The 118,953-nt window shown below is 38.5% G+C and overlaps 6 protein-coding genes across 11 annotated transcripts; 2 read left to right on the forward strand and 4 right to left on the reverse strand.

Annotated features, from left to right (window-relative positions):
- Positions 1 to 7,547: 7,547 nt before the first annotated feature.
- On the reverse strand, positions 7,548 to 23,132 carry LOC117299853 (ELL-associated factor 2-like). The gene is made up of 8 exons (XM_033783407.1): positions 22,977 to 23,132; positions 21,367 to 21,776; positions 19,552 to 19,646; positions 17,995 to 18,131; positions 16,360 to 16,526; positions 15,708 to 15,962; positions 15,009 to 15,086; positions 7,548 to 14,528 (listed from the first exon to the last, which is right to left on the reverse strand). The coding sequence occupies exons 2-8, from the start codon at positions 21,476 to 21,478 to the stop codon at positions 14,485 to 14,487; spliced, it is 888 nt and encodes a 295-aa protein (XP_033639298.1). The 5' UTR covers positions 21,479 to 21,776; positions 22,977 to 23,132; the 3' UTR covers positions 7,548 to 14,484.
- Positions 23,133 to 24,738: 1,606 nt separating this feature from the next.
- On the reverse strand, positions 24,739 to 42,440 carry LOC117300219. Its single transcript, XM_033783946.1, has 15 exons — positions 42,165 to 42,440; positions 41,203 to 41,245; positions 36,568 to 36,894; positions 35,490 to 35,816; positions 34,838 to 35,164; positions 33,899 to 34,225; positions 33,248 to 33,574; positions 32,301 to 32,627; positions 30,876 to 31,202; positions 29,928 to 30,254; positions 29,275 to 29,601; positions 28,330 to 28,656; positions 27,679 to 28,005; positions 26,722 to 27,048; positions 24,739 to 26,403 (listed from the first exon to the last, which is right to left on the reverse strand). The coding sequence occupies exons 1-15, from the start codon at positions 42,438 to 42,440 to the stop codon at positions 26,075 to 26,077; spliced, it is 4,572 nt and encodes a 1,523-aa protein (XP_033639837.1). The 3' UTR covers positions 24,739 to 26,074.
- Positions 42,441 to 50,404: 7,964 nt separating this feature from the next.
- LOC117300143 (tRNA N(3)-methylcytidine methyltransferase METTL6-like) lies at positions 50,405 to 54,767 on the forward strand. 2 transcript variants are annotated; one of them, XM_033783864.1, is made up of 6 exons: positions 50,405 to 50,507; positions 51,740 to 52,028; positions 52,536 to 52,679; positions 53,157 to 53,327; positions 53,708 to 53,849; positions 54,507 to 54,767. In XM_033783864.1, the coding sequence occupies exons 2-6, from the start codon at positions 51,744 to 51,746 to the stop codon at positions 54,656 to 54,658; spliced, it is 894 nt and encodes a 297-aa protein (XP_033639755.1). In that variant the 5' UTR covers positions 50,405 to 50,507; positions 51,740 to 51,743; the 3' UTR covers positions 54,659 to 54,767. The 2 variants fall into 2 exon arrangements, with proteins under 2 accessions (XP_033639755.1, XP_033639754.1); XM_033783863.1 differs by having other exon boundaries at positions 50,405 to 50,503.
- A 3,869-nt stretch (positions 54,768 to 58,636) lies between these two features.
- Positions 58,637 to 69,547, reverse strand: LOC117299778 (ribosome biogenesis protein WDR12-like). Of its 2 annotated transcripts, none has more exons than XM_033783294.1 (13): positions 69,529 to 69,547; positions 69,122 to 69,261; positions 68,010 to 68,098; positions 67,520 to 67,727; positions 66,702 to 66,817; positions 66,190 to 66,344; positions 64,627 to 64,672; positions 63,845 to 63,924; positions 62,944 to 63,084; positions 61,946 to 62,051; positions 60,946 to 61,078; positions 60,183 to 60,255; positions 58,637 to 59,125 (listed from the first exon to the last, which is right to left on the reverse strand). In XM_033783294.1, exons 2-13 carry the CDS (start codon positions 69,214 to 69,216, stop codon positions 59,048 to 59,050), a joined length of 1,320 nt encoding a protein of 439 aa, XP_033639185.1. In that variant the 5' UTR covers positions 69,217 to 69,261; positions 69,529 to 69,547; the 3' UTR covers positions 58,637 to 59,047. The 2 variants fall into 2 exon arrangements, with proteins under 2 accessions (XP_033639185.1, XP_033639184.1); XM_033783293.1 differs by lacking the exon at positions 69,529 to 69,547 and adding an exon at positions 69,391 to 69,500.
- Positions 69,548 to 69,749: 202 nt separating this feature from the next.
- LOC117300420 lies at positions 69,750 to 76,874 on the forward strand. The gene is made up of 8 exons (XM_033784207.1): positions 69,750 to 70,018; positions 71,066 to 71,325; positions 72,079 to 72,291; positions 72,643 to 74,234; positions 74,638 to 74,751; positions 75,243 to 75,351; positions 75,662 to 75,762; positions 76,527 to 76,874. Exons 1-8 carry the CDS (start codon positions 69,876 to 69,878, stop codon positions 76,656 to 76,658), a joined length of 2,664 nt encoding a protein of 887 aa, XP_033640098.1. The 5' UTR covers positions 69,750 to 69,875; the 3' UTR covers positions 76,659 to 76,874.
- Positions 76,875 to 85,437: 8,563 nt separating this feature from the next.
- Positions 85,438 to 117,948, reverse strand: LOC117300086 (rho GTPase-activating protein 15-like). 4 transcript variants are annotated; one of them, XM_033783773.1, is made up of 16 exons: positions 117,929 to 117,948; positions 115,115 to 115,268; positions 112,849 to 113,426; positions 111,758 to 111,994; positions 101,358 to 101,462; positions 99,859 to 99,939; positions 97,120 to 97,263; positions 93,639 to 93,818; positions 92,938 to 93,036; positions 92,493 to 92,585; positions 90,868 to 90,973; positions 90,389 to 90,514; positions 88,366 to 88,545; positions 87,120 to 87,257; positions 86,605 to 86,710; positions 85,438 to 86,035 (listed from the first exon to the last, which is right to left on the reverse strand). In XM_033783773.1, the coding sequence occupies exons 3-16, from the start codon at positions 113,401 to 113,403 to the stop codon at positions 85,864 to 85,866; spliced, it is 2,322 nt and encodes a 773-aa protein (XP_033639664.1). In that variant the 5' UTR covers positions 113,404 to 113,426; positions 115,115 to 115,268; positions 117,929 to 117,948; the 3' UTR covers positions 85,438 to 85,863. The 4 variants fall into 4 exon arrangements, with proteins under 4 accessions (XP_033639664.1, XP_033639663.1, XP_033639665.1 ...); XM_033783772.1 differs by lacking the exon at positions 117,929 to 117,948 and adding an exon at positions 117,006 to 117,128; XM_033783774.1 differs by lacking the exons at positions 97,120 to 97,263; positions 117,929 to 117,948 and adding exons at positions 97,495 to 97,560; positions 117,006 to 117,128.
- Positions 117,949 to 118,953: the final 1,005 nt, after the last annotated feature.

Consider the following 118,953-nt stretch of genomic DNA (forward strand, 5'->3'; position numbering starts at 1 on the left):
CCAAAATTCAACGAAAATGCTGGACCTTACCCCTTATGATTTTTTCAATTTTAGGCTCAAAATGGATAAAAATGCTGGACTTATCCCTTGTGATTTTTCCAATTTAAGGCCTAAAATGGATAAAATTGCTGGACTTACCCGTTGTAATTTTTTCATTTTTTTGCCAATATTGGACAAAATTGCTGGACTTGCCTTACTTACCCTTTGTGATTTTTTCAATTTTAGGCCCAAAATTAATAAAAATGCTGGCCTTATCCCTTGTGATTTTTTCAATTTTTGGCCGAAATTGGACAAAAATGCTGGACTTACCCCTTTTGATTTTTTCACTTTTAGGCCCAAAATTAATAAAAATGCTGGACTTACTTACCCCATGTGATTTTTTCAATTATAGGTCAAAAATAGAAAAAAATGCTAGACTTACCCCTTGTGATTTTTTAAATTTGAGGCCCAAAATGGATAAAAATGCTGGACTTACCCCTTGTGATTTTTTCAATTTTTTGTCAAAATTTGACAAAAATGCTAGACTTACTACCCCTTGTTTTTTCCAATTTTAGGCAAAATTTGACAAAATTGCTGCCCCTTGTGATTTTTTTCGATTTTAGGCCAAAAATTAATAAAAATGCTGGACTTACCCCTTGTGATTTTTTCAATTTAAGTCAAATTGGAAAAAATTGCTGGACTTGCCCCTTGTGATTTTTTTTTCAGTTTTAGGCTCAAAAAGGATAAAAATCCTGGACTTACCCCCTTGTGATTTTGTCCAAGTTAAGGCTCAAAATTTGAGAAAAATGCCCAAAGTGGATAAAAATGCTGGACTTACCCCTTGTGATTTTTTCAATTCTTTGTCAAAATTTGACAAAAATTCTGGACTTACCCCTTGTGATTTTTTCAATTTTAGGCCCAAAATGGATAAAATGCTGGACTTGCCCCTTGTGATTTTTTCAATCTTAGGCCCAAAATGAATAAAAATGCTGGACTTACCCCTTGCTATTTTTTCAGTTTAAGGCCCAAAATGGATAAAAATGCTGGACTTACCCCTTGTGATTTTTTCAATTTTTTGTCAAAATTTGACAAAAATGCTAGACTTACTACCCCTTGTTTTTTCCAATTTTAGGCCAAATTTGACAAAATTGCTGCCCCTTGTGATTTTTTTCGATTTTAGGCCAAAAATTAATAAAAATGCTGGACTTGCCCCTTGTGATTTTTTCAATTTAAGTCAAATTGGAAAAAATTGCTGGACTTGCCCCTTGTGATTTTTTTTTCAGTTTTAGGCTCAAAAAGGATAAAAATCCTGGACTTACCCCCTTGTGATTTTGTCCAAGTTTAGGCTCAAAATTTGAGAAAAATGCCCAAAATGGATAAAAATGCTGGACTTACCCCTTGTGATTTTTTCAATTCTTTGTCAAAATTTGACAAAAATGCTGGACTTACCCCTTGTGATTTTTTCAATTTTAGGCCCAAAATGGATAAATTAATTTTTATACACTTGTTGGCCCAAAATGGACAAAAAGGCTGGACTTTATCCATTTTGGGCATCAAATTGAAAAAATCACAAGGGGTAAGTCCAGCATTTTTATCCATTTTCAGCCTAAACTTGGAAAAATCACAAGGGATAAGTCCAGCATTTTTATCCATTTTGAGCCTAAAATTGAAAAAATCATAAGGGGTAAGGTCCAGCATTTTCGTTGAATTTTGGCCTAAAATTTAAATAAAATAACAAGCATTTTTGGAAAATTTTGGCCCAAAATTGAAAAAATCACAAGGGGTAAGTAAGCATTTTTATAATTTTAGTCCCCAAATTTGATTTAAAATGCTGGTATTTTTTTAATAAAATTCTAGCAAGAGGGAGAGGGAGGCTAGTTTAGATTGTTTTTTAAAGATGGCTTGGTTTCAAGCAGAAAAATCAAAAGCAATAACAAAAAAATCAAAATATTTGTAAACTGACATTTCAACTGTATGTACAGAGACCAACTGCTGAACTGCCCGATAACACTCTAACACTAACTGCTTGTTCAAGGTTCTTGCAATCACAAGAAACAAGTTACGCTAAGCAAAATTCCAAGACTTTAGTGAAACATTTCATATTTTTTGGTTGAGCTATCGGAATGTATACATATTATGGCTTATAGGTAGTTAATGACTAGAAAATCGTAGTAAAGTTGATTAATCAGAGAAGCTTGATGCGCATCTGCATTTTAATGTAAGCCTTAAGTCAGTGTACCTTTGTGCTTTCACTTCAGATAAACGTACTACATGTGACCGACATTTTAACATCAACATCCTCGTCTTAATTAATTCAGCATTTTGCAATGATATAACGATGAAATTTTAAATCAATAAGTGATTTTTAACTTTGGTTATTTATTTGTACATATGGACTCGGCATGTTTCCGTTTGGGTATTTAGTAGAGACTAACGTACTTTGAATTGATTCTTATTAAAAACCTGTTGTACATGTAGCAATCACGTTATGATTATTCCACACTGTATATTATGTATATATATGATATTGGGTTTTCTTGCAATTGAATAGCTTTATTAACAAAATGTAGAATTTGAAGCAAAATATTGATCCGGTATAATAAAACTTTTACACATAATGTACCTGATATTGTGTGATCTGTGTACTTTGTACATTCCGTTTGATGATTAGTGCAGAACAAGTTCCTGGTATAGAAAGGACCTTCAATAGACCGATCCATTAGGCTCTGGCCACGACGCACGTGTGAGCGAGAATTCATGAGCCTCTCCAATGCCTTTCTGCAAAACTGCGCGCGCGCACCAAGCATACGCGCACGCATGTCAGACTTTATTTGTCGGATCTTCGTTGCGTTGTGATTGGTCAATACGCAATGGGGTGGAGCTTGATTGATCGGGCTATTGCTGGAAAAATTGTTGGGATGGTGTCATGTTTTAGAAAAGAACTTTTCTTTTCATGTCAAAATGTGTAGTGTAGTTTGCTACACAGCGGGACTACTTTGCAAACTGACCCCATCTTTAGTCGTTTTGCTGCATCCAGCAGCAATACACCTGGTCGACATTGCCGGAAAAATGCAAGAAAGAAACTTTTTTTGAAACGTAAAACTCACGACTAGGACTTTAATGTTCTTGCACGAATGTGTGTTCAGTGTTCAAAAAGTAGGCGGAGTAACCCCCCACACAACTTTATTGATTTTTTTTAAACATATAAATTATTAACAACAATTGCTCAAAAAATTATTTTATTGTTCAGAAACATATACTTTTTCCAGGCGACTTGAATTTATATAGGATTTTAACAATTCAACGGTTGTAAAAACCAAAGGTCTACTTTGCCTTTTACCACACAACCAATTTGCATAACCAATGACTAGCCAGTTCCTAGTATTGAAAATGTCAATCAATCAATCAATCAGAGGGAATGTATATAGCGCCCAATCAACCAACGTTATTCAAAGGTGCTCAAGACAGTTGGATGAAAGTCATTTTGATACACTTAATAATAATAATAATGAAAGCATTTATATAGCGCCCCACAAAGAACGGAGCGCTTTACAATATACAAAGAAACAAACAATGCTGGAAGAGAAAACATTTGAGGAGATTCTTGAAAATGTGAATAGTGTTAGCATCCTTGATGTGGTTAGGGAGAGTGTTCCATTCCTTTGGTCCAAAACAGGAGAGTGAGCGATCTGCAAATGATACAGCATGGGTTCTGGGCACGATAAACTGATAGGAAGATGTTGATGATCTAACCTCTTAATAAAATCTTTCCAGGTGAATGGATAATAACCCAAAACCTGAAGTATACCTCTGGATTTTCATTTAGAAAGCACCCAGTATACATGATAAAGTGCTTTATCTGCGTAAGAGTACAATCCAAAAATAACTTTAAAGCATAAGTTAACAATCTTACAAAAAAACACAAACACAACAAAATCCTTCATACCAAATGTCATATTTTACAATATCATTTATTGTAACAATCACATACAATTTACATTTACTCATACTATAAGAAATGGCAAGCCCCAGATTATCCACAGAGTTTAAAACTTGACATAAGTATTTCAAAGTATGAACCTGAACAAAACAATATCAAGGCCTGATACTTCACAGAGGCAGTAATACCTTTATTATCAATGTTACCAAACCGAGGCTGGAAAAACAAAATAGTCTGGTTCCTAATAACAAATTGATTATTAGCATGCATTATTGTTATTTGATACAAGGAACATGACCAAGATGGAGGCAGCATCATATAGGTCTATTGCCTCCATGCCCCAGGGGTGGATTTCACAAAGGTAGTCCTAACTTAGGACTAGTCCTAAGCAATGCTAAGAGATAGGACTGGTCCTAAGTTAGGACCAGTAACTCATCCTAACTTAGGACTGGTCCTATCTCTTAGCATTGCCTAGGACTAGTCCTAAGTTAAGACTACCTTTGGTCACTCCCCTGCTGGTTCCCTTGAAATGATCCAGTACAAATCTACAGGTCTGCTGAAGAGTACACTTCTCTGTCGTTACAAGAATGAAGTATCAGACCTGTAGCTCTCTTAATAGTGGCTTCTTATATAGCGCTCAGGTCCTTCACGCAGTGACGCTCATGGCGCTTCAACATTATTACCCCTGGTCACTGGGCCTTAAATCGTTCCTTAAACCATCTCAGCTCCCTGGGGAGTATACAACCTGTGCCGCCAAATATGTAGCGCATCAAAGCTAATCCATCACAAGAACCAACTCTGCCCTCACAGGTACCCATTTACCCCTGGGTGGAGAGGAGCAGTTATAGTGAAGTGTCTTGCTCAGGGACACAAGTGTCACGACCGGGATTCGAACCCACACTCTGCTGAACAGAATCACCAGAGCTTGAATTCGGTGCTTCTACCCGCTCGGCCACAACACCCAATACCATGCTCTTACACACAAGTTTAACACAAACCTGAGCCAAATTTCAAGGTGCTGTTTAAGCACAGAAGGTAGCCAATCACAACAACAATTTGCTCACCAGATTAAGGTTACCTGCCAAAATCCCATGTCTCATTTAACATTTATGACTGGTAGCCTGCTCATTTGTGCTTAGCAAAACATTGTTCAGCGATACTTTCTGCTTAAACAGCTCTATGAAACTGGGAACCGTTTAGAGATTTCTTGAACTTTTGAAATTGGCACAGTGGTGTGATAAACGAAGTGAGGACACCGGTCAAAAGTATACCCTACCCGTACATGTAAGTATCAATTAAAATGTCTCAATAAATATGCTTCATTATAGTTCACATTTAAATACATTTAGACACCAACCTGTGAAAGTTTCAGTTCGTGTATACACTATACCAAAACGCTATGCTGCTAATCAAAGTTCATTTGAGTACATGATTTGATTGGTTGCAAGTTATGGTTCATCATTAAACCTGTAACAATAAAGTATATTTGGATGCAAAGCATGATGAGATTGGATCTCGATTCAGCAAAGAGTTACCAAAAGCAACAAGCTATGATGTGACAAATGGGTTTCTTTGTTAAACAAATTTAGTACGCCTATCTTTATTTATTAACTATTTGAATCCAGTGGCGAAGCCGTTATATTAATGACTGATATTAATATCCCGATAAAGTAGTCGGAACAGCTATTCCCTTTTATTACTCTTTTTCTGAGTCAAAATTTGATGGGAATATTTGCATAAATGCATAATAATGAGGGTCACATGAATAGAGATTTGCTCAAATGGTCCCCCGATGAGTGAGGAGGTCATGATTTGAAAAAAGTCAATTAAGAGAGAAGTATATGATTTGAAATTGTAGAAAGACAGGTCTAGAAATCCTGATGAGACAGAATATGCATAAGATGCTGTGAACAAGTCTAGAAGTTTCATGAGATAGATTATGGGTTTAGATCAAGTGAGCATTTGCTATCAGCAACAGACGAGCAGGATTGGTAAAATCATCCATAGACCGACTTAGGACAGCTCCATTTGTGACTCTGACCAGGAAAGCATGTTTTAAATAGAATGCCAAACAATGCGGGAAATCTGGTAAACCACCTAAATTTTCTTGACAAAGACACAATAGCTGTTTGCCTCTGAAAGGGTACAATCCTTCGAATAAACATTTAAAACCCGAGAGCGATTGGCGTTGGTAGAGTCAGCATTGGAGACCAGCCAGGGACAAGAATTGGCCAAAGTCAGCCAGGGTCAAGAATCAGCCAGGTCAGCCAGGGCAAAGGATCTGTCACGTCAGCCAGGGTCAAGGATCGGCCACGTCATGCAGGGACAAGAATTGGCCACGTTAGCCAGGGACAAGAATTGGCCCTGTCAGCCAGGGTCAAGAATTGGTCAAAGTCAGCCATGGATTGCCCGATGACAACTCCCTTTTTGACTCTGACCAGGAGAGCATGCTGTACGATACGACCACCAGTTACGACATGGACTGGGGATGGGAGAACGAAGGACTAAACTCAAAGTAATACCAACTACTAAGAATTAAAGAACAACTTGACAAACAATGTCAAGCCTTTAATTATGATTACAATGTCAAATTTACAAATATGAAAAGAAAACAGATCTTCTAGAAAATATTTGTCACTGTATCAACATCTTGTTCTATATGCAATGCTACAGCCATTCCATGGTAACACAGATCAAACCGCACTGGTAAACAACACATTTAATCAGCCAATCCGAGCACACTTCATTCGTGTCAAACAAATCAAAAATGTTGTCCAAAACACAAACCAATGCCATTCAACGATAAGGAGAAGAATTTGGAAGGCATCATCGTCAGGCTAATCCGAGCAATCAAGAATTGTAAGTACAAACTTCCTGCATGGACTGATGCAGCACGGAGGAGGACTACTCTAAGTATTACCAACTAGTAAGAAGTCAAGAAAAACTTGGCAAATACTTTCAAGCCTCTACTTCTGATTATAGGAATGTGTACAATGTTTGTTGACAAAGAGCGTAGATCTTCCCAGAAATATTTCATTTTATAGCTTCATCGATAAAATCCATCACTTTTTCATTAACAAATATGCACGAAACACCTGAAAAGTGCATGCAATATGGGTATTTTTCCCAAAATGGGGGTATTTTACATCTTTAAATTTTCCAAATATATAAGATAAAATATTGTATGTGCACAGATGCTGCATGCATTATTTTGCCAGACTTATTCAGGGCAACAAAAACTAAATAAACCATTTGTTTACTGAGCATCAATTGGCTCGTGTTTTTCCACGATGGCGCAGTAGATGACAGAGAGACAGAAATGATGGCAGCAAGATGGCGGGGCTCTTCACCTTCTTCTACCAGATTGCCAAACAAGAATTAAAAAACTCTGCCATCATGTGTACAATGTTTTGATAGAGCAACAGAAACTTAATAAACCATTTATTTACCTATGGGAGGAGTCTCTGTTTTATTAAAACAGAGACAAATGCAGGTTAGGTCACTTCAATTGCAACAAAAGATTAACCAAGAGCACCGAGGAAGCAAAACTTGGGTGCCATTATAGAACTTCAACCATTTCAACTAATCTTGCTTTCGCTTCGGACCCCCCCCCCCCCCCCCCCCAAACACTACTCGTCAGTACAAGGAACTTGACCCCCACCCCCTTCTTACACTTATAACTACAGAAAAATTAGTTCAGTTCACGTGTCTGCTCTTTTATATTAAGAAATCAGTAAAGAAATCAGTAAAGATATAGCAATCTTAAGGAAAATATAAAACGAAACGAGTTGATGATTGTATTAGCCTATCAATCGCTGTGACAAACTCTGACTTTTTTATCAAATGTTTTCATGACTAGGCCAGCTTACTTTATTGCAATGTCGTCAGTGAGTGCTTCAAGGAGTACAGAAATTTCAAATTCAGGTGTCATAACCGACTTAGGACAGCTCCATTTTTGACTCTGACCAGGAAAGCATGTTTTAAATAGAATGCCAAACAATGCGGGAAATCTGGTTAACCGCCTAAATTTGCTTGACAAAGACACAATAGCCGTTTTGCCTCTGAAAGGGTACAATCCTTCGAATATACAATTAAAACCCGAGAGCGAGTGGCGTTTTAATAGTCAGCATTGGAGACCAGCCAGGGACAAGGATTGGCCACGTCAGCCAGGGTCAAGAATTGGCCAAAGTCAGCCAGGGTCAAGAATCAGCCAGGTCAGCCAATGACAAGGATCTGTCACGTCAGCCAGGGTCAAGGATTGGCCAAATCTGCCAGGGTAAAGAATTGGCCACGTCATGCAGGGACAAGGATTGGCCACGTTAGCCAGGGACAAGAATTTGCCATGTCAGCCAGGGTCAAGAATTGGCCATGTCAGCCAGGGTCAAGAATTGGTCAAAGTCAGCCATGGATTGCCCGATGACAACTCCCTTTTGGACTCTGACCAGGAGAGCATGCTGTACGATACGACCACCTGTTATGACATGGACTGGGGATGGGAGAACGAAGGACTAATCTCAAAGTAATACCAACTACTAAGAATTAAAGAACTTGACAAACAATGTCAAGCCTTTAATTATGATTACAATGTCAAATTTACAAATATGAAAAGAAAACAGATCTTCTAGAAAATATTTGTCACTGTATCAACTTCTTGTTCTATATGCAATGCTACAGCCATTCCATGGTAACACAGATCAAACCGCACTGGTAACCAACAAATTTAATCAGCCAATCTGAGCACGCTTCATTCGTGTCAAACAAATAAAAAATGTTGTCCAAAACACAAACCAATGCCATTCAACGATAAGGAGAAGAATTTGGAAGGCATCATCGTCAGGCTAATCCGAGCAATCAAGAATTGTAAGTACAAACTTCCTGCATGGACTGATGCAGCACGGAGGAGGACTACTCTAAGTATTACCAACTAGTAAGAAGTCAAGAAAAACTTGACAAATACTTTCAAGCCTCTACTTCTGATTATAGGAATGTGTACAATATTTGTTGACAAAGAGCGTAGATCTTCCCAGAAATATTTCATTTTATAGCTTCATCGATAAAATCCATCACTTTTTCATTAACAAATATGCACGAAACACCTGAAAAGTGCATGCAATGTGGGTATTTTTCCCGAAATGGAGGTATTTTACATCTTTTAAATTTCCAAATATATAAGATAAAATATTCTACGTGCACAGAGGCTGCATGCATTATTTTGCCAGACTTATTCAGGGCAACAAAAACTAAATAAACCATTTGTTTACTGAGCATCAATTGGCTCGTGTTTTTCCACGATGGCGCAGTAGATGACAGAGAGACAGAAATGATGGCAGCAAGATGGCGGGGCTCTTCACCTTCTTCTACCAGATTGCCAAACAAGAATTAAAAAACTGTGCCATCATGTTTACAATGTTTTGATAGAGCAACAGAAACTTAATAAACCATTTATTTACCTATTGGAGGACTCTATGTTTTATTAAAACAGAGACAAATGCAGGTTAGGTCACTTCAATTGCAACAAAAGATTAACCAAGAGCACAGAGGAAGCAAAACTTGGGTGCCATTATAGAACTTCAACCATTTCAACTAATCTTGCTTTCGCTTCGGACCCCCCCCCCAAACACTACTCGTCAGTACAAGGAACTTGACCCCCACCCCCTTCTTACACTTATAACTACAGAAAAATTAGTTCAGTTCACATGTTTGCTCTTTTATATTAAGAAATCAGTAAAGAAATCAGTAAAGATATAGCAATCTTAAGGAAAATATAAAACGAAACGAGTTGATGATTGTATTAGCCTATCAATCCCTGTGACAAACTCTGACTTTTTTATCAAATGTTTTCATGACTAGGCCAGCTTACTTTATTGCAATGTCGTCGGTGAGTGCTTCAAGGAGTACAGAAATTTCAAATTCAGGTGTCATAACCGACTTAGGACAGCTCCATTTTTGACTCTGACCAGGAAAGCATGTTTAAAATAGAATGCCAAACAATGCGGGAAATCTGGTAAACCGCCTAAATTTTCTTGACAAAGACACAATAGCCGTTTTGCCTCTGAAAGGGTACAATCCTTCGAATATACAATTAAAACCTGAGAGCGAGTGGCGTTTTAATAGTCAGCATTGGAGACCAGCCAGGGACAAGGATTGGCCACGTCAGCCAGGGTCAAGAATTGGCCAAAGTCAGCCAGGGTCAAGAATCAGCCAGGTCAGCCAATGACAAGGATCTGTCACGTCAGCCAGGGTCAAGGATCGGCCACATCTGCCAGGGTAAAGAATTGGCCACGTCATGCAGGGACAAGGATTGGCCACGTTAGCCAGGGACAAAAATTGGCCGAAGTCAGCCAGGGTCAAGAATCAGCCAGGTCAGCCAGGGACAAGGATCTGTCACGTCAGCCAGGGTCAAGGATCGGCCACATCTGCCAGGGTAAAGAATTGGCCACGTCATGCAGGGACAAGGATTGGCCACGTTAGCCAGGGACAAGAGTTTGCCATGTCAGCCAGGGTCAAGAATTGGCCATGTCAGCCAGGGACAAGAATTGGTCAAAGTCAGCCATGGATTGCCCGATGACAACTCCCTTTTGGACTCTGACCAGGAGAGCATGCTGTACGATACGACCACCTGTTACGACATGGACTGGGGATGGGAGAACGAAGGACTAATCTCAAAGTAATACCAACTACTAAGAATTAAAGAACTTGACAAACAATGTCAAGCCTTTAATTATGATTACAATGTCAAATTTACAAATATGAAAAGAAAACAGATCTTCTAGAAAATATTTGTCACTGTATCAACTTCTTGTTCTATATGCAATGCTACAGCCATTCCATGGTAACACAGATCAAACCGCACTGGTAACCAACAAATTTAATCAGCCAATCTGAGCACGCTTCATTCGTGTCAAACAAATAAAAAATGTTGTCCAAAACACAAACCAATGCCATTCAAAGATAAGGAGAAGAATTTGGAAGGCATCATCGTCAGGCTAATCCGAGCAACCAAGAATTGTAAGTACAAACTTCCTGCATGGACTGATGCAGCACGGAGGAGGACTACTCTAAGTATTACCAACTAGTAAGAAGTCAAGAAAAACTTGGCAAATACTTTCAAGCCTCTACTTCTGATTATAGGAATGTGTACAATATTTGTTGACAAAAAGCGTAGATCTTCCCAGAAATATTTCATTTTATAGCTTCATCGATAAAATCCATCACTTTTTCATTAACAAATATGCACGAAACACCTGAAAAGTGCATGCAATGTGGGTATTTTTCCCAAAGTGGAGGTATTTTACATCTTTTAAATTTCCAAATATATAAGATAAAATATTCTACGTGCACAGAGGCTGCATGCATTATTTTGCCAGACTTATTCAGGGCAACAAAAACTAAATAAACCAGTTGTTTACTGAGCATCAATCGGCTCGTGTTTTTCCACGATGGCGCAGTAGATGACAGAGAGACAGAAATGATGGCAGCAAGATGGCGGGGCTCTTCACCTTCTTCTACCAGATTGCCAAACAAGAATTAAAAAACTGTGCCATCATGTGTACAATGTTTTGCCAGGGCAACAGAAACTTAATAAACCATTTATTTACTTATGTTTTATTAAAACAGAGACAAATGCAGGTAGGACAATGTGAAGAATTGGACGGACCTGTCCGTGTTGAGCCGATTGAGGGCGGATAAAAGAAGAGATAATCTGAGGCGCCATTATTAAAGACGGACCACTCAGAGAAGGTATACGAGGTCACGGAGATTAAAGCGAAACCCCTGGTGAGGGAGGAGCCCGGACAAGACATCGCCAAGCCCCGCGAGGCACGGAGATTTGTCAAGAGCAACGAAGATCCACCTGCTGATGAAGTGAATCAGGAGGCCGAGCTGGTTAAGAAGCCTTTCCTCCAACAGCTGCGCTAGAAAATGCCACTGGCTGTGTCGCCACTCCACCCATCTCCTTAGATGAGGAGGAATGGGATGACGATGCCCTCAGCATCGTTTCATCGCTGCCTTGCCTAGATAGAGGAGTTAAGGGAGACGAAGAGCAGATGGAGGTCCAAGTAGAAGCCACGAAAGAGGAGCCACAACCTCCTTCTTCTTCGTCCGTCAAGGCCCCGGAAGCGTCTTGGCCACGCTCTGCGTCCCCCAAGGCATCGGTGACTTCGCAGCCCCGCTTTTCTCCAGTGAGAGCCCCGGTAACGGCAGTGCGCCCCATCGCCCCAAAGACCACCCCGCCATCCGGCCCATCAGGGAATAGTGGCCCCGACCAACAGTACATCCGCATCCGGCGTCTTCGCCCCCAGTGCCCAGAGGTGGCCACCATCGTGGAACATAGTAAGACCCTAACGTATGTAAGAGGAGTGATGATTCATGAAGAGACCAGGCAGCGTACGTACTATCAGGACGTGCTGGTAGACTGCATGACAGCTCTGGAAACCATGAAAGTGCAACAGCAGAACAACGTGGGACCACGCAAGCCGCAGTCGCCACCTAGGAACCTTTGAAGGATGTTCTCCACCGTCTTTGCGTTCGCGTAACTAATCAGTTTATTAATCAGTGTGTGAATATTTAATTGCCAAAGAAATTCTTCCTGAAATTTATAGTTTTGATAACAGTTCTTTAAAGTATAGTTTTGATAAGGGTTCTTTAAAGTAAAGTTTTGATAAAAGAGGAGGCTGTTTTACTTTTCTTTAAGCATTTAAAGAGTAAGTATTATTTTCGTACCTGTATTAAAGAAAAAAGGTTGGATTATTTTTGTGTACTCTGTTGCTTTTAATAAAATATATATCGGCTTATCTGGATGGGGTCATTCCAGGCCTGTCAGAACGCTTTGTGGCGCAACAGAGGTAGAACGCCCCTGTGCGAGGAATGGAACGATCCCAAAAGCAGTGACTCCGCATAGTGCAACAGAGGTAGAACGCCCCTGTGCGAGGAATGGAACAATCCCAAAAGCAGTGACTCCGCATAGCGCGTGCTATTGGTTAGCGCAATCACGTGTGCACGTGGCCAAATGCTATAAAAGCGGCGACGGGCAGAGTGATGAGGGGCTGGACTGATAATCAAGTAATACTGATTGTTCTTGCCACACTCTGACTGCACTGTGTGATATTATACGCGTCCCGTCTACTAGGTAAGTGGACTGAGGGGCTGCTGCGTGTTTGGGAATCGGTTGACTATAGTCGGCTGCAACTCCAACAAATCACACAGGTTTCAACAATTGCACAAATCTTGCAACTAAATGCTACTACCAGAACACTGCTTTCAGAAATTCACATGTTAGTACGCTTATATTTCACAGTTTTCATGTCCAATGCTACGTCTGAACAAAGTTTCTCTGCGCTACATCCTCTAAAAACATACCTACACTGTAAGATCCACAATATTACAGAAAATACTCAACTATGTTGCTTTCAACTGGCAGCAACCATAGATTTAAACACGGCTTGCAAGGCATTTTTACAAGTCAATGACAAGAGGAGGGCATTTGTTGATCCATGGAAGACTCAGCACGATTGAACAGACTAGTAGTTCCCAAGGCATTGACAGAGGTGAAAGTTGACAATTTGCCAATTATGAAGTATTTTGTTAAAGATGCACTACCCTTGTTTGGGCCAATTTTACCAAATAAATTAATTTTAAGAGTAAAGTTGTGGGGTTGTTATTAGGTTAAAATTTATTTTAATATCAATAAACATTTGTATTTAAAGAAAATTATCAACTACTTTTTTTCTCGCCAGGCAGACATAAACAAGGTTGAGTTCAGATAGAAGTCTGAAGTTTCTCACCCCAGTATATTCAACAAAAACATGTGCTGCAATCTTTCACAGGTTGAGTATTCTGAAACTTTCACAGGTTGAGTATTTACACAAGAAATGTATTAAAGGAAACAAAATGGAAAGTACTGAACATAGCAATAATTTGAACTGATTTTTTTATAACTGTCAATGATGATAAGCTTTAACAGTGCTAAGCTTAAACATCGCTAAATCTAAGCAGATTTTCTGTCATATCTATGAACCATGTAATTTGAATGTAAATATGTTGATGTTTGTGTTTAGTGTCTTACAAAAAGTACACAAACCCTTTAAGCTCACTTCGGTTCTGAGAACACTTAAAACAATTGCAACAGCCATTCAGTCTATCGCAATTCTGATTATGTAAGAAAAAGCAATGAAGGTCTGGAATTGGAGTTTCAAAAAAATATCCCCGATAAAGTTTGAATTTATTTGTTGCTTCCAGCCCCTTCCACCCTTATTTGTCCTAGCTAGCTAGAAATTCCCAAGCTCCTGCTTAAAACAATACATCGAGTTAAGCAACACCCGTCTGATGACTTTTCTCAACTTGACACCTTGCGATATAAACCACCCACAAACACACACAACCCCCAAAAATCCTCTGTTTAACTGTTCGGGAAAATCTGCGCATGTTTATAATCATCGCTGGCATTTAATTGTAGCACTGTTCATCTCAAAATCATTTGATGTTAGAGTTAGTAACATAACTGACTGCATAAATACCCATCCAAAGTGAGTTTTCAGCTTGCTAAGGTCTCTATCCACATTGTTGTGTTAGTCACTGTCTGAATCCGACTCACTCAGCTGTAGATCTCGACCTAACCAAACAGACAACAAAACATAGTTAATGCATGTATGCTTCGTTTTTGAAAGGGCATGTGCGCCAAGGCATTTTCCTTTTGGTAAATGACACCCTATAAGGAAATTGTTAATTTCTACTTGAGCATTTCAAGGGCCGAGGCAATGATCAGGGGGCATGGAGGTAATCGCCTCTGTTGCCTCAAAGAAGTATAAAGCCTGCTGTTTTATACAAAATATCACCTTCAACTGTTGGCATCCCTTAGACTCCCAAACCCTCTGCAATTTTGATTGAAGTGACATAGGAGGTGAGGGCAATCGTGTTGGCTCAGTGTTTTCTGTCTCTGCCTCTCACCTAGGTGTTTTAACTAGCATTTGGCCGGCCTGTCCAATATGGATAATGATTGGAAGCTTATTGGACAACTATTTCATCTTTTCCCGCCCATTTACTGGCTTGCCACTGAAAATTTTAGCCCTGAAAAACAAGATCATGTACTTACTGAGTTGACTGCGGATATACTGTGCATTGTCCTGATGAACAGAGAGAAGCTTTGACATGGGTGGACTCCTGGACTTTCCTGTGGGAAAAAAACATCAACAACAAAACTAATAATTTTGTTACGGTCTCGGTGTTAATGACGGTTGCCTATCAGAACAATTTCAAAGGCCAGTCATGATATGTAAAAAGAACGCTACAACGGCACATAAAATAAATACACTAACTCATTTATATTGTGCAAAATGTCAAAATCAATACAAAAATGTTGAATCTCCTAGTAGATAGTTTGCAAGTAGATAACGACTTAAGTCTCTACGGTTTGTCAACAAATGTAACCCCATGCTTTGTTCCCAACGCCCATATTCAACAAGGTGGATTAAGGCAGGTAAAAAACCTTGTCCTGGCGGCAACACTTGATATTCATCGGGGGTTCATCTAAAAAAACTTTGAAAACAAAGTTGCTTTTTCTACAACGAATTAGACTCAGTCTCAATAGAGCACACTTTTTATTGAGTACTGAGTAGCTTTTATGAGACTGTCGTCCATTTCACAAAACTCTTCCAAACTTAAGACTAATCTTAGGACATAGGACGAGTCCCAACCCTGCACTGTAGCATGCAGACCTTAAGATTAATCTTAAGTACTTGAGATAAGACGAGTCCTAACTCTTTGTGAAATCGACCCCTGATCTCGTACTCACCATGGTGGGAGTGAGTAGAAGTGAGCGTTCCATTCTTCATCATCTGACTACTCATTTCTTGACCATCTTCGTCATCGCTGGAGCTACTCCCAGTCCCACTACTCTTCTGACTAGGAGCGTTATCCTCACTCTCACTATCGGTGAAGTAGCTACCAGACGAGTCTGTGTCCTCATGGTTGGATGAAACATGATGGGATGGTGGGGTGTGAGGGGAAGGGGCTAGGGGTGAGGGCTGCAGGGGGGAGATCTCACCTCCTGTGGGAATAATAATGTCAACAGAATTTATTTCATACTGAGTCAGGGTAAAGATACAGACATGTCGATAGTCACAGGTAATTAGTTGAACAATAAATTGGATTATTGAAACTTAGTAACGCTCTGTCAACTAACCGCAGCCATGATGTAAAACTATCAGGCCTAAACAAGTCGCAGAAAGACTCTCACGCAGCCATGGTAATCTTACAGGGCCTCTAAAATTCCAATGGGAAAAGCTCTACGCTGTAAACTGCTATGCAAACGTTGCGGAATAAAGTCCAGGTGGGAACGCACGATAGAATTACACCAAAGCCAGTCACGGTAACTATCCACGTGCAGTGGAAGAAAAAATCCAACGGGAACACGGCTTAAGAAGGAGACAATTTTGACGGAATACCTTGCTCTGTGTCCGGAGTTGTGAGTGCCGAACTCATGGTGGATAGTTCACCCTTCTTGCCTTTGGAGCTTGTCGATCCCAAGAAGTTAGGTGAGTTCCTGAGGTTACTTGGATCTAGGCTAGATAATGGCCGGCTGGAGAGCTGGGCTTTACTGGTGCCTTCTTCCCTGTGTACGATAATGATATAGACTCTTCTATCATGGCTATAGACCCCTTGCATGTGATGTCAAATGATAAAAAGGAGGCAAATGATTGGACGATAGCTGTTCTTTGTGTTTGTAAAACCGTGCGTGTGACCTCAGCGTCCCTGTAACGTTTAGCGTTATGCAAGGGGTCTGTAGCAAGGTCACACCCCAAGTTTTTACCAAATGCGGTTGGATAACTATGGAAAGCCATAATACAATTTAAAAACAGATAGCCATAGTTTGTAGACAATTTTTTTTTAAATGTGTTGAATTTGTTGGAAACAAATCAATAAATGATAAGAGATATTTCAGCTCATGAACATTTACAGAAAATGTTAAATTTTGTCACATTTTTTGTTTAACACGATTGATTGTTTTGCTAACATTCGGCTGGCCATGCCAACCGGCGCACTTTGTTTATTAAAGGCAGTGGACACTATTGGTAATTACTCAAAATAATTATTGGCATAAAACCTTACTTGGTGACAAGTAATAAGGAGAGGTTGATGGTATAAAGCATTGTGAGAAACGGCTCCCTCTGAAGTGCCAAAGCTTTAGAGAAAGAAGTAATTTTCTCACGAATTTTATTTCGAGACCTCAGATTTAGAACTTGAGGTCTTGAAATCAACCATCTAAACGCACACAACTTCATGTGACAAGGGTGTTTTTTTCTTTCATTATTATCTCGCAAGTTGGATGACCGATTGAGCTCAAATTTTTACAGGTTTATTATTTTATGTTGAGATACACCAGCTGTGAAGGCTAGTCTTTGACATTTACCAATAGTGTCCACTGCCTTTAACAATGGAAAGGTCTACAACAACTAGGAATGAGATTTGATGAAAGAGGACATTTCCGGTGAATGACTCAAGAAGTCTACAGATACTGTGCTGCGAGAAACACAAAACTACAGGTTTGGACACAAACACACTTTTTCTTTCTCCCTGAATTATCTGTCCTTGTTTTACTCGTAAGAAATTCTGCTGACCTCTGACACTTTTTCTTTCTCCTTAAATTATCTGTCCTTGTTTTACTTGTAAGAAATTCTGCTGACCTCTGACACTTTTTCTTTCTCCTTAAATTATCTGTCCTTGTTTTAATTGTAAGAAATTCTGCTGACCTCTGACACTTTTTCTTTCTCCCTAAATTATCTGTCCTTGTTTTACTTGTAAGAAATTCTGCTGACCTCTGACACTTTTTCTTCCTCCCTAAATTATCTGTCCTTGTTTTACTTGTAAGAAATTCTGCTGACCTCCGACACTTTTTCTTCCTCCCTAAATTATCTGTCCTTGTTTTACTTGTAAGAAATTCTGCTGACCTCCGACACTTTTTCTTTCTCCCTATATTATCTGTCCTTGTTTTACTTGTAAGAAATTCTGCTGACCTCTGACACGTTTTCTTTCTCCCTAAATTATCTGTCCTTGTTTTACTTGTAAGAAATTCTGCTGACCTTTGTTTCTTGACCTGCATATTACAGGTCAGTCGTTCCAATGTGAACTCCCCAGTCCTGTGGTCATATATCAGTACACAGTCCTTCTGTAGAGGCCTCTTAGAACCTTTGAACTTAGTATATGCAGTACCTTTACTCTGTAAGATAAACAAATCGGAAGCTACTAGTTAAGGGTCTGCAGCCGATTTCACGAAACGCTAGGATTAATCCTATCTCGAGTTAGGACGAGTAACCCCCCCCCCTAACTTAGGATGGGTTATATGCGTCCTACGTATTAGGATACGGAACTTTACTCGTCCTAAGTCCTAAGATTAATCCTAACTTAGGAAGGGTTTGGTGAAATCGATGGCTGGTTCTGTCCACAGATTTACATTAAACTCACACAGTTTGAAGATAATGATGGTAGAAAGCTTCCCTTAAAAATACATATTACTTGCTGAGGTGCTGTAGTGTTTGAGAACTGAGTGAAGAAATTCAATAAACCAATTTACGTCTCAGTGAGAAGAAATTTATTTTAGCATTATTCGCGACATTATTTTGCTAATTTCTCAAAAGTAGTATTATAAGAGAAGCTTTCTACTATCATTATCTTCAAACTGTGTAAGTTTAATGTAAATCTGTGTCCATTGTGCTTTGTGTCACAAAAGATACCCAAATCCTTTAATTACCAGAAAGTGTTGCTGATCCTATAATTATAATTTATAGCTACGAACAATGACAGAAATAAAGACAATTCTTGATTTGAGAGTAACTGTAATTATTTGTTACAACAACTGTGAGTGTAGACTGAACTGGGTGTGTGTGCACACACCATACACCAAGCAATGCAAGGTTATAAAACTGAAGGAATGTGCATGTGGTTAAGCTTGGGCGATATCACGATATTATCGAATATCGAGATATTAATTTGGAAATGATTTCGATATCCGATGGATTTGGTTTTAATCGAAATATCAATATATCGCGATATATCGCGATATATCGCAATAATCGCGATATATCGCGATATTGATTAAATATCGCGATGTATTTGCTAGCTGAGACATCTCGCACCCCATAGGTTTGGAGTAAAACCAGAAGAATAGGTCATTAGAACACTTATGCTATGACTCTCTTATGCTATGACTGTCTCTTCTACAACTTTCACTTGGAGTTTGAAGACTGATGATGTCAAATTTAATTAATTGCGATTATATCGAATATCGCGATATATTGTCGGCGATATATCGTGAATAAAATAAATCAATATCGCCCAAGCTTACATGTGGTGTACATGTGGAGTGAAAGTGGGACCTTGACATGATTGCAAACAGGAGACTTGGTAGAGGGTGTTTTAAAACAGTTGAAAAAATGCAGATGAAATGGTTTAATATAACAAAACTGGTACCCCAGTAAACTCCTTCTTAGACAAGAAACTACATGTAGCTAAGCAGAATAATTTGCTTTTAAAAACAGCTTCATGAAAATGGGATATGTTGTTTACAATCCTCTGCTTCATTGGTTAACTAACCAATTAAGCAACTAAGAAGATCTTATTCTGTCATCAGTCTTTCTTACCTCTACGTTCGGTAGCGTGATGTTGACCTCGTGACCTTCACCGACCTCTAGTAATGCTTCTTTTGTATGGTCTATCGATGCTGGTTTAAAATCATCTGAATTAGAATTAGAGTTCGAATGGTTGATTAATAGTCTATGTCGAGTAATTTAGGCCTTCTTTAATACTCACAAGTCGTGACTGCTGTTTGCTTAGTCGAGTCATGACTACCGTTTTCCAAACACTGGGTTAATCATGCCGCCATGACTACTAACATTGTCGCAACTTCCTGCTTGGTAAACAAATTGTGTCTTTGCTCAAGACGACAACATAATTTGCTTACATAATTTGCTTACAAAACACAATCAGACATCAGTGACACAATCCTTCAACCCTTTCAGCATTAACTGTACTATACTGCGCCTTTGGCAAACAATATGTCGCAATGCATCTTGGGTAGGCCTAGGTCTTGGGAAATAAAAACTACAGAGTATACTAACAGTCCTTACACACATCAGTGTATATGGGTAAACCAAAATGAATATTCTTCATCCCGATGTAAACTTAACATCTATTAAATTAAAAACTAGTCGCGACGTAATTGTCAAAGTCGCAACTAATCGAAGCACGACTAGTCGAGGTGTAAATTTCACTAGTCGCCCAGGCTTAAATAGCTCAACCTCAACCACCCACCCTAGGGCCACTGATTTTCCGCGATCGCGGAAAACGGACGGAATTCGCGGAATCCGCCCTTTGAAACGGAAAACGGGATTTCAGAAAATTTGATTTTTTTTTTTTTTTTTTTTTTCTTGACGCCAAAACTATTGAAATTGCATTGTTTATTAAGATTCTTTTTGTTAAACTAAAAAGGCATCAGAAATCAGACCATTAAAAAGTACGAGATCGTAACCGTGGATCATTCTGTTCTACTTCACACCATCCTCAATGTTCACACACATGATGTACACACGTTGTTAACATGGTTAAGCGAAGGGCATTATTCGCGGCACGTTTTAAACATTTTTTGTTCACCCAAATTGCATTTTCTCCCTCTCTTTTACCAACAATAATACACAAACTAGCTTACCTATGATCTATAAGAACACATACAATGTTTTTTCATCTCGGAAAGGTCTAAAATAAAACCGTAAACTGTCAACATTCTGTCGCCAAAGCGAAAACAAAATGGCTGACATTTTGTTTGTGGATGGAGAATGGTCACGTCCATAGACTTGTTCCCAAGTCTTTGATCATGCTGAAACAGCGCCCTCTTGTGGATACACTCCTGTCATTAGCCTACAATGTGGCTGATGCAGAGAATCAACTGCAGTTTTAGACTTGGAATCAAGTCTATCACATCATGTGCATTGATACTGCAGTCACAGTGCAACCTTTTTAGAACAGCAGTATACAAAATAATCCACAATTATAAAAAAAAGTATTTTTTTTAAATTTGTCAGTTCAAATGAACATTTTACGAAGTCAACAGTGCAACTTATCTCAAATTGATTTTTATAAGTGTGTCCCTGGGTATTAAACAACCTTTTATCTAATTAAAAAAACATGAAACGGAATTTTTTGTGCCTGAAACGGAATTCATGTTTTTGCCAAACGGAATTTGCACTTTTCTGAAACGGAAAATCAGTGGCCCTACCACCCTCCCTCCCAACACATCGTGTAAATCGTTAGCTTGTCAGATTTGTGAAGAGATGTGGAATGTGGGGGGAGGGGGTGAGCTTTAGTCAGCGGTTTGTCAGATCTGAGACGGATCATTGTACCAGCTCATTAGTTACTCTTTGCCCACATCCCCAACTAAAACATCACCATGTAATACTTACATCGTACTGTGTGAAAAGCCCTGTGTCTGTCCCTGTCAAAACTTCTCCCAAGTTTCAGCTGGTGGGACTCTGTTCCAAACAGCGCTGTGGGACTGCTGCTGGTTTTGTCCATCGTACACAATATCCGTCTACCAAACAGTTTAGTTAGAATTGCTCAACCACTGTCAACCGTCTACTTGTGTATGTACAGTGCTTTTTTTGTGCTAGCTGTCCATTGGTTAGAACAGTTTATGATTTATACTTAGTTTATGTGTGCAAATCACAAATCATGTTGTTTTACTGTGCAATGATTCCAGATGAAACATTCCTTGTATAAAACACGCTGTTGTAACTTGTGGGTGTACATGTTGCTAGCAAACTTTCATCAGTTGTGAACCGTAGAAATTGCTATGTAGTGACCCTTCCACTTTCTATAGTTAAAAACAAAACGAAACAAGCAACAATTACAAAACATAAAGAAAACTAAATAATAATCAAATTCACAAAATATTCGTAACAGACAGGGTCAGCCAGCGACCTCCTCCTCATGCACAATTTAGCATTTTATTGGGTCAGAGCACGCAAATCAGGCCGATGCGTTAATTGTGACAATATCAGCTTGTCAGTACGACTATGATTGGCGCCAGGTCAACATTTTTTTTTAAGGTAAGCCACACAATACAATTTTGATAACCAGAATAAGGTAACCAGCCAAACTACCATGTCACATAGACCCAGTAACTGGGGCGCTAAATTCCTTTTTCGAAATTTTGACATTTTCTGTCATACTAGCGCCCCAGCCAAAACTGCACGTTTTCTGTGGTAAGGGCAACATTTCATAAAAATATCATATACATGTCACACCCGAAATGCCCCAAAATGACGGAGAAACCAAACGAATTACCTTCAAAACTGCCAACTGGCCTCTCCATATTATGTTTAAGATAACACCAGGCGTGAAATTGTACTGAAATTTTTCCGGCTAAAAAATGAGGATTTTTGAGACATTCTCGGTTTCCGTTGATCATGTCCACCCAGCGTCTAGTTCTTATCTTATTTCTGCTTGGAACGAGAGAACAGATGCCTTGTGGGTCCAGCTGTTTATACAATCTGGTTTCGAGGGTTTCGGGGAGTGAGGTCTGGCGCCGGGCGCACACACATTGTCACAATGCATAATGTGCAGGGCTGGCTGCTGCATGCGGGCTGGCTAATGTTTATGGGGCATGGTCCGCGGTGTAGCCAAAAAGACAATACATGTACCCTAAACAAGTCAACAGCTAAAATGACAACTTTCCACCCGATCATCTCGATTCTCGCCCCCCTAACCAGCTCGCACCCAACCCAGCTCGCCCCATGACAATGTTGCACTCTATCAAACAAAGTTTGCCGGGCGAGCTGGCTGAGGCGAGATGACCAGCATCCATGTATGTACAGTGTACATGTACATGTACATAGTTGAATTGATTCTTTGAAACTCAACAACAGTCTGCTGTGATTCTTACTAAATTCTGGTAAAAAATATACACAAATACTTTCTGCAATAATAACAACATTTACTTAATATCACAATATGTTACAGAAACACGGGTAAAACATTAGTTTAATTTAGGAAAAGTCATGAAAATACACACCGTATGGTTGTCACCAAAGTACAGCCTTCGACCATTCGAACCCGCGTCGTTTCTGCTAGTAGCTAGTGTGTTTTGGGTGGGGGTGTTAAAATGAAGGCACGGCACATACGTGTACGGACGGACGGACGTATGTCGTGTGCACACACTGAATGCATGTACGCCAGCCACTAGCACTGCGCAAAATACGCATACGTTCGTCGTATGTGTAAGACGATCAAGCAAAATCTTGAAAGTCCGCCCTCTTGTGTTAATTCATCAAAATGAGGGAGGGGCCTACACTGGCCCCCCCTGTCTTCGTTATTGTCTGACTAGGAGAGGTACGTAAGGAGGACCAAAGTGGACAACGCAATTTTGATAGTAGAAAATGAGAGTTTAATTTCAAGTAAAACTATTTTTTCAAAATCTTCTATTTCTGCGAGCAGAAAATTTGAAGTTACTTTTTACAAATGACTGGCGGTCGAAAAGTAGACAACCCAAATTTCAAAATTTGTTCTTCCTAATAGAAATTAGGATTTTACATTTGCACCAAACCAAATTTCTACCAGCAGAAATTTGGAATTTACTTTTTGCCAGTGACTGGTGGTCGAAAAAGTAGACAACCCAAATTTCAAAATTTGTTCTAGAGCCAAGGGCGTTTTTTCCTCCATTATTCTCTCGCAACTTCGACGACTAATATTATTGAACTCAAATTCTACACATTCAATAATTTGTTTCCCAACTATACGTTCAATAATTTCCCCCAACTACACGTTCAATAATGGTATCCCCAACTACATATTCAATAATAGCCTTGCTCAAGGCAGTCGCATTATTCGCTCCGAAAAGACGCTGCTGTAAACCCACCCGTATACCCTGTGTGTGGTGAGTGCGATCACACCGCATGACCCACCCGTATACACACTGTCACATCGTACGACGTGCACACAAGTCATCCGCACTCGTACCACTAACCGCATGCGGAGGCCGTAAGGCCGACAGCCTTGTCGGGTCTGTAACTTCCGGGTTTAATGTGTTGTATTGAAAAATTTCCACAAGTGGAAAAAATGGGGGGGGGGGGGCTCTCGGATATGCTAGTATGCAGCCATGAATATGTATATCTTTCGTCAGACCTATCAGACAACACAGGATGTGAGGCAAATGAATTATTCATTTTGACGTCCAATCACGCACTTCCCTTATCACGACCTTGTGTGATGTAAACATGTCTCGTCTTTCGCGGGCATTATGGTAATGAGCTGATGACCGTGGGAACTCTTCGCTTATTATAGTAATGAGGTCAGTGGCTTCAACACAGACCTAGTCTTGGTGTAAGACGTTTCTCGTTTCCTTTTCACGCACACCGCGGCCAATTCACCGACAGCGCGCGCACCGACTCACCCGACTTATAGTCCACTCACTTTCTCCGGGTAGGGGCGGTGAGTGGACTATAAGTCAGGTGAGTCGGTGCGCGCGCTGTCGGTGAATGAGAGACTTTCTGGGACGATAGAGGGCAGCAGACTTACCGGGTAAATCCATTGTTCTCAGAATTATTATGCGCATGTTCAGAACTACGTAAACAATGGAAATTTACCCGGTATGTCTGCTGCCACCTAGCGTTGGAAAGTCTCCTATTGGCTGCGGTGTGCGTGAAAAGGGAACGAGAAACGTCTTGCACCAAGACTAACACAGACCCTACAAGGCTGTCGGCCTGACGGCCTCCGCATAGTGTACGGGGGCATCGTGTCGTGCGATGTTACGCACAGTGAATACGGGTGGGGTTTTTATACAGCGGCGGTCTTTTTTCGGAGTAAATAATTCGACTGCCTTGAGCAAGGCTAATTCAATAATGGCTCCCCAACTACACGTTCAACAATGGCTCCCAACTACACGTTCAATAATGGCTCCCCAACTACACTTTCTGTAATGGCTCCTCAACTTCAAATTCCCGTTGATACCCGAACTCAACTTTAAACAGCAAATATTTGCTATGTTTTATTTGTGTATCTTAAAACAAGTCAACAATGAAAATTCGCGATGGTCATTCTATGCAATATAACGAGGATAGCAGTTCGAAATGATGTTTCTAAATATAATAAACTACACTCCAGTCAGTACAATTAATCATGCCAGGAAATGTTGTTACGGCTGGGAGAGGTATTTCTTAACGAAAAAGATCTAGAATGGTTCAAGACATAACACCACGTTGATATCATGCCTTATTTGAATATAAGAAAAACTCACAAGAAACTTCGCTGTTTCTCAAGGAAGTTGATTTGCAAAAAAAGTTCGACTAGGCTTTAGGGTTTCAAAACAATTGCTACAACCGATCAAATTAATGAAAAATTACCTTTCATCTAATTTAAAGATAAATGTATTCAACATTGGCCCTAAAAAAAGTCCTATACAACGAGGATCAATTAATGCAAAGTTATGCACATATCAAGTAAAAGTGCAAGTGCAAGTGCAAACAAAAAATACTGTAAATATCAACGCGAGCGCATTTTGTTGAAGTTTTGACTAATTTCTGTGTGTTTGTTGTGCCAACTACTTAAACATTATCATAAAAAAACACTTTATTTTACTTTTCCCAGAAAGTAGAGCCTATTATACTTCCTCTAATATGAATAGCAATAGCATACCTTATTACATTAATAAGTTACCATTATTGTTAGACAACCGTATTTTGACACCGACTACTTGAGACCAAGCCCGAGTTCATTTTTTATTCTGGCCAGGCCCTACCAATACATGACTTCAAATACATGTAGTTGATCGATGATTATTAAAACTAAACAAAACCACAAGGAGCAAAAAATTACATGTACTCTTTTACGAAATTAACATAACTAATTAACAGGAACAAATACTAAAGGTGATAGGTTGTTGCCAGTACCTCGCCCTAAACCATCTGTCCCATCTTCACCGCCTTGTGAACCTTGCCATAATGATGGTGCTCAAAGTAGCGTCCTCTATAGACTTGATTCAAGTCCCGATCTCGTTTGAGAGGTCCCGTTAGAATATCCGCCGTCAAAAATGTTGCTATTGTGGAGGAATGTCACAAAACAATAGTTTCATGGCGGCGGTACGGGATTGGGACTTGAGTCAAGTCTAGGTATACTCTAGTACGAGTCTACTCCACGTTCGCAACAAAAAGCAGCTTCGCGCTCTCTGGACGAGGGGGTGTTAGGGATAACACTAGCAGTAGAATTTTCTGCCACAACAAAGTAACACTCACTTGGATCTTCCCAGAAAGTCCCACACAAAGCCACCTGGGCATGCCTGCCTTGGACACCAAACAGACCCCAGCCACCGCTGCGATAATCGGCATCATAGGCTGCTTTCAACTGGGCGAGTGAACACAGTTCCATTCCACACAATGCACAGCTGGCTCTTGCCTCGGTCAGATCAGCACTAGGGTAACTCTGGGATGTCTTGAAGATTGGATATCCTAATGGAAAAACAAAACGCCCAACAAAAATTAACAAAGAGGCCAATTCTTTGTAATTCTTTATACTGCGTAGGCAGTGCTCTACTTATAATTAAACGAAAAACAAAAACAGATAGCATAAACAAAAACAGATAGCATAAAGTGGAACCTTGTACGAAACGTAAGGCGTTTATAAACACTCTTTAGCAAAATGAATCAAACTTAACATGTGAACGTTGTGCAAATGTGTTTTTGATGATTTTCAAATGATGTACAGAAATGTTCAAAACTTTGTGCTTTAAGAGGTTTTAATGATTTTCAATGCATGGTTCTACTTACTTGTATCCACTTGACACTTTTGGCAGCATATTGGATTTCCAAACCAACCTGGTTTGCGGTTATTTGGAATCAAGCTCTTTGTGTAATTTCCATGCACTACAAAGTAGCACAAATTATTTTCGTAGTGCCATTCCCCACAGGGAGTGACCTTTGCCAATCGGTCCTTTGTATCGTACAGGTGCCAACCACTGTGACGAAACCCGGCTTCATAAGCTGCTCTCAACTGGGCGAGTGTACACAGCTGCAGACCACATTCTGCACACCGAGCTCGGGGTTGGGATTGTTCGTCATTCGGGTAACGCGCAATTGATCTCAATATTGGATAATCTGATAAAAAAAAATAATAATAATTTGTTAGGAGCAGATGTAATAAATAATGTAGCCAGCCATTGGCGAAAGTGCAACGTTTGAAACACTCAGAGTTGTTTTGTTACCTCAAAGCATTTCTTATAAGCACCTTCAAGCAGTTATGAGGTCATATTAACGCAAACACAATGTTTTAAATGCAAACATAAATAGCAAAAAGACAACATAGTAAGTGTGTCTTTAAAAAAAAACTTGGTGGAAAAAACGTTCATGCCCTCTCATATTGGTGAATTATTTCAGGCGTGTTGGATACTGAAATTCGCGTAGCAGTTTGAGAAAGACCAAGAAACTTGATAAGTTATTGAATAGTGACCCAATTTACCTGACATCATCATCACAATAGTCTTGAATGCGCCAATTTGTTTCAAAACATTATAAAATGCAAATCATTTACGCCCTTTGACTCAAATTGTGAGTATGGCACAGGCGTTGCGTGTGACGTGTGTGCAAACAATGAGTCAATCCGATATTTTGAATACTGCAAAGCTTTTTGGGCTGTGATTTAATCAAGATATATAGGTTTCATCGTTCAAATGACCTGCATACATCATGTTGTCTTGGCGATTGTTTCATGCCTGCCGTTCTACTTACTGGCATAAATATCGCATCTTTGACAACAGAATGCGGGATTACTAGTAGCTGTGGTATTTGTATGTGGGATGAGGCTTTCGGTAGAGTTGCCGTCTACAATAAAGTGACACTCGTCTGGTGAATTGGAGAACTCTTCGCATGAAGAAACTTTTGCGTGTCTTCCTTTGTTGTCAATCAAACCCCACGTGTCTTCACGATATCCTGTATTGTACGCAGCTTCAAGTTGTGACGTAGTACACAACCGCATCCCACACAGATTGCAGCGGTTCTGAGCATCAGACAGGTTAGCTACTGGATATGACTCTGCAGTTTTGAAGATGGGATATCCTGGAAAACATTGTGAGAAAACACGCCATTCTTAGACATATAACTTGTCAATTTTGCTTGTGTTTCCAAAGATGGTAACGCTACAATTATATATGATGCACAAATTATATGCATCTCTGTTATAGGTATTCCTGTTCACATACACAATTATACATAACAGATAACTTGACAGCCACCTTTCCCTAAACCATTGTTATATTTATATAAAAAAAACGCAATCAAAGAAAACAAATATAATCAAAGAGTCATAAACAACCATCGAAGATAATGTGATCTTTGTGCTTAAAGTGGTTTTAATGATTTTCAATGCATGGTTCTACTTACTTGTATCCACTTGACACTTTTGGCAGCATATTGGATTTCCAAGCCAACCTGGTTTGCGGTTATTTGGAATCAAGCTTTTTGTGTAATTTCCATGCACTACAAAGTAGCACAAATTATTTTCGTAGTGCCATTCCCCACAGGGAGTGACCTTTGCCAATCGGTCCTTTGTATCGTACAGGTGCCAACCACTGTGACGAAACCCGGCTTCATAAGCAGCTCTCAACTGGGCGAGTGTACACAGCTGCAGACCACATTCTGCACACCGAGCTCGGGGTTGGGATTGTTCGTCATTCGGGTAACGCGCAATTGATCTCAATATTGGATAATCTGATAAAAAAACAAACAAATAATTTGTTAGGAGAAGATGTCATAAATAATGTAGCCAGCCATTGACGAACATGCAACGTTTGAAACACTCAGAGTTGTTTAGTTTCCTCAAAGCATTTCATATAGGCACCTTCAATCAATTATGACGTCATATTAATGCAAACACAATGTTGTAAATGCAAACCTTAATTCCAGAAATACAACATAGTACAACTTTGGGGACAAACCGTACACTTGCCCCTTCATATTGGTGAATTACTTCAGGCGTGTTGGATACTGAAATTCGTGTTTCAGTTTGAGATACAACCAAGAAACCAGTGATAAGTTATTGAATAGTGACCCAATTTACCTGACATCATCGTCACAATAATCTTGAATGCGCCAATTTGTTTCAAAACATTACAAAATGCAAATCATTTACGCCCTTTGACACAATAATTGTGAGTTTGGTACAGGCGTTGCGTGTGACGTGTGTGCAAGAAGTCAATCCGATATATTGAATACTGCAAAGCTTTTTGGGCTGTGATTTAATCAAGATATATAGGTTTTACATCGTTCAAATGAACTGCATACATCATGTTGTCTTGACGATTGTTTCATGCCTGCCGTTCTACTTACTGGCATAAATATCGCATCTTTGACAACAGAATGCGGGAGAACTAGTAGCTGTGGTATTTGTATGTGGGATGAGGCTTTCGCTAGAGTTGCCGTCTACAATAAAGTGACACTCATCTGGTGAATTGGAGAACTCGTCACATGAAGAAACTTTTGCGTGTCTTCCTTTGTTGTCAATCAAACCCCACGTGTCTTCACGATATCCTGTATTGTACGCAGCTTCAAGTTGTGACGTAGTACACAACCGCATCCCACACAGATTGCAGCGGTTCTGAGCATCAGACAGGTTAGCTACTGGATATGACTCTGCAGTTTTGAAGATGGGATATCCTGGAAAACATTGTGAGAAAACACGCCATTCTTAGACATATAACTTGTCAATATTTTGCTTGTGTTTCCAAAGATGGTAACGCTACAATTATATATGATGCACAAATTATATGCATCTCTGTTATAGGTATTCCTGTTCACATACACAATTATACATAACAGATAACTTGACAGCCACCTTTCCCTAAACCATTGTTATATTTATATAAAAAAAACGCAATCAAAGAAAACAAATATAATCAAAGAGTCATAAACAACCATCGAAGATAATGTGATCTTTGTGCTTAAAGTGGTTTTAATGATTTTCAATGCATGGTTCTACTTACTTGTATCCACTTGACACTTTTGGCAGCATATTGGATTTCCAAGCCAACCTGGTTTGCGGTTATTTGGAATCAAGCTTTTTGTGTAATTTCCATGCACTACAAAGTAGCACAAATTATTTTCGTAGTGCCATTCCCCACAGGGAGTGACCTTTGCCAATCGGTCCTTTGTATCGTACAGGTGCCAACCACTGTGACGAAACCCGGCTTCATAAGCTGCTCTCAACTGGGCGAGTGTACACAGCTGCAGACCACATTCTGCACACCGAGCTCGGGGTTGGGACTGTTCGTCATTCGGGTAACGCGCAATTGATCTCAATATTGGATAATCTGATAAAAAAACAAAAACAAATAATTTGTTAGGAGCAGATGTCATAAATAATGTAGCCAGCCATTGACGAACATGCAACGTTTGAAACACTCAGAGTTGTTTAGTTTCCTCAAAGCATTTCATATAGGCACCTTCAATCAATTATGACGTCATATTAATGCAAACACAATGTTACAAATGCAAACCTTAATTCCAGAAAGACAACATAGTAAAACTTTGGGGACAAACCGTACACTTGCCCCTTCATATTTGTGAATTACTTCATGCGTGTTGGATACTGAAATTCGTGTTTCAGTTTGAGATACAACCAAGAAACCAGTGATAAGTTATTGAATAGTGACCCAATTTACCTGACATCATCGTCACAATAATCTTGAATGCGCCAATTTGTTTCAAAACATTACAAAATGCAAATCATTTACGCCCTTTGACACAAATAGTTGTGAGTTTGGTACAGGCGTTGCGTGTGACGTGTGTGCAAGAAGTCAATCCGATATATTGAATACTGCAAAGCTTTTTGGGCTGTGATTTAATCAAGATATATAGGTTTTACATCGTTCAAATGAACTGCATACATCATGTTGTCTTGACGATTGTTTCATGCCTGCCGTTCTACTTACTGGCATAAATATCGCATCTTTGACAACAGAATGCGGGATAACTAGTAGCTGTGGTATTTGTATGTGGGATGAGGCTTTCGCTGGATTTGCCGTCTACAATAAAGTGACACGTGTCTGGTGAATTGGAGAACTCGTCACATGAAGAAACTTTTGCGTGTCTTCCTTTGGTGTCAATCAAACCCCACGTGTCTTCACGATATCCTGTATTGTACGCAGATTCAAGTTGTGACGTAGTACACAACCGCATCCCACACAGATTGCAGCGGTTCTGAGCGTCAGACAGGTTAGCTACTGGATATGACTCTGCAGTTTTGAAGATGGGATATCCTGGAAAACATTGTGAGAAAACACGCCATTCTTAGACATATAACTTGTCAATTTTGTTTGTGTTTCCAAAGTTGGTAACGCTACAATTATATATGATGCACAAATTATATGCATCTCTGTTATAGATATTCTTGTTCACATACACAAAAATCATTCACGGGTTTTAAAGGAACACGTTGCCTTGGATCGGACGAGTTGGTCTATAAACAGCGTTTGTAACCTTTTTTTATAAAATGCATGTTGGAAAGATGTTTTAAAAGTAGAATACAATGATCCACACAATTTTGCCTCGAAATTGCGTGGTTTTCCTTTTACTGTGCGAACTAACACGGTCAGCCATTTATGGGAGTCAAAAATTGGACTCCAATGAATAGCCGACCGTGTTAGTCGACGAGGTAAAAGGAAAACCGTGTAATTTCGAGGCATGTTTGTGTGGATCATTGTATTCGAATTTTACAACATCTTTCTACCCATATGCATTTTATAAAAAACGATTACAAACGCTTTTCAAAGACCAACTCGACCGATCCAAGGCAACGTGTTCCTTTAACATAAAATCAAACATTATACATAACAGATAACTTGACAGCCACCTTTCTCTAAACCATTGTTAAATTTTAAAAATAAACGCAATAAAAAATATATATATATAATCAAATACTCATAAACAACCATCGAAGATAATGTGATCTTTGTGCTTAAAGGATTTGGGTACTTTTTCAAAATGTCCATAGATTAACATTAAACTTACAGGGTTTGAAGATAATGATAGTAGAAAGCTTCCCTTCAAATATGACTTACTAAGGTGCTGTAGTTGATGAGAAATGAGTATAACAATGTCATGAAAATATGTTTGTAAATGATTAAAATAATTTTCGTCTCATGAGACGAAAATTATTTGTATTACATTGTTTTACACATTTCCCCAAAACTACAGCACCTTAGCACGTAATATTTTCAGGGAAGCTTTCTACTCTCATTATCTTCAAACTGTGGAAGTTTAGTGTAAATCTGTGGACATTGTGTTTTTTGTCCAACAAAAGTTACGTAGATCCTTTAAAGTGGTTTTAATGATTTTCAATGCATGGTTCTACTTACTTGTATCCACTTGACACTTTTGGCAGCATATTGGATTTCCAAGCCAACCTGGTTTGCGGTTATTTGGAATCAAGCTCTTTGTGTAATTTCCATGCACTACAAAGTAGCACAAATTATTTTCGTAGTGCCATTCCCCACAGGGAGTGACCTTTGCCAATCGGTCCTTTGTATCGTACAGGTGCCAACCACTGTGACGAAACCCGGCTTCATAAGCTGCTCTCAACTGGGCGAGTGTACACAGCTGCAGACCACATTCTGCACACCGAGCTCGGGGTTGGGATTGTTCGTCATTCGGGTAACGCGCAATTGATCTCAATATTGGATAATCTGATAAAAAACAAAAACAAATAATTTGTTAGGAGCAGATGTCATAAATAATGTAGCCAGCCATTGACGAACATGCAACGTTTGAAACACTCAGAGTTGTTTAGTTTCCTCAAAGCATTTCATATAGGCACCTTCAATCAATTATGACGTCATATTAATGCAAACACAATGTTACAAATGCAAACCTTAATTCCAGAAAGACAACATAGTACAACTTTGGGGACAAACCGTACACTTGCCCCTTCATATTGGTGAATTACTTCATGCGTGTTGGATACTGAAATTCGTGTTTCAGTTTGAGATACAACCAAGAAACCAGTGATAAGTTATTGAATAGTGACCCAATTTACCTGACATCATCGTCACAATAATCTTGAATGCGCCAATTTGTTTCAAAACATTACAAAATGCAAATCATTTACGCCCTTTGACACAAATAATTGTGAGTTTGGTACAGGCGTTGCGTGTGACGTGTGTGCAAGAAGTCAATCCGATATATTGAATACTGCACAGCTTTTTGGGCTGTGATTTAATCAAGATATATAGGTTTTACATCGTTCAAATGAACTACATACATCATGTTGTCTTGACGATTGTTTCATGCCTGCCGTTCTACTTACTGGCATAAATATCGCATCTTTGACAACAGAATGCGGGATAACTAGTAGCTGTGGTATTTGTATGTGGGATGAGGCTTTCGCTGGATTTGCCGTCTACAATAAAGTGACACGTGTCTGGTGAATTGGAGAACTCGTCACATGAAGAAACTTTTGCGTGTCTTCCTTTGTTGTCAATCAAACCCCACGTGTCTTCACGATATCCTGTATTGTACGCAGATTCAAGTTGTGACGTAGTACACAACCGCATCCCACACAGATTGCAGCGGTTCTGAGCATCAGACAGGTTAGCTACTGGATATGACTCTGCAGTTTTGAAGATGGGATATCCTGGAAAACATTGTGAGAAAACACGCCATTCTTAGACATATAACTTGTCAATTTTGCTTGTGTTTCCAAAGATGGTAACGCTACAATTATATATGATGCACAAATTATATGCATCTCTGTTATAGGTATTCCTGTTCACATACACAATTATACATAACAGATAACTTGACAGCCACCTTTCCCTAAACCATTGTTATATTTATATAAAAAAAACGCAATCAAAGAAAACAAATATAATCAAAGAGTCATAAACAACCATCGAAGATAATGTCATCTTTGTGCTTAAAGTGGTTTTAATGATTTTCAATGCATGGTTCTACTTACTTGTATCCACTTGACACTTTTGGCAGCATATTGGATTTCCAAGCCAACCTGGTTTGCGGTTATTTGGAATCAAGCTCTTTGTGTAATTTCCATGCACTACAAAGTAGCACAAATTATTTTCGTAGTGCCATTCCCCACAGGGAGTGACCTTTGCCAATCGGTCCTTTGTATCGTACAGGTGCCAACCACTGTGACGAAACCCGGCTTCATAAGCAGCTCTCAACTGGGCGAGTGTACACAGCTGCAGACCACATTCTGCACACCGAGCTCGGGGTTGGGATTGTTCGTCATTCGGGTAACGCGCAATTGATCTCAATATTGGATAATCTGATAAAAAAACAAAAAAATAATTTGTTAGGAGAAGATGTCATAAATAATGTAGCCAGCCATTGACGAACATGCAACGTTTGAAACACTCAGAGTTGTTTAGTTTCCTCAAAGCATTTCATAGGCACCTCCAATCAGATGACGTCATATTAATGCAAACACAATGTTGTAAATGCAAACCTTAATTCCAGAAATACAACATAGTACAACTTTGGGGACAAACCGTACACTTGCCCCTTCATATTGGTGAATTACTTCAGGCGTGTTGGATACTGAAATTCGTGTTTCAGTTTGAGATACAACCAAGAAACCAGTGATAAGTTATTGAATAGTGACCCAATTTAACTGACATCATCGTCACAATAATCTTGAATGCGCCAATTTGTTTCAAAACATTACAAAATGCAAATCATTTACGCCCTTTGACACAAATAATTGTGAGTTTGGTACTGGCGTTGCGTGTGACGTGTGTGCAATAGTCAACCCGATATATTGAATACTGCAAAGCTTTTTGGGCTGTGATTTAATCAAGATATATAGGTTTTACATCGTTCAAATGAACTGCATACATCATTGTCTTGACGATTGTTTCATGCCTGCCGTTCTACTTACTGGCATAAATATCGCATCTTTGACAACAGAATGCGGGATTACTAGTAGCTGGGGTATTTGTATGTGGGATGAGGCTTTCGCTGGATTTGCCGTCTACAGTAAAGTGACACTCATCTGGTGAATTGGAGAACTCGTCACATGAAGAAACTTTTGCGTGTCTTCCTTTGGTGTCAATCAAACCCCACGTGTCTTCACGATATCCTGTATTGTACGCAGCTTCAAGTTGTGACGTAGTACACAACCGCATCCCACACAGATTGCAGCGGTTCTGAGCATCAGACAGGTTAGCTACTGGATATGACTCTGCAGTTTTGAAGATGGGATATCCTGGAAAACATTGTGAGAAAACACGCCATTCTTAGACATATAACTTGTCAATTTTGCTTGTGTTTCCAAAGATGGTAACGCTACAATTATATATGATGCACAAATTATATGCATCTCTGTTATAGGTATTCCTGTTCACATACACAATTATACATAACAGATAACTTGACAGCCACCTTTCCCTAAACCATTGTTATATTTATATAAAAAAAAACGCAATCAAAGAAAACAAATATAATCAAAGAGTCATAAACAACCATCGAAGATAATGTCATCTTTGTGCTTAAAGTGGTTTTAATGATTTTCATCTCATGGTTCTACTTACTTGTATCCACTTGACACTTTTGGCAGCATATTGGATTTCCAAGCCAACCTGGTTTGCGGTTATTTGGAATCAAGCTCTTTGTGTAATTTCCATGCACTACAAAGTAGCACAAATTATTTTCGTAGTGCCATTCCCCACAGGGAGTGACCTTTGCCAATCGGTCCTTTGTATCGTACAGGTGCCAACCACTGTGACGAAACCCGGCTTCATAAGCAGCTCTCAACTGGGCGAGTGTACACAGCTGCAGACCACATTCTGCACACCGAGCTCGGGGTTGGGATTGTTCGTCATTCGGGTAACGCGCAATTGATCTCAATATTGGATAATCTGATAAAAAAAAATAATAATAATTTGTTAGGAGAAGATGTCATAAATAATGTAGCCAGCCATTGACGAACATGCAACGTTTGAAACACTCAGAGTTGTTTAGTTTCCTCAAAGCATTTCATAGGCACCTTCAATCAGTTATGACGTCATATTAATGCAAACAATGTTAAAAATGCAAACCTTATGTGCAGAAAGACAACATAGCAAAACTTTGGGGACAAACCGTACACATGCCCTTTCATATTGGTAAATTACTTCAGGCGTGTTGGATACTGAAATTCGTGTTTCAGTTTGAGATACAATCAAGAAACTTATTAAGTTATTGAATAGTGACCCAATTTACCTGACATCATCGTCACAATAATCTTGAATGCGCCATTTCGTTTCAAAACATTATAAAATGCAAATCATTTACGCCCTTTGATACAAATAATTGTTTCCCTTAGTTGTATAAACAATAACGAGAAACGATTTACGAGTGCATTATATAGGCCTACTCAAAATCGACAAATATTCATGCCCATTGTAGACCAACAACTTATTTGGTACGTCCCATAAGCACGTTCCACAGTCTTGGCTAATTATGTATTGCTGGATTGCACATGGTGTCTTTGACCGTCATCTATGGTAAAAAGCAATGAAAAGGTGCACGCGTGTATACGCGCTGCGCAAGACTGTCAGCCAATGATAGCCTTTCACGCGTTCACGTTTCACCAAAGATGGCGGCTATATAAGGGGTCTATATACTCACGCTGTTCTTCGTTGTCCATGGGACAACAGTACGCTGATCCATTGAAATTGGTGTTGGGAGTAAATGGAATGAGACTTTTGTTAGCATTGCCTTCAACGAAGGAGTAGCATTCATCTTCTGTGAGGAGACCATCACATGACGTCACCTTTGCCTTATGTTCAAGCTCGCTAGTGAAGCCCCATTGGTCATCACGATATCCGTCGTCATGGGCATTTTTTAAATCATCCAATGAGCACAGCTGCTTCTCGCACTGACTGCAGGTACCCTCAGCTTCAAGGTGATTTTGACTCATAACAGGGCTTCTAAAGACCGGGTTATTAACGAGTGCTGCAGAGACAAATGAAAACTTTGAGATTAACTACTCATATAAGCAGAACATTTAAGACGCTTTGTTCACTTCAAGAATCCCAAGAGAAGTGTATGGTGGCCCTGAAGGGACATCGCACATCGCAAATATCTTTGCAAATATTTGCGATGTCGCAAATATCTTTGCAAATATTTGCGATGTCGCAAATATCTTTGCAAATATCTTTGCAAATATTTGCGATGTCGCAAATATCTTTGCAAATAATTGCGATGTCGCAAATATCTTTGCAGATATTTGCGATGTCGCAAATATCTTTGCAAATATCTTTGCAGATAATAATTTGCGATGTCGCAAATATCTTTGCAAATATCTTTGCAGATATTTGCGATGTCGCAAATATTATTGCATACTTGATCGCATACTTCGTCGCATAGTTTGCATATTTGTGTCCGATATTTTTTCAAGAGCCTAGAAGGCTTCATGACGTCAGAGTCGTGATGATAAAACTTTTTCTTGCGGCAGCCATTTAAATCCTCGGTTACCGTTCAATAAAATTTACAAATTTGGCTCTTTTGAGGGCATTTTACTTCTAATAACAACAGTCTTCACCTGATATATCACCCACCGAGAAGGCGAACAATCTGCATCAATGATATTAGGGTAAGTTTTGATATAAAATGTGTTTTTTATAATAATTTACTTCGCGTTAAAAATTACGTATACAAGTACGTGTGCCCGACAAACTTAGTGCTGCATCTAATTCGTGAAAACTGTATTTTGGTTTTATTCTCCACATTAACTGATGAATATATAAGTTCCACTCGGGAATTATTTGACAGGATAATACTGTGAAAGTAGGGCCTGTCTTCTTAACTTGTTTGTGGTTTTATTTTTTGTTGGCAGTCATCAAATTCCTTGTCTGCTGATTTGAAAAAAAAATTGTTTTTGTTACTGTTTATAAAACAATAAATCCCCAGGCCAGGCCGAGAGCTGGATAGTGATATAAATTATAAATATTGTGGTTTCGTTCAAGGTAAATGTATTTTATTTTTAAATAAGCATTACATTAAACACTGTTGTTACTTTGCGTTGTTCATTTTTTCGAGAAAGATTTTGTTTTAGGCCTACTCTATTTATAATAATATTCTGTTTAGCTGACTGATCATGCTGATGTACCACTATTAGGTATTTAGTAATGAGTTTATTTAATAAATGAGTCTTCTAATGGAAATACATTTCTTGGCACTTAAAAAAGGTTACATAATTCTAAATTATTACATAAATTTAAATATTGGCCATGAATGAATGATAGTGATAAACCTGCATCAAGCAGGGGCTATGGGTTGGGGGGACTTTGCTAGAAGAATATCATTTGCTTTGTGGATTAAGGATTCCAACTTTTTTGTAGAAGAGGACTGCATTGATCAACATTACTTGTACTAACTTTCATTGTTTTATTTTATCATGTAGGCCTACAAGTACAATGCACAGCTGGAAGAATGACTGTGCGGTGTGAGGAAAATCACCAGGCCGAGGTTCAAGTCAAATCATCCAATAAGGGCAAAGGGGTACTTGAACACTGCATAAATCTATCAGGTATGAATCACATAATTGATTTTTACCTAGACCCAGTAACTGATGGGGCGCTGTACTCCTTTTTCGAAATTTTGACATCCGACAGACGATGTCAAAGTTTCGAAAAAAGGAAGCTAGTCTGACCGATAATGTCAAAATTTTGAAAAATGGAGTACAGCGCCCCAGTTCTTGGGTCTAGTTTTTACCCACATACACCGATGTGTGTTATTAGCACTGTATATTCAGTACTTACCCGAGTTCTGTGAAAAAAATCACAGGCAAATTACTCATGGTAATTCGAACCCATTGAGTGCATGCATGACCTTCGCAATTCTCGAGCAGTTTCATACTAAACTAGACCACCGAGATTGCCCAGTAGCTGAGGCAGTTCGAATCCTAAATTTTAGAAGTGGATACTGCAAATGATTTAATAGAATATTAAAATTTTCTGGGTTAAGAATATTAATTTTTATTTTTTATTTTTTACTCAGGTAAGTTTTGAGTATAAAGTGCCAACACCACATCAGTGTATGGGTAAAAACCAAAATGAATACTATACATATCAAGACTGTGGCATTATTCACTCCGAAAAAGACGCCGGTTTAAACCCACTTGTATTGTGCATAGTGTGTAATTACACCCCACGACCCACCCGTATACACTGTCACATTGCTGAACACTCGTCGTACGAAGAGTGTGCACAAGTCATCCACACTCATACCATTAACGGCATGCGGAGGCCGTGTACAGGTGGCGTCGTGTCGTGCGATGTGGTTAATTTTACGCAGTGTACAATGTATAATACGGGTGGTTTTTATAGTTTTTACAGTGGCGTTTTTTCGGAGTGAATAATTCGACTGCCTTAGCAAAGCTTAGCAAGGCTAACCCGACATCCTTTTGAGATGTTTCCGATCAGTGGTGATCTGGAGTTCGAGAGACTTCCAAGTCAATCCCCCCCTTGAATGTTTGTTTTTTATATCTAAAGGGGGGGGGGGGGGGTAAGAGAAAGAAAACTCTCTAAACCAGTATTAAATCCCAAGAGCTAAAACACAATTTTGTTTAAATACAATGATCACCCATATGGTGCTATAATTTTTGTATTTATCATGTGGAGGGCTGCATTGACTATTTGATCATACATGTACTCAAGCATTGATTCATTGATCATACTCAAGCATTGATTCATTGATCATACTCAAGCATAGATTCATTGATCATACTCAAGCATTGATTCATTGATCATACTCAAGCATTGATTATTTGATCATACTCAAGCATAGATTATTTGGTCATAGTAATAAGATTGTATCCTCATTTCAGTTACAAGGATCTGCAGAAAAGCGTCAATGTGAGAAGCGTAACATGTGCTAACCAGTTCCGCATCAAAGCAAAAAACATGTTAGTTCATTTCAGAACAATATAAAAAGTCATCAGTAGGCCTGGACAACAAGTGAAGTTTACTACTCATATCAAATACATTGTAGTCATGACTTTGACACTATTCGCGACCAATTTTAAACTCCTAAGATTGCGGCAAGTGGTTTGTCGCAGGCCCAATAGAGCAAAATTTGTGCTAAAACTAAAAAGGATTGAAGTTGTTGGGAATAGTCAAGAGCGACACAATTGGTTCACCAAGCAGTAGTCGCGACTAATTTTGTAGTCATAGTAGCACGTCGACTATCTGAGTACTTGAAAAATGATATTTGTAACTCAACTAGGCAATAAATAGTCACCACTTCGACACTAGTCACACTAGTCGCTCAGGCTTAGTCATCGGTAGAGGAAATATCACCTGTGATTCAGCAGAAGAAACTTCACCAGTGTCGATTAAGATATAAAGTTCAATTCTAACTCTGTATAAAAAGTAACATAAAGCAAACTGATCTGTCCTTATTTGCTAATGTTTGCTAGCACCTAGCTTGACAATTCCGAAATACTAACCTTAGGCTCTTGAAAAACTTCTCGCCACAAATATGCAAACTATGCGACAAGGTATGCGATAAAATGTTTGACATCACAAATATTTGCAAATATATTTGCAAAGATATTTGCGACATCGCAAATATCTGCAAAGATATTTGCAAAGATATTTGCAACATCGCAAATATTTGCAAAGATATTTGCGACATCGCAAATGTTTGCAAAGATATTTGCGACATCGCAAATAATTTGCAAAGATATTTGCGATGTGCGATGTCCCTTCAGGGCCACCATAAAAGTGCTAACACGGAGCAATATTTCTTGGAGCCCAAAAGGCGGGCATATCAACAGCCGCAAAGTGACGGTAGAATAAATAACCCCAAACTCATTGAAGAATACTGATTTGGCAGGAAATTTATAATTTGTTTGTCTTAAAAACATTAATTTGGTCGCCTTCATATTATACTCCCGCACTTCAACACCACCCCCACATACATAGTAATTAATTGAATCAATGAATATTAAAATAACTCACAAAAGATAACCAAAGTGTTTGTGTGCTTTCACTTGCCCACAGGGGCTGCAGGCCTGAAGTGTTATAGTACTTGAGTGTGAAATTACCTTTTTCTAAAAAAAAACCGCGTTACTTGTTTTACTTAAATAATGTTGAGCAATTGCCGATAGTGTGACGGTGTCCAGTTCATTCAAGACATACATTAAACAATGAGTTTATTCTTTTAATCCCTTTACCAATCATATATTATACCTTTAAACCAGTGTTCACATCGGTTTTTACGCATACAAAAATCAAATAAAATTGTATCGTCACTTACCATTCACTGGTAAACTATAGAGCTTCTCAACGGAACACTGTTTCTGTAACAATAAATCAATGTGAAAATGTATCCATAAAAAACCGCACTGTTAACACAAACTACATTAAATCAAATACAATCGCTCATCGCATTACGGGAGGGTGGCATACAGTGACACTACAAACAAATCAGTGGGTGCGTTCGATTAGCTTCCCCGGGTCGACCCCGGTGTGTGGCGTTTTCTTTTTCCAGTACGAACGGGTGCAGATAATTACCCACGTTCGTCCTGGAAAAAAAACCCGCCACACACTGGGGTCGACCCAGGGAAGCTAAACGAACGCACCCAGTATGAGTAGTACCCTCTCTCTGTCTATCACTGCAGTGACATACCATGGAGCAGGGGGTTGAGGGGGGGGGGGGTTATTAGGCACCACCAACGGCGGCGGAACACTTTTAAAAGTGGGGGAGGGCAATTTTTTTAGACAACATAGGTATGAATATATATTTGGTTTGCGGTAACACTATGTGTGTACCTACTTGCTAGGTAGAGTTTGTTCTTAGAGAACTGTCTTGCTTTATTCTACTACCGCGGAGTAGATGTTCGGGTTTGCGGGAGACTTCTCAGTTCTGCAAATCCTATTTGATATTAGGTATGCACACAGGTTCTGTCTGTTGGGCTCACAAAATAATTAGAAAACGAAAGTAACACTATCGATTTAAATATGAACACCATCATGCCTCCCCAATCCGCCCAACCCCCAAAGGTCAGCCGCTGATGTAGAGCTAGTTTATGTATTCTAAATTTTAGTTGAGTTTATTTCTCGTAGCCTTTTATGCAACAATAAACTGATGAAAATTAAAGTATTACATTTCGAAGAACCTGTTCGTTTGTGCTTAAAAGGAGTTCTGAAAAATCATCACAACCATCACGGCACGACGCTTACATTCATGATGGGTGTATAGATTCGCATTATACTTACTCGCTGGAAAATGTTACTGTCGTACTGTATTACACTGTTTGACTGCTGCTGCTGTTCTGTTTGTTCCGCAGCCTCACCCAACACGCAGCGTTTGGTCGAAGGATCGATGTTGAACGATGTGCAGCCATCAGCCGACATACAAGCAGCAGCACACGCTTGATAGGTATACATCGGTAGGTTCAGACGGGGAAACTCATTGCCTGGCTTCAGGCGAAAGTTGGCGATGACGCGAGCTCCTATTGATGACGTGACGCAGAGTGATGCTATGAGGACCATGACTATTGTAATCAGATTAAAACAATTATTTATTCACCTAAGATTTAAACAGGAGCTTGAAAACACTGAAACGTAAGCAAATAGAGCGAGCATAAATTTGACAATCGGCCTAATACTTTTTGAGGTATGGGTGCAACAATTAAAGCTTTTGTCACTAAAATAATGTGTTTTGGTGAGTAGAATAGTAATAAACAGTTAACTAAGATTTAAAAAAAAATAGTTTGCATTTTATTTATAAATTTAAAAGTAGGCTCGACCCGAGAGGGCGCTGTTCGTGAGGTCAATCGAGGCGCGATATTTGAAGAGAATTGAGTAGTCTTGCCCCGTTCACTACGTCTTGGCGCACTGTATGGCTGTACTGCTGTGCGGACGGTCCACTCGGATTACCCAGCACGGTGAATCGCATGCAGTGCCAACACAAGACAGTGACGCTTGGCGCAAGCTTATAACATGCCCTCAAAGTTGAAACAACACCCGATTTTTCTCACGTTAGGCAAATGCTCCTTTAGGTTCGTCACGTCTTTCGGATACCTTCTTCGACTTCACACTAGCTGGACAAAAAATGTTGGGATGGCGTCATGTTTTAGAAAAGAACTTTTCTTTTCATGTCAAAATGTGTGGTGTATTCCGGATTCTCGAAACACGACGGCTCGATATGTTTGCTGCACACAGCGCTGGATACGACGTCGGACCGGACCATTTGCAAAACTGACCCCATCTTTAGTTGTTTTGCCGCATCCAGCAGGACATTGCCGGAAAAATGTAAGAAATAAACCTTTTTTCGAAACGTACAAACTCACGACTAGGACTTGCATGTACTTGCACGTACGTGTGTTCGATGTTCGATCGAGGCAAAATCTGCCTCGATTGACGTCACAAAATGGGTAGGCGGAGTCACCCCCAAACAACTGCATCTATTTTTTAAACATTTAAATCGTTACAAACATTACTCAACAAATTATTTTATTGTTCATAAACATTATACTTTAAAGTTTGAAGTAGAAGAAGAAAAATATATATTTCCAGGTGAGTTTAGAATTAAAATTGCTGAAACAAGGCTAATAGTTGCTATACATTACGTCGACCACAACCTGTAAATCAATATCACTCTTCCGGACTGTTCGCAAATCTATATTATTTTCACTTTGCAGCACACACTTCGCTCGTGACAACTTGGTGTCACTTTTGATCAACATTAATTAATCTAGACCTCAAAGATCTTCGTATAATTGCTTAGTAGATTTAGATGACACGTCAGCATCTGTTTTGATGTCAGTTTTACCTCGTATACAATTTCTTGGTTCATGGAATGTTAAAAATGAAATTAAGCTCCACATTTTAAAATTGTATTTCTACTTCGTAATTGAAAAATAAGTTGTGAAAAGAAACCAAGTTTACCAACAACATTTCTGCAGCGGGATTCGAACCTTTGCCTTTAGTGCTGACAAAGTTACTGTGCTGTCATCCAAGCTATTGAGCTGTATATTTTTTTTAAACACAGACGAGCTTCGCATGCGGCGTCAAATACATCAACCACAACCTGTAGATCAATATCACTCGTCTTGCCTCTTCAAGATGTTATTTTCACTCTGCAGCACACACTTCTCGAGTCTCTTTTGATCAATATTTCTAGCTCTCAAGGATCTCTATGATATTTCGCTTCAGTAAGTTTTATATTACACGTCAGCATAAGTTCTGATGACTGCTTGGTTGCTACATACAAAGCCCCTAGTTTTCTGGAGCCAACAAATTTACAATAAATGAAGCTTTATAATCATTTGTTTACCAACAACATGACTGCACTGTATTTTGAGCCTTTGCCTATTGGGGTTGACATCATCTTAGCTATCGACCTCTGAATTGGCATACAGTTTTTTTTATAATTGCCTAAAATACATGTATTACATAATTGTTTGTAATCTTGAGCAGAAAATAAAACATTTAAGATAAGTCGCATATACTTAAAGCCATTGGACCCTTTCGGTAAACAGTGTTGTCCAAGGCCCACACTTTGTGTACCACAACTTATATATAAAATAACAATCCTGTGGAAATTTAGGCTCAATCGGACATCGGAGTCGGGAGAAAATAACGGGAAAACCCACTCCTGTTTTCGCGCGTTTCGTCGTGTCATGACATGTGTTTATAACAAATCCGTAATTCTCGTTAACGAGAATTTATATTGTTTTACCGTTTTCTCATCAAAAAGTAAAGCATTTCATGGACTAATATTTCAAGAGAAGTCTTTCACCATTACCTTCTGTAAACCCTGTAAATTATTTGTAAATCTGTGAATTTTTTTTTTCTGTACCGAAAGGGTCCAATGGCTTTAATAATGTTTCAACACATACACTTAGTAAGCATAACATGAAGTGAAATTTTAATATTAAACTTAAGTGTCGTTACAAAAATAACTAAGTGTGTAGTAAGAATCACTGAAAGGATTCACATGTTGCGTCATCTACATAAACCACAACCCGCTAGATCAATATCACTCGTCTTGCCTCTTCACAATTCTAGATGTTATTTTCACTTTGCTGCACACACTTCTCGCATGATAAGTTTTGTCTTTTTTTATCAATATTTCTAGCTCTTAGAGATCTCCACGATATTTCGCTTTTCCACTTCCGGTTGACCCGGAAGTTGAACGGTCAGAATGGGGATAGGGTAAAAGGAAATGTAAGCTCAAAACTTCCTAAAAAAAGTTTAAGGTTGTACAGTTCTTGAGATATGGCCCCACTTCCGGCTGACCAGGAAAACAAATCTCAACTTGGGGTCACGGTATCCAAGGCTGATCTCCAATGCACAATGAGTCTATAACTGATTTTTGTTTTAATCGGCTGTGTACTTTTTGAGATTTTGTCCCACTTCCGGTTGACCCATAAGTAAAAGTCAACATGGGGTCACGATTTAAAGCAATTCCCCAATGTCTAAGGAGTCTATAACTGAAAACAAAACTTGAAAATTGGTTGTGTAGATCTTGAGATATGGTCCAACTTCCGGTTGTCCCAGAAGTAGAGTTTTTCAAAGTTAATAATTTAATACCTAAGGAGTCTATAACTGCATTATAAAGTTTGAGAATCAATTGTGTAATTCTCGAGGTATGGTCCCACTTCCGGTTGACCCGGATGTAGAGGTCAACAGTCACGGTTTGTAAAGCCTAAGGTTTTTCAATATTAATCTCCAATGCCCAAGGAGTCTTAAACTGAAAAAAAAAATCAGTTTGGTGGTTCCGAGATATGGTCCAACTTCCGGTTGACGCGGGAGTAAAGGTCAACTTGGGGGTCACGGTTACCCAAAGGCTAATCTCCAATGCCCAGGAGTCAATAACTACAAAAAGTTTCAAAATGGCCGAGTACTTCTTGAGATATGGTGCTGCAAAGTACCAATTAAATATGCAATTTATGCAATTTATAATAACACGGTTAATTAATTAAGAATGTTTGTATTTATAACATTTAAGAGTCAGTTCAGGTAAATAATTGACATAGTTGCTCACGGTCAAAAAATGAATTTTTTTAATACTTTGTGGGTGGAAGGGCCTTGGGGTGCAAGTAAACAAAATTGCATTTTCAGTTCTATATATAGCCCGTTGCCATGGTTACGGCTCATTTTGTTTTTTGGCCATTTTAGGCCGATTTTGGGGTCTGAAAAACTGGTTTTTAGCTCATATTTACAACTCCACCCCACCAAAATGCAAAATTTCAAAAAACCTTTTATATCACTACAAAGTATCATCCTTGGCCTTCCTTGAGAAAAAAATTATTGCTTTAAATATCACCCTTGTGCTATTTTTGCATCATGCATTACAGTATGTTTTTAGAACTTGCAAAATCGACATTTTTACCCTATTTTTGGACCCCAAAATGTCAACTTGCCAGGGGGTCTCAGAAAATTTTCCTTTCGGCTGTGATTAGGGTCAACATTGGTCTTTCCATATCTGGTGTCAAAAACTTGGGCAATTGTATCCTGTTGTGACAGTACTGCCTCAAAACTAGACTTTTTTTCCCCAAAACGTGAAAAATGCCTTTTTAAGGGTCTTTTCACATAATATCGACATACGTGTCCACGGTTAAAAAAAAAGGAATATTTTTCTTATACTTTGTGGATGGTAGGGACTTGGGGTCCAAATAAACAACATTCACATTTCAAATCATAATATAACACGTTGCCATGGTAACAGTTCATTTGTGTTTAGGCCACTTTAGGCCGATTTTGGGGTCTGAAAAACTGTTTTTGACTTTATTATTTTAAGGAAATTAGGTTTGAAGAAAAAACGTGTACAAATGCTGAGGGGTTTTAGGCCGAAACAAAGAATACTAATAATAATACAAAACACTAAAAAATCTCGACAAAGCAATAACTGTTCCGACAGTTTAGGTCGGAACAGCTACTCAAAAATCTCAACAAAAACAATACCTGTTCAAAAATATAAAATAATCTCTACGAAAATAATATCTGTTCAAACAGGAGGCGAAACATCTATAAAATAATAAAAAATCTCGACGAAAAAACAATACCTGTTCCGACAGTAGGCCGGAACAGCTAAATTTATCTTCGAATGAAATTATTCTGTAGTCAAAATAGTTGCTCATAATGTATCAGCAGCTAGAGTGCTTCTTACCAAGTTTACAATTAATATAATCATGTCCAAATAATTTTGGAGTAGGCATAAGCCTATTTTATCATAATATGCAAATCTTGCCTACAGGACTACAGGCTCTGCTGCTTTATTTTGTACGTTGAGAGCAAGTGGACTATCTGCGTCTGCTACTTACCTCTCAAAGAGAACGCCATGGTTTGATCTTCTAGCATTCAAACAGTCATCCGCGTCCATACAATTCGCAAGTTTTGTTTTCCAGAACTAAGTCACGCGTTTGAACAAGAACGTCACTCTTTCCCTAGCTCTGTATTCAGTGTGAACTGGTAGTATATGGGGAGCTGAGATATTGGTCCGCTGACCAATAATTTCCAAATGATTAAACGCAATTTAATAAACGCCATCCTTCAAAACTGACCTTTTGCGTGACTTAATTATATCAGTAACTTGTAGCATTTTTATTTCGCATGTTCAAAATTCAGAGTAGCTATAATTATTGTTCACTCGAGTTCAAAACTCCTTCACAATAAAGTTAAATCTGAATTTAGACCCATGGAGTATAATGTCATGAACATTAAAGGAACATTAAAGGAATATAACGGTAATTACTCAAAATTAATAAAGCATAAAAACTTACTTGTTTGGTATTAAAAACTACCAATGGGAAGCTGTAGGTAGTATCAAACATTAGGAAAAACGTAGTTTTTGAGAAAGAAGTAATGTCTCACTAAAATAATATTTGAATTTACTCAACCGAGATCTCGAATGCATGGCATCTAAAAACACAACTTTCTGCGACAAGAGTGTTGTTCTTCCATTATTCTCTAGCAACTTCGACTTATTGAGTCCAAACTAGTTGAGATACCCCACGTATAAGAAGACTACTCTTTGACAATTACCAGAGGTGTCCAGTGCCTTTCGAACAAGAAAACTGCCGTGACCAAAGGGGAGATCGTCTGATAAAGGAAGAAAAACACCCTTGTCCGCCCAAGTTGTGTGCTCTCAGATGCCTTGAATTCGAGACCTCAGCTGAGGTTTCGAATTCAAAATCAAATAATTGTAGTGCGAAATTACTTCTTTATCGGAAACTAAGTTATTTCAGAGAGAGCCGTTTCTCACAATGTTTAATACTATCAACAGCTCTACATTGCTTGTTACCATAGAAGTTTTTATGCTCACAATTATTTTGAGTAATTACCAATAGTGTCCGGTGCCTTCAAACCATAGATCGATCTACACATTGGATTTTTACAATTTTAATCATCATCGCAAAGGTCTCTTTTAGAAGAAATGCAAGCGCGTAAACATGCGGTACCTAAAATCATCGCTATTTTACGATGTTAACATCGTAAAATAGCGATGATTTTGAGTCAATTGACTCCCAAAATAGCCCAACCAAAATAGTATTGTGATGATGACATAATCTCTATAGCCAGACTGTACGAAGATTCAGTGGTGTGACGTCACACCCATTGTTCATTGGGCTTTTGCAGAAACTGGGTTTTTCTGGGTCAGAACGCCGATCAATTTTGTGTTTGTTTTGCATGAAGAAACAAATTTTATTGAACAATACTAAAATATCGGTAGGCCTACTCGTTTTTACATTTTCTCGAACCTTTGGTTCCCTTTGGTTCATCAAGGTTCGATTCGCTCCATCTACCGGTTTGAACCGAAAGACCAGGGGCCGATTTCACTAAAGTAAAATTGGCCCAAGGGCTCTACTTACCGTAAGCAAATAATCGGCGCTTATGGAAGCTGGGAATTTTGTGCTTAAGGCAAGCATGGTCACGGGTTAGCGGGGAACTTTGGTTTGTGTGCGTGCGTACTCCACCTAAGGCTATAGCGCAGAAATTTGGCAGATCGCGGCGCAGAATTCGGCCGGCAGTAAGCAGAGCCATGAAATTGGGCCCAAATCCACTCGAAAAAAAGGTTACCTCCGCCTTTTACCATCTAGTAAAAAAGAATAAGTGCTTCACACGACCGTATGGTGTACACTGCATAGGCATATTGAAGACGGGCTATCAAAAGACGTGATTTTAGTCCTTTTTCATAAATAAAAAAAAAGTTACCTCCGGCTTTTACCATCTGGTCGAAAAATTAATAAATTAATGTTTCACACGACCGTACGGTGTACACTGTATGTGTGTACGCTGCATCTAGTCAAAAAGAATAAGTGCTTCACACGATCGTATGGTGTACACTGCATAGGCATATTGAAGACGGGCTATGAAAAGACGTGATTTCAGTCCTTTTCCATAAATAATAAAAATTTAAAAAAATAGTGGTTATCAGGTGACATACATAGTGAGTCGTTTGTGATTTTTTGAAATTTTTCCGAGTAGTAATGAAGAAAAACAAAAGGAAAAAACAATAATAATTGCTTCAAACGTCTGTAAAATGTACACTGTACGTGTTAACACTAGGCCTCGTGAAGACGGGCTATCAAAAGACGTAATTTTAGTCCTTTTTATAAATAATAAAAATGTAAAAGAAATAATGGTTATAAAGGTGACATAAATAGAGAGTCGTTTGTGATTTTGTGAAATTTTTTCGACTAGTAATAAAGAAATAAAAGTTACCTCCGGCGTTTAAATGACGACCATATGGTGCATAAAGGTCTCGTGAAAACAGGATTTTAGTAAATTTTCATATAATAATACAAATTATTAAAAAAAAAATATGGTCACAAGGTGACATAAATAGAGAGTCGTTTGTGATTTGTTGGTAATTTTCCGCCGAAAAGGTTACCTCCGGCTTTTAACCATCTAGTCAAAAAGAATAATAAATGTTTCACACGTCTGTATGGTGTACACTACAGTATGTGTGTACACTGCGTAGGCCTTGGTGAATATGGGCTGTCAAAAGACGTGATTTAAGTCCAATCCAATTAAAAATAAAAAAAAATAAAAAATATGATTATAAGGTGACATACATGAAGAGTCGTTTGTGATTTTTGGGTAATTTTCCGACTAGTAATGAAGAAAAGAAAAGTAATACCTTTCTAGTCTAAATACACCATATCACTGCATGATACATGCGTGGTGCGTGTACAAGCATGTACGCACCAACTACACGGTGCGTCTACACAGTACACCTCCGTTTGTAATGGACCCTTCCTATGAAACATGCTAATTACATTCACGCATGCGTACAGACCCTGTTGGTTGGCAAACGCCATAGAGTTGTGCACAAAGCAGACGCGCAATCGCGTCTGCGTCACGCACCCATTAGCCGTGTACAATACAGCATGTTGTTCCCTCCTTTTGCCAACCAAAACGTTAGTGCGCACGCGCTATGTGCAATTTACATAATATTTCATGGGAAGGGTATATTGTTTGAGGGCGCTACAGAGTGACCTTGTTTACTCAACACAAGTACTCCACACGACCATTCAGTCGGTTCGTATCGTGGGGGTTCAATCCCCGTAACTGCATAAGAGTCTTCCAAACTTCATTTTGAGTGTGTAAGTAAGTTTGTTTAAGTATTTATCACAGCAATTAATGCAACCTCCGGCTACCTCCGACCTCCAACTTTTACCAACTGCCCGATGTTGCCTGTTGTTGTTGGGGTCGCACGCCACTACACTAAATACCGACAACTCACGACCCCTCACGACAACAATTTTTAAATGCACTTTAACAGAACATTTGAACATAAGTCAACCGTTTAATATATGCACAAGAGTCATATGCACCCAAACCACTTTCAAACTGTTGAAAACATTGTATTTTTAAGTGTACAAAAAGTGTTTTTTACCCCGAATTTAGTAACGAATGGAAATATCCGCCATTGTCTTTCGACGTACTTGGACGATTCCATTACACCGCAGGGGTGATACAATATGCAAGATGATTATTTACCATTTTATGTGCCTCTCAAAGTCCCCATAGAGTTTTTAAAAAATATTATATTTAAATCTTCCCCTTCATTGAATTTCAGAGTGTCGGCTTAGTTACTGACAAGAAAGAAAACAAAAACAGCAGCTAAAACCAAAAAGAAAAAAAATACAACTCATCCCTCAGAAATTACCCATGCCCCCTGCGGTGTAATAGAATAGTCCAAGTATGTCCATGGCGAATATTTCCGTTTGCTACTAATGTTGGGGTAAAAAACACCTTTTTTACAGTTAAAAGAACAAAATTTTCAAACGATTAAAATTGATTTAGATGCATATGACTCTTGTGCATATATTTAACGTTTGACTTATATGTTCAAATGTTGTGTTAAAGTGCATTTAAAAATTGTTGTCGTGAGTTGTCATGACATGAGGGGTCGAGGGGTCGCGAGTTGTCGGTGTTTAGTGGGACCGGTTGTTGGTATCCCCGATGTTAAAAGAGAGCCAACAGCCCATTAACTTGTTGAGCTAGGGAGGGATACTCCTACCTTTAGACCCAGTGATTGGGGCGCTAGATTCCTTTTTTTCAAATCAAAATTTTGAAATAAAGGAGTACAGCGCCCCAGTTACTGGGTTAGAAATATTTCTACCTCCAAAGCTCCATGCTCCTACCTACTCCTAGAACTATTTCGGTTTCGTCCGGCTATCGTCTCCCGTAACGGGAGACGATAGCCGGACGAAACCAAAGATAGCCGGATGCAACCAAAATAGTTCTAGGAGTAGCTCCTACCTACAAAGAGGTCACTTACCTAAGCATTGATAATGCCAGTTCATTATTTGTGTGTGCAATGTTTATTTCCGCAGAGCAATGGAGACTGAAGATTCCCAAGTACCAACTCCTAGTCCTACAACATATAAAGTCATATCAACTCCTTTTCAAGAAAAAGGCCACAAATATCGAGAGTTGACGGACGAAGAACAATCAAAGTTGAACTCTGATAAGACTCTGGTGTCTGAGTTTAAGCAAGCCAAATTGGAGAGAGAGGCACAAAAGAACTGGGATTTATTCTATAAGCGAAACTCAACTCATTTCTTCAAGGATAGACACTGGACGACTAGAGAGTTCCAGGAACTTACAGAGAAAGAACCAGCGGTAAAAAATATGCAGAATGTAATAGGCACCGAACCGGGGGGTTGGGTCCAGCAGCCGATATGAAACACTAGAAATAATCTTATCTAACTCGTCCTAAGTTTAGGATGGATTTAATGCGTCCTAATCTCTATGGATACGGGACTTAACTCGTCCTAGTCCTAAGATTAATCCTAAGTTTAGGAAGAGTTTGGTGAAATCGACGGCTGGGACTTCATACCCCCCACTTTCATCTTTTAAAATAAACTATGTTTTAAAAATATATTTTGACTATCTTTTTTTTTTTTCAACTTTCAACTTGTACCGTCACAAAATATAAGGCCTAATCTCTAATGCCTGCCTACGCTTGCACATTAAGCAGAGAATGGTGATTGCAAGCGCAGAATTCGGCAGTAAGCAGAGCAATAAAATTGAGTCCAGTGGTTGACAACATTTTTATTAATGGGCAGACAGTAGGAGGGTTAATAAGTTGAAAGGTCTCATTAATTATAGCTTATTTCTTTGATACAGGATGATGGTGTCTCAGCTGGCCAGAGAGTGTTATTAGAGGTAGGATGTGGAGTGGGTAACGCTGTCTTTCCTCTGCTGGATGAGAACAAACAGCTCTTTGTACACGCCTGTGATTTCTCACCGAGAGCTGTGCAGTTTGTCAAGGTAAATTTCACTTTTGAAAATGCTAGCAACATTTTTTACACGAAGCTTTGTTCCCGTTGGACTTTGTCGTCCGCACAACCTCGCTAATGTTATCGTGACTGGCTTTGGTGTAGTTCTATCGAGGGTTTCCTCCTGTACTTAAATTCAGAGATGGAACGGCTATTTAGTGTGTGTGCAAACCGTTTTACAGCGTGGTAGCGGTAGGTTAACAGCACAGAGCTGTTCCTATTAGACTATTTAGAGCTTTGCTGCGCGGAAGTCTAATGTAATCTTTTTTGGCCTGTTGGTTTTACATCACATTCGCGTTAAATTGACAGTTGGATTTAATTTTGTCATTCTACAAAAAAGTTGCGATACTTTAACCAAAAAAAGAACAGTGGGAACACAGCTTTTGAATGTATACGGGAACTGTAGACGGGATTGGTTAAGGCGTTTATTTTTGATGGCCCCCTTTTTTTTTATTGTGTGCTTTTACAGGAAAATGCTGCTTATGATCCAGCCAGGATATCAGCCTTTCAGTGTGACATCACGAAAGATCCACTTGTGGCTCAAATACCAGAATGCAGTGTACATATTGTCACAATGTTATTTGTATTGTCAGCTATTCACCCAGATAAAATGGCAGCCGCTCTCCGAAATATTTATGAGGTTGGTAGTTAGGGAAACAGTGTACACGCCAATACAGTTTATCAATGTCCATTTATTTAATGTAATAATAATTATCAATATAAACCACCAGGGAAACTGACTGATTAAATTTTAGATGATTTGGGGCTGAACAAAGAAAAATTGACTAGAGTGGGACTTGAACCAACGACATCAAGATTAACGTGCTGGCATTCTACCAACTGAGCTATCTAGCCCTAAGTTGGGGGTGTCCCTACTTTGTCAATATCTTTGTTTGGAGGTGCCAGTCGGAAGCCATAAAAGCTGTGTAGCCAGGGATAAATGATAATAGTTAACATCGTTAACAATATTAATTAGGTGCCAATGTGTATGACTGTTAGTTTTGGTCATCTCTGATACAGGTTGTCAGACCAGGTGGTTGTGTGCTATTCAGAGATTACGGGTTATACGACCATGCCATGCTAAGGTTCAGCAGGGGACATAAATTAGCTGAGCAATTCTACGTACGCCAGGATGGTACAAGAGCTTACTACTTCACTGAAGGTAAAACTAATTACAACTCATGTACCTGTGTTTACGATATAATTGTTAATATGAAGAGATCGCCTGACATCACAAGGCTATGGGCGGCCACTTAACTGCTACCAGTGGCATGTTCCCACCATCTGTAAGGATGTTGGTATGCGTATCATCCACTAGGAGCCTGACTGGTTGGGCTGGTTTTCCTTACGTTTTACAAGTATCATGACCGGGATTCGAGCCAACACGCTGCTGCTGATAACATCAGACCTTTGGTCCGCTGAACTAGACTGCTCAGCCACAACACACCACAAAGGCTAATCTAGATCGCTGCCTTTACCTATGGATGTGTGTCATTTTGATATTTTGCTTGCATGTGCGTTGGTGAAAACTGATCGTTATGTGAGGGAGTAACCCCTGGAATTACAAAAATGCGGGACAGTCTACCGGTTACTGGCTACTAAATCTGCCAAAAAGATTGATTGGGTGGGAAGAAATACCATTATAACACAAATCAGCACAAGATACAACGCACAATACTTTTTGTTCGGTGGGTGATTTTGTACAGAATTTTGACAAAACTTTCGAAATGCAAACAAAAAGAGTTAGGGGAGTAACATGTTCCTCACCTCAATACATTCTAGATATATAAGATCAAATCTTGACTACTTCTCTCCACAGAGATGCTAAGTAAACTGTTCAGCCAGGCAGGATTTGAAGTTTGCCAGAACGAGTATGTTTTGAGGGAAACGGTGAACAAGAAGGAAGGCTTGTGTGTTCCTCGAGTATTTGTGCAGGGAAAGTACAGCAAGCCAACTCAGCCGAATAGTTGACGACACGTAAAAGCTTTGCACCATGTTGGTAAATTTTATTAGAGTTAAAGGCATTGGACACCTTTTGTAATTGTCAAAGACCAGTATTCTCACTTGCTGTATCCCAACAATGTGCATAAAATAACAAATTTGTGATTTTATTTTACTCAATTGGTCATCGAAGTTGCAAGAGAATAATGAAAGAAAAAACACCCTTGTTACCCAAGTGTGTGTGCTTTAAGATGCCTAAAAAGGGCTTCAGGCCTGAAGTCTTTTAAAATTTGAGGGAGAAATTACCTCTTTCTAAAAACTACCTAATTTAGAAGGAGCCGGTTCTCACAATGTTTTATACTATCAAAAGCTCTCCATTGCTCCTTACCGAGTAAGTTTTTTGCTTACGGTTATTTTTAATAATTACCAATAGTGTCCAGTGCCTTAAAATGAATTTGTTACTCCTAGAAAGTTGCGTGTTTTGCTGTGTTCATCTGTACTCGTATCAGTACGGTACGCATAAAAATGGAATACGCAGCAAAATAGCAGCTTTGAAATAAGTTATTTTAGTTTTTAACCCAAATTTAAGTTGATGTCGCACCTGCGACTAAAAAAACATACATATTATTTTAATCTTTACATCCTTGGGCCCTTATTTGGTAGAGCTGTTCAAGCAATCATGTTTTGCAACCTGAAAAATTGAGGACTTCGCTTTGTTTTCCCATTGTTCAGACTAGACTATTTTAGCGATGTCCCCATTGGATTTGTACACAAAAGCAAAGCGAGGACGTCCTTGCTCTACTGGAACATCTGGGTCCTTTTTTAAAGTCCTCTCTTTCATCGGGTAAACACCCCCACAAAATCATTAGAGTAATTTTTCCTCTTGAAAATAACTGCATTGTAAGCCAAATGTATTTCTAGGGAAGATTGATGCCATCATTATATTTGGTCCATTCCTTTACCGGTAAAAATGGTAGAGCGATGGGATAATTCAAGTAAGAGGAATGAAACACTAACCTCACTCTGTCATCATCGGGAAGACCCTCCAAGAGTCGTGCCAAGGAGGGTGAGGATGAGTCTCCTGCATGCTCTTGTCCCGGCTCTTGTTCTGGTTCCGTGGTGTCCCACGGACCATCATCGTTCGTATCACCTTTAATCTCAATGATAGATAATTTATCCCTTAACATGTCTTGAAATTACACAACATCGTGCTTTTTGCAGTCTGCTCTTTCCACCCTTTTGTATCTGTGTGAACAAAATGAATTTCGACCATGTCATCCTATTGAATGAATTGATAGGATTGCAACACTTGCTCGATACGAGCCTATTACAAAATAATACAATTTATTTACAAAACAACTCTTCTGCTGTCTGAGTTCTTTTCAGTGGCCACTGCTTCGACAAAGAAATTCACACCTACCTCAAAATACAATAAATTCAACTTTCAAGGGCGTCCAATCATTCACTCTCGAAAATTAATAGTCGGGTGGATAAGGGCCATCTATAATAATTGAAAATGAACCAGAACTGTACAAGAACAAGGTCGCCAAAGTTAAGGGATGTTATCGGTACGCTTTCCAATAAAACAATGACAAATTATCCAAATTGCATTTCTCTGCTTTCGGATCAACAATTCATTTAAACTAAAAATGCTTTTACAAAGTGCTTTATATTAACACACTACTACAATCCAATGGGTTTCCTTCATAAACATAATTAAAAGAAACTTACGCTTTGTTGAGCTCAGTTCTCCTCCATGCCTCACCAGTTCTAAACGTCTGTGCTGTAGCATCGCAAGCAAGAACCCCGACTGCTTAGCCCCAACTTCCCACACATCACCCCACTCACTTCAGAACTGGTACTCTGCACATCAATTCACTGTCTCCCCTATATATACACAACTACCACTCTTTACACTCCAGCACACCAGTGAAATTCCCCAGACATTCTTGAGGGACAACGCCCCACAGAACAAAAGACCAACCCGAACAAGGCCTTTGTACTTGCATTGCAAGGACTACTGCTGCACAGTAGCACTTGTCCACCTGTCAAAACTATCTAGTAGCGATAGCTGCTGCACAGTAGCGCTTGCAATAGCAATTACACAGAAGCAACTCGCATTAGAACTATTACTAAGCAAGTACCCCAAAAAATATAAAATGACTATTTCAAACAGCTTCCATTGGTCTACCTGTGACAATAATAATAATTAATAATATTACTGCAAGGAGTGGGGCGAATTTTGAGATATAAGACCTAATCCTTAAGCACCATGTAATGGTTTACAAGGTGCTATGGCGCAATATGCTGCCAATCCACAACACATGGGACCAACGGCTTTACGTCCCATCCGAAGGACGAAGCAATGGAATGACATAACAGGTGTGGGTTAAGTCGCATATTGCCCTCGGTGAACACGCCATTCATTGGTATGAATTGCACGCACCTCTGGTATTATCTTATTCTTCTTCTCTCCTACGCTTTGCATGGGTAGTACCGTTTGAGGACCTTTTCCTATTAAAAGACCCAGCCCTTTTGGACCAAGAGGGCTCACTTTCCTCTTGACATTTTTGTACAAATGTGTAGTAAAACAGCCAAGCTATAAGCTTTAAAGTAAAAAACAACTTTTTTTTTACAAGGAAAATATTTGAAAAATTCTAGCGTGTTAAAACCGATGGTGTTGGTCAATCAATCAATCTTCCCAAGAAGTTGGCGTCAGTGCAAAAATGTCATCTCTCGATTGTGCAACTTTTTGTATAATGCACAGAAATGTTCAGTGTTTGAAATGTACCTCAGGGCCTATCTGGATTTTTTTATTAAGCAAGATGGGAAGTTTTGATGCTTTCAAACTTGCGTGTAGTATGCGCTTTTTAAGGAGATGCAACGCTTTTGAACTGATTCGACAAAGTATTTTTTGTCAAGTATTCTCAAGAATAGTTATACTGTAATAAAAAAGCCGATAAGGGGCTCATGGTAAAATGGTATTCATGAAAATGTAACTTTTTTTTCATAAAGCAGACCTTTCACTAATTACATGAAGTTCTTTAGAGAAACTTGTCTTCTTATTTCATTTGTAAATAAAAAAAATGCAGGGAAATAAACTAAATTAACACTTCTGAACTGTGTTTTGTGAATAAAATAACATTTTATTAAACAATCACTGTAGTCTCAGGATCTTCTCATTTTGTGTCCAAACTATTTGAACAAATTTTGCTAATAAAGTCCAATTTCATACAATAAAAACTATTTTTATAGATTCGTATTGCAGTTTGCACTAATTGCTGACAATGATTAAAGGCACTGGACACCTTTGGTAAATGTCAAAGACCAGTGTTCTCACTTGGTGTATCCCAACATATGCAATTATGCAAGTTTTTGGTCATTTGGTCATGGAAGTTGCAAGAGAAAAATGTAAGAAAAACGCCCTTTTTGCACAAATATGTGTACTTTCAGATTCTAATAAAAGGCTTCAGGCCTGAAGTCTTTTAATATTTTGAGTAAGAATAAACATCTTTCTCAAAAACTACATAACTTCAGAGGGAGCCGTTTCTCACAATGTTTTATACTATCAACAGCTCTCTATTTTGCTAGTTAACAACTGTTTTTTTGCAAGCAGGGACTCGGGGGGACCTTGATGAGGATATCATCAAGTTGTTTGAAGTCAACCAATAGTACACTTTTGAGACACTGGCGGCCAGCAGATACACAGTCCTTTTTCTGCAGCTCTGAGCGTGAGCGCACATGCTCAGTATTGTGCCCGTAGGTATGAGCACGCGCAATACTGTGAAAAAGGACCATTTAAAAGTCTCCCATTTGACTTTATTCAATGTTGACTTTGGTCCAGAGATCACTATTTCCAGGAAGTGCCTGTTTTTTTTGCATGTGGCTCGGGACCAGTCAAATACAATAGGTGTGTGGTAACACCATGTGATAATTTTTTATTTTTTTTGCTGTGAAGAATAGACCAGGGCCCAAATTCATAGGCATGCTAAGCAGAAATGTGCAGGACACCAGTCACGAATTGTGCATGTGACATGGTAGTTTGGCTGGTAACCGTATCCTGGTAAGCATCATTTTGTTGCGCTTACAATAGCTACTTTTTCTGCCTAATAAAGCAATTCTATGAAATTGGGCCCTTTACTGATGCAGTCAGGGTTTGTTAACTGCATTGCTTAAGTGCTGTAATTGTGTACTTATTTCCTACAGTTAAGTGGAGACAACAGTTTCACAAATATTTAAGTTGATATTAGAGTTTGTAATAGAAGGGTGTATCATGTCCTTGATGTACATTGCAGAACAAGTAGATGAGGTGCCCTATGTTCCACCTGACGGTGAACCCATGTTCAGCTGAGGTTTTTTGTTCCTAGTTATGTGGAGCCATCTGAATGGTGCAGCAAAGATGCATTCTTGTCATGTTAATCAGCTCTCTGCAGCCTGTAGAGCATCTGCAGCCTTGAATATATGCAATGCATTATCAGCTCCGCCACACAGCATCAACTAATGAGAAACAATACATAGAAAAATGGTGTCAGGAGTGGGGTAGGTTTGAGAATGGGCTTCTTGAATTATATGCAAAGCTTGAAATCTCAGCTACGCATCAGATTTGTGCAAACAATAAAAGAAAATGGGGTGAGAGGTGGGATGGATTTAATCAATCGGTCTACAGTATACAGAAACTGTATAAACATTAAGAAGCAATGTGTGGAAAACGGTGTCAGAAGTAGGATGGTATAGTATTATGGTTTAAGTATCATCTCCACTACACGGCATTAACTACGGCACAACACAAATATGGGAAAATTTTAATATTAAAGTCACCTGGAAGTGGTATTTTGTCGAAATAAAGCTTTTGTCACTAATATATGTGTTTTGATGAGTGGAATGTGAATAAACAGTTAACTAAGGTTCTAAAAAATTAGTTCTTATCTTATTTACAAATTTAAGAGTAGGCCTCGACCCAAGAGGGCACTGTTCGTGACGTCAATCGAGGCGCGATATTGAAGAGAAAATGCTGCACAGTGCTGAAAAAGACGTCGGACTGAACCACTAGGCACTATTGCTCTTGTGAGTCTAACCAACCATGCAGACTGACCCCATCTGTAGTTGTTTTGCTGCATCCAGCAGCAATACAAATGCAAGAAAACAACTTTTTCAAAACGTACGAACTCATTGACTTGGACTTGCATGTTATTTGCACGTGTGTTTACTCTACGCATCAAGGCAAAGTCTGCCTCGATTGACGTCACAAAAGGGGTATGCGGAGTCAACCCCCAAACAACTTTAACTATTTTTTAAACATACAAATCGTGACAAACATTTACTAAAAAAATTGTTTTATTGTTACTAAACATCTACTTTTATGCTTGAAAAAATAAAAATTATATTTCCAGGTGACTTTAATATTTAAGTCAGTGTTTTACTTTGAGAGCAATGAGGACATTTCGCAAAACAATTGGCCTTTTTATTTATTTATTCGCAATGATAGTCGCCAAATATTTGTCTCTTAATTCAAACTTTATAAATCCTGTTCCAGATTACGATATCATTCTCTCACCTCTGGCTGTGACCAATCAACTGCTAGTATTTTATCTTCCAGTCCAGACATATTGTACAGTGGTGCCTTTGGACTGCAACATCAAAATAGCGAGGAAAAAACACGTTTACAAAGTAAATATAAATAACATATAATGATAACATGTTTAATTATTATTAATTAATTAGTTATTAATTAGTTAATTATTATTATTATATTCACAATAATCATTTCAAATACAAACAGTCAGCTCTCGTTATGGAGAGCACTATTAACGGAAGGTTTTGCTCAGAAAAGAGTACATTCTGAAGTCCTTAACCTAACTTTCAGATTTGTATTTCTTTGTTTTCTCTGTCCTTTTATAACAACGTTCCTGTACTAAGGTCAAATTCCATTCTTTTGTTGCACTCATTTTCTAATAGATAGAGTCTTTATATTAGCCCACTACAGACCCTAGCGGCTGCAATACATGGTCTTACCTAAATAACTAAACAAAAAGGTCAAAGCAAATTTCATGACATGATTTGGCATTATCCAATAATTTCCATGTTAACATAAACACAAAACAGAATTTTTGTTTCATATTATTTTTCGGATAAAAGTAAAACATATGTACAATATTAAACAAATCAACAGTATTAGTTAACTCTTTCTGGGCGTATGATGACTATACTAAAATGAAGTGTCTCTGAAAAGTTTTCCCGGCAGTAAGTGGTTAAACTGAGCATTACAAAAAAGTACATATGTATACATGATCTGGCATCCAAGCTAGTATTAGACTGACCTTCTTGTGTCCCAGAGTTTGAGTGTTTTATCATAGGATCCTGATATGAGAAGGTTGGCGTTGTCTGGTGACCAGGCTACCGATGAAACCCAGCCAGTATGATGACTCAAAGAGGACTTGACTAACAAACCATCTGCAAACATAAACAGATAAATGAAGACAGAATGTAGGATTAAAACCAATGATAGGTGTCATGGCTGAGGGGTGAAGGGCCGAATTCGAACTCTGGTGTTTCTGATCAGTGTGGGTTTGAGTCCCACTGGTCATGACACTTGTGCCCTCAAGGACTTACGTGTAACCACTGCTTCATCCTTCGGACGGGACGTAAAGCCATAGGTCCCGTGTGTTGTTTAATGCGTGTGTAAGAACCCAGTGTACTTTATCTTAAAGAGAAAAAAAGCTGTCCCCGGTGTTCCTGGTTTGATTGGCAGCATATTGCGCCACAGCACCTTGTAAACCATTACATGATGCTATATAGGAATAGGTCTCTAACTTCAATACAAAGCTCCACATACCTTGCAGGACAAATACTGAGCACTTTCATAAGCCTCTAAGTGTGTGATAAAGCACTATATAAGAATTCAATGGTGCTATAAAGGAATAGGTCTCCAACTTCAATACAAAGCTCCACATACCTTGCAGGACAAATACTGCACACTTTCATAAGCCTCTAAGTGTGTGATAAAGCACTATATAAGAATTCAATGGTGCTATAAAGGAATAGGTCTCCAACTTCAATACAAAGCTCAAGGACAAATACTGCGCACTTTCATAAGCCTCTAAGTGTGTGATAAAGCACTATATAAGAATTCAATGGTGCTATAAAGGAATAGGTCTCCAACTTCAATACAAAGCTCCACATACCTTGCAGGACAAATACTGCGCACTTTCATAAGCCTCTAAGTCTGTGATAAAGCGCTATATAAGAATTCAGACACAAGGTGTTTTAGACACATGGGGGAATCAGAATGTTGGAGATGCTGGAACCATTTCTACATACCATTTTGTCTTGGATCCCATAATCTAATGTGCCTATCAGAGCTCCCAGTAGCTAGAAGATTACTAAGTGGAGAAAATGCTACACTATGGAACACTTTATTCCCCGTCTGTTGCAAGAAAGAGATAACAAAAGAGATAAGAGTGAGGTTTAAACAGTGACATTTATCAACAAGGAACAAAGATTAAGTTTTTACAAAAATCGTCACTGACTTATGAACAGTGATAAAAAGCATACATTTAGCAGTTGGTAAGACACTGCTCTAGAATTGCAAAGGTTGTGGGTTCGAATCCCACCTGGGTAACATGCCTGTGATTTTGTTTTCAGATTTTGGGAAAGTACCGAGTGCTAACACATACAGGTGTATATGGGTAAAACCAAAATTTCTATCCAGACATTTACAGTTACGAGATTGGAATAGTCCATAGAACTCAGAGAAGGCTGGGTGTGTAGTTTTGTTTGTGTATCGGCCAGGAGGCAATTCCTCAGTTAAAATGCAGTTTAAATTTTAATCTTTTAAATCGTTGCGGTATCCGCTGCTAAATTATAGGACTCGAAACTGCCTCTAGCTACTGGGCAATCTCGGGTGTACTAGTTGATAAGACACTGCTCTAGAATTGCAACGGTCGTGGGTTCAAATCCCACCCGAGTAATATGCCTGTGGTTTTTTTTTCACAGAGCTCGGGAAAGTTCTGAGTATACAGTGCAAACACACACAATATTCCCAAATAAAACCAAAATGAATAGTTTGACCAAGTTAGTTTACCTGGGGTCGGTTTCACAAAGAGTTAGGACTAATCCCAACTTAGGACTAGTCCTAGGAGATATGAAAAACGTATGGCTAGTGATAAGTTAGAACGAGTAACCTGTCCTAACTCGAGATAAGACTGGTCTTAACTCTTTGTGAAATCCACCCCTGGGCGGAAGGTGGCTGGTTAAACTACCCATTCAAAGTGAATTGATCTTCATGTTTTTGACTGAATAAATAAAGTAGCCTTTACCAGAGTTGTGACTTGCTCCTCTTGTTCCATGTCCCATATCTTCATGGTGTGATCCCATGATGCAGTGCATATCCTCTTCTCATCCAGCCATACCAGAGAGGAGATTCCTTGGGTGTGACCGTCAAACGTTCGCAGCGGTGTCTGCATTTAGATAATAATAATAATAACAATAATAATAACAATAATAATAATAATGTCTTTGACGCTCAAGGCGCTTTAACATACAGTATTTTCATGCAAGGTATGTGGGACTACATTTGAATTATAAGATCTACTCCTTTTATGTATGTATAGCACCATGTTCATACTTCCTGCGAATGCGAAGCGAACTTGACGTGAATTTGACGTCACAACCCTCCTTTCGCAGCGGTATTCGCAAGCGAGTAGAGTAGAGTTCAACTGCTGCGAATTATTTGTTGCGAATTTGTGACATCAACATTCGCTTCGCATTCGCATGAAGTATGAACCGGGCTTAATGGTTTACAAGGTGCTGTGGCAAAATATGCTGCCAGTCAAACCAGGAACACCAGGGCGAACCCATTCTCTTTTTTGGATAAGTGCACTGGCAACCTTTAACGTGTATTACACAAAACACGAGACAAAAAGCTTTACGTCCCATCCGAAGGATGAAGCATCATGGTTAAGTGTCTTGCTTAATGAAAGGCAGTGAAAGAAAACACAAAGCCAACCTAAAAATGACAACTAAATTAGGGAAGGTTTACGTTTGGTAATCACTCTTAAAATCGTTGCCAATAAAAGTAGCTAAGCATAATAAAAATATGCTTACCGACTGTGGCATTTGTATTTTGTATCATGCTTATTTTTGCTCAGCAGAAAATTTCTAAGCAGTATTTGCTATTCAAGCAGCTCTATGAAATTAGGCCCAAGCGTTAGTATTTACCCTTGTGAGTGGTTTGTGCCCATCAGTTCTGGCTTTCTTGTGTTGTATCTCATCAACTTCTTCATCATCACCTCCTGGCACTAGTCAATATAAGAACAGAAAACATTATATATAACTGCATTGTACTATCTTTCCAGTTTAATGTTTTAAAGCAATGAGATTTCTTTCTGACAGAAACAACAATTTTTAAGTTTTTAATCTTGACCAAAAACAGAAGTGGTTTTGGTGGACGGTTAAAACTTATAATAAAACAAATGTTCTAAAGAACATCTTTCTCCTTAAAGGCAGTGGACACTATTGGTAATTACTCAAAATAATTATTAGCATAAAACCTTACTTGGCAACAAGTAATAGGGAGGGCGATAGTATAAAATATTGTGAGAAACGGCTCCCTCTGAAGTAAAGTAGTTTTCGAGAAAGAAGTAATTTTCCACAGATTTGATTTAGAAACCTTATGATTATATTTTGAGGTCTCGAAATCAAGCATCTGAAAGCACACAACTTCGTGTGACAAAGGTGTGTTTTCTTATATCTCGCAACTTCGACGACAAATTGAGCTCAAATTTTCACAAGTTTGTTATTTTATGCATATGTTGAGACACACCAAGTGAGAAGACTGGTCTTTGGCAATTACCAATTGTGTCCAGTGTCTTTAAACGAATACTGGGGTAAATCCCTACCCTTCCACGATAAAAGTTGTGCGGATAGTTTCTGACTACAACATTTACAAACATGTACAATAAACTTGTGGCTTTATATCTCACAATGACAAGAGCATTTACCTGCAGACCAGATTTTCAACATGGAATCCATGGAACCACTCGCTATCTGTGATCAAATGAAAAACAAAAAATTTGATAAGACACTGCACTAGATTGCAAGGGTCGTGGGTTCGAATCCCACCCGAGTAACATGCCTGTGAGTACACAGTGCTAACACACATCGGTGTATGGGTAAAAAACAAAATTAATATTCTTTATCCCCGGTGCAAATTTAACATCTATTAAAAAAAATTGATATTTGATTATGCATTAATCTAAGATGAATCAGTCCCAACACCAAAACTAAAACTCATAACTTAGATTTGGGACAAAAACCAAATGACTCAAAACTAGGACTCTGACTCAATCCAAATGACTCATACATGTAACTCACACTCAGACTTGAACTTTGTGTCTTATTACTGAAACTCGACTCAAATGCCTTAAGACTCAACACCTGGGTTTTAGGACTTGTTGATCATACTGAATGGTCAGACGATAGGAAGTTTAAATGAAAGAACACTTCAAGTCAATATGTCTGCAAAAGAGTCATAAGAGCATTTGCTTCTCTTTTTTTTTACATGTTAAAGGGAATGATTCGTTGGTTCGAATCCCACTCTAGTCAATTCTTTGTTCAAACCCAAAAATCATTTCAAAATTTACCCAGTCAGTTTCCCTTGTGGTTTATATTGATATCTGAAACAAAAAGTCGCATCCCCTTAAGGTGATCCCCTGGCTGCCGCTTCCCAGGTTGTATCGTAATTTGGGTGTGATCCCTGGCTACACGGCAGTTAACGGTTGTATGGCTTCTGACTGGCACCCCCGAACAAAGGTATTGACAAAATAGGGACACCACCAATAAAGGGCTAGATAGCTCAGTTGGTAGAGCGCCGGCACGTTAATCCGGAGGTCGTTGGTTCGAATCCCACTCTAGTCAATTCTTTGTTCAAACCCCAAAATCATGTTAAAGTGAAGGTACACGTTTGGTAATTGTCAAAGACCAGTCTTCTCACTTGGTGTATCCCAACATCAGCATAACATAACAAGCCTGTGAAAATCTGAGCTAAATTGGTCATCGAAGTTGCAAGAAAATGATGAGAGAAAGAACACCCTTGTTGGACGAATCTGTGTGTTTCAGATAGGAATAAAAGACTTCTGGCTAGAAGTCTTTTATTATTTTTTTGAGAAATTACCCCTTTCTCAAAATCTATGCTACTTCAGAGGGAGCCGTTTCTCACAATGTTTTAAACTATTAGCAGCTCTCTAATGCTTGTTACCAAGTCAGTTTTTAAGTTAATATTTGTTTTGAGTAGTTACCAAACGTGTACCTTCCCTTTAATGTCACATTACTATCTATTTATTTATTGTTTAATAACTAGAGCAAGTTTTCATAGGTTTAGATGAACAATGTTATCACACTTTGTATTGATTGATGTTGACATGAAAAAAATGTAGCTGAAATGAAATGAAAACACCGTGTGGATGTGTTTCAAGTGTTTCTGTCCACCAACAGTTTTTCATACAAAGCTCACAAGCGTTTTTATGTCAACTTTTTCAAACATGAACTTAAAGAGAAAAAATGACCTTTGTTTGTGATTGGTCGACAGCGACAGTTTCTACACTCTTAGCATGGCCTCTGCATGAATGAAGACATTTGTGTTTCTTAGTCTGCTCATCCCATTCCCAGATGAGTAGAGTCTGATCCATGGACCCACTCACTAAAAGGTTCACAGCATCATCTGAAAACAACAAATCAACACACATTGTAGGTAATGTTTTTCCTAATGACAGACTAAGTCTGTGCTCAAAAATAGTGAACAACACTCTACAAACTTTGAAACAGATACAGCCGTAGTAAAAGTACACACACGTACCAGTGGCTGTGGCGCAATATGCTGGCAATCAAACCAGGAACACTGGGGCGAACCCCTCCTCTTTATACGATAAGTGAACTGGGTTCTTTTACAACCCACATTGCACATGCAGCAGCTTAATTCATTACCACTCTTGATCCAAAAAAAGAGCTACCCATTGAAAAGCGAAAGTGGACAGGGACACTAAACATGTTTCTATTTTTATTTGGCATAATTCCTTACCTCTTTTGATCCATGTGACTGTTTTGACAGGGTCGGAGTGGTAGTGCATAATGACAAGGTTCTCCCCATCCTCTGTCCATAGCCTAACATTGTTATCGTATGAACCAGTCACAATTCTGCAAATGTAAACAAATATTGGTTATAACAGTTAAAACACAATTATCTCATTGTAAAAAAAATTTCCATTCATGAAGGATATCAAGTAAGCCTCAGGGATTAGTAAACTTTGTTAGTCGTCTAGTTGAGACTTTTTGGCGATACCAAAAAAGGTGCAACCACCTTTTGAAATGCAATTTTCACAGGTTAGTTTCATTGAAAACAACAACATTTACATAGGATTAAAACAATCGAATGGTTCCAAAAACCAAAGGTTTAATTGCCTTTTAATAAGCTCAAAGGCACTGGACACTATTGGTTACTACTCAAAATAATTGTCGGTATAAAAACTTACTTGGTAACAAGCAATGGAGAGCCGTTGATAGTATGAAACATTGTGAGAAACTGCTCCCTCTGAAGTAACGTAGTAAATTTCTCACTCAAATGATAAAAATACTTCATTATGCCTTTCATTATGCATCTGAAAGCACACAAATTCGGCAACAAGGGTGGTTTTCTTTTCATTTCTCTTGCAACTTTGATGAACAAGCGAGTCCAACTTTTCACAGATTTGTTATTTTATGCATATGTTGGGATACACAAAGTAAGAATACCGGTCTTTGACAATAACCAAAAGTGTCCGGCCCCTTAAAGTGCAAATTGACTAAAAAGGCTGGCACTTAAGACTGGCTCTATAAGATAAAGTTTGTTTCCAGACCCACCTGTTATTGGCTCCTTGTACACAGCTAACCCAATCATCATGAAGGATGCTTCCTGCAGGCTTCGGAGCGGGGTGCTTCTCCAGATATTCAATCTCAACGACAGATTCTGTGGAAGTCGATTTCTCTTCAAGGTGATGGCCTAGAGCTACTCGTAGAAACTCTCCATCGATGAGAAAGTCAAAGTCGATCACTGGAGAATCCTCAGATTCTAGAATAAGACGAGATAACTTATTTATCGTTCTTGACTTATCTTCAGTTTCTCCAAATCAAAGGCTGTAGTACCTTTTTGTATGGTGAGAGTCAACGTATGGTGAATGGAGTAGCCACAATGTTAAAAATAAATTTTTTCAAAAGACTCAAGTCAAGATGATATGAGAGGCAAGACTCTTCTACATAATTATATCCTAATGGTTTATTTATGTTCAAACGTTTGTTTTTAATTTTGTTGTCGGCAGTTGTCGTCTTTAATTTATAAAGGAACAAATTTTACCTCGATCCAGTAATTTGTTGATGAGAGAACTGAGCTCCGAGACTCCCACTGATGCTGGAACTGAGAAGGGTGTATCTCCTACTGAATAACTGCCAATATTAAAATTCAAAATCAATGACAATGACAACTTCATTTTTTTAATAAATTCCCTGAAAACAAAACACTAAACCAGATTTTTTGAAAGACCAACAAATGCGCGACTTTGAATTGATGCACTCCTCTCTCTCGCAGTCCGAGTCTCTTTCATTTCAATTAAAAAAGAAACATGACAATGACATACCAATTCCTAGAGTAGTAGACCCAGTTGCTGGAACTGTAAACTGTATTCTTCGGTCCTACTACTTGCCGTCAACTCGCCGACTTGCCGTCAACTCATTTTCGTGCCGTCAACTCATTAAATTTACATGAAAAATTTAAAAATGAGACACGGAAGTGTTAAGTCTGGGCTAAACTACATATTTCTCATGGTTTTCGGTAAAAATTCATTCACAAAAACGACTTTGTGTTGATAGAAAAAAAGTACCAATCATTGACATCTTGGACCAAGACTAATCAATGTGAAAAAGCAAGATGGCGGCCGACGGTTTTGCTGTTTCGAGATAATTTTTTCACGAGAAAAAAACTCAATTTTTATTCCGAAATATGACCTAAAACTTTCGCGAATTCTCTTTGAGCTGATACTTTACAGTTCTATGCTTCTTTTGTGGATTTTAAATGTATATTGGAGGAGTTGACGGCGAGTTGACGGCGAGTTGACGGCAAATAGTAGGACCCGTATTCTTTTTTAGTACGGCGGTCATAATAATATTAATTGTCAATTTAGTTAGACAAAAAGAGTACAGCGCCCCACAGTTATCCATCCAGTATTCCCAGGCTCAGCATGTCAGCAGTGTGCAGGATCAGCCACTGTCACTGAGCCAGTATGTCAAAATAGAACAACCACAAGTATGACAACTGTTGTTTTGTACGGCTGTAGTGTTGAGCATGTTTGGTGGTTTTTGTTTTAAGGCTTGTCCGTAAATTGGGCAAATAAGACAAGTTGCCAACACACACATTGCGTTGCTGTCCCATCCATGAAAAACGTTTAAATAAGAGGTTTGCTTAGTACTTACCATTCTTGCTTGGTGATAAATCTGACTTGCAGATGGGAACCGTAGCCGCTTATTTTGGCATCAGTCACTTGTTCTGTCGTTACTTCAGTTTCCATCGTGTTGTTTTCTGTTTTCTGCCACACGTGCTTTTCATTGACTTTCTGTGATGCAATTTTAGCTCAATAGAGGGCGCACCGCACTTTAGGCGCTTGCGTGTAAATTTTGGGTGGGAGGAGAGGGGCAGGGAAAAGGCTAGGGAGGGGAGGTTGACTAATTAGTAATTGGCGTACGGGTTGGCAGGCGTACGAGTTGACCTGTTTCCAGGGTCTCCAAGATACCATGGAGGACATTGCAGATACCATGGCCCATCAAAAACGTCACAAATTATGTACCCCCACCGTGCGGCACCCGGCCTGCCCCAAATAGACCTTATCGCAAATACCAATGCGCAAGCGCAGACTGTTGAATGAGGTGCGTTGTGGGATATATATGGATCAAATTTGGATACCAGTAAGACCACAATGCACCTAATTCACAGCTTTACGCGCGCGCCCCGGTATTTGCGAAAGGTCTCAACTAAATATGCACAGCGCCCTCTTTGGGGGATAGACAAGTCTAGACTTGAAGTCTAATGGCGCATGCGCATACTTTCATGGTCTGGGAATTTTGAAAACGACAAAAACAACAACACACAACACTTCGAGACTTTTAAAAATGAATGTTTTCTCGTTTTGATGATCCCCGTCTAAAGATTCGCGTATAAAGAGAAAACAACATGTCCAACTTGAGTGATTCAGTGTTTTCGAGGAGCCCGTTATCTGTCATAACAAATAAGAACATTACCGACGTTGCAATCAAGCCGAACATACCGAACAGGAATGGAGATCACAAAAACATCGAACTTCGTGCGAACATCTGGTAACAGTTCCAATTCATGTACTTTCTATCTAGAGCTTTTTGCCATGGATGTAGTTAGGCCATGAAAATATAATCCTAATTTTAGAACATTATCACAGTGATCACATATGTCATGAATTAAATGTGTAAGTTTATAAAGTTTATGACTATGCGGCTATGCCATATAATTAATAATTATGACTTTATACTTGAATTGAACTTGAAAGAAGCAAGGCAAGGACTCAGGTAGCCCCACTTTGTGGCCACACAAGTGGGGCTAGGACTCAGGAGGCACAGGTATACTCTATCTAGTATTTTTTTTACCTCTATGACAATGACATGAACAACAAACTACAATGACCAAAATGGAATTGGGGGGGGGGGGGTACAGATTTAATTGTAAAATGGAATTTTGGTTAAAATTAAATGCTAGATTATACTTTGATTGAGCATGAAGGAGGAAGGAAAATAGACCCTGTCATTTAGTTGTGATAACATAAACCCTCCTCCCGACTGCAAGAGGAGGGTTACGTTAACGCAACTATCCTATGTGTTATTGTGCATGTTGTGTGTATTTGTATGGATTTGGTGGTGGTGGTAAAATGCAACAATTAGACCCAGTTCACCTGGGGCGCTGTGACTCCTTTTTTTCAAAATTTGTCATTATCGGTCAGAGGTCATGGAGGTACATTGTAAAAATGTAGTACAACCAACACTGACAAATTTTGAAGAAAAAAAAGGAGTACAGTGCCCCAGTAACTGGGTCTATGCAACATCCACAATTAATCTAGTTTAAGTACATGTATTTTTAGTAAAAATAAAAAAATAAAAATAAATTATTAACAGCTTGCTTTGGGAAAAAAGCAACTTAGTTTAATTTAAATGATTGTGCTTTTTCTTTGCATGGAAATAATTGAATTTCTGTATACAAAACTTTAAAATTACACAATTACAAAATGGAGACGTCAAAATTAGTTTAGGACGGAAAAGACTTACCCCAAAAATTTTTTTACATAGAAAAGACGGTCTACAGTACAGATTAAAAAGAGTATTATTTTTTTTCAACAGCCAGGAAAATGAGAAACCTTTCGGTCATACAGACGGTGAAGAAGAAGATGATGAGGAGGTTTTCTTCGGTATCGTCACAACCAAAGAGAAATCCAAGATGGTCAAGCTTCGGCGCAAAACACAACTCTTCGTTTCTAACTTCCGAGACATGCTGTCAGAGGGTTCGGATGAGAGTATCGGATCCTCTACTGGATCAGAAGAGCGGTCTCCGACATCTCGGTCAACTTGTCAAGGAATCTCATCGTCTCTCAATGCACAAGGTTGTACAAATATGTGGGATAATTATTACTCCTAGAACTACATGTATGAGTGCGAGGTTCATTCCGTGGCTGTCTTGTCCGTGGAAACATTTAGCAGAACGAACGTCAATACGTCATAGTTCTAGGAATAGGAGTAGATAATTATGTGCCCATTTTCAACACCTGGCACAGCGAACGATTTTGCTCGTGTAGCAAGGCAAAATGCTATACAAATTGTATTAAGTACTCCATGTACTAAAAAATTCTGATTTGCTACTCAATATTGGGTTCCAGTCTTAATTCAACCTAAATTTGTTGTTAGATCGTTCCCATAAACATGGATACCAAAAATTGTTGGTTAGATCTTTCCCATAAACATGGATACCAAAAATTGTTGGTTAGATCGTTCCCATAAACATGGATACAAAAAATTGTTGGTTAGATCGTTCCCATAAACATGGATACAAAAAATTGTTGGTTAGATCGTTCCCATAAACATGGATACAAAAAATTGTTGGTTAGATCGTTCCCATAAACATGGATACCAAAAAAAGAAAACACAATTACTCAATATAGGAGAATTCCAAAGACTGCGGTGCTCCACAAGGAAAGAAATTTGTGTTTGTTTACAAAGTCCATGGATCTCTAGATGGTGTTTTGTTTTTGGTTTTACTGCGCCTTGAACACCAAACAGGGTGGATATGTTTTTTATGTGCGCATTAAAAGTATGTATTATTATTATTACTGTTATTATTATTATTATTTACTCTACAGCCAACAACCCAGCAAACCACCCAGCCAATCACGCCGCCCTGAAGATCCAGAGATGGTTCCGTCACTCGCGTCAAGAGCGAGTGTTTAAAGAGGCCATGAGTGAGATTCAAATACTGGATGACAGAACAGATGATATCTTGCAGAAAATCCGCAAAGAAGAAGAGAGAATAAGAGTCTGCAACACGCCCACAGACAGCCCTGCTGGACACTCAGGTAACATTAAATGCCCTTGAAATACTCCTGTGGAAGTTTAACATTTCCTCATAGGGTGCCTTTTACCATAGAGAAAAATGCCTTTGTTGGCCTGTTGCCCTTTTAAAAACGAAGCATGCAGGCCTGGTATAGTGTAGCAATACGTCTATGTTTGGTACAATTAAGGCCTTGATATTCGTTCTTGAAGGGGCACACAAATTTTCTCTAATTAGGGCCATTACTGTGAGGGAAAATGGCAACAAAGCGAAATTGATATTAATTGATTTGTAATAGATTGTCAATTTTTATTGGTCGAGAACCAGTCACTGTTATTTTAAAAACAATGTTGTTTTACTTTGTAATTATTTACAGGAGCAAAAAGGTTTGATGCTAGAGGGAGTCCAGCCCTGGTCATAATTCCTATCCACACACCTTCCCTCGTTGAAACATCACCCCAACAAGCTCTCCAGGACACTCCATCACTCGGTCCAAGTCAGCTCCAGTTTGGTTCCCCCACCCGGGACGGCACGAGAGACACTGATATTGTCTTTGATGCCACAGAAGAAGACACCAATGTGGTGTCTGTAGCTAGACCTGGATTTGCATCCGTTGAAGACGCCACGCTTACTCCGATTCTATTCAACAAGTCAACCCTGAGGGCGTTCTCCACTGCTGAAATAACGCACACAAGTCCACAGTTTATTTATAAAACAACTTCAGCACAAAGAGTCCACGCTCATACTCCGTCTATGTTAGATCAAACAAATCTAAGCAAAATCGATTCAACCGGCACGACAAGTCTAAATTCTTCTCTGAGTTTTGTCCAGTCGGGTTCCAGTTTATACAAGACGTCAACAGTTTCTAGTATGAGTGTTCCATACCAGGCTCGTACAAGAGTAGTGGCAGCGTTTGGAGGCAGCCCAATCCCTTCAAAACCTTACTCCCTTAGTTATACCCCATTAACCCCTCACTGCACTACAATCAACAGTTTCGGCGATGCCGGCAAATTGACATTATCAACCAAGAGAACCCAAAGCAGTCATTTACCACATTTCAACCTGACAGGTACCCCATCTCCTTTTGCTTCAGCCTACCATCAGGGAATACAGAGTCCTACTGTGTTCTCAAGCCCCAGACTGTTTCCATTGACCGTACAGGCTGTGCAGTCCATGCAGCCTCTTCCATCAGCCGTTCTCTTCTCCCCTCACAAGATCCCTCAGCAAAACTCTCTAAAATCGGAAAGCTGCCACGGACATCAAGAGGAACTTGTAGGAACACCGAAGAGGTCATTCCTTAAAGATGATGGCTTAGTCTCAGACGTAGTCTCACCTGGTTTGGATGTAAATAATTCCTTTGGGCCAGAGCCTGGTTCTTGTCCTCATCCCAGCGGTGCGTCAAACACCCTCTCCAGAATCACACAGAAATTACCGATGTCACCAAACGTAAGTGTGAGAAAGTTTGCCCAAAAGATTGCCATCATTACACCTCGGTCAAAAGAGAAACCTAGGGATGAGCGTTTAGAGACGACGCCAGGGAAGGATCTGACTCTCCAGAATGCATCACAGCAGCCTGTCAGCAATCAGTTTTTCCCGTCTCCGGTTGTCATGGTTAGAGATTTACCGACCATGATTGCATCATCACCTAGACCAAACCGAGCACCAGCTTCAGAGAACTCCGAGAGTGACGACTTTTTGAGAGGACCACATGATGGTGTGCCATCACCGGTTGTGGCCCCCAGAAGTAATGACACCTGTCTCAGCCGAGCAAAAACTTCGGAGAACTCTGAGAGAGACAGCCCCTTGAGAGCACCACATGGAGGTGTGACATCACCGGCAGTGGGCCCCAGAAGTAATGACACGGGACGACGCAAGCTGGAGCTACTGCTGCAGAAGAAAGCAGAGTTGGCCAGAATACGAGCGCAGAAGGCTGAAATCCAACAGAGACTTGCAAGAGAGAATGAGTTGGTACGTACGTACGATTAAAATAAACAAAAAATCTACGAAAAATCAATTCCTTGTTTTTGCCCAGGTCTGATGGATTCAGTAAGATTGCACAACACACCATGGCCCAATTTCATAGAGCTGCTTTAAAAGCTCAAAAAGTAGCTTAAGCACAACAAAATGATGCTTACCAGAACACGGTTACCCGACAAAATACCATGTTACGTGTAAAATCTGTGACTGGTATCCTGCTAATTTTTGCTAAGCAGAAAATCGTTAAGCAATATTTTCTGCTTTTAAAAGCACTTCCATGAAATCGGCCCCATAAGAACCCAGGGCTGTGTTCCTTGAGGATAACAGATACAGTGTGAAAAGGGCAATTAAAACTGAAGTATTTTCCCCCATGCTTTGTGTTTTTGTGCTGCAGTGTTTTACAATGAAGCAAGAGATTCAAGGAGCATTACGGAGTAACACATTACAGACCAACATTCCTATCCATCTGTTGAGCATCGGTTGCCAAGGCATGTCATCACTAACCCTGGTAAGAAGCTTAGGCCTTGTCCGAAATAGCGACTTTGGCTACAGCTATGGCTAGATCATGCACTTCTGCCTATTCTTCAACACTCACCGATGCACTGATCTAGCCGTAGCTGTAGCTGAAGACGCTGTTTCTGACTCGACCTTAGAGTAAGCAAAGCATCTAATATCTAAAGTCGAGGAACGCTGCTTATTTCCGTGTTCAGGGTAAGCGTGTTTCAAGGAATAACAAGAAACTTGTGTTTTAACACTCATGCAAAGTGTGGTACCTGAGAACAAAAGAGGTCCATATAGAAGGGGACTTAAAACACTACAGCCAGGTTCATACTTTCTGCGAATGTGAAGCAAATTTTTACGACCTAAAAATCTCAACAACAAATTGGCATGAGTTAAACAATCACTGAGAAAACAGCCATGTGGCGGGAAGTATGAACCGGGCTCAAGATGCAAGATGTCCGATTCATGAAAAAGTTTGTTTGTATTTTAATGATATAGACAGAGCAGGAGTTGGACGTTGTGACTCGTTTACATACCATCAGGAATAGCAATAAGGAAGATATATCCAGCATCCCTCCCCCTGTGGCATCAGTAGCATCTAATAAAGGTTGGTCACATTCTACCCTGTAAATGTTTTGTATTTTAATGTGTTATGTGAAATACCCATTAAGGCAGAACATTGATTTATGTCAGTAAACTCACAGGCAGTGGTCCTATGTTCACACCTTATCAGATGTTAAGAAAGATCATGTTGTAAAACTGCTCGTTCCTAAACCAGTGATTACCAACCGAGTTTGTCTTAACTCGGGTCTAAATGGGTGATACACATTACATCTGCTATGATTGTTACATTTTGTTTGATGTTGCCACTGTTTCTCGATTGGATAAAAACATTAAATAATTATTTGTTGATGTAGGATCTCTCCACTTGCGATGGCACTCAAGTCTGGTAACCGAGGTTCATCAGTTGTCAAGTCCAAGTCTGCCTCGTAGAGTCGCCAAACCAATCCTTGCCAAGGTGAGTTTCACTTGTAGTTTAAGCATGCATGACGATTTTCTGATTTTGTTTCGCCCTGAATATCGGGCCGAATTTCATGACTATAATTTACTATGGTATTCTGCTTGTACAAGGCATTTTAAGCTCAGAGTTTCATGGTAATCAAAGCCCTGACATTGTATGGACCCAGTAAGATTGCTGTTAAATAACAATAATGAAAACTTAAAAAGCACACAAATCCAACAAAGTGCTCATGGCGCTAAACACAAGCAAAAACATACATAAATGTACATATAACCAAAATCAATACGCAAGCCTAAGGTGAGAAAAAAAAAGTAAAGCATGTGGTATAGAAATACAATACAAATGCAGTTTCTAAGAAAAATTAAATACCCGATAAGAAAGTCTATAAATTCACTGATAACACACCTTGGCCCAATTTAATTGCCGAATTCTTCCCATACAATCATGAACTTTATTGAAGAATGCATATACATGTATATATTAATGCACGTGCACAAGCAAAAATTCCCTGCTTACCCGTGAAATATGCTTGATATAAGCATGGAATTCCCTGCTTCCTCAAGCGCCGATTCCTTGCAAGTAGAGTCATGATTGGGCCCTGTTGCTGGTTTTGTATTCTGGGCCCAATTTCATAAAACCTGTAAGCAAAGGGTATGAATCACGTAGTTTCAAACCTTTCTAACAATTCAACAAAGATTATAAAAACAATTCTTTACAAATGTAAACGATGACTAAGATTTATGAAATTTTTTTCCACCCAGCCTGTCAGCAAAGCAAGACGAGTGGCAGTACTGAAGACAGAGAGCCCTGCTCAGAGATTACGAACAAGACAAGTTGGTTCACCAAAATCATCCAGCCTGACACGAACCCCAAGAGAAAAATTGGCATTCTAAAGAAACAATTACACAAAATAATAGACATTTGTGGTGTTGTGCTTGTACAACAATAACATGATGATAAGTCCTCTAAATTTCATCTTCCTTCAAATTCAACTGTTGGATTTATTGTGTACGTTTGTGACTAATGAATCGCTGAATGTAAAGGTTGTTAAAGCCAAATCACACTGCAGCGATAAATGATAAAGAAAACGGCGCAAAGAGAACGCATGGTTGAATTACTCCACGCAGAATATGCCCACGCTTATTCAACCAATCGGGCGTGCATTTTTATCGTTCACGTTGTCATTCTTGTTATCGGGGCCTGTGTTAAGAGACTCTCTATCATTTAAGATTGATCTGAATGTTTAGGTGTAACAAGTTTTTAGAGGCTTCCATCTCTATGATGGCATCTTCGCCTCTTTCAAGAAAAACTTGTGGTGCATGGGAGACAAGAAACATCCTGAAATAAGGAAATATTCTGTCAAATCTCATGCCTGATTTAAGTTTAATTTTGTTATAGATTTAAGGAAGTTATCCTAAGCTTTCATTTAAGAAACTGCATGAAAAAATTAATATATAAATGCAGCGCTGCCAACTCTTCCTAATTTGCAGAAAGATCCCAGAAAATAACAAATCTTTCTATATTTGGATGAACACATTTGGAAATGTCCCTGATTATGGATTCAGTTTCCGTATTTAATGGAATGTAATTCTGTCAATGATCAATTTTTGTACAAACCATTTGTGTGTAAATCACCGTGGCATATGGCAATGTTTTTTTTTGTTTTTTTTTGTTGTTTTTTTTAAACAGCATTATCTATTAAAAATCCTTCAGAGGAAAAAGAAAAAAAATTGCTACCTGCTCAACCACCTTTTGGAATGAAATTTTCACGGGACATTAGTTTTCATATTCGGAGAAGTTGTCATGTACAATGTTGAATTTTGTTATTGATAAAATTAATGCGACAGCCAATTGTAATTGTAACGAGGTTGAAATTGTAGGGAAGTTGAAATAGTGCACTAGACTTAAACTAGTTTATTTAAAGAACAAAATTTATTTATTGCAAGCACAAATCGTGAATGCACTGTAGCTGTATATGAGATAATCTTTTAAGCCCAGCCCATGCTAACAATCCACAACGATACATCCAACATAAGTGCGATGGATAAAATCATGTATAAAAACTGAGCCCGTCTCAGCTGTTTTCTTAATTGTTTTCAACCAGACTGTTTATTTTTACAGTCACATCTTTTCTGGTGCTGAAACGAAGGAACTCACAAAAGTGTCTTGAAATGTATCTCGGCCTGGCGATCTGCATAAGAAAAAAAAGTTTAAAAATTTCAGATTTAAAATTGGTAGGAAAACCAATGTTTGTAAAGAAGTGTGAGCCTGGTTCATACTTCCTGCAAATGTGACAATAATTTTGACGTCACAAATTTGCATCAGTTGAAATGTGCGAAACATTCTCTGCAAAGTCAGTCGTGTGATGTCAAATTTGCTCTGCTTTCACCAAAAATATGAACCAGGGTTTTTCTTAACCATGTAGGCACAATGTGAAATATACATTGTAACATGAACTTGCGATTTGCAGTGAACTTGCGATTTATATAATTATTCTGCAGTGCAGTGAAAGTGATTATTTACTGTTGGTGCCAGCCACTATTCAAGAGTCTTCAAGTTCTGAGTGACCAAAAATTTAATTAGTTTGAATAATGCGTTAAATGTTGCGATAGACATTCAATATTGTATTTATAATTAATCAATCATCCAGCCATTTGTCAGCAAAGAATAAAACATGCTCGAGCAGGATATTAACTTATTTGATAGTCTCTGTTTGTTATGGTGTCTTTTGTAACAGAATATTTACCAATGTTGTCTCTCTAACGCCTTGTATTTTGTCCAGCAGTCTGCACCGAACTGAACTCTGCTTGTGTTCAAACCATACGAGTAGAGCCCTAATAACGCCGAGTCCATCATTGTGCATGTGATTTCGTTGTAAGACCATTTTAATGGATATGCGTACGCCATGATCAATGACCAATGCAAACGCGTAGGAACGGTGTATGTACGCTGCCATTTTGCCATACACATGACGATCATTTCGCCATTTAGGTATTGATACGCCATGTCGGCAGAAGACACAGAAGCCATTAACAAAAATTAACCACAGGCATGACGGGGCCCAATTTCATTCTGCTCGGCAAATTTCTTGGCTAAGCAAGAAATGACTGGGGTTCCAGTTGCAGCAATGGTATCTGAATGGTGTTCTGGCTGGAAACCTATTTTTGCTAAGCAACCATTTGTTGTGCTAAGCAAGTTTTTGTGCTTACAGGCTTCATGGAGTTGGGCCCAGGCATAGAGCTATATATATTGAATAGAGCGCTAACACCCGATATACACGCACTAAGGTTTTGAAGCCGTGTGGGCGCATCCATGTTTATGTACAAACCAATACAAAAGCTTGAAATTTTGTACGGCAATTGTCCGGCTATTTGCATGATAGTGCGTTTGTTCTTTTTTATGTGCCATCGAAGCAAAATTGCAGTAAATGTGAACGCACAATCTGCTGATCAGCGCACAAACTGCGAGCGTCATGTGCGTCATGATTAAAAGGCGCGTTTACTTTTTTTTAGTACGGCAATCAAGTTGAAGTTACGGTTTTCGTAGCGCGGACGTACGCGAGTGGACAGTTGCGTACGTAAGCGCACACGCCGAATGTAAAATAATCGCGGCAATGTGTGTTCTCTTAAAATTCAAAATTCACGCGACACATCAAACATGTCTGCGCACAGGGTGACTTCAAAACGCAGAGCAAGTTAGCGCTCTAGTCAATATAATATAGCTCTATGGGCCCAGGTCATTTTGGCTATGAAGCAGTTTGCAATAACTACATGTAAATCCCTTTTTACGTAACCTCAGGGCTCAATTTCATTTCAAGCCTGTAAGCACAAAAACTTGCTAAGCACAGAAAAGTATTGCTTAACAGAAATAGGTTACCAGCCAAAACAACATTAACATTACATAGTTGTGACTGGTGCCAACTCAATTTTTCAAAGAAATTTTTCAAACAGTATTTTCTATTTAACAGCTTCATGAACTTGGCCACAGGTAGTTTTGAACAAATCAAATGCTCTTTTAACTGCATTATTAAATTTGACTTTCACCGACTTATATTTTATTATCATAATCCCCTTATAAATGCATTATATACACCAAATGATAACAGAAAAAAAGAAAGACATTGTAAACAAAATATATAGAATCATTACACAAGGCATTTTCGGATAGTATTAAAATCCAGCATTTCTCTGCTGAAATCTTACAAGGTTTCTTAATAATATTAAGGTAAATGCCTGCTATTCATCAGACTTTTCATCACTACAAACTTTCTGCAGACCTGGGCCCAATGTCGTAGAGCTGCTTTTAAAGCACAAAAACTAGCTTAGCTCAACCAAATGATGCTTAGCACAAATGGCTACCCAGCTAAACTACCATTTCACATGTACAAAATGTGACTGGTTTCCTGCTTATTTCTGCATAGCAGGAAATTGCTAAGCATAATCCTCTGCTTAAGCAGCTCTATGAATTTGGTCACAGTAGATCTGCAGAAACTTGCTGCAGAATATACAAACCATCTGTACACTCTGCATACTTTTATTCTGCAGACTCAGGACCATGTCACACGAGGCAATTTACAGGCAACCAGTTCCAGGTAATCTCCAAGAAGAAAAGGCATTCACATTTTAATGATAATTTTTTTTATTTGTGAATCGTAAGACAACGTTTTAAAATTGACTCGTGTGCTAGTAAAATGGTCCTGCAGCATTCACTGTAGTTGGTTGCCTCCAAGTTGCCTGTAAAAGTTGCCTGTGTGACAAGGCCCTAAAGGCTAGTTTTTACTCTTCGCAACACACACCTACTGTTGCAACAACTTCATGGACACCACTTTGTAATGTTTTCCCCCCTTTTTTTTGCATCCAACAAATGTTGAAATATCTGGACATTTCCAATATGCACAAAATATCAGTCACCACAATTTGCTAGTCTCATCTCCAGGAGTTAGTCTCAGCGCTGGTGTTTTCTCCCTGCACTAAAGAAAACAAAAACAATGTTTTAACCAACTTTGCAACATCCTCTCTAAACACCACATAAAACATTTTGAAAAATTCTGCAAACCTCTGCAAACTTTCTCTCTGTTTTTACATTATTTCTCACATAGGATTTAGAAGTTACATCAAAGCATGATATTAATTGGTCCTTGGAAAAAAAGTAGGAACATTTTATCAAGTACAAGGCTGATCTATATGTTCAAACTTAGTCGTTTTCAATCACCAGTTTTACTGATTTTTCTGAAGGAAAACAAAATTGGAAAGCAGACTAAAGTAGGAATAATATCAGGCCTGGTTACATCCCTTAAATCAGTGGCACAATCATTATGATCGTTTAAAGAGAAAAAACTCAAAAGGGTATTTACCAAGTACTAGGTTTATTGCAAAGAGAAGTACAAGGACAATTGTACATTGTTAAAGACACTGGACACTATTGGTAGTCGTCAAAGACCAGTCTTCTCACTTGGTGTATCTCAACATATACATAAAATAACAAACCTGTGAAAATTTTAGCTCAATCGATCGTCGAAGTTGCGAGATAATAATGAAAGACAAAACACCCTTGTCACACGAAGTTGTGTGCTTTTAGATGGTTGATTTTGAGACCTCAAATTCTAAACTTGAGGTCTTGAAATCAAATTCGTGGAAAAAAACTTCTTTCTCGAAAACTATGTCACTTCAGAGGGAGCCGTTTCTCACAATGTTTTATACCATCAACCTCTCCACATCAAGGCAAGTATTATGCTAATAATTATTTTGAGTAATTACCAATAGTGTCCACTGCCTTTAAAGACTAGTGTTCGCACTTGATGTAAACCAACATACATAAAAAACACAAGGTTGTGATAGGCAGTTGAAAAAAGCAACCGAAATACAAGTGCAAAGTGTGAAAGCTTGGGAGCACGAAGCCTGCTTACAAATGTTTTTCTTTGGTTTTGAAAGCTCTACTCTACAATATGGGGCATTCCACATGGTTTTATTTTTAATGATTTTGATCTCAATTATATAAAAAAATAAAAAAACGTATTTCCAGTTAAAAAGGAAAAAAAAAACATCATTGATAACAGCCCTTTGAAAGTTTAAACTCAATCTGTTATCCAAGTTACAAGAAAATTCACCCCTGTTTTCACTATCTTCAAGCATCAAGTTTTGGTCTCACAAGATCATAACTAATTCTTTTACTAGTTTCAAGTAAAAAATATTTAAAGTAAATTTCTCCACCATGACCATCTTTACGCCAGGGCTCAATTTCATAAAGCCTGTAAGCACAAAAATTTGCTAAGCACATACAAGTATTGCTTAAAGCCACTATACACTTTCGGTAAACAGTATTGTCCAAGTCCCACACTTCGTGTATCACAACTTATATATAAAACAACAAACCTGTGAAAATTTAGGCTCAATCGGCCATCGGAGTCGGGAGAAAATAACGGGAAAACCCACTCTTGTTTCCGCGCGTTTCGCCGTGTCATGACATGTGTTTAAAATAAATCCGTAATTCTCGCTAACGAGAATTTATATTGTTTTACTGTTTTCTCAAAAAGTAAAGCATTTCATGGACTAATATTTCAAGAGAAGTCTTTCACCATTACCTTCTGTGAACCCTGTAAATTATTTGTAAATCTGTGAACTTTTATTTTTGTTTCTGTACCGAAAGGGTCCAATGGCTTTAACAGACACGGGTTACCAGTCACAATTACATTAAGTTTATATTGTTGTGACTGGTGCAGAATTGTGTGCTTAAAGGCTTATGAAATTGGGCACATGTTGGTGTAAATCTGTGAACACTTATATTTTCAACCATACCAATGTGTGCACATCCTTTCACAAAAAAAAAACCTCCAAAAAATAATCTTCTTAAAAACACAATTTTGAGCATATTCGCAAGTAAATGCTGTTGCAGTTTCATATGTACATCGGTGGGATTAAAGTCCCCCATGGAAGCAAAGAAATCATAGTAACACAAAATACTTATACAAAGTAAACACATAAATATGGTATAAATAAAGTTGTATACATTATTATTTGGTCTTACCCCTACATCGATGTGTGTAAGCTCTGTATACTCGGTACTTTCGTCAGTTCTTTGAAGAAAAAAATGTGCATATTACTTGGGTGGGATTCGAACCAGAACCCCTTACCAAAATAGACAAATTGGTAAGACAAAACATCTGCTCTAGATTGGCAAAGGTCGTGGGTTTGATTCCTACCAAGCTAACTGCTGATTTCACAATGACTAGAATAAGTATTGTTGCCTAGTTACTAAATCAGTGTCTTGTTTTGTGCTATTCAAAGACGTTGAACCAAGTTTGTATGAGAGAGATTGGCTTTTGCCAGTTTGGTGTTTATATCCCCTTGTGGAATTTTGCCGAGTTCCCTCGTAAAAAAAAAAAATTATGGTAGAAAGAAACTGCCCAAAGTAAGTTATTAAAATAACTGATAGAAGACTGTACCATATAAACATCTGTAGGTTGCCATAAAATTTTGTCAGTTTATCATTTATTACACAAGACAAAACCAAGTTTAGATGACTTTTAAGACATTAGAATTATTCGTCTCCATAAATTTCCCTTTTGATCAATAAAATTTAAATGAAATAAAATATATGAGAACACAAAAAAACAACAAAATCCTCACGGATTTGACAATTTTACTTGGAAGTCAGAAAAATCAGTTGAGATGCATTTTAAGTCAGCCAAGAAGAGCATAGTTATTACTTCATGGCAACTAAACATTTTCCAAGAACATTGTGATGACTTGAATTTTTTTAAATTTAAAATGTGGAAAGACATAGTTTAGAAATTGCAGATTGTGGATACATATTACAGAATAGCTATAATTAAGTTCAAAGTTTGTTTTAAACATAAGTGTGAGCTAGTATATCTTTTAACTACCAGGTGAAAGTTTTTAAATTGGTCCAGAAATGTGTACATGATTCATCACAGATTTCTTGAAGTTTAAATTCATTCAAATCAAGCTATTATCACACATTATCATACAACTTAAGTCAGAAAAATCCCATGAATTAAGTTGGTCCTTTTTTTCTAGAAGACTGAGATTAACAACACCTCCCCCCCCCCCCCCCCCGAAAAAAAACCCACAAAAACAAATAATACATATAAAGATTAAGTAATGGTTTTTAATGATTCCTGTAAGTGGCGGCTATCCGCTGTTGGATATCAATAATAAATAATAAAAACAAATTAAAAAAAATAATAATAAAGGGGAAAAAATGTGGAGTGTTAATAATTTCTAAACTTGGACGCTATATGACTGTTGAGACCAATTATTGAACCTTGGATTGAACAAAGAAAAGGACGAAATTTAAAACCTGCAACCTCAGGATTTAGTGCTAGCCTTCTACAAACTATCAAGTCCTAATGTTGGCTGTCTCAAAGTGTTGTCAACACCTTTGTTCGGGTGCCAGGTATTGATAAAATAGAGAGACTGCCAATATAGGGCTAAATAGCTCACTTGGTAGAGTGCTGGACCGTTAAACCGGAGGTTGCAGGTCTAAATCCCCCTGAGGACGTTCAACCCTTACATTAATGACAATTTACCCAGTCAGTTTCCTTCCAAACTTGATATAGATTAACCTGTACATAATACACTTTACTATTCTACATTACACATTCATATGAAAAAATAAAATTCTCACCGATCTTTTGAAAGAAATATATCATTCAGAAATAATACTTATTATTTACTGCATAAATAGAGATGTTTAGACTGGAAAAAATGCTTTTATCTGTTATAAAATCGATACAGTCCTTATCAAGACTGAGAGTATTTCATATATAGTCAAAATGCAGACGATTGCATCAAGTACTTACACATCAGAATATTTTCTTGCCAGTTCAACTCACAAAAAGAGATTTTGTACGCATCCACCACCATATTTGATGATTAATGGAAGAGTGCACGCCTGTATGGCTGCGCACATCTCTCAGTCAATGACAGCCTTTCATGTATGCATGTTTCAGTAAGGATGGTAGTCCCCAATCTCATTATGCGCAATCCATCTATTGACCCATTTCACCTGACGTCATCATCGGAATAATCTTGGATGCGCCATTTTGGTGGTCAATGTCAACGTGTGTTATTCAGTGAAGTGCGCATTTTTAGGTGACGCGGCGTTTACACGTAAGCCTATTGACCACCAACATGGTGAGCGTGGCATCAGCCGCATGTGACGCACGTGCAAGGGGTCAATATGCGACTCTTATACGTATAGTGCACATTATCAGTAACCCTAATTGTGGTTAGCCAAATATTGTTACGCTTAGCAAGTTTTTGTGATTAAGCAGCTTTTTGAATTTGGGCCCCTGTAGTGTGTTCAATCATTTCCATATCCTTTCTTGTGGTATGCAAAATATTGTTATGCTTAGCATTTTTTTTTTATTAAGCAGCTTTAAAAAATTGGGCCCCATACATGTACATGTATGTGTTCATATCATACATGTAGGCTCCCCTAATACATACTTTCTTGTTAGTACAAAGATGGCTTGTTATTTTTTTTTAAGTCATTTATATTTATCGGTACGATGTGAAAAATTCTGAAATATACAAATCATACAAACTGTAACCTCCTCAATCCTTCTTCGTAGTAGCTTGCCAAAATATCTCAACCGCATCTTAAGAGTATCTACATACAGTGATATACAACCCCCCCCCCCATCCCCACCCCTTCCAGCAAAAAACAACTAGTCTTCAAAAGATGGTTCCAATAATAAAAAATAATGAAATTTTTACACTCAATATAAATCCTTTAGATCCAATGGATAACAAAGTTTACAAGTTATTCTTATCAAACCCAAAAACTAAAGGACCACCTTCCATATATGCTGGACATCACATTATTCTCCTTCATCGCCGTCTCCAAATTAGTGACTGCGGCTTGATTGTCGCTTGAGCCTGTATTGAAGCATGTAGGCTGCCCTTAGCAACACCCTTAGCAACAGCCTCAGCTGAAGCCGCAAATTTAGAAACCACCTTACCTCAATGATACTGGCTACAAAAATAGTCAGGTTCTTTTGATGCAACAATTACAAATAGCCTCTTACAACTCTGGGTTCCATACGAGGGACGGCTTTTAGTCCACAGCTTTTGATTATCTGAACAGTTGCATATGTTCATTTATGATGAATTCAATGCACTGGTTCTGGTAGACCATCGACAACGCCACATTAAAGCTCTCTTTCCTCGGCCACATTAGAGTGGGTCCAAACACGATGGCCAAATTCTGAGCAAGCATCCGATTTTTATCCTTGTTCTGGACGACCCTGCAGGACAAGAAAAAGAACCAACTCAAAACACAAAACTGAACACACTTTTTTTGATGTGGAGAAAAGGTTGCTATTTCTTGCTTTTTTTTCTACTGCCACAGAGTTTATTTCAGAATTCAGGGGAATACTTGAGTTTTGAAAAGAACTGTCCAACTTGTTAACTACTACAAAAGGACTATCCGGTTTTTAACTTTACTGCAGCGCAGTGAGTTCTTTATTGATCTCAACGTTTTGACTAGCTTGCTCTAGTCATCGTCAGGGCCCAATTTCATAGAGCCGCTTAAGCACAAAATATTGCTTAACAGTTGTAAGCAGAATAACATCCACAAATTTTACTCATGACATGGTATTTATTCTGGTAAGCATATTTTGATATGCTTAGCTATTTTTCCTGCTCATAAAGTATAGCCAAGCACAAACAAAACTATTCACCAGAAATAGGTTACCAGCTAAACTTTGATTGGTACTCTGCTTAGTTTTGCTGAGGGAAAACTATTAAGCACACTTTTCTGCTGAAGCAGTCCTAAGAAATTTGACCCATGAGACTGAACTTAAATATGACGAACCTGTCGAGATGTCTAAACAAGACTTTCATCGTCTCCACATGAATCCGGGGTAAAGATGAAGTCACCTCCTGGAAAGCTCGTAGTTTGGACTTGTGATCGGGTATTTCTATCAAAGAAGAGAAACAACAATGAGCATTGCCATATCTCCACTCTGGTGTTTCTGATCAGCAGAGTGTGGGTTTGAATCCCCAGCCGTGACACTTGTGTCTTTATGCAAGACACTTAATTATTGCTCCGTCCTTTTGGATGGGACTTAAAACTGTTGGTCCCGTGTGTTGTGTAACGCACGTAGAGTGCACTTATCAAAAAGAGAAGGGGTTTGCCCCGATGTTCCTGGCTGTGGCTGCTAAATGCGCCGTAGCACCTTTTAAACCATTATAAGGTGCTACATAATAGGGTCTCAGAATTCATCATTTCAATAACCTATCTTTCTGAAAGTTTGTATATACTCAGCGCCTTGAGTACCTTGTTGGTAGATACGTGCGCTATATAAGACTTCGATATTATTAACTTACTCATTGCCATTATGTATTTATCATAACCATCAAATGTAAGCAGTGGTTCTGGTAGTTCTCTAAAGTACAGCTTGAGAGCACCTGCTATAACGTGAATGTCTTCCTTCCATGGTGACGAGTTGAAATCAACCTTTTTCTCTGTAGACACGGACAAAAAATAAAAATGTATGAGCTACATTCAGCTATTTCTGTCGGTAAAAGAAAACTCATCTATTGGCTTTCAAATTTCTTGACTTTCTCAATAACGATAATAATAGTAATAATAATACTAATATAGATGTTTATAAAGCGCCTTTAACAAAGACCAAAGCGCTGTACAATAACAAGAACAATACAAAGAAACAAGAAAAAACAAAACAAAGAATTAATGATTATAAAAATTGGGCCAAAAACGTTACTTTAATCTTTCTCAGCTCCCTGGGGAGTATACAACCCCAGACAACCGTAGCAATTCAAAGGCTTTTTCAAACACAATATCAACCTCTACCCTTGCAGATACGCATTCATACTCCTGGGTGGAGAGAAGCAATTATAGTTAAGCATCTTGCTCAAGGACACAAGTGTCGTGACCAGAATGCACTCCGGTGACGTAACCATCAGAACCCGAATTTTATACTCTAAACCACTCAACCATTTAAACAATCATTCCTATATATTTTTCAAACTTAACATCTATTAAATCGGTACAGTACATGCTGGTAAAACATAGGATTTGAACTGCCTCTAGCATTGCAGGCAATCTTGGTCGTCTAGTTGGTAAGACACTGCTCTAGAATTGCAAAAGTCGTGGGTTCGAATGCCACCTAAGTTATATGCCTGTGATTTTTTCACAGAACTCGTGAAAGTTTTGAGTATACAGTGCTAACTGTAGTGGTAAAACCAAAATTAATATTTTGTTTCAATTACTAATCCAGATTCTTCTCTCTGAGTTGTACATGACGATGACGATAGACATAATATCGACTGGTCACACAGTGGCAGGGATAAGCAGGGTTCTCCACAAGGTTAAATTTTGTTCGTCAAATTGCACAAACCATTCCTGCACTCTCGTCAATTTGAACAAATAATTAATGCACTATCGGCAAATTGTGCACACTATTTCTACACTATCGGCAAATTGCACAAACTATTCATACACAATAGATAAGTCGATTGCACAAACCATTCCTGCACGATCGGCAATTGCTCAGCGCCCGGACAAAACATGTGGAGAACCCTGGGTTAAGAAAGTGAGTGTTACCCGTACCCTGATCCACCATGAAACGTAGCTTCTGAATGAGTGACAGGTTCCCGCTGACTCTATAGATTCCATCCACCTCCAGGCCGCAGCTATCAATCAATGCTATACAATCAGAAACAAAGCGAGGTACTTGAGTACCCTGCTGCTTGCATAGGGCTTGGATATGTCGACCAAACACATTCTCCTCTGTAAAAATCAACAAACAAAAACATAATTTATAATATTATATGTTAAATTTGCATCAGGGATAAAGAATATTTATTTTGGTTGTGATTTACCGATGTGAGTAGCACTGTATACTCAGCTCTCAACAAAAATCACACGCATAGGCCTACATGTATTACTCGGGTTGGATTCGATCCCACGTCCCTTGCAATTCTAGAGCAGTGTCTTAGCAACTAGACTACCAAGATTGCCCAGGAGCTAGAGGCAGTTCGAATCCTATGTTTTGGTAAAGCGGGTACCACAGCGATATAAATGAAACAATTCATATACATGTATTTTTGTGCAAATCAACTCCACTTTCTAAAGTTACTATCAATCTACCAGGGCCCAATTTACCACAGAATTCTGCGATTACGTTCACCATTCTTGATATCTTGGTTCTTGATAATTTTATCTCGACGGTCTCTCAGTGAAATTATCAAGAACCAGAATTCGGTGGGTTAAACCACTAGTTTAAAACCTAATCGCCACACATTGATTCCCTTATTAAAGAATATTGCGTTAATGTTTTAAATGCTTTGCAATTTATTTTGCACATGTTTCGGCATGAAGGCCATAAAGGCATGAAGGCCATAATTGAGTTATCGAACTGGTCATTAGCCTTGCATGCCTAATGCAACGAGTTTATTAAAAACAAAAGAAAATGGCCAGAGGTTCCCCTATGGGTGGTTAACCCAATGCAACAGTTTTTATGAATAAGATATTGATAAATCATATCTTATTCATTTATAAACCTTAAACGATTTACTAAAAGACCAAAAAAGAAAGTTAATTTTAATTTCACTGAAGATGACAGTCGACAACAAATCATCCCCAAATTTTTTGTTTTTACATTTGGGGACATAGTTGTTAAATAAGGGAATCAATGTGTGGTGAAGAGGTTTTCAACTAGTGGTTCAATCCCAACGAGGCCTGGTTCTTGATAATTTTACCAAGATGAGGTAAATTATCAAGAACCAGGCCTCGGCGGGTTTAAACCACTAGTTGAAAACCGAGTCAACACACTTTGATTCCCATTCATAAATAAATTTTGGCCAATTCCTTCATAAACATTTTCTAAGATTCATTTCATTCACCATTATTTTTCACTAAACTGGCGATACCATATTAGGCATTGACAACCAATGTTATTAAATGGATTGTGTTAGACTGGTTCCTTGTGAATTGGGATGTCAGATACATTGTAAACAGGCGTGTAAATTATATGCGATGCAGGTTTGCGCTAGCGTGTGCGATGATGACTCGATGAGGAATAGATCTCCGTTGCGCTTTGGTGAACGACATTTGCTCAATCGTCTGGCATTGCGTCGCTTAACGATACCACACAATTGTTAAAAAACAGCGGAGGGCTAGGAAATTTGTGAATTGTATTACTTTTTTTATTAGCAGGTTGGGATCCAGGAGATTTTGACTGCTTGCGGGACGTCAGAAGATTGATGTCAAAAACGGGAGTCTTCCGCGAAATCCGCAAGAGTTGGCATCTCTGCCTTTAGCCATTAGCAGGCATGCAACTGCCCGTAAAAAAAAAAGAGGAAAGTTTTCGAAGGGACAGCGTAAGTGCCGAGCGAGGCAGCTGAAACGCCATGGGACATGAGACCCACAATGGTACCCTAGAAAATGTTGAGGTTTATTATGCTCTAAGGTACATTGTTAGCATGTACTAGGCTTATTTTACATTATTGTAGTTGTACATTGTTGTTGGCGGAATAAACAATACTAGGCTAAAAAAAAAATAATAAAAAAAATAGAAAAAGAGTTGCATGTCTGCTTAGGTATTGACGAGAGAGAAAGGGGTGCAACATACCTTTCATAATGCCCTGTTTCTGTAAAGATTCTATCGGTGGTCTCCTGATGATAAAACTCTTTAGTTTATTCTTGATCTTCTTCTTGTCTGTTTTGGATCTTGCAATCTCAATAAGATTCTCCTGCTCTGTAAATGAAGGAGTTGAAATAGTTCAATAATATTCAATATTCAACAGCGTTATAATTTATTAATTTATTTAAGTAGAGTCAAGCCGCGAATAATTTTTGCTCAAGTCAAGTCAAGTCACAAGTCACATAATGTCCCACAAAAAATGCCCACTGCCATGATGTTGTGACAAACTTAAACACATTACATGTATTTGTCTTTGTCTGGACTGTGTTTTTTCTTATTTCAGTGGGATTTGTTTGTTTGTCCATCCAACGCAGAGTTTTTTTTCGTAACTGCGGATTTCTGTTTTGTGAAACGTGGAAAACCGCGGACCCGCAAATGAGCTGCATGCCTGTATGATTGATACTCACTTGGTGGTCTTGGTGATGTAGGGCGTAGACTAGGACCATTGTTTGAAGGACTGTAGGCGCCATCTAAACTGTTCTGTCTCCTCATTGGATGCTGGGCCGCAGCAGGCTAAAGCATAAAACAAAACAAATACATCTTGACATTCAACATCCATTTAATGACTAATCAATAACAACGTCTACGGGATATGAGGCATTGCATGGTGAGGTTATCAATGTTTATATAACACCCAAGCAGACCCTTGCCATTTGATTGGAGGATTGTCCGTCACGTGATAGCAAATAAAAGTACCATTGCACGCTGAGTCACTCACCGTGCTTTTTCGTTCCATCCGAAAAGTACCATTGCACGCTGCCAGCGTGCAATGGTACTTTTCGGATGGAACGAAAAAGCTGAGTAAAAACATCACTGCGTGCGCGTTGTCTTCGGTAACGCAGCAAGGCATATTAGTAAAATTACTAGCATTCGTCTTCTACAATTAAAAATTGGAGGCCTACGCTTTGTTTGTTTTGAAAGTTGTATCTTTCAATCAAAATGACAAAGATCTACTTGGATGTTATATAAAACAAATAATGAATGTTTTTCATTCGTGCAATGGTGCGAATATGTTCATTCGTTGAAAGCTGGAATGTTCCATTCAACTCGGCTCCGCCTCGTTGAATAGAACATTCCATCTTTCAACTCATGAACATATTTGCACCATTGCACTAATAAACATTCATTATGTGTATAATATTTAGTTTACGATAACACTATGTGTATATCTACATGTACTTGCAAGGTAGATTTGTGTCCTTTAGAGAACTGTGTCTTGTTTTATATTCTACTACCGCAGAGTAGATTTTCGGAAATCGGGAGACTTTTCGGTTCTGAAAAGAACTGTCCTTTTTAAGTACTACCTGGGCAGAAGGTAGAAAATCGGTCAGGACTTCTACTTTAGCTTTCATTGTATCATATATATGCTAAATTTACCTCTGGGATAAAGAATATTTATTTGGGTTTTTACCCATAAACACCGATGTGGGGTTAGCACTGTATACTCAGTACTAACCCGAGTTGTGTGAAAACAATCACATGCATATTACTCAGGTGGGATTCAAACCCACGACCTTTGCAATTCTAGAGCAGTGTCATACCAACTAGACCACCGAGATTGTATCGTTTTTAACTTCACTTCCTCAGAGAGTGTTCTTAATTGGCTCATTTTCTATCATCTGATATCTTGTTACACAACCCACATATTTTAAAGTGGATTGTTCTCAAATGCTTCATTCTATCGAAAGCTGCTGTAGGCTTCTAACCCAAAGATTTTATTGCCAATAATTTTATGAGTGATTACCAAACGTATACCTTCCCTTTAAGGACCCAATGGAAATAAGCCAAGTTTAAACAGCTTTTGGGGGCCAAGTTTACTTGTTATGTATTCCCTCTGTATGCTTTGTTTTAATGACGAATAAAATAAATAATGTATCGTTTTGTTATCATGAACTACAAGTTACTAAGAAATAGAGGGTTCAAAGATGGCCGCCTCATGCATGAGTTCACAGTAAACAGTGAGCTTGTTCCATGATCATATTTGCTTGTTTGAGGAACCTAAACATAAAATGTATGCGAGATGGTAACATACCATTGAGCGTACTGCATTGTGTAGTACTGTGTACCATAGTTGAGTTTCTTCATCAGAATCACCCTGCAGCCAGTAGTGTTTATCAGCATGTAACTAACAAAAAGAAGGGGGAAAAAGATATATTCACATGCTGTTACCGCAAACCTCTCTTAAATACTTGCATCTAGCAAATTTTCAAATCCTACCTAAAGAAATATCAAAAAGTTGTGCACGTTCAACACAATATTATTACTTTTGATTTACAAATCATTCCACAAGTCGACAGATGAATGCAGTCCTGCATTCCACGCGCCTACATTAAAGCTTGTGACAGAACCTTCAGTCACTGCAGCAGGGGGGTCCGTGGAATGGGTTTGTCGTTTGTCAGTGTGAGAGGGGTGTATTAAACACTAGCCACCTACATGTATGCAATGTTAAGGGAGGAGAGTGGATGGACTCGCTTTACCTCAATATAATTCCTTTTAGAGTGTTTTGATTGTTTCTCATTGTTGAAGGTTACTTCTGCTCCCCATAGATCTATCCTCATATCTGCTGTCCCAGCTCGCTGCAAGAAAATAACAACTAATATTATAAACAGTGTTTTATTAATATTTGATTTTCTGGACATTTTCTGCAAAAACCCTCAACATATTTCACTCACAGGCTTTCGCATTATAGTTTTTTTTTCTCTTCAGTTGAAACAGTCATTCAATTTCACACACAAATATGTCATTTGAAGCAACATGAAAAATCAGATGTTTAAAGGGTTCTGAGACCTTTTGTAGAGTTAGTTTTTGGCAATGACCTGAATTCCTACTCACTGTGAATGAAGATGTATGTAATATAATTTACCTGTTGAAGTTTCAGCCTCATTAGCCGTCAAGTTTTTGAGAACATTGTACAATTATAAAATCATTCATGAATGTTTTACTTATTTCTCAAAAACTACTACTCCTCAGCAAGTACTATTTTTAAATACAAGCTCTCCATCATCATCTTCAAGTTATCATCTTTAAGTTTTATGTAAATCTGTGGACATTGTGTTTTGTGTCTTACAAAAAGTACCCAAACCCTTAAATGGCAATCAATCAACTTGCCAGCTGGTCCTTTAGAGATTTAACTGGCATTTGGCCAGCACACCATTTAAGGGGAATGTTGTATATTTACCAGTTTTTGATCTTTGTAGAATGCCAACGCTGAGCCGTTCATCACAGCGAAAGCAGTCAACCATTTGACCTTCCGCGACGTCTCTCCGATGCGTACATATTGCAAGACACCTTCTCTCTCGCTACTGGCCGTCTCAGGGTGTACATCACCTGCATCGATCTCAGAGTGTCTACGGATATTCTTTAAGAAAGTCAAAGCAAGTCAGAGTTACTACTTAGTACATGTATAAATCTATTACAGAACTATAAATTTATTTGTTTTATTTCCTTCACAAATGAAAACAAAGAACACGGAAACTCAAAGCTTGAATACATATTGCACGCATGATCTGTTTGTACAACTATGTTCGACACCCGTATATTCCAACACCCCAACATGGCACAACCCCTATGTTTCGACACCCATATGTTCAGAGACCCCTATTTTAGGACATCACTATGTTCCAACAACCCTAAGTTCCAACACCTCTATGTTGCAACAACCCTATGTTCTGACACCCTTATGTTCCGACACCCCTATGTTCCGAAACCCCTATGTTCCGACACACAATTATGTTCCGACAACCTCATGTTCTGAGTACCCCAGGTTTTTCCACTGCATCTTATAAATGTTTGAAAAAGTTTGTTTGTTCAGATATTCGTTAGATAAGTACAAGTTTCGGTATATCTCCTGCCCTCATCGCCATAAAGACCCCCCCCAAAAAAAAAAAAATAATAATAATAATAATAATAATAATAATAATAATAAAAAATAAAATAAAAAATAAAATAAATAAATAAATAAATAAACAAATAAATAAATAAATAAAAATGTAAATAAATAAATAACAATTTATAAAGTGAAAATTAGAATTCAAACAATTGTACGAAACAACACAGGATGTACTTTTGTTGCAAGTCCACACCAGTGTATGAATACATCTAACTAATCATTTTTAAGTGTAAATGTAACAAAAGTAAAAATATATCCCCACTCACAAAACACAACTGATCAATTACCAAATAATGTGCATGCATTTGTGTGAATGTTACTACCGCCACAAATGAAATGAAGAGAGCAACCAAAAGGACAGAAGCAGTTGCTACTGTGATAGCAACAAACACAAGATGTAGAATGTTCAGAAATGGAAAAGCTGATGATTTGGAAATATTAATAGAAATATTAATGGTTATAGTTAAAAGTGGTATGTAAGTTTAAAGCCTAGTAGAAGAGATTTATAGCAGACTGCTAGGTGTTGGATCTATAAAAAACAAATGAGAAGATCAATCAACAATTAATAAAAGGCATTGATTATTAAGGTTTCTGTGACATTACCCTTTTATTCAACAAACTCTTTAATCATAGTTTTCCTTTCTTAAAACCGGGATAAGGAAGTACAAATTGTACATCTCGTTTCAAATGTTTTCATACCAACAAAGGCCATGTCCAAATTGGCAGTTGCAGCTACGGCTACGGCTTGATTGTCACATTAATATGACCTTGTGTTGAAGTATAGGATGTCCATAGCAACAGCCAAAGCCATTACCACACAGACATGTAGTCCCTACATTTTCATAGAAGACATGGTTCAGTTTGTTTTAAAATTAATTTGTAGATAACACATTTGTATTTTGTTATTATGTAGAGCCTATTATTTGTAAAGCGCATTGAGAGTTCTCCCGGAACTGACATGCGCTCTGAACGTCTTATTATTACTATATTATCATTTTAACCCTTACATTGACACATATTAAGCACTTTCCCCCAAGTTCTGTGACAAGAATCCACAGACAAATCATTCGAAAGGGATTCAAACCCACAACCTTTGCATTGCTAGAGCTATTTCCAAACCAGTGTTAGCAGTAGGTAAGTACTACAATAATTTAATAGGGTACAGTTTCACAAAGCACCAAGAATAATCTTTAAAGATGAGTATTTGGGATTTGAGGCGATGACTAACGGCAACCATAACGACGACAACAACAACAACATCTGTCAGTTTTAAAAGCAAACAGATACACAAGTATGAAACAACTTACAAATCATTTTTCTACAACAGAAAGATATTTAGAATTACTTCCATCCACTTCCGGGGAAAGGTTTCTACAATCAGGAATATTTTCAAATTTGTTTTCAGGGAACTTTCTGCAGAATCAGGGAGAGTTGGCAGATCTACATGTGATGTTGTATTTGTCTTTGTTTGCCCCAACTATACATGAAAAGGGTACTGGTCTTCATGCTCCAAGTCTCCATTTTTCCAAATTAAAGACCTTTGTCCCCTTGTACAAACAAGGAATAAGAGAGATTGATAGGCTGCCACAATTGTGTATTTGAAGTAGAAAGAAATCAGAGATTCCAGCATGCCCTGGCTGATATTCAGTTTGTTTGTTTGTTTGTTTGTTTGTTTGTTGGGTTGTTTGTTTCTCTGTTTGTTTAGATCATCTTCCCTTCAAGGAACTTGGCAAACTCTCACAAGGGGATACAAACACAAAGCTGGTAACAGCCAATCTCAGTCATAGCTTTTGCAGAACCACCCCAACTCATTTAGAAGAGATAGTCATTACATGGTGTACTGTCACCACAAACCTCACCGTATCGTATTTCCACCATGCAAAGTTTCAAATCCTACTTGATTATTGTCCATATCAAATAACAACATCACTTCAAATGGTTAAAGACAGTCATTACAAGTTTTAAAAGGCCACACATAAATGTAATGCATAATCCTCCACTAATTACATAGAACACCAACTACATGTTACAAGTTCATGACCCACCACCATGACAATAGATGATTCATGCAAGGAGTGAAATCGCTATACTTCAGCTGTCAGCTTGTAGTTGATGTGAAAGGGGTGATGACTGGGAATTAGAAAGCATGGCCAAAGTTACCCAGTTACTTGGATGGCACCTTGCTAGACACAAATGCAGCATGATCAACAGTTACCAGGCCTGGAATAACATGAAGGGCGCCACAGAGGCAATGGTCTCTGATGCCCATGGTTTGGCCTTGGTGCCCCATAAAGTTTCCTCTAGACTTTAGTTTAAGTTTTCCCAATGGAATGCCCTTTGCAAAATGAAAATGAACTTGCCCTCTCAAAGATAAAATTCCAGGCCAGGAATCAACAGCTACCCGGCCTGGAATACATGCCTCTGTTGCCTTGGTGCCCCCTCAAACTTTTCCTCTAGACTTTAATATTTCTTAAAAGGAAGTCCCCTTTGCAAAACGAAAATTTACTTGCCCTCTCAAAGATGAAATTCCATGGCCTCTGTTGCCTTTGCCTTGGTGCCCCCTCAAAAGTTTTCTTCACCCTTTAAGATTTCCCAAATGAAAGTGCCCTTTGCAAAACGAAAATGCCCTCTCAAAGATCAAATTCCAGGCCTGAGTTACCCTTAATTCTGTTTTTCTACAGGGTGTCAAAAATGAAGCATCTGGGGATTAAAAAAATGTACACAGGAACTTGTTCCTTGGTATAATGATCTTGCCAAATCATTCACCCACCATCAAAAAACGACTTTCGGATGGAAGGAAGACGGACTGTGTTTTGGAGGATCGCTCGGCGGCTTTCAGCGTTCTTCTCCTGCGCACCTCACTGCTTTCACTGCTTTCTGCCTCAGATAGTCGCCGGCGGACAGAAGGAGGATCCTAAAGAAATGTTGCAGCACTTAACGTTATTGAGAAGGATGCTTCAAGCACAAAATAAAACGACAAGCATGCTCATTCAATACAAGCTAATTGTTACCAAATGCTGATTAGTGTTTCAAAAGTAACCAACTATCATCATACAATAACAACAAAAAAGAACTAAAGAGATGAATAATTTATGGGATGAGGGCAAGCGCAATTAAAACTAAACAGCTGTTGTTATCAACTGACCATTGGAATACTGATTTCAAGATCCACTCCTCTGCACAGTAATATTTGGGAGTCAAATCCTGTAAACTAAACAATCATTTTAAGAGCTCACAACACAAGGAGCTGGTTGATCTTATACATCAGACTCACTAACATTCAAACAATATTACAGTTGTAAATCAGACTGGAGCCTCAGACATTTAATGCACTGTTTGGCCCTCCTAGACAGACTGCTAAAAATGGTATTCTTGAAATAAGAAATTATCTCATTTTGAAAAAATATTTCTTGTGTCACTCCCTAGAAACAAGAAATATACTCTCAAAATAAGATGTTTTTCTTGTTTCAAGAATACCATTTTAAGCAGTGTATATGCAAATAATGCAGTCAAACGTTTTTGAATGGTTCTGAGAAAAATGAGAAGCATAGTTGGAGGGTTAACATTGTTGAATCTGCCCCATTCATCTTTGATGTGTTGGGAAAGTGTTTTATACCTCAGTTTGATTGCAGCGATACATATCATGTACTTCTCATCACTAACCCCTAAAAGGGAAGAACTGAAAATCAATGCTGATTGGCTTGCTAAATGCAACTGCTCTGCGTGCCTGTAGGGCACTTGTCGGAAGCTAAACCTGCGCATGTCAAAATGCATTTTTACGCAATACATTTCAAATGAATCATGTTTTAAAATACTCACCCCAAATTACACATAATCACAAGATCACAAATTGATCGTGTTTATTGACATGTTAGTCTAGTGCCAACATAATAAAGGCATGACATGATTGATGTCCCGATATGCAGCAATAATTAACATCGCCAAATAAAGCACATGCTCGTTATGGTTTCATCTTTAGAAATTAATCATTCTAATAAATATGTCCATGCTACTTTAGCAACTGAGTATGCACTGGTTAATGCCCTATTGCAGGCCTTGAAATAACCAAAGGCACCCACAGCAATTGCTATAAATAATAATAATGGTAACATTTATAAAGCGCTTTACGCCCTAACGACCCCAAAGCGCTGTAACAAGAAACGAAAAAATATTAAAAAGATTTAAACAGAAAACGATTTGAAACTACAATAACAATATGAATGAGTTTAAGAATAACTAACAATTAAAATAAAATTGCTGTGCAAGTGCGGCTTTGCAAAGTTTCAATTTAGTTTCCCCTTAAGCCCTGTTCGCTCTGGACTCATTGGGTAAACTAACTGAGCCAGTGGGTAACTTACCCATTTCAAGTCCAGTGCGAACAGCCCAGGTAACTTTCCTCACAGGTAACTTAACCACGTCGCCTGGGTAGTTATACCAAACCAAAGGTGCCCAGGAAGATTGACAAGGTCGGTTTAAATGAGCCAGAAAATCCAGTGACCTTTCACCGACCTACATGTAATGTTGATCACAGGCTTAAAACTGGCATATTTTGTAAATGGTTTATTGTCTCCGTAATTCTACCTTTGTCAATTAAATCCAAGTGCAGACGGTGGGAAGATTTATCCATCAGAATTTTAGCCATCAGAATTTTATCCATCAGAATGCACGCCCTTGCAGGCCTCGGAAATAACCCACAGCACCCAAAGCATTTGCCCAAGTGCCCTGTGCTTTTGCTGTGGTGCCCTTTGCAAAGTTCCAAAACAAATTTACCTCATACAGAAGTGCCCCTTACCAAAGGACATTACAAAAATGTTCATGCTCCATTAGCAAAAAGAGTATGCACCGGTACAATGAGCGCCGTTGCAGGCCTCGGAAATAACCCACGGCACCCACATCAGGGCCAAATTTCATGGCTCTGCTTACCGCCGAATTCTGCGCTTACGAACACGATTCCCGGCTTACGTGCAAGGGCCGAATTTTTGCGCTAGCCATGTAAGCGTAGAATGCCTAGTAACGTGGAGTACGCCCGCGCAGAAGCCAAAATTCGCCGCTAACCCGTGGAATAGGCTTGCTGTAAGCACAAAATTCCCTGCTTCCGTAACCGCCGATTCTGTGCTTACGGTAAGCAGAGCCATGAAATTGGGCCCAGTTGCTGTGGTGCCATGTGATTTTGCTGGTGTGAAAGTTCCAATACAAATTTACATTTTCCTCATATACATGTAAGTGCCCCTAACCAGTCCACAGGAAAATTTCTGTGCCCCTTCAAGAACGAAATTCAAGACCCAACGGTGTTTCAACATGCAGGCCTACTAAAAGTAGTTTATATAAATCACACCAATTTTCGAAAGTTATTATTATTATTATTATACCACAGTTAGTAGATTGTACTGTCAATAATACAATCGAAATCATTATCGAAGCTGAACTTTGCAGCAATTTGTCAACTACTTCAGAAAGATTGTGGAGAGGGAAAAAAAGAAGAAGATAGTTTTAATTAGCATTGACTTACAGTGGGTAGATTCCAACCCGTTTCTTCACGATCACCGCTGTAGTAATAGGTCTTGCCTTGATCATTCTGCGATTTATACCACTGGAAGAAAAATCAATACTTTTACATCAAAGAAAATATGGTTCGGTTTGGTTTCTGTAAGTGTCGTAAAATAATAATAGTGGCTTCTTATAGCGTTCATATCCGTCACTCAGTGACGCTCAAGGCGCTTTAACAAACATACAGGAATAGTATTTTCCTGCAAGTCGCAATATGTACAATGTGACTATGTTTGAGATATGAGACCTACTCATTTTGTAGCACCGTGTAATTACTTACAATATGCAGCCTATCACACCAGGAACAAAGCCCTTCGATTAGTGCCCTTGGTTCTTTTACGCGCGTTACAAAACACACAGGACCAACGGCTTTACGTCCCATCCAAAGGAAAAAGCATCATGGTTACATGTAAGTGTCGTGCTTACAGGTGTCACGACTGGAACTCGAACCCACACTCTGTTGATCAGAAACAACAGAGTTTGAATTCGGTGCTCTTAACCGCTAGGCCATGAAACCCTGTATGAAATTACACCATTTTTTTCAGGGTCATTATCAAAGTATGACTCTGCCTTTAAATATAAAAGATCAATACATCCTCCAGTGAACCAATCTTGTACATCCGTATTGCTTTTTGCCAACACAACAAAGAACTATTTGTTGTACTCATCTAACCAGCCAAGATAAGTGTTGGGTATACATCGTCTTGTCCACCCTCACCCTCACGCCCCAATATAATAGACTCAAATAATATTGTCATTCCAAACAAAGTTTAAGCTTGGTACTAAGAGGAAACAAAGTTTCCAAAGTGGTTGCAGTCCTTAACATTCATTATAAGAACTATTTTTATAATACAATGTAGCGTTTGTAACTGCAAACACAACTGCAAGCATCTCGAAAGGACTTAATTATTATTTGTAAGACTTTTTAAAGCCATTATACACTTTCGGTAAACAGTATGGTCCAAGTCCCACACTTCGTGTATCACAACTTATATATAAAACAACAAACCTGTGAAAATTTAGGCTCAATCGGTCATCGGAGTCGGGAGAAAAAAACGGGAAAACCCACTCTTGTTTCCGGGCGTTTCGCTGTGTCATGACATGTGTTTAAAATAAATTTGTAATTCTCGCTAACGAGAATTTATATTGTTTTACCGTTTTCTCAAAAAGTAAAGCATTTCATGGACTAATATTTCAAGAGAAGTCTTTCACCATTACCTTCTGTAAACCCTGTAAATTATTTGTAAATTTGTGAATTTTTTTTGTTTTTTTTCTGTACCGAAAGGGTCCAATGGCTTTAAATTCTGAGACCCGTTTATGTAGCAACTTTTAAGAGCACAAGGTACTGCGGCGCAATCTTCAGCCAACCATGCCATTTACATCGGGGTTAAAAACCATTTCTCTTTAATAGCACCAAGTGTTTATTATACAAATCTGACATTTTTCATCCCTGCTATTTACCTTCTCTTTGAATTGTGAGTTGATGAAGACACCATTGCCATTGGCCGTCCTCTCCTCCCGCCATCCTGGAGGTAAACCCTGTTTTGACGTTTCAGTACCTGCATTCTGTATCAAAATATCAACGTAATAAAAAAAAAAGGTATCAAGTCAAAGACTGAAATTATTGTCAATAAATTGCTGATTGCAAAAAGTAGGAAATGGCTTGAAGTTTCAACCATCAGAGTCTTTCTCTAGGGTCAAAACGTTAATGGCCTGAAGATTAGACCCTAGCACAGTCTCTCTCGAGAAAGACTCTGCTATACTAGGATCGAAACGTCAGGCCTAACTCTTCTTAACATACCATCGGTCCTTTTGGTTGGTTGGTCAGCAGTTTGCAATCAGCTAATTCTATTTTCTAAATGACATACAAATTATCACAATCATGAATTTTGTTTAATTTTAAAACTTTAATTTAAAAAATTTAAAAATTATAAATAATGCTAAAACCCTTTCAATTCAAGGTGAAAGCTACACTTAACTGCTTTGGGCTGTCGACCCCAAATCAACTGTCACCAGGGACACGTTGCCAACTACATGTTATACTCCTAGTGCTGAAACAGGGTTACCCCCTTCAACATGTTCAAGGACTGTTAGGATTTATGCAATAAAAATGGGTATCATTCACTAGGAGCCTGGCTGATAGAGCAGAATGCACTACCTTCCCAACTTTTTACGAAGCAAGTGTGGTTAAGGGTCTTGCTCGAGAGCACAAGGGTCAAGACCAGGATTCGAACCAACACTCTGCTATTGATAACACAACAGCTTGGGTCTGGTGAACTAGACCACTCAGCAGTGAGCGGCCACACCTATGACAAAAGAGGGAATTTGTACACTCATGTTTCATGTGCTCTTTGACCGATACAAACAAGAAAACACACAAAAAATTATACATTACACGTGCATTAATATCATGTGAATCCATTTCCTGGTACTGTACATCATGTTGCATTTAAACCGCATCAATAGAAGACTTTCCAACGCTAGGTGGCAGCAGACATACCGGGTAAATTTCCAATGTTTATGTAGTTCTGAACATGTGCATAATTCTGAGAACAATGGATTTACCCGGTAAGTCTGCTGCCCTCTATCGTCCCAGAAAGTCTCCCATTGTTGTACCATACAGTGTGTACACATGTGAAGCCATTCGCTCAGAATATAAATCGAGGATAATAAACATTTTCACCCTGTTTGTTTACAATAATAATTTTCAACAAAGCAAACACCCAAAATATTCCTTGTGATATTCATTGTTAAATGATTCACGGGAACTACCCTGGCTTTTTCCAAACTGCGGAGCACTGGAAATTTGACCTTCTTTCAAACCATATTCCTTTCATAACAAACGCTTTTATGGCCCAAGGTGCCTATAAAAAGGCATCGTGTCCCTTACGTTTACGAAATTACAACCATACAAAATCAGGGATGTGATTCTACAGGCTGTTTAAAAAAAAAAAAAATACATGTACAAGTACTAGCACAAAGCTGAAAGCTTGTGAGCGCAAAAGCTTCCGAGTGCAAAGCCTGCTTCATCTACCTTTGGTTTTGAAAACCCTACTCAGCAATCCGGAGTGTACCTTGTGACGATTTTATCTCCATTTTCCAATGAATTTTACTTTATACGTACACATTTGTAAGTAGTTTTTAAATAATAATAAAAAATAAAATAAACATGGTTTTAATTTTTTTGGGGGTGGGGGGGGGGGGGGGTTAAAAAAAAAGGCAGCGGACACTATTGGTACAAATGTAATTACTCAAAATAAAACCTTGCTTGGTATCGATTAATGGGGAGCTGTTGATAGTATAAAACATTGTGAGAAACGGCTCCCTCTGAACTAATGACGACTTCGGCTACAGCTACGTCTAGATCAGCGCATCTACCAGTGTTCAAGAATAGCAGACGCGCGCGATCTAGCCGTAGCTGTAGCCTAAGTCGCCGTTTCGGACAAGGCCTCAGTTTGGTTTAACAATAAGTTGAAAAGGAGTAAAATCAAGATGGCCACACCGTGATCAAGGTCTGTTAATGTCTGACATGTCTGATTGTCTACAACCTTGCCATTGTACAGAGCATCTAGAAAACAGAAGGAAAAGGATATCCTTTTTTTTCTTCTTTTCTGACTGACCATCATGACCATGCTGACCAGACAAAGTTCTTCCAAAACTTCAATGGGAGACTTTTGGACGGTCCTTTTTTCACATTTTTTGCCAGTAGTGCACATGCTCAAAACTACGCGTGCAATACTGAGCATGTGCGCGCACACTCAGGGTCAGTCTCGTAATTCTTATCAATTTGGTTCAATTGCCCAAATCTGTTAAGTGTAGCCCTCACATTGATATGGGATTTCAATGCAATATTGAAAGGAAATCTCAAAATGTGGACCAGTGAGAATACTAGTGGACTAGTACATGACAAGCTATATGTACACGTGTAACTGGTCCCCCTATTCTCCACAAGACGATCCGAGCAAACGTGTAATGATCGAAACTTCGAGTTGAAACCAACGATTCTTTTCAGAATCACCCCAACTCATTTAGAGACCATTGGGGTGTTACCGCAAATCTTTCCATATCGTATTTCCACCATGCAAAGTTTCAAACTCTACTTACTTGTAGTAACCATCAATGTTAAGGGCAAACCCTGATAGAGTTTTTGCAACATGTAGCCATTGTCTTGCTACGGTATTTTACAACAGTAGATTATGTTTCATTGAATATAAGAATCGATACACCTGCTTTTGTGTATGCGTGTGTGTATTAAAGGGTGTGAACCTAACAACAATGAATGGAAGTGAACTATGAAAGTAGTGTAAGGAAACTGAAAGTTTCAAACTCCTTGAGAATTGTAAAAAAAATTCTTTCATACATTGTACAGTATGAAATTGCAGTGTACAAAATGTACACACAATTGCTCATAGACTACACAATTACATTCGCCATTTGCACAAACGCCATCTTTAAAAAATACTGCAACGCATCTAGGGAAACAAGGTACCGGTTCACTTAATGGAATGTTACAGAATTGGTAAGAAACAAAAATCGTGAAGATCACAGATTTACATAAAACTTACACGGTCTAATGATGATGGTAGTTGAAGACATCCCTTGAAATATTTCTGTCTGAAATGTTATATTTGATGAGAAATAAATAATCTAACTTCGCGTTTGGAGTTTATCGCTCAGTGAACGTTTTATTCATTTTTATTTTGGCATCAATGCAATGCAAAATTTGTAAACGGTTTTTCACTATTCTCTCGTATCCCAGATGGCCGATCGATCTCAAACTTCTACAGGTTTGTCGGTTTATGTGTATGGTGAATAATCAAGCTGCTAACATGGAAGCCATTCTGTATAGTTTACAAGTAACCATAAGTTAAAGTCACCTGGAAGTGGTATTTTCTCAAAATAAAGATTTTGTCACTAATATATGTGTTTTGATGAGTGGAATGTGAATAAACAGTTAACTAAGGTTTTAAAAAATCAGTTCTTATGTTATTTACAAATTTAAGAGTAGACCCCGACCCGAGAGGGCGCTGTTTGTGACGTCAATCGAGGCAGACTTTGACTGTAAAGTACATGTACATGTACGGACCAAGTCGTGAATTTGTACGTTTCAAAAAAATATTCTTTTTGGTTTTTTCCGGCAATGCCGACCAGGTGTATTGCTGCTGAATGCAGAAAAACACTTTTTGAAACGTACCAACTCACGACTTGGACGTACATGTACTTTGCACGTGTGTTTACTATACGCATTGCAGGCAAAGTCTGCCTCGATTGACGTCACAAAAGGGGTAGGCGGAGTCAGCCCCCCAACAATATTTTTTAAATATATAAATCGTGACAAACAATTACTAAAAAAAATTGTTTTATTGTTCGTAAGCATATACTCTTATGTTTGAAAGAAAAAAAATTCTATTTCCAGGTGACTTTAAATACATGTACATGTAGTTGTGTACCGCATTGCTTCAAAATCAGAGTGGTGCGGTGTTTGCCGGTATTGCTTGAAGTTGGAGTCGGATTTCACCCAGACACGCCACGGGCTATTGAAAATTGTTGGATGAAAAATACACTGCGCAATAATGATTACAACTCGTTAGTGAGTGTTAACACTATACAACTAGGACTCAATTTCAGAAAGAGCTACAAATTGATCTTTTCTGCGAATCAATCTTAGTTGCTATTGAGCAAAGTGTGATGTCACAATACATATCACCATGGCAATATTGATAACTCATCTTCAGATGAATCTTAGTGACTTGCAGGCTTGACATTTCTTGTTTGAAAAGGCAAGGCTGGTTTCAATTTTCAATTGGAAATTTCTTTAAAAGTCTGCAGGAAATTTGTTGAAGGGGCATGATGGCCAAATTAGACGACAACAGTAGCAATGGATGGACTCCCATAGACAGTCCTATCAAACCACTTATTGGTACCAAGTTTTATACAATGCGCATTGTAGAGTGTGCTATCATTAGTTAAAGCCATTGGACACTTTCGGTAAACAGTATTGTCCATGTCCCACACTTCGTGTATCACAACTTATATATAAAATAACAATCATGTGGAAATTTAGGCTCAATCGGACATCGGAGTCGAGAGAAAATAACGGGAAAACCCACTCCTGTTTTCGCGCGTTTCGCCGTGTCATGACATGTGTTTATAACAAATCCGTAATTCTCGCTAACGAGAATTTATATTGTTTTACCGTTTTCTCAAAAAGTAAAGCATTTCATGGACTAATATTTCAAGAGAAGTCTTTCACCATTACCTTCTGTAAACCCTGTAATTTATTTGTAAATCTGTGAACTTTTTTTTTTTTTCCTGTAACGAAAGGGTCCAATGGCTTTAAGCCACGTACTACATGTAAGATGCGTACAAAACAATGGTTGCCACCAAGATTTTAACATGATTCATTCGAACAATGTGCTACATGTGACATTAGTATACATAACGCACAATGTGCACAAAACAGTGTACACATGTTTGGTTGTAAGAGACACAATTCATTAAAGTGATAAAATTCCCAATAGACAACACATACATGAACACAACAGCATTGTTTAAAGGAACAAGTTGCCTTGGGTCGGACGAGTTGGTCTATAAAAAGCATCTGTAACCATTTTTTATAAAATGCATTTGGTTGGAAAGATGTTTTAAAAGTAGAGTGCAATGATCCACATAAACTTGCCTCGAAATTGCGTGGTTTTCCTTTTACTTTGCGAACTTACACGGTCGGCCATTTATGGGACTCCCATAAATGGCCGACCGTGTTAGTTGACAAGGTAAAAGGAAAACCGTGCCATTTCGAGGCATGTTTGTGTGGATCATTGCACTCTACTTTTACAACATCTTTCTACCCATGCATTTTATAACAAACAATTACAAACGCTTTTCAAAGACCAACTCGACTGATCCTAGGCAACGTGTTCCTTTATTAAAGGGAAGGTACACGTTTGGTAATTACTCAAACCAAATATTAACTTGAAAACTGACTTGGTAACAAGCATTGGGGAGCTGTTGATGGTATAAAACATTGTGGGAAACGACTCCCTCTCAAGTAACGTGTATTTTTTGAGAAATTGAGGTAATTTCTCACTAAATAAATAAAAGTCTTCTAGCTAGAAGTCTTTTATTCTCATGTGAAAGCACACAATTTCGTCCAACAAGGGTGTTTTTTTCTTTCATCATTTTCTCACAACTTTGAGACCAATTGAGCCCAAATTTTCACAGGCTTGTTATTTTATGGTTATGATGGGATACACCAAGAAGGCTGGTCTTTGACAATAACCAAACGTGTACCTTCCCTGTAACCAAACATACTAAACAAAAATTAACCCGATCTTAACTTCTATTACGGAACTCTCAAACACCCTGCGTATAAATGTAGCGGACTGTTGGCCATAAAAAGATCAGGTTAACAAACTATAATTTAACGTATCACTATTACCACAAGGGAAACGGGAAAAAAAAATGACAAGAGCTGGGGATAAACCACCGACCTCTGGTTTAACATGCCGGCGCTCTACCAACTGAGCTACGTACTTTACCCGGTACACTTGATCTATTTTGTCAATATTTTTTTTTACAGGGGTGCCAGTTACAAAGTTACATAGAAAAGTCAAAATAAAGCGTTCTTACCAACATGATAAATCATCAATCCACACCGCACAACAGACAATGACAGTATGTAAGAATACCAACTACACGTACACGTACACTGTAGAACAAAACAAGTGTCCACTCAACAAGGAAATACATTCATACTATCTCTGATGGCCAATCTTCGCAAAGTGATTTGGATAAAACCATTCAACAGTAACACTACAATTTATGTATCAGTTTACAAGAAGGAAGTGATTTAAATTGTCTCGAAGCAACATGAGTTAGTATGACCCCAGAGACCTGTGGTGATCCCCGAAACACTGACAGCAGAAGCATCAATCATGGCACCATATTGACCAACAGGATGGTCACAGGTGGTCACTCACATGAATTAATAATTTGACAAAAACTCATCACCCCATCCACCCAGAAGTTGTTTTGCTTTCAGGGAAAAAAAGGGTGTTCTTTGAATCAAAATTTGTACTTGAAATGTGTGAATCGAATCATAATGGAATCACCTAAACACATTTGACACTGCTGGGTTGTACTTAGGGACATGGAACAAATTTACACAGTATCATTGCTAATGTTGCAATTTACTTTTGACCATGTTCCGTCCACTCCCCCCCCCCCCCTCCCCAGACCACACCAGGTAGAAACTAGGTGTCCCCCCCCCCAACAACAAAATATCAAAATAAAGGGATTTTTTGAAAATCCTAGTAAATCATGGCAGATTAAAGACCCTGGACACTATTGGTAATTGTCAAAGACCTGTCTCCTAACTTGGCGTATCTCAACATACATTGTATATATGGACAAAATAACAAACCTGTGAAAATTTGAGCTCAATCGGTCGTCGATGTTGCGAGATAATAATGAAAGAAAAAACACCCTTGACACACAAAGTTGTGTCAGTCAAGTTCTGAATCCGAGGTCTCGAAATCAAATTCGTGGAAAATTACTTTTTTCTCGGAAACTACTCCACTTCAGTACATGCTTTTCAACTGCACCCCCCCCCCCCCCCCAAAAAAAAACAGAGTTGAGATTCAATCCAGTATCAATCATCTGTAAAGGTTTTAAATTACACATGGAAATATCTATAATGTCATAATATTGACATTTGGTGGACTTTGCATACTCTAAAGAATTTCTACTATTTGGACTACAAATTGTACATGTAGGCCTATGACAGAATGTGTGATAAATGGTTTAAATGGTTTATAAGTTGTATTGCCCTTACGTACATGTAGCAATGGATCATAGAATTTATAAATGAAACAGCAAAGTTTGTAGTATGCCAACTTCATAGAGCTGCTCATAGCATGCAGACAACATTGGTTATTGTCAAAGACCAGTCTCCACATAAAGTGTAATACGGTACATTATAAGAAATAACGAAACTGTGCAAATTTAAGCGGTCATCAAAGTCACAATAAATCAGCAGGCCTGATACTTCACGGAGGCAAAGAAGGCGATTACCTCTACATGTATGCCCACTGATCATTGCCTTGGTGCCCTTGAAATGTTTTAGACAGCCCATTGCAAAATGTTATGGCCTTGCACTCTAAGCCCCCCCCCCAAAAAAAAAAAAAAAAAATAGTAATAGTAATAATAATAATAACAATAATACCAGTTTTAGTCTACATTTTGTTTTCAAAAACACAAATTTTAATAAAAGTAAGTGGTGACTTTAAATTGAAGAATTGGTGGCCAGTTTGAATTAAAGTGCTTGGAGCCACCTTTGAAAGAAAAAAAAAAAAGAAAACAAAAAAGGCCCTCATCCTCCTCTTTTTGGAAAAACCTGGACGATCAACTTGTAATTTTTTGTACTTGGCCTAAAAAATAAGATACCAGAGGTCGATTTTACAAAGAGTTTGGACTAGTCCTAACTTAGGACTAGTCTTAGAAGATACAAAACGCACGGCTAGTCCTTTAGTTATGACAGGTAGCTCTTCCTAACTCGAGATACATGTAGGACTAGTCTTAACTCTTTGTGAAATCGACCCCAGGCCTGCTTTGTGTTATGTATTATTGTACACACAACCATACATGTGTCTCCGGTATGCACTTTTTATATTTTGTTAAATTAAATATTTCAAATACATCTGATATTAATTTCTTGAATCTACAACAGGCACTGTGACAACCTCTTTATACATGTACCCCCAACATGGTTCAGCACACACAGCCTAATTATTGCCTCTCTTGTGGCTTACATTGTCCAACTAAAAATTGCTGTTTCACTGTTAACTGATTCAGAACAAAAGAAGTTATGCCAGGCATTGGGGCTTATTGATTACTACAATGGAAAGTAGTGTACAGAATGGCTTAGAACTGGGGTCACTGAGCATGGCTTAGAACTGGGGTCACTGAGCATTACAACCAACAAACACACTAGTGTCAGTAGTGTACTCTAGCATGGGGAATTCTTCCTCCATGACTCTAGCATGCATATTACAGAAGGACAAGGAATGATATAGGGGTGTGAACAATTTCAACAGTAATTTGACCCAAGTCACCTGGGCCCAATATCATGCATGGCTCTGCTTACCGTAAGCACAGAATCGGCGCTTACGGAAGCAGGGAATTCTGTGCTTGTGGCAAGCGTATTTCACAGGTTAGCAGTGAATTTTGGCTTCTGCGCGTGTGTATTCCCCGTTACGCTTACAAGGCTAGTGCAGAAATTCTGCGCTTGCACGTAAGTGGGGAATTGTGATCGTAAGCGCAGAATTTCAGCGGTAAGCAGAGCCATGAAATTGGGCCCTGATGTCACCCTCGGAATATTCTTGGATGCGCCATTTTGGTGGGCCATGTCACTGTGCGTTATTCAGTGAAGTGCATATTCAAGACGAAGCAGCATTTACACGTACGTATGTAAACCTATTGAAAACCAAAATGGTTGAGCATGGCAACAGATGGCACTACAAAGCTATGATGTGTATAGTGTCCAAACGTAACAATTTTTGCAACTGGGACTGGTCCAACCATGGAGAAAAACCTTTCTCTGTGTTCCAACTATAGCTGGGATTGTCTAATCTGTGACTGCTCTACAAACTATTCTGACATCCCCATGCTTCATGTGATTTATTTACTAGGGTTAGAATTAGTTTTAGGAAAACACACAAATGTCCTTTTCACACTACGCGGTAAGTAACCGCCCCCCCCCCCCCTAAAGAGATCCTAGGAGATTCCAAGCACACAATAAAGACACATTTTAAGGAGTAGACCATTTCTAACATCAATCACCAAAATTACTTATTGCTTTGGGGACAGTTACACTACCTCTTTGTTCAAGCGCCTTGAGCACATTGTTGGTGGATGATGCGCGCCCAATAATATAATACTCCCATTAATTTTTTTTTTAATTAATATATAAAGATACAGAGAAAGACAAAGCTAAATCCTTAACCACAAATTTAACGGTTACTGGTCTTCATATTAAAAATACTTCCTTTTGGGTCAAAGCCAAATACTAAACCTACATGTAGACTCAGGCCTGTATGCTTCGTTTAACGAAATGGCAAGGCATTTTTTCCTTGATAAACGGCATCCTTCACGTATGAGGAAAATGTAATGTTCTACTGCAGAGCATTTTAAGGGCACCAAGGCAATGACCTGGGCCCAATCTCATAACACTGCTTAGTGGGCGATTTTGTTGTTACTGTGGGATTTCTTTTCTCATAGCGCTGCTAACTGTAAGCACACGAAAAGGCATGCTAACCACGAAAATAAATGACATCATAATGCAAACCCATGGTAAACGTGCAATATGGCCGCCCATTTTTTCTGCAAACCTGTGAAATACGCTTGCACCTTAGCAAATTTTTCAGCTACAGTAAGCAAATTTTTGTTTACCGTTAAGCATCGCTATGAAATTTGGCCCTGGAGGCAATCGCTTTGGGATCGGGCTGTTTTATCCGCTCGACCATCACATTATTATATGTACATGAATGTATGTAGTTCATAGTAGAACCTCAACGTGACACGCTCTAGGAATAGCGAAACTGCCTGGGGTATTTATGAAGGTATATTTAGGACACCCTTGGACTAGGTACACCCGGCAATGATTATGATGGTGACAGTGCTGTGCAAACTACAATTAGGGCTTCATAAGTAACTTTCAATTTCCTCTGCACATTTGTTATGTCTATGTCCCATACCCAACTCAGCCTTCGGCCTCGTTGGATATGGTACGCAGAAGCGCTATATTTGTCCGTATTCCACTTGTGCTTGAGTGATAACTTACAATAGTAGAACAAAACACTTACCTTCTTGGGTGTCTTGGGGCTGACACTTGGCGATCTCCTCTTGGGAGGAGGGTCCCAAGATGTTTCATTGGTACTAGGCTTATAGTAATACTTCCTCCCCCTCTTGTCTGTGTGCGTCTCCCATTCATCCTGGGTGGTGGGTACTGGTGATATCGGGTTGAGGTTTGCATAGTGTGAGTGTTGATGAAAGTCATGAGAGGGTGGCGAGTAAAAGTCGGGCGAAGTGATACTGGAAGGCTGAAAAAGATGGAAATATTTAGTAAATTTTTAACAATCCAATAATTAAAAAAAAAACAATAAAAATTTTAACTTTTAAAGCGAACAAATCCATAAAAGTGCTCCTGGCACTAAATTGAAACAATAGGTCTACATTGCAACAAAAACATACAATAAAATTTAAATGTAAACTTAAAAGCTACATGTAAGAAGAAATCCAGAATACAACACATGTGGTAGAGTAAACAAAATACAATATCTAAGAAAACATCATAACAAAACAATTACAACAATATCAACTTTTCTCAAGAAGACGATCAGAGCATACTGATCAAAACATCTAGTTGAAACATACGGTTCTTTTCAGAACCATCCAAATTCAATTAGAGATTATCATTACAAGGTGTTATACCGCAAACAATACTATTTAATAAAAACGTTATTGTCCCTCGTGGTTGAAATGGGTTAAACTCCAGATGGACAATAGAGTCCATCACCCTTATCCTTGCCCTGGTACCCACCCCTTTAAAAAAACATTTCAGTAAAAAAAATAAAAAATTATGTATTCTTCATGTTATGCACCCCGTGTATAAACTGGATTCTTTATAGGATACATGTACATCACACCCAATGGACATTTTAAAGTGCTCATTGTGTGTGACATCTGAACCCCATTTATAGACCTTGCAAGGAAGGGTTTTGAACAGGATGATGGTGCAATTTGTTGCCAACTTCACCAAAAACACCAGGGAAAATCCTGCATATTTAAAACAATACGATACTGGGTTTAATTACACCATGTACACATAGGACCTACACATGGTTAAATGCAAGTGTCTTGCTCAAGGCAACAAGTGCCATGACAATGGTCTCACCTCAGAGTGTGATGAAGGTTCACTGTCCGTCATGGGCGACGCTGTGCCTCCTATGGGTGTGGTAACCCCAGAGCCACCCTGTCTACCATTACTGTCCTTGACATTCAACTGCGAAGGACGTTTTTGATGCTGGTAAGACGTCGTCTTCTCCTGTCCCTCCTCATAATCGGGTGCCGGTATTGTCACCCGATGTTGGAACCGATTAGCCATCTCACTAACGAGGTTATTATTTCTGGTCGGGGAAGCTGTAGGATTGCCACTCGGGAAAGTTTCTTGAGACGGTTCGACAAATTTAGTACGAGGAATCAAATTCACTGAACGCTCAAGGGGTTGCTTAGCCCCTGGTCGCCCCAACAGTGCATTATCAGGCTGTATTTCCAGATACGTAGCTGGGAGATAGACTGGTTTTTCTTCCCCTTCTCTTTTGACATACCACCAATCAGTGTTCGACTTGCGCAGCAGCGTGAAGACATCACCAGGGTACATTTTGGCTGGCTGGCCATTTCCAGACAAGTATTCATACTCGTATTTTGCATTGACGAAAGATTGCTCCATCTTGCATGAGATTTATTCCTTCTCTATATAAAAGAGAAAAGGAATCGTGGTTGACTGACATTTAATAAACTCATCTTTTAAAGTCAACACTTTCAGTCGATACACACTAAAATCAAAATATCAAATAAAACAGGCTAAGGATTACAGAAATGCAACAGAGGCCACGACAATCAGGTAGGGACTGAAAACCCACTCCACATACATGTACAGTGTACAGGTCATAGGTTGCATTTAAAGGTGGGTCCACAGAGGTGAAAGGCAGGCAAATAAATCCACCAAGTCAATTTGATCCCCTGAAAGCAGAATTTAATTACTGGTGCAGCCCCAAGACCAGCAGAATAGAATATTAAAACATGCAGTTGGAGTTTGATGGGTTAGGTAAGAGGAAGTTCAAAAAGGTTTGGGTACTTTTTGTATGACACAAAACACAACTGTCCACAGATTTACATTTAACTATCACAGATTAAAGATAATGATGGCAGAAAGTTTCCCCTAAAACACTGTACAATACAAAGTAAGTTTTTATTGCCATTATTTTGTTTGTAATGAACAAAAGTATACCCTCCCTTTAACCAACGCAGCTACAATGTAGAAGTTTATCGAGAACACCTTGGGAATTTCAATTTATGCTTGGGCCACACTTTGCCATGTGTTGGTGTTTGGGGTACCATTGTGAATGATATTTCCAGCTGTACTTTATCTGCCAACAGTTTGATCTTTAACACGACAACTTATCTAAAACATGAAAGTAAATTTGAATGTGACGAATTGTTGGCTTCAATTTATGACCATGACCCAAACTCATAGAGCTGCTTACAAAGAACAAAAAGTATCTAAGCACAACCAAATTATGCTTACATACCAGAATCAGGTTACCAGCCAAACTACATGAATCTTGTCACATGTACAATTTTTGACTGCTAACCTGTTCATTTCTGCTAAGCAAAACAATTTAACCAATTAGAGAGTCTCCTGACGACAACTAGAGAGAACTAGTTGAAACATTGAGACCAATTAGTGAAGGTAATAACAATCCACTAAAGCTATTTAAGTAGTTGTTTTGCCTTCCGCTCAGGTAACGGTTAAAAAGTAGGACAGTTCAGAAGTCTCCCAAATTCCAAAAAGCTACTCCGCGATAGTTGAATATAAAGCAAGTTCTCAAAAGAAAATCTATCTACCTAGCAATACATGTAGATACACACATGGTGTTACTGCAGTCCAAATATTGATATGCCACCATGAAATGCCTGAAATTATGGGGCGATAGGTTATTTTCGCATGCTGGACCCACATTCTGGAATGATTTGCCAATTCAAATTCGTAATATTTCTAGTGTTAATACTTTCAAGGTAAGTTTAAAGCCACCTAATTTAATGTTGCTTATATGTTATTGTTCGTATGTCTGATTTTCGTTTACTGTGCGAGGTTTCCTTCTCGATACCTTGAGCACCTTAATTTAGTGGATTTTGGCCCAACAAATGTTAAATTATATTATTATTATTATTATCCCATATTGACCCTATCCACCTGGCGTCATCATCAGAATAATCTTGGATGCGCCATTTTGGTGGGCAATGTCAACGTGCGTTATTCAGTGAAGTGCTCATTTTAGGTGATGCGGCGTTTAAACGTAAACCTATTGACCACCAAAAAATGGTGAGCGTGGCATCAGCCACCGCGTGTAACGTGCGTGCAAGGGGTCAATACTTACAGAGGTTGATGGCTACATTAGGAGGTGAAGTCATAACATTACTTCTGGTATGAGGTCAAACTAGTTGATTCTAAACAGCCATATCTCTGAGGAGTGTTATCAGCTCCTATGATTACAGCTTTGTGTTTGTCTTACCAAAAGAGGTGTCTGCAATCTGTATTGAGAAAAAGAAAAATGTCAGATCGTAAGAGTTCTCAAGCATTGTTTACATTAAAACATCTCTAACTCTGTTATTCTTTTTTTTTATTTAAATGTCTATAATACTCTTTAATTATTTGGTTACTTCATTTTAAAACTTCAGACAGTAAAAACAGCTTGACCGGGAGTAGTCGTGTCGTGGACTCGAGCTTGGGTTTTTCCAAAAAAATATTTACAATACATGCTCTCGCACAAAATCTCATTTCAGGGGGTTAATCCACAATCGTCAGCTTAGCCCGGTTCATACTGTGAGTGTTAAAGCAAAGCAAATAATAAATTGTTGACACATGGCTGTTTTCGCAGCGAATGTTTCCTGTAAAAACTCGTATCGCATTCGCAGTAAGTATGAACCGGGCTTCAGTGAGTTTGACAAAATACAATTATCACAGACTTGGAACCAGGTCTGAACAGTCCACAAAATATGTGTTTGGCACTGTATGGAATACACACCCACACTTGGCAGGTTGCACCAACATTTGTTCCTTGTTGTCGCTATTTCCTGACTGGCCTACATGCTTTCCATTTTGTAGAAAAGTTTTTGTGTCACGTCACCACTTGGAAAAGTTTCCGTATGGCGCCACCACTTTTTCATTCGATATAAAATAATATAGGAACTTATTTACCTGATTGATATATCCCTTTTTGTAAAAATGAGTGAAAAAGTGGTGGCGCCATACGGAAAGTTATCCCACCACTTTCTCATTCAATATGAAATACATTGTAATATAGGCCTAGTATCTAATTTACCTCAATGAGATATCCCTTTTTGTAAAAATGAGTGAAAAAGTGGAGGACTGGCACTGGCAGGATACGGAAAGTTATCCCATTTTTGGCTACGTAGGCATAGTGCTATTTTGCTGTAAAAAAAACCCTGCGAATTTAGACTTTATTTCTATCTTAAAAAATCATTGCTGAGATTAATAATAAATCAGAAATAAAATGAGTGTAGTTTGCAACACGTTTATATCTCTTGTTCGATTGAGAGTTTTTGTTCTGAAGAGAACTGGTGGTTAACGTCTTAAAATTTCGTTCAGTATTGTGGATTTTCATGTGAATGCTGGATCAGAGAATATACTGATCAAAATGTTGAATCGTTAACCATCGGTTCTTTTCAGAACCAAAGTCTTTAAAAAAAGAGGGATAACTTTTCGTATGGCGCCACCACTTTTTCACTTATTTTTACAAAAAGGGATGTGAGGTAAATTATATTCTATATATTTCATATCGAATGAAAAAGTGGTGGCGCCATACGGAAACTGTTCCAATAAAAACAAAAATGTATCACAGAGTGAATTTGTAAAAAAAAAAAAAAAAAAAATGAATATTCAAATCATTGAATTTCAATAACAATAATATTCATCAGTTATCACTATCAGAGTCTAGTTACTAAAAAATACTGTTCTGTAAAGAGTGATTAACTTCTTCAAGTTCCATTATTAAAGTTCATATTCCACGACTTCCGCCAAGTAACTAACAGTCTGACCATGGAGTGTGCTGACACTACTCTGTGTACAGTACAGAATAACAAACACAAAACAGTAACACGGATACATCATTGAAAGTAGCCAGTGCCAACCGCATAGCCAACTCACTTATCTACGTAAAAAGGGCAAGGCAACCACCACCACAACACCCAAACTAAACTATGCCATCCATCAAAACTAGAATTAGATGTTGTAATTTTACAACCTACCGTAAACAATTACTGTTTTGACGAACGTAGGATTTCGTACGACATTCAACTTTTCAGTCGGCGATAAACTTCCGCCCACTTTATTGCACTCTCGTCGGCAAAAAATAATATCGCCAACGTTTGGTTCGTATGTTTCGTTCACAAATTTACCATACCATGTGTTTGTGCAGTAGAGGTTAAATCAATCGAGTCCGAAACCAGACGGCAGTCAGTCCGCTGACTTCTTGCAACGCCCTCTAGTGTCAACAAGTGGTTATGGTTGGTTGCCCGTCATAAGTCCCCTTTTGGGGGATAGGCCAGGGTCCCCCCCCCCCCCGGCGGCAGACCACAGTGCAAACAATTCGTTTCTATATTTTGTTATGTTCGATTATATACTTCTTTTCAGGGGGTGTATGGGTGGTGGTAAGCATTATTTATACGAGCATCCCACATTTTGATAACATTATACAGAAAATTATGCTTTGATACAGCATTTCGAGTAACTTTTGCTAATGAGAGTAATATTAAAAAAAAAAGTTTATCAATAATAGTTAATTAATGATACAATTTCAGTGTTGCATGGTTATTCTGCCCCCCCCCCCACACTCCTACCCCGCCACCCCAACCCCTCTCAGTAAAGTGATGTCATACGATAGTTTTATGGAAGTTGCGGAAAGAAACAAATTTGTGGTTAAGCATTGTCACCTTTAATATGAGTGTGCAAGAAAACTAAAACTGTTTGCTCATCATAGCATTTCAAATATCATTTTCTACCCAAAAAATAGAGAATTTTAAGCGATGAGATAATGATATTCAGGTATGATAAATTTTAGTTGAATTCAGATTTGTTTAAATGTAGTCCTATGTCTTCCTGATTAAGATAAATTAACTGGGTTTAAATAAAAAATAAATAAAAAAAGTTGAAAGTTTGTCTGTTACTTCACCTTTTTATATTTATTTTGAGTCTTTCCACTTTGTTTCATGAACCACAATATTAATTCAGAACCTGAAAAGTAAAGACAAAACATTAAATTCTGAACAGAATATTGTTGGTAACAGGAAAAAAAGAATCAAATTGGGTATCATTATGTGCAAATAAAAGCAGGTAAGACTTTAATATCAACAGAACTGACTTGAGTTTAAATTTTTGAAAAGTGTTTGGATAATTTTGTTTTATAAATTCAATGTCTCAAATGCAGAGGTTTTTTTTGCATTTAAACAAAATATGCCAAAATGTTTTATACATTTTCAAGCAAACAAAATTGTGATTCGTCCTGTTTTTGTTTTCTTTTTTATGCGGCCTCCTCCATTTCCCCATATAGCCGTCCAATTCCTCACCATTGCCAGAAATGTGTTTTGAAATAGTACTTCTAAGGATGTTAATTGATCAGTTCTGTAAATATAAGACTTGCATTTTTCTTTTTTAACTGAAGAGGGCATATTAAATTATCATTAGTCTGAGAATGTTGATAATTATAAGTTAGTAAGATGAACCAGATGTGTAGGGTATTACAATTAAGTCTTTCAATTGCTTACAAAAATAAATAATAGTAATAATATTTTTTAGGCCTCAACTATAAAATCCACTGTTGGTATAAAAATAAATGCATGCCGTGAAGCTATAAGGACAATTTGTGGACTGTAAATTTTTTCTTAAAAATATTTCATCTTTAAGTTCTAGTTCTAAACCTTGTAGTGTAATTCTAGGCCTAATTTGATGTCTTTCAATTGCTTACACAAAGAAATAATACTGTTTTTGTATTAAGCCTAAAAGTAAAAATCTACTATATAAAAAAGAATTGCATGCCTTAAAGCCATAATGGAAACAATGTGGACTATTCAGTTTTTTTTTCAGTAAATGTGGATGTTTTAGTTGTATTAATAGGTAATTCTAGGCCTAATTTGACTGCTTTTCATTATTCTGAACCAGAAAACTAAGTAATTCCATTCTACAAATATTTTATTCAAT

The sequence above is a fragment of the Asterias rubens genome, chromosome 15 (genome assembly GCF_902459465.1).
Source record: "Asterias rubens chromosome 15, eAstRub1.3, whole genome shotgun sequence".
NCBI lineage: Eukaryota > Metazoa > Echinodermata > Asteroidea > Forcipulatida > Asteriidae > Asterias > Asterias rubens.

What these genes read in the sequence shown, in the direction of transcription:
- LOC117299853 (XM_033783407.1), bottom strand. Translation starts at nt 21,478, where the DNA reads ATGGACAAAACCAGCAGCAGTCCCACAGCGCTGTTTGGAACAGAGTCC. An exon ending in AACTCCGGACACAGAGCAAG is followed by an intron (nt 15,963 to 16,359) that starts GTATTCCGTCAA and finishes TTATTCCCACAG; the next exon opens with GAGGTGAGATCTCCCCCCTG. An exon ending in TTCTACTCACTCCCACCATG is followed by an intron (nt 15,087 to 15,707) that starts GTGAGTACGAGA and finishes TTTTTCCCACAG; the next exon opens with GAAAGTCCAGGAGTCCACCC.
- LOC117300219 (XM_033783946.1), bottom strand. Translation starts at nt 42,440, where the DNA reads ATGGTCCTCATAGCATCACTCTGCGTCACGTCATCAATAGGAGCTCGC. An exon ending in AAAGTGTCAAGTGGATACAA is followed by an intron (nt 35,165 to 35,489) that starts GTAAGTAGAACC and finishes AATGTTTTCCAG; the next exon opens with GATATCCCATCTTCAAAACT. An exon ending in AAGATGCGATATTTATGCCA is followed by an intron (nt 28,657 to 29,274) that starts GTAAGTAGAACG and finishes TTTTTTTATCAG; the next exon opens with ATTATCCAATATTGAGATCA.
- LOC117300143 (XM_033783864.1), top strand. Translation starts at nt 51,744, where the DNA reads ATGGAGACTGAAGATTCCCAAGTACCAACTCCTAGTCCTACAACATAT. An exon ending in TTACAGAGAAAGAACCAGCG is followed by an intron (nt 52,029 to 52,535) that starts GTAAAAAATATG and finishes TCTTTGATACAG; the next exon opens with GATGATGGTGTCTCAGCTGG. An exon ending in AGCTTACTACTTCACTGAAG is followed by an intron (nt 53,850 to 54,506) that starts GTAAAACTAATT and finishes TTCTCTCCACAG; the next exon opens with AGATGCTAAGTAAACTGTTC.
- LOC117299778 (XM_033783293.1), bottom strand. Translation starts at nt 69,462, where the DNA reads ATGGTATCTGCAATGTCCTCCATGGTATCTTGGAGACCCTGGAAACAG. An exon ending in TTTATCACCAAGCAAGAATG is followed by an intron (nt 68,099 to 69,121) that starts GTAAGTACTAAG and finishes TAATATTGGCAG; the next exon opens with TTATTCAGTAGGAGATACAC. An exon ending in AAACTCTGGGACACAAGAAG is followed by an intron (nt 60,256 to 60,945) that starts GTCAGTCTAATA and finishes TTGATGTTGCAG; the next exon opens with TCCAAAGGCACCACTGTACA.
- LOC117300420 (XM_033784207.1), top strand. Translation starts at nt 69,876, where the DNA reads ATGTCCAACTTGAGTGATTCAGTGTTTTCGAGGAGCCCGTTATCTGTC. An exon ending in ATCGTCTCTCAATGCACAAG is followed by an intron (nt 71,326 to 72,078) that starts GTTGTACAAATA and finishes TTTACTCTACAG; the next exon opens with CCAACAACCCAGCAAACCAC. An exon ending in TTGCAAGAGAGAATGAGTTG is followed by an intron (nt 74,235 to 74,637) that starts GTACGTACGTAC and finishes TTTGTGCTGCAG; the next exon opens with TGTTTTACAATGAAGCAAGA.
- LOC117300086 (XM_033783773.1), bottom strand. Translation starts at nt 113,403, where the DNA reads ATGGAGCAATCTTTCGTCAATGCAAAATACGAGTATGAATACTTGTCT. An exon ending in GCCCCAAGACACCCAAGAAG is followed by an intron (nt 101,463 to 111,757) that starts GTAAGTGTTTTG and finishes ATTTTGATACAG; the next exon opens with AATGCAGGTACTGAAACGTC. An exon ending in TCTACAAAGATCAAAAACTG is followed by an intron (nt 93,037 to 93,638) that starts GTAAATATACAA and finishes ATTTTCTTGCAG; the next exon opens with CGAGCTGGGACAGCAGATAT.